The sequence below is a fragment of the Aquarana catesbeiana genome, linkage group LG06, assembly GCF_042186555.1.
Source record: "Aquarana catesbeiana isolate 2022-GZ linkage group LG06, ASM4218655v1, whole genome shotgun sequence".
In the NCBI taxonomy this organism is placed as follows: Eukaryota; Metazoa; Chordata; class Amphibia; order Anura; family Ranidae; genus Aquarana; species Aquarana catesbeiana.
The window spans coordinates 46,351,243-46,474,598 of NC_133329.1; the positions used below are offsets into that span (position 1 = coordinate 46,351,243).

A 123,356-nucleotide genomic window follows, 5' to 3' on the forward strand; every position below is an offset into this window, starting at 1 on the left:
ACATCGGCGTGCGTCAGTCAGGAACCGGTTAAGCCATGTCAGGTGTTTTTAAGCTGTATTAATTGGATTTGGGAGAGGAAAATAGAAGGGGCCAGAGAGAGGCTGTTTAACGTGAACACTGCTATGTATTAACGCCAATGCAAAAATGCTTCTAAAAGCGCATTTTTACAGCTGATTTTTTCTGGCGTCCGGTACTGGCTTTGCAACTCATTTTTTTTTAACGCCCTGTGTGCATTAGGCCTAAATATTTTATCCCCATTTCCTGCTATGCACAGAATTGCGCTGCCTTTTAGCAGGTGCATGTGGTGCCACGGCCCCATTCCCACGTGGGTGCTTTGTGAACGTTAGATGGCGAGTGTTGCAAAATTAGGGCATGTTTTCACACTACGTACATAAGGCTGAGCAATTGTTTCAAAAGAAAGCCCTGTGCATGACAAAAGCATCAAAGTAGCTCATGTAGCCCTTTTTTTTTAACCAAGTGTTTTTAAGCTTCTTTTTTTTTAGAGGCACATGCGTTTGCCACATTTTGGGTTTTATTAACCACTTGCCGATTGGGCCATAGCCGAAAGATGGCTACAGCGTGGCCAACTTATTCCTCCCAGAATGTTGCTCTTGCGCCCCCCCATGGGGTGTGCTCTCACAAACATCCGTGACCGCCGGGTCCGGAAGACCCGGCGCATCACAGATCGCGGTAAATGGCCGCTTGTTGCTCCGTTCCTCCCTCCCCTCTCTGTACCGATCTGTACAGTGAGGGGGGAGAGGGGGAGAGATTGTGTTTAGCAGTGCTGTGGGCTGGATCTGTAGTGCCCACAGCGCTGCTCTGTGCCCATACCCTGCAATACCCTGCAATACCCTGCAATAAATTTGAAAAAAAGGACAAAAATTTCATATAGATACAGTGTTGCATGACTGAGTAATTGTCATTCAAAATGTGAGAGCACCGAAAGCTGAAAATTGGTCTGGTTAGGAAGGGGGTTTAAGTGCCCAGTGGTCAAGTGGTTAATAATGAACCTCACTGTGTTGTGGAAATTTTTATGAAGATGTATATTAATGTATTGTCATAGCGTCTCCCAGGGTTAGTTCTCCCGCAGCCCGCTCTAAGGAGCTGACTGGGGCAGACTGACGCTGGTTGAGATCCGTCTGGTAGTGAAAAGCTTCTTGAGGATGTAGAGAAGTGTTTGCAGAGTTGGGGATATGTCCGCCAGAGAAGGGCCCCTGTGCAATGCACAGAACGATCGTCTGGGGGGGGGGGGGTTGTGTTCACTCTGCAAAGACATTATCGGTTATGAGATGTACGCTCTTGTTGCCCGTGTGCCTGATCAACACATGGGGGGGAGGGGGGCATGGCGTTTTATTTGGGGAAATGTTGAAGACAGGGGTTTACTGAGATGCGTTATACCAGAAGGTGGAAAGGACGCTTATCAGCGCAGGTGAAATAGATTACGCGTAGCATATAATGGAATTCCCACGACAACTGCAAGCTTGAAACTATTTTGCGCTTTTTGTCAAATACATGCAAAAATGCACAATTTTGTGCACTTCTAGAACAATGTCCAGGTCTGAATGGGACCTTTTTGTTAATCCCCCCCCCCTACATCTCTGAATGCATATACGTTTGAATGCAGCAAAGCGCATGGTGACACAATTCCCAGGGTCAGGAAATTCATCTGGCATTTAGGGAATCCTATTGAAATGAATGGTTTGCCCTACATCTGATGCCCACAAACGCACAGAATCACACGTATACTCCAGTGTTGTGAACAGAACCTTTAGCTAGCTATATATATTATACAATCTTCTTGTACAATCTCTAGATTTACATACATTTGTGTACTGCAAGGGTCTGCCTGATTGGATACAAATTGAAAGTGCTGTTTAGATTTGACCACATATTATATGACTTTTCATATTTATAAATGAAAAATTGTACAATAGGATTGTATGATGCGTGATCAGCTTAAGTTTAGACAGTGCACAGTTAGATCAAGGTTCTTTGATGGCGCCCTGTGGGAGGGTGAAATGCATTGATGCGACGCAACTTCCAGGCACGACTGACGTCACTTCCGGTCTCGTGGAAAGAACGCCATTAATGGCGTTTGCTGTATTCTTCTCAATTTCATGCCTGTTTTTAACTTAGGTTTGTAAGTAAGCACTTTTTATGTGCAATAAATACCTGTTCTTAGCATACTTCTCTATTAGTCCCTTCTCTTCCTTTTGGGTACCTGGTGTTATGGCTGAGAAATCATTTTGAAGGATTATCATCAAGTCACATCATTGAATCTGCCATCCTGTGGACATCCTTTTGGATATCGTTATAAGTCTGTATTGACCCCCTGACTGAAAAGCTGGGTGTCGTTGTGATCTGGTGAGTGAGGACACATGTGGGGGGTGTTTCGGAACACCTGAAAATTTTTCTGCAACATTTTTTTCTGCACTTTTTGCACACTAGATGTGAAGCATTTTCCCAGTTTTTTATGGACTTCATGTTTTTGTTGTTTTCACTTATGATGGGTCTGTATTTGTGAGCGCTGTATTTATGTATTTTTATTGTGTCCAAGTGTTTAGCACTTTGTGTATAGCAGCTTCATTCACTTTATATTACCTATAATTTTTTTTCACCATCAGCGTGACTTTATATACTGTATTTATTGGCGTATAACACACACCGGCGTATAACACGCACCCCAAGTTTAGGAGGGCATTTTAAGGAAAAAAAACTTTTAGGAGGGAAGTTTAAGAAAAAAAACTTACATTTAAATGTCCATCAATGCAGCCTTATCAGTAACCATCTGCACCCTTCCCAGTGTCATTTGCAGCCTTGCCCAGTGCCGTTTGCAGCCTTGCCCAGTGCCGTTTGCAGCCTTGCCCAGTGTCGTTTGCAGCATTGGCCAGTGCCATTTGCAGCCTTGCCCAGTGCCGTTTGCAGCCTTGCCCAGTGCCATTTGCAGCCTTGCCCAGTGCCGTTTGCAGCCTTGCCCAGTGCCGTTTGCAGCCTTGCCCAGTGCCGTTTGCAGCCTTGCCCTGTGCCGTTTGCAGCCTTGCCCAGTGTCGTTTTCAGCCTTATCAGTGTCCATCTGCAGCCTTGCCCATTGTCATTTGCAGCCTTGCCCATTGTCATTTGCAGCCTTGCCCAGTGTCATTTGCAGCCTTGCCCAGTGCCGTTTGCAGCATGTAAATGTTTAAATTTGCCGCTGCCGAGATAGACAGAGCCTGTGTACTCGGTTCGTTTCGCAGTCCCGCCCAGCTCCTATGATGGACATAACACAGGTCCAATGAAGGGACTGCGAGCAGAGCCGAGCTGAGTACACAGCACACTTGGCTCGGTCTTTTTTGGCAACGCTCGCTCCTCATCCTCTGAGACACCAGGGAGACGGGATGGCATGACTGTGAGCGGAGCTGAGCACTCGGCTCGGTCTTTTTCGGCGGCGCTCGTTTTTTTCTGTGGCACTCGGTCTTTTTCAGCTCACAGACCGTGGGGATCGGCATATAACATGCACCCATGATTTTCCCCTGATTTTAAGGGAAAAAAAAGTGCGTGTTATACGCCAATAAATACAGTATTTAGATCATATATTTTTTCACATATATTACGGCTTACCAACCATTAGATATAGTGACTGCATTATTTTTTCTTTCTTTTAGGATTTTTTTTCCTCTGTTTTCATTTTGAGATTTGGCCAGTAACACCTCCTGTATTAGAGCGCCCCCACTCTGGATGAAGGAGCACAGGGGCACATTTGGACAGCATCATTGTCATTCTGGGGGGCGCGGAATGTTAGATGTACTAGCAGAATTGGATACACTAACCAATTGAAGCCAAACACAATATCCCTAACTACTAAATTGAGGACTTTAACCGTACTACTGAATCAAATGTTTATTTGAAAAGGTTAAAATTAATATACACAGTAAAAAACTAATAGAAACATGCTAGATAAAAATATGATACTCTTAAGTAATTCACTCATCATCCCTGCTGTGAATGGGTGACGAGTTGCTTGCTGTGACTTTGGCGCATTTCACGGGTTGCAGCCCGCTTCATCAGGAAGAAAAGTACAGCCAAGCTCTATAACAATAAAAGATACATCTTTATCAATTTACATACAATATGGTTATTTGATGGAACTATTTCCACCTAACTACAGGTAGGTGCAAAACATACCTGTCATATACTGTATGTAGAGAACAACATACACAAGCAAGTACACCACTTTTATGACCGGTTGTTGGTAGTTTCCACAGCAGATAGGTCAGTTCATTCGGCATATAGATAAAACTCGATATCGCCACAAGTCAACAAATTAAGCCTCTTGTTGATAATAAAAAATGTCTATAACAATAAAGGAAAAATATAATGATAAGGAATAAGAGAACTGCTTAATAGGGACAGAAAGGAGAGAGGAGGGGTTCCTATGGTGGAAGGGGGCCCTTTAACCACTTCAGCCCCGGAAGATTTTACCCCTTTCCTGACCAGAGCACTTTTTGCGATTCGGCACTGCGTCCCTTTAACTGACAATTGCGCGGTCGTGCGATACTGTACCCAAACAAAATTGACGTCCTTTTTTCCCCACAAATAGAGCTTTCTTTTGGTGGTATTTGATCACCTCTGCGGTTTTTATTTTTTGCGCTATAAACAAAAAAATAGCGACAATTTTGAAAAATAAAAAGCAATATTTTTTACTTTTTGCTATAATAAATATCCCCAAAAAATATATAAATTTTTTTTTTCCCCTCAGTTTAGGCCGATATGAAATCTTCTACATATTTTTGGTAAAAAATCGCAATAAGCGTTTATTGATTGGTTTGCGCAAAAGTTATAGCGTCTACAAAATAGGGGATAGTTTTATGGTATTTTTATTGGTAATTTTTTTTTTTTTACTAGTAATGGCGGCGATCTGCGATTTTGATCGTGACTGCGACATTATGGCGGACACATCGGACCCTTTTGCACGATTTTGTTGATTTATACAGCGATCGGTGCAATTAAAAATGCATTGATTACTGTGTAAATGTGACCGGCAGTGAAGGGGTTAACAACTAGGTGGCGCTGTAGGGGTTAAGTGTGTCCTAGGGAGTGATTCTAACTGTGGGGGGAGGGGCTGTGTATGACACGTCAGTGATCACCGCTCCCGACTACAGGGAGCGGTGATCAGTGACAGTAGACAGAACGGGGAGATGCTTGTTTACATTAGCATCTCCCCGTTCTTCCTCACCGTGAGACGATCGCGGGTATACCCGCGGACATCGAGTCTGCGGGACCCGCAATCACGGTCACGGAGCTCCCAGTGGCGCGTGTGCGCCTGCAAGCCGCCTCCTAAAGGGCAACGTACAGGTACATTAATCTGCCTGTACATGCCCTTCTGCCACAGTATATCTGCGTGAGGCGGTCAGGAAACGGTTAAGTTCCCAACTACACCCCTACTCCTCATAATGAGACAATGGGGTTGATTTACTAAAGGTAACTCCACTTTGCACTACAAGTGCACTTGGAAGTGCAGTCGCTGTAGATCTGAGGGGAAGATCTGAAGTGAGATGAAGCTCTGCTGATTTTATCATCCAATCATGTGCAAGCTAAAATGTTGTTTTTTTTTATTCTCCTTGCATGTCCCCCTCGTATCTACAGCGACTGCACTTCCAAGTGCACTTGTAGTGCAAAGTGGATTTACTCTTAGAAAATAACCCCCATTGCTATACTGGGCGCCCCCTTTTCCTTTATTATGTTATAGACATTTTGTATTATCAACAAGAGGCTTGATTTGTTGACTTGCTGGCGATATCAACTTTACTGGCTGGATCACCAAAATAAAGGAAAGAAAGACAAAAAAAATACAACTAATGCAGCCATCGTGTCCAAGAATTGGTAAGCTCCAACATAATAAAAGTTTGCTTTTGGCTTTACTACTTCTTTGACATTTATAGGTAATAACACCAGGGGTAGTAGATCAAGGGGATCTCCGATTGCCTCCTGGTGGATTGAGAGGGATTTTTTTTCCAAACTGGAGAGAATTGGATCATGCTTTTTTACCATCCTCTGGATCCACTGTGGGCATAGGATTGCGTATATATATGTAACTAAATAAATGACATAGTAGCATTTCCTCCCACTAACACCGATACAGCAGCATTTTCTTCTCCCACAGACACTGACCCAGCAGCATTTTTTCCTTCCAGTGACACCGCTGATGTGGGAACATATTTTCCTCACACCGATGCGGGAACATATTTTCCTCACACCGATGCGGGAACATATTTTCCTCACACGGATGCGGGAACATATTTTCCTCACACCGGTGCAGCCCCCTTCATAAAACATTCCAGGCCACATGCCCTCAAATTTTCCTTCCAGTGACACCGCCGATGCAGGAACATATTTTCCTCACACCAATGCAGGAACATATTTTCCTCACACCGGTGCGGGAACATATTTTCCTCACACCAATGCAGGAACATATTTTCCTCACACCGATGCGGGAACATATTTTCCTCACACCGATGCGGGAACATATTTTCCTCACACCGATGCGGGAACATATTTTCCTCACACCGATGCGGGAACATATTTTCCTCACACCGATGCGGGAACATATTTTCCTCACACCGATGCGGGAACATATTTTCTTCACACCGATGCGGGAACATATTTTCCTCACACCGATGCGGGAACATATTTTCCTCACACCGGTGCAGCCCCCTTCATAAAACATTCCAGGCCACATGCCCTCAAATTTTCCTTCCAGTGACACCGCCGATTCAGGAACATATTTTCCTCACACCGATGCGGGAACATATTTTCCTCACACCGGTGCAGCCCTCTTCATAAAACATTCCAGGCCACATGCCCTCAAATTTTCCTTCCAGTGACACCGCCGATGCAGGAACATATTTTCCTCACACCGGTGCGGGAACATATTTTCCTCACACCAATGCAGGAACATATTTTCCTCAGACTGATGCAGGAACATATTTTCCTCACACCGATGCAGGAACATATTTTCCTCACACCGATGCAGGAACATATTTTCCTCACACCGATGCAGGAACATATTTTCCTCACACCGATGCAGGAACATATTTTCCTCACACCGATGCAGGAACATATTTTCCTCACACTGAAGTGGGAACATATTTTCCTCACACCGATGCAGGAACATATTTTCCTCACACCGATGCAGGAACATATTTTCCTCACACCGATGCAGGAACATATTTTCCTCACACCGATGTTGGAACATATTTTCCTCACACCGATGTGGGAACATATTTTCCTCACACCGGTGAAAGCCGCCTTGATAAAACATTCCAGGCCACATGCCCTCAATATGGGGGGACACCTTGGCTAAGGACAAGGGCCCCTTCCCCACAACCCTGGTTTGGTGGTTTGGAGGCCTATAGGTGGGGAGGGGGGGAGGGGTTATCGAAATCTGAATGCCATTGTGTTAATGATTAAGGGGTACATAGTATTCCTACTCATTCACAAAAAATGTAAATAGTAAATATAGACATACACTTTTTGCCAAGTTATTTATTGAAGAACGAAAAAACCCAGTATGTATATCCATTAGTAAATGTTATATAAACAGTTTTTAAATCAATTTTAAATCAATAACAAGATATGCATTACAATTATCTTATATTTCATTAAAATCATCTTATATTTCCATTAAAATCATCTTCTGTTGTTTCAGGTTACAATTCAAAATGTTTCAGAGACTGCGACACCGGGAGTGCTTTTATCCATAGAGGTTAAAGAGGTTGTGTCCTAAAATTAAAAAGTATTTAAAGGCTGAGTACAAAGAACATTTTACAAACATGAAAGTACCAAAAAAATGTAAAAGTTTTCTTAGGAACAGTGCTCCAAAAACTGCTATATATGTTTTCTTATATTCTAATTGCTCTCAAACTTGGTTTAGAATGAGACTGTGATATACAGTATTTTGCACTTTACAAACATAAAGAATTTTGAGTTAAATTATATGTAAACTGAATCACTAAAATCTCACAGAAGACCATTGTGGTACATATCACAAAGATCACCACGCACACCAAACAAATGTGAATAAAAATGAAAAAATATAAAAAAAATAATTATATATCTATATATATCCAGGGCTTTTTTTCAGCAGGAACGCGGGGGGAACGCAGTTCCGGCACCTCCTGGACTGACTGTATGTAATGGAAAGAGATGCTGGGGTGTGCTGCAGGGTATTGATGCTCACTGTTGGGGGATCTATTCTAGCTGGAGGGGATCTATTTTTGCAGGGGGGTCTATTGTTGTTGAGGAGGTCTATTGTTGCTGGTGGGGGACCTATTGTTGCTAGGGGTGGGTCTTATGTCGCTGGGGGGTCAGTTTTTGCTGAAGGAGATCTACTGCTGGAGGAGGGGTCTATTGTTGATGGCTGCCAGAGAGTCTATTAATGCTGGCTGTGTGGAGATCTGTTGATGCTGCCAGGAATCTATTGTTGCTGGGGGGGGGGGGGGGGGATTTTGTTGAGGGTGGTACATTGCTGTTAGGGAGATCTATTGTTGCTGGCTGAAGGGGATTTATTTTACTGCTTTTCTTGATACCATTACAAAATTCCATACAAATTACTTAGCACCACAAAATGATACTTGGTTCTGTATTGTCTAAAAGGGGCGGTACTGGGAGGTGGGTAGGGGATGGAATCAAGGGATGGTGCTCGGATGTGGGTAGGGGGCGGGGAAAAGGGGTGCCTCGGATAAGGGGAGTTCCTGCACCTATTGTCTGAGAAAAAAGCCATCTATCTATCTATCTATCTATCTATCTATCTATCTATCTATCTATCTATCTATCTATCTATCTATCGTACAGTGCTGTAAAAAAGTATTTGCCCCCTTCCTGGTTTTTTTTTGCATATTTGTCACGCTTAAATGAATCAGATCATTAAACAAATTTTAATGATTTAGCAACGGCAGGGGGCAATTACGTATTTAAAAAGGGCCAGGCAAGCTTGTTTTAATCACTCCTGGGTTTTTTATTTTTTCCTATAAAAAAAATAGTTCCTGTCAGTAAATTTTGTAAATAAGTAATTTTTCTCCTTCATTGATGGGCGCTGATGAGGCAGAACTGATGGGCACTGATAGGCTGCACTGATGAAGTGCCACTTATGGGCACTGATGAGGAGGCACGAACATGCCACATTTATGGGCACTGATAGGTGGCACTGATAGGCGGCACTGATGGGTGGCACTGAGCAAAGATAGGTGGCACTGGTGGGCAAAGATAGGTGGCACTGGTGGGCAAAGATAGGTGGCACTGGAGGGCACGGATAGGCGATACTGATGGGCATTGATGGGTAGCATTGATGGGCAGCACTGATAGCCAGCACAAACTGGCATCACTAATGGCCACTGATTGCTGGCACTTGTAGGCAATGATTGCTGGCACTGGTGGGCACTTAATTGTAATCAGGGAACTGATGATCAGTGCCCTTATCACATATCTAGCTGTTCCCTGTGAGGAGATGCCGCTGATCGGCTCTCCTCTCCTCACACTCTGTCAGTGTGAGGTGCGCCGATTACCGGCATCTCCGTGTTTACACGTGACCGGTTGTGATTGGACACAGCCGATCACATGGTTAAAGAGCCTCTTAAAGCATGATTAAAGAGGCTCTTTACACAGATCGGGGTCCTAGCAACACAGCGTGGCCACGATTGCCACGCTGCGCCCCCCCTGGGGGCACGCGAGATTGGTTGTTCTGGGAGGCCGTCATAGGACGGTGGGCAGGCGCCAAGTGGTTAAAGTGATTATAAAGTCTAATTTTTTTCCTATAACAATAACAAACATGTTATACTTACCTCTTCTGTGAAGTTGGTTTTGCACAGAGCAGCCCGGATCCTCCTCTTCTCAGGTCCCTCTTTGCTGCTCCTGGCCCCTCCCTCCTGTTGAGTGCCCCCACAGCAAGCAGCTTGTTATGGGGGCACCAAAACCGAGTCACAGCTCCCTGTGTCCATTCAGAAACGGAGCCCCGCCCCACCCCCCCTCTCCCCTGATTGGCTAGCTGACTGATTGACAGTAGTGGCAGCCAATGGCTGTGTCTCAACCAATCAGGAACGAGAATCTTGTGACGTGTGAGACACTAGAGGACATCGCTGGACAGAGGGACCTCAGGTAAGTATTAGGGGGGCTGATGCACACATAAGGGTTTTTCTCCCCTAATGCATAGAATGAAAAACCTCCTGACTTTAAAACCCCTTTCATAAATGAAAACATCATTTAAAAATTGCATTTTGTATTTACTTTGGTTATCTTTCTGTAATATACTGTATATAATAAATATTGCTATGTTGCAGCTTGTTACTGTCATGCTTTCCCACACTTCATAAAATATAAAAACCTCCAAAGTACAGCGCAACAAGTAAATACTAATATTTTGATCCTACTATGCCAAATCATCAAAATACAATATTCCTCAAAATCTCCTGTGTGTGCAACAAACAACATTAACAATAAATAAAATGTAAACAATCACTAGATTTATTATATACTGTATAAATAATCAATATGAAACTCAATCCTCGAAAACACAGTCCACAATCTTCTTTATAAATGACTTGTTCTTATTGTGATATCACATGCATCCATTTACATGTGTGCTTGAAGGGCAAATCCCAAAAAACACACTTTTATCAGAATATGCACGGCAAGCACACATATAAAAGTAGCACGTCATTTAAAAGAAGATTGCGGACTGTGTTGTTTGAGGATTTGAGTATCATATCGATTATTTATACTGTATATAATGAATCTAGTGGTTGGACCCCCACACTCACACCACCCCCTCCTTACAGAATAACAAGGTTCTGCCCCCTGCTGACACCTGTGTTATTTGAATTTGACGCAGCTGTGCATGGTTCCATCTGCCATCCATGTCATTCATTCACAGAGACGAATGAAAAATAAACTACCACCGCAGAGGGACTTGCAGTTTTCAATGAAGAACAAGGGCAGTGACATCACCACACTTGTAGTCCATTGATGCTTTCTCCAGCGCCATAACCAAAGGTCCATAACTGGGTCCAGACCTGAGCTAGAAGAGGAGTCTGCAGGAGCCAAAGTATTGCACCCTCAATCCACTGATTTCTTTTCCAATGCCTTGCAGCCTCCAGTGCCAATGCAAAAAAATAAAATAAAAAAAAATAATGCATGAATGTTTATGCTTTTTGCAATGTGGGTGTATATATAATTATTATTATTTTTTTTTTTTTGCAAAAGGCAACCCCCAGCACTGATGCTGCTAACGGCACACAAAGCCTCTTTTGCCGACACTCCACTCCCTCTCCATCAGCAGAGCAGTGCAGGGAAGTGTCAGGGCGACACAAATGCATTCCAAATTCAGAATTCCCCACACCGCACCTGCACTGAGGGGGAGGCACTGCGCCCACACGCGTTGTAAAAGATGGGAAGCATTGTTTGGTTCTCTAACTTTGCTGTAGCTGCGATCGTCAGCTCTTGTGATGGGGAAGAGATTGGGTACAGTTCTGCTAGGGGCGGGGGGGGGCGGTCCCTGTTTCCAGGAGGCGGACGACTGTCATTGGCCACTGCTAAAGCCAATCACAGTCCTGCTAGACCTGTCCACCATCTGGAGGAAGATGACTGGCTTGGTTGCCACTACCAATCTAAGAAAGAAGGGATTTCAATGTGATGGAGAAAACCCCAATCAGGTGACAGTTTGTGGAATTACTGTTGAGCTTCTGGGAACTTTGTTGAAATTATTCCTGAACCTTTGTGTCACTTACTACTGAACCCCGGCAGTCTGTGTCCCTTTAAGCCACAGCCAGTATTCATGGCAATGAAAATTACACTCAACTTTTCCTGCGGCGTCACACTTTTCCTCAGCTGTGGGGGCCCAACTTATGATCCTGCACACAGACCCACTGCTTTCAGAAAATGCCCCTGACCTGAGCTCATCATTGTGCATCCATTCCAGATGCTTGTATGTGACACAACATACATCCCATACATCTCATACATCTCATACACCCCATACATCTCATACACCCCATACATCACATACATCCCATACATCACATACATCCCATACATCCCATACATCCCATACATCCCATACATCTCATACATCACATACATCCCATACATCACATACATGCCATACATCACATACATCCCATACATCTCATACAACTCATACAACTCATACACCCCATACATCACATACATCCCATACATCACATACAAGCACATGGGCTGAATGCGAGAGGTGGATCAGCAGGATGACTGTGCCAGGACAGGTAGATGTGTCTCATCTCTGCTTCCTTTCACCACTCTGCGTATCACGCATATCATAGGTGAGAAGAGGGTACAGCGGTGGAGCAAATGAGCAGGAGGGTACAGTGGTGGGGAAAATGAGCAGGAAGGGTTCAGAGGTGGGACAGAAGAGCAGGAGGGTACAGCGGTGGGGCAGGTGTGCAGGGGGTTCAGTGTTGGGCCAGACAAGAAGGGGGTTACAATGGTGGGACAGAAAAGCAGGGGGTTAGAGCAGTGGGGCAGATGTGAAAGGATGTGTATTGGTGGGACAGGAGAGCAGGGGGAACAGAGGTGAGACAGATGTGCAGGAGGTGCATTGGTGGGGCAGATGAGAAAGCGGGTTACAGTGGTGGGGCAGGTGAGAAAGAGGGTTACAGTGGTGGGGCAGGTGAGAAAGCGGGTTACAGTGGTGGGGCAGGTGAGAAAGCGGGTTACAGTGGTGGGGCAGGTGAGAAAGCGGGTTACAGTGGTGCGGCAGATGAGTAGATGGGTTCAGTGTTAGGACAGATGAGAAGGGAATTCAGTAGTGAGACAGAAGAGCATGGGGATACATCGGTGGAGCAGATGTCCAGGGAGGTACATTGATGGGGCAGATGAGCAGGAAGGTTACAGTTGTGGGGCAGATGTGCAGGAGGTACAGTGGTGGGAGGGATGAGAAGGGGGTTCAGCAGCGGGACAGAAAAGCAGGGGGGTACAGTGACGGGGCAGATGAGCAGAGGGTTACAGTGGTGGGAAAGATGAGCAGGGTGGGTTCACTGTTGGGGAAGATGAGAAGGGGGTTCAGCAGTGGGACAGAAGAGCAAGGGAGTACAGCAGTGGGGCAGATGTGAAAGGAAGTGCATTGGTGGGACAGATGAGCAGGGGGTTACAATGGTTGGGCAGAAGAGCAGGGGGTACAGAGGTAGGGCAGATGTACAGGGGGAGTACAGTGGTGGGGAGAGGAGAAAGGAGGTACATTGGTGGGACAGATGAGTAGGGGGATACAGAAGTGGGGCAGGTGTGCAGAAGGGTGCAGAGGAGAAAGGAGGTACATCGGTGGAACACATGAGCAGGGGGTTACAGTGGTGGGGCAGAAGAGCAGGGGGAACAAAGGTGGGACAGATGTGTAGGAGGTAAAGTGGTGGGGCAAATGAGAAAGGGGGTTACAGTGGTTGAGCATATAAGTTCAGTGTTGGGACAGATGAGAAGGTGGTTCAGCGAGAGAGAAGAGCATGGGGATATGGCGGTGGAGCAGATGTGCAGGGAGATACAGTGGTGGGGCAGATGAGAAACAGGGAACATTGGTGGGGCAGATGAGCAGGGGGGTACAGTGGTGGGGCAGGTGAGTACGGGGTTACAGTGGTGGGGCAGATGAGTACGGGGTTACAGTGGTGGGGCAGATGTGCAGGAGGTACAGTGGTGGGACAGATGAGCAGGTGAATTGAGGCTGATCTGAGGTGTGAGAAATTATTTCACATCCCTTTTGTCCCCAGTGCTTTGGCCCATGCCCTGCATGCAGTTTTATATGATATATACTGTTCTTTCTGCCTGGAAACTGGAGATTGTCCATAGCAACCAAAAAGTGTCCCTTTACGTCAAAAGTGGCTTGAGACCAGCTAGAAAACAGCGATAGTAAATTAGAACATTTGCAGAATTGAGCGATAGTGAATCGTGGGGAAATTTATTTTATTATTATTATTTTTTTTTTTATTATTATTTATTTTTATTTATTATATTATAATTTATGTTTTTGTGTTTCAAACTTTATAATACCCGGGATATCTACTAGACTCTTGTTTGGACAGATTTAAGTGTGTTATTGTTAAGAATTACAGGCCTACAATATAAAACGCCAAATTTACATGCAAAATAATTGTACCGCTTTCAGCACCTAAAATCAGAAAGAATCATACCGCCAGGGAGGTTAAAGTGCCCATATTAAAGACTCACCTTTATAAAGTAACTTCACTCATTTCTGATTTCTCTTACTGATCACAGACTTTCTTTTTCTCTTTTTGTTGTTGGATTAGCATGTAAGACAAAATCAGGAGACAACATTTTTTTTAAAAGTAACATGAAACATTCTAGACAGATGGAAGGGTAACCCACATAATTGAAGTCTATAAAAGAACACAAAATAGCAGGTCTATCGATAATTTTACCTAAGATTTGTGCATTTTCCAAATTGAATCCAATGTAAAATTCGGAGCAACCACCTTCTACTGGGGCATGATGCCCCAGTAGAAGGAGGTTGCTCCGAAACATGTCGGGTTGCTCACGCCATTAAATGACCTGTTACCACGCGATTTTATTTTACCTTTTGTGATCACATTTTATCCAATGAAGTGCACTGTCTAGCACATTTTTTCCAGCTTTTAAATAAAGCTTCTCTTTTTAACTGATTCATGCCCTATGTGGAGATTTTTTTCTTATCTCCCCTTATGAATGGGACCTTGTTGAGCCCCAACCATTTCTATCTCCAAGCCGCTTCCATCTGAAAGAGAGACCCTGAGAGACCGGGAACCCCCATACCACCGTCCGGCGACTTGGATCCTGGGTGCGACTCCCCGTCAGGACTCCTCCTCCAGCTGGATACCTTTGGGATCGGTGTATCCCTCAAGCCTGTATGACACTCCACTATACGGTGACTGTGTCCACCTTTTCCGGTAAGGATATCCATTTCTACCGATTACAGTGTCCATTGTGTAATTAGAAGACCCACGTGCAGAGTGTCTCCACACACAGAGTCCTCCTCAGTTCCCACTTTACGTGGACGCACGACACCACTTACGCCCATGAACCCTCATGTGTGTTTGGGACTAACAGATGATTCACTATACACCTATGGACTTTTTTTATGATATGGTTACACATTTGATTTTTACTTCATGGGTGTAGTTTCTCTCTTTAACACTCCCCCATAGATATAAATCATTAATTTATACGCACCTTTTGGGCGCTGCATGTTTTTTATCTCATGTTCTTGTACATTGTTCACCACTGTGTTACATGCCAGCAGCTACTTTTTTCATTATTTCTTTTGTAATAGCGCAATTATTGTTTGGTTTTATTATATTTCAACAATTTTAATATTCCATCAAAAAGTAAAAAATTCACCATTTTTTTTTTAAAGTTTAAATTCTTTATTGTTTTGCGTAAAGAAAATAGCAAGAGCAATGCGTGTAAATGTACAGTAAAGCACAACAGTAAAATGCATACCAGTCGAAAGTGGACACATATATAGCATGTAAGAGACCGTTTAACAAGTTTTCATTGATACAAACCATGGTAGTGATATCTTCTATGAAAGGAAGATATCTGACAATCCAAGAAAAAAAAAAAAAGGAAATAAAAAAAAATAAATAAAACAGTACATCATGAGGGATGGTTTTAGAAATTGGAGCCAAAGCTCCCAGATATGTTTAAACTTTACACACGAGTTATGCCGCGTACACACGAGCGGACTTTTCGACCGGACTGGTCCGACGGACTATCCGACAGACTTTCGGTGGACTTCCAATGGACTTTCCCAATGAACGGACTTGCCTACACACGATCACACCAAAGTCTGATGGATTCGTACGTGATGACGTACGACCGGACTAAAATAAGGAAGTTGACAGCCAGTAGCCAATAGCTGCCCTAGCGTCGGTTTTCATCCGTTGGACTAGCATACAGACAAGCGGACTTTTCGATAGGAACTGGGTCCGGCGGAGTTCCGATGTAAAGATTTGAAACATGTTCCAAATATAAAGTCCGTCAGATTTTCAACCGAAAAAGTCCACTGCAGGTCCGATGAAGCCCACACATGGTCGAATTGTCCGCCGGACTCGGTCCGTCCGACCAGTCCGGTCGAAAAGTTCGCTTGTGTGTATGTGGCATTAGACTGTAAGGCAGAAGAGAGCTCAAGATCTTTAACCAGGTTGAGTTGAATTTTGACATCAGAGATATTTGGAACCATAGAACTTCTCCATTTACGCATACAAAATTCACAATTTAGCAAAATGCATTGGAGTCAAAAGGGGTAACAAGGAAGAAAAATGTAAAAAAAAAGTTTAGTTTTTTTTAGGCACTGGAAAAAAAGGTGCAAACTGGAAACTTAAAAAATATTAATAAGATAGTATGGAACAGTACAGAAGAATTTCTTTTCTTGTTCTTATTTGGTGTATTTATTGCTATTTGATGATTTTAAACATTTAACCTTAACATACGTAACATACATAAGTTGCTATTTTCACCCTTTTTTTCCCATTGTCCTAAAAACACCAAAAGAACGAAAACAAATAACAAAATAAACCAAAAAAGTACTAAAAATAACATAACAATAACAATCCTTTTTTCTTATGTATTTTTGTAATTTTACAATCGCATTCTGCATGATCACGGAACATGACTACACAATGTGATAAATGCAAACATATTTCTTGTAAATAAAGGATGATGATAAATAATTATTATTGTAATTATTAATACTGTTGTTGAAGCAAGAGCACGCTGACAGGTATGGAACACAAACTCCTCCAATCCAAATTAATTTCCTGAAGCCATAAGGTTCTATACCAGAGCTTAGTATTTATTGAATCCCAGAACAGATGGCAAAGTTCACAGTTCTTGTAAACAACAATATTACATATGGACATTCCACCTATCCGGGATATACCTGTATGTCCAATCTATATTATGCACCTATGTGGCTTCCATGCATGCAGTAATATGTACTATCTTCCAGCCACTTGCCTACTGGGCACTTTTACCCACTTCCTGCCCAGGCTAATTTTCAGCTGAAAATTTTATCTTTGTTTTCCCCACACAAATCAAGTTTTCTTTTGGTGGTATTTAATCACCACTGGGTTTTTTTTTAAATTTTTGCTAACATTTTGAAAAAAAACCAAACATTTTTCAAAGTTTGTTATAAAATGTTGCAAACTGGTAATTTTTCTCCTTCACTAATGGGCATTGATGAGGCTGCACTGATAGGTGGCACTGACGAGCACTGATATTTAGCACTGATAGTGCCACCTATCAGTGCCCATCCGTGCCCATCAGTGCTACCTATCAGTGCAGCCTCATCAGTGCCCATCAGTGCCCATCCGTGCCCGATAGGTGACACTGATGGGCAATAATAGGCAGCACTGATGAGAAGGAGGCACTAATAGGCACTGATTGGCAGCACTGGATGGCACTGATTGGTAGCAATGGTGGGCACTGTTGGGACTGCACTGATAATCAGGACACTGATAATCAGCGCCCTGATTATCAGTGCGGATATCCCTCTAACACAAGCCGGGTATCGGCTTTTCTCCCCTCCTCATGCTATCAGATGGGGAAAGAAAAGATGATAACCGGCTAGTGTTTACATCTGTGATCAGCTGTCATTGGACACAGCTTATCATGTGGTAAAGGGCCAATGTGATTGGCCCTTTGCCCCATTCTGTCTCCATTCGAGGAGGCCACAAGGATGGTGAGCCGTTACAATGCATGCATCAGTGACACAATAACTGTTGTGCTCCTGCTGGAGCAGATTCTGCATGGCATTATGGACAGGGCACTCAAGGCAGAGAAGCGGGAGGAAGAGGAGGACTTCCTTTCCTCTCAAGGCCCGCTTTATTCAGACACCATTCTTTCTACATCACAGAACACACAAGAGGAGAGAGAGGAGGAGGATTCTGGCAGTTTTGGAGGCATTGAAGCAGAGAAAGACATACTTCAAACCTTAAGAGATGGTTTTCCTCCCCAGAACCCTTGGGAGTAGTATGTGGCTGGGAGGAGGCAGTTCCAAATACTGTAATCCTCACCATCCTTGTGGCCACCTCGAATGGTGACAGTACAGTGCATACATCCTTTATCAGCAGCCATTGGCGTGGGGGGGAAAAAAGCAGAGCCGGCCTAAACCTGTCGTCGTGCCATGCTCACACAGGTACTCGTTGACAGCCCTCTGCTGCATGTGCAGCCACTGCAGCATTGTCAAAGTCGAGTTTCACCTGGTGAGCACTGAAATATACAGCTTTAAACGTGCAGTAATGCACAGAAATGTACTGCGTTAAACGTGCACTAGCGCACAGAAATATACTGCGTTAAATGGCACATAATGCACTGAAATATACTGCGCTAAACGTGCAGTAATGCACAGAAATATACTGATTTAAACATGCAGTAATGCACAAATATATACTGCGTTAACCGTGCAGTAACACACTGATATATACGGTGTTAAACAATAATTCTAGCACTGGACCTCCTCTGTAACTCTAAACTGGTAACCTCTAGAAATTTTTTAAGCACCACCAATGGAGAGTTTTAAGTACCGTAGTTTTGGTGCCATTCCACAAGCGCGTGCAATTTTAAAGCATCACATGTTAAGTATCTATTTACTTGGTGTAACATCATCTTTCATATTATACACAAAAATTGGGGTATATATTATGTTTTTTTTTTATTATTAAAGTGTATTTTCTCCCAAAAAATTGGGTTTGAAAAACAGCTGCGCAAAAACTACGAGACATAAAAAATTGCAACAACTGCCATTTAATTCTCTATGGTCTTTGCTAAAAAAAATATATATATAATGTGTTGGGGTTCTAAGTAATTTTTATAGCAAACAATAATGATTTTTACTTGTAAACAAGTGTCAGAAAAGGGTCTTGTACATGGTGCTCAAGTATAGGATTTTGGTGAAAGCCATACTATTACTAAAAGATAAACACCTGGGTTACCTGGGCTTAGTCAGCCAGGGTGTGTAGGGGTGGGCAGGCAAACTGGACAATCAGCTGGGCCTCCAAGTACCTACGTGTACCCACACCATGCAGAAAAAAATGCGGTTTTGTGGCTACTTCAGTGTGTTCCACATAACCCTAACAGAGAATTCTTATATACTACATACACTATATTATCAAAAGTATTGGGACACCTGCCTTTACACATGTGAATTTTAATGGCATCCCAGTCTTAGTCCGTAGGGTTCAATATTGAGTTGGCCCACCCTTTGCAGCTATAACAGCTTCAACTCTTCTGGGGAGGCTGTCCACAAGGTTTAGGAGTGTGTCTATGGGAATGTTTGACCATTCTTCCAGAAGCCCATTTGTGAGGTCAGGCACTGCTGTTGGATGGGAAGCCCTGGCTCGCAGTCTCCGCTCTAATTCATCCCATCATTCTATCAGGTTGAGGTCAGGACATTGTGCAGGCCAATCAAGTTCCTCCACCCCAAACTTGCTCATCCATGTCTTTATGGACCTTGCTAAGGGCCTTTAGTTCCAGTGAAGGGAACTCTTAAGGCATCAGCATACCAAGACATTTTGGACAATTTCATCCTCCCAACTTTGTGGGACCAGTTTGGGGAAAGCCCCTTCCTGTTGCAACATGCTTGCACACCAGTACACAAAGCAAGGTCCATAAAGACATGGATGAGCAAGTTTGGGGTGGGAGAACTTTACTGGCCTGAGGTTCTGACCTCAACCCGATAGAACACCTTTGGGATGAATTAGAGCGGAGACTGCGTGCCAGGACTTTTCATCCAACATCAGTGCCTGACCTCACAAATGCGCTTCTGGAAGAATGGAAGAATGGTCAAACATTCCCATAGACACACTCCTAAACCTTGTGGACAGCCTTCCCATAAGAGTTGAAGCTGTTCTAGCTGCAAATGGTGGGCCAACTCAATATTGACAATATAGTATATGTTATTATAGGTATGCCCCGTGTGTTTAATGAGCAATGTGAAAGACTGTGTTTTATCATTTCCATGGTAAATGGCATTCTGATGTGTGCATTATATCCTTGCTAGAGTTCTCATTGTGGTCATCACATCCCTCGCACAGCGTGTCTTGTGACCAGCATATGTTTGGCAGAATTTACACATTTGTAATAGAGTGGTTAGCTTTGTTCCAGATGTCTCTGGCAGCAAATGCCCAGTGACCATCATGTCCATGCCAAGGTCTTTCATATGTTAGGAATGTCTCTGGCCTGTGTCTATTATATCCCTCATAGAGTGTTTTGTAGGGTTATTGTGTGTCAGGTAGAGGGCTATTTGATCCCAGGATGTCCTATCAGTAGATCCCATGTACTCAGCAGAGTGTGATATTTGTGTTCAACATGTCCCTAGCAGGCCGCTCATTTCTCTTAGTGTGTACCTAGAAGAGTACTTAGTTTCAGGAGCGGCTGGTGCTCAATATTTTGGGGGGGGGGGGGGTCGGCAAACAAATCTGCCACCCTTCACTCACCACCACAACCCCCCCTGCGGGAGACGGAGGGGAAGGCAGTGGTTTAGAGGCATTACCATGAGGAGGAAGATGACACGGATCCGGGGCTGCTGCTCTTCGCTCCAGGAGGATCCGGGAAGAGCCGGGGCTTCTCCTCCCTTGCCGAACAGAAAGCAGGTCCTGAAAGGAGGGGAAGGCGGGTCCTGAAAGGTCCTGATAGGACCCGCTTCCTGATTGGTCGGAGGGGAATCAGGCAGACAATAGCGAATATTAATTCTCTATTGTCACACAGCTGGGTGTGCTCAGGGTGCAGTGCCTTTTTTGAAGCCAATTAGAGCCTACATTTTCCCAACCTCACCCAGAATGTCATGTACTTTCACCTTAACAGGAAGGACTTTTTCCTGAATGGATACCTGAAACCATGCATTCCACATGAATTAACAGACTACTAAGCTAACTAGGACAACAAGTCTCGAAATCAAAATTCCGGTGAGTCTGAAAGGCACCATACAACCACTTCTTAACAAAGGAAAGGGATACCCAGAGCCACCCACCAGCTTATAGACTTCTACGTTGAAGGGACACTGGAGTAAGAAGTGCCTCACTTCACAATCGGACAGCCAGGATCATTCAGAGAGTGATGCTTCAGGTTACCCTTCACATAGAGCCTACCATGAGACAAAAGCCGGGCCAGATCGCAAAACTTTAAGTGGATTCTTTGAAGATTAATCAAATGCAGGCTATATCTTATAATAGGGCCCAGGCAATCCTTCATGGCCAGTGGCTCACTAAAGATAGATTGAACGATCCTCCTCCCAGGGGCATTTCTAGTAAAAGACATTAGGATTTTTTTAACAAAATGCAAATAGACTGTGAACATTGTAAGTGCAGTTGCACTTTTCAAGAGAATGAGCTCCAGAGCTTAGTAAATGAGCTTTCACTTTTACAAAGAGTACCCAATAACATGCATGAAAAAAAAAAAAAGAGCATTTTTGCTTGCACATGATTGGATGATGGAAGTCAGCAGAGCTTCCCCTCATTTACTAGCCTCTGAAGCAAATTTCCTTGCATTTGCAAAGTGCACAGCCTATTCGCCTTTGGCAAATCAGCTCATTAATTGTCATTCACCACTGCCAAAGCATTTGTAGGCATATAGAAGAAACATAAATCAGGTTTGAAGCATGTCAGCACTTGATAGTATGCCAGCATGTTATCAAAATTATGTTTCAAGAACAACAAAGAATGCTGCGGGGCTGACAATACCTAGGCTCTCATCTGCCTGGGAAGACAGGTAAAATATCTCTTACTATGTTCAGTCTGTTACGCCATAAGTTGAAAGAAACAGCTGTAGATTCTAGCATAGAGAGACATTTGCAAAACACAATCAAAACTAAGTTTTATTCAGCTCAACCCTTTCCTTGTTAGAGAGCTTCCAGTCTTTCCAGCTGGCAACCTTTGCATCTGCATCTTGAAAAACCACATTTGATGCCTAAAACCTTAATATTCTGTTGGGGCTCAAGTTAGGAATCCGGAAACTTAAAGTCTTCCCCCTCCGCTCTAAACGCACTCTTATCCTAAGGGACCTTTGAGCCAGATGCCTCAGCTCAACATATTGCTTCATTACTGAGAATATCTCCTCTGCCTTCTCCATCCTGGAGATGAAAAAGACACATCATCATCATCATCTTCAGAGAAGGTTTATCAGGAATGGCGAAAGGCATGCCACACAATGGCCATCTCTTCAACCTCCTGACTAAGGGATTGATTGCGAACGCGTATAGTATAGGTCTCAAAGTACACCCCTGAGGCACACCTGAGCGAACCTCAAATTCTTATCTGCTCCAACTATTCGCAAGAATGAAGTTTTCTGCCCCTCTATACAAGGTCTTAAGACAATTATTAAAGCCCTCCCTTCCCCCAGGTCATACTTGCCAAGGAGCAGCCACAAGTATTTATGGATTGACCTGATCAAAAGCCTTAGCCTGATCCAATGCCAGCAGAAACGTTCTCCAGCCCGCAGCCCTGCACTGCTCCAGGGCCTCCCAGATAGTTAAAACTGCTGAAAGAGTGCTTCTACCATGAACAATGATGGTGGCAAGAAAGTAATTTGCCCACTGGAGATGATATACACCAGAGATTAAAGCTAATGAGCCACCAATTCTCAATTCTCACTGGATCTTTACCCTTTGACAGAAGAATCATTGCAGATTGTTGTATGAAGGGAGAGAAGCAAACCCTTTCTCAGACAGACATTAAAAACATCCACCGAGTATAGGGTCAGAGTAACCTTAAATTGCTTATAATATTCAGCTGTAAGTCCATCTGGTCCAGGTGACTTCTTAATGGCAAACTTATCACTAGCCTTAATCACCTCATCTGCAATAATATCCTCCATCAAATTCATCAGGGGACTGCCATATCCCAATCTCAGAATAGAGTGCAGAAAGCTTGACGTGCTTGGCATATTGACTGTTCCTGAGCAAGGGTTTAACCTCAGAGATCACTCCTGGAACTCCATTGTTAGAGACGAGCCTGGAAGCTTCTTCTCAAATGTCGGTAGGTGATACTGAGTTTGCTGAGTCTGCTATTAATATTTTTGGTAATTGTCTCCTATCTCCTATCCAACTGTACATCCCTACTGAACTGACTTTGCTGAGTCTGCTGTTAATATTTTTGGTAAATGTCTTCTGCTGCCATCTCTTTAAACTTCCATATTTACTGCTAGCTCTATAACAAACACACTGCAATAGCAATATTACTGGTGATTGATTCTCAACTCCATGTGGCTTGAGTGATCAAGAGAGGTAATTAGCTTTACGACCCTAGCCTGTGTCTGTAGCTGGCCTGGCCCTGGCCATCTCCTCCCCATATTCAGGTGTCTCACATCAGACCCAATAATGACCAACTGAGAAATGCATCCCAGCTTAGTCTCTCTATAAATTTATGGCAGCTTATGGGGTGGCGCAGACAGGGGCAAGGCGCAGACATCATGGCTCTTTCCTGAGTGGCTCTGTCACGAGTGATGCGCAGTTTCACCGACGCAGTTTAACGAAAGCAGGATAACTAAAGCTGCATGAACAACAGGAACTCTGCTCCACTCTGCAAGACGACAAGCAAACCACCTTTGAAATGTATTTTATATTAGGTTAGTTTCCCACTCTCTATCCACTAACATGCTCCTTATTCTCTTCCTTCTCACATTGGTGTCTTCTATCCTCAAATTATCTTTACTCTACCCCTCATCTCTTCCCTGCAGCATGCACATATCACCCTCACTTCTACCCTCTCCCTACTATGGCACCCATCATCTCCTGCAGTTGCTGCACCCACATGCTGACATAAACACCAGGGCCACTCATGCGCTCATGCACATCCCACTCCCACCTTGCTTTCCTCACCCTCCTCCTTCTCCTAGTCTCAGGTGACATTTCTCCTAATCCTAGTCTGCCATTTTCCAAATGCAAGCCTCATATCCAATACCCCTCCCCCTCTGGCAACCACCGCAATCCACTCAGTTTAATTTCTATCCCCCTGCTTCCTCAAAGCAGCCCACCAATCTCATGTGCCCTTCGGAAGGCCCGCTCCATCTGTAACAAGCTAACATCTGTACATGACCTCTTCATCTCTCATGGCTTGAACATACTCGCCATAACAGAAACCTGGCTTCAAAATTTTGACTCAGCTTCTCCTGCTGCCCTCTCCCATGGTGGTCTCCATTGGACTCACTCCTCCAGACCCAACAGATAGGAAAGGAGGTGGAGTTGGCTTCCTTCTGTCCCCACAAAGCACCTTCCAAGTCCTTCCTGTCCCTCCCTCTCTATCCCTCTCTTCTTTCGAGATGCACTGTATTCGTCTGTTTTCTCCCATTTCTCTGAGGATTGCAGCAATTTATAGGCCTCCAGGACCGGTATCGCGCTTTCTTGATGACTTTGCTGCCTGGCTACCCTTCTTTCTCTCCTCTGAAATACCCACCATTATTCTTGGTGACTTTAACATTCCTGTCAATCTTAACAGCCCAACTACAGCTAAACTTCTCAACTTAACCTCATCTTTTGACCTAACCCAATGGACACATACTTCCACTCACTCCAATGGTAATACCCTTGACCTTGTATTCTCCCATCTCTGCAACCCTGGCAACCTCACCAACACCCCCTTTCCTCTATCTGATCACAACCTCATTACTTTCACTGTATCCTTGCCTCCAACCACCCATCCCTCCAAGCAGCAAACGATTACTTGTAGAAACCTTCGCCACTTTAACCCTTCTCTTCTCTATTCCGCTACTGACCACCTATATGACATAATCTCTCCCCTGTGCTGTCCTGACCTGGCCACTTCTGTCTACAACAGTTCACTCTCATCATCACTAGATGCACTTGCTCCTCTAACCACACGCAGAATTAGGCCCCGACCGTTATAACCCTGGCAAACTGACAACACTAGAAATCTCAAGAGACATTGCCGTGCTCTTGAACGACTGTGGCGTAAAACCAAATGCCTGCAAGACTTCACCCTTTATAAATCTGCCCTTCTAAAATACAATTCATGCCTCCATGCTGCCAAACAAGCCTGCTTTGTCTCTCTTATTAATTCCTTGTCATCCAGTCCCCGTCGGCTCTTCTCAACCTTTAACTCTCTGCTTCGTCCACCACCCCCTCTACCCACTAACTCACTCACTGCCCAAGAGATTGCCAATCACTTCAAAGACAAGATCGATGCAATTCGTGAGGACATCTCCACTGTGCGTACGTGTTCCCCACCCATCATACCTTGCCCAGCAGCACATTCAACACTCTCCTCTTTTGAATTGGCTACTACGGAAGAGGTTACAAAAATTTTATCGGATGCCCACCTAACCAATTGTCCCTTGGATCCTGTTCCCTCACAACTACTAAGGTCACCCTCTTCTTCTATCCTATGCTCCCTCACCCACATCTTCAATCTCTCCCTTTCTAGTGGCATTTTCCCCTCCCCTCTAAAACATGCACAGATCACTCCCATTCTTAAAAAGCCCTCACTGGACCCTACCGACCTGAACAACTTAAGACCCATCTCATTACTCCCATTCACCTCTAAACTTCTTGAACGCTTAGTCTACAACCGTCTTAGCTCCTACCTCAATGAAAATAACCTTCTTGACCCCTTACAGTCTGGCTTTCGCTCGCAGCACTCCACGGAAACTACCTTACTAAAACTCACTAACGATTTACTAACTGCTAAAACCAACAGCCAGTACTCCATACTCCTACTACTTGACCTCTCTGCGGCCTTTGATACTGTTGACCACCCGCTCCTTCTCAATAAACTACATTCCCTTGGCCTCCGAGATTCTGCTCTATCCTGGTTCTCTGGCTATTTATCACAGCGCTCCTTCAGTGTCACCTACAACTCTGTCTCCTCCTCTCCATTGCCCCTTTCTGTGGGGGTCCCCCAAGGCTCGGTTCTTGGACCCCTTCTCTTCTCTATTTACACCTCCTCCCTTGGTCACTTAATAACTGCCCACGGCTTCCAATACCACTTATACGCTGATGACACCCAAATCTATCTGTCTACTCCTCACCTCACTCTTTCAGTCTCCTCTCGCATTACTAACTTACTAACTGACATATCAGCATGGATGTCACACCACTTCCTTAAACTAAATCTCTCTAAAACTGAGCTATTAATATTCCCCCCCGCCCGCGCCCCCCTCCATGACTTTTCCATCAAAATCAACAATGCAACCATCAGTTCCTCCCCTCACGCCAGGGTACTAGGTGTAATCCCAGACTCTGACTTGTCATTTCAGCCTCAAATCCAATCGCTGTCAAAAGTTTGTAGAATTCACCTCCGTAACATCTCTAAAATTCGCCCTTTTTTAACAAATGAAACCACCAAGCTCCTCATTCACTCCCTAGTTATCTCTTGCCTTGACTATTGCAACTCCCTTCTCATTGGCCTACCTCTCCATAGGCTATCCCCTCTTCAGTCTATCATGAATGCTGCTGCCAGACTTATCCACCTTACCAACCGCTCAGTGTCTGCCAACCCTCTACTTCAATCCCTACACTGGCTCCCAATCACCCAGCGAATTAAATTCAAAATTCTAACCACAACATACAAAGCCATTCACAACTCTGCCCCAAGCTACATCGCTAATCTTGTCTCCAAATATACCCAAATCGACCTCTCCGCTCTTCTCAAGACCTCCTCCTGCTTTCAAGCTCTCTCATCTCCTCCTCCCATGCTCGTCTCCAGGATTTCTCCAGAGCCTCTCCCATCCTCTGGAACTTGCTACCTCTATCTATCCGGCTATCCCCTACTCTTGCTACCTTCAGGCAATCCCTGAAAACTCATCTCTTCAGGAAAGCCTATCACGTCTCCAACTAATCTCCTACCACTTCCACCAGCTCATTCCCCACAGTTACAACCTTTTGTACCACCTGCCCCACCCTATTAGATTGTAAGCTCTTCTGAGCAGGGCCCTCTTAAAGCTATTGTATTGTATTGTATTACAACTGTATTGTCTCCCTTTTTATATTGTAAAGCGCTGCGTAAACTGTTGGCGCTATATAAATTCTGAATAATAATAATAATAATAATAATATACTTGTCAAGCTACTTATTTTTCCCCATAGTCACGAAAACCCAAAAATTATTTGCTTTGTAAGTTCCCAACACTCTGACTTACTGCTTCAAAAGTCCATGATTGATACCTGGAAAAAAATCCTCAAAGCATTTTCTAGCTAGGAGCACCAAATTGAGCTTCTATGTACCTGTTCCCTTAGGTCAGGGGTCTTACACTTGTGGGCCTCCAGCTGTTGTGAAACTACAAGTACCATGAGGCATTGCAAGGTTGACAGTTACAAGCATGACTCCCACAGGCAGAGGCATGATGGGACTTGTAGTTTTGCAACAGCTTGAGGGCCGCCTGTTTGAGACCCCTGCCTTAGGTGGTGTATTGGGGCTATTCAGAGTCACAGGCAGAATACAGTGGTCTAAAAACTCCATTGCCTAATACTGTGGTGACAAAAAAAACAAACAAAAAAAAAACCCTGACTGAGGCTCATCTTCACTCAAAATAATAATTGTCCATAAAAGATCCATAGGTGGATGGACTTGAAGGAAAACTAGGCACAATTTCTATATTTATGTAATTTTATTATATCAAAAAACACAAACAATAGCAAAAAAACACAGAGATAAAATAATAACAATAACAATTATAAACTAAACCCCCTTCTCCCGCAGCTGCACAAGAAAGCACCCCAAAAAAACAGGGTATATCCTCAGTCGTAAACTATATTATATATGTACAAGATCCAGATTGGAGTATCCAATATTGAGGTAATGTGGAAAGTCTGCATAAAGAAAGAACAGTAGGAGTAGTTCCTGGGGGATTAGTAGCCCCTAACTCCCAAATCCATTTAGTTTCTCTTTGAAGTATGATTTGATCAAAGTTGCCCCCACTGGAGCTTGGATTCACCGCTTCCAATACCCAACATTTCAAAGACCTACTGTCAATCAAAAGCGTTGTTTTGATTGACCTGGGCTTAATCTACTTAATGGGACTTTGGTAAAAGTGCTGACTTTGCTTTGGATATACAGGATCAGTATGCACTACATAATCCTAAGAGAGAAACCCATGTGCTACATATATGTCCTGTAGAGGGCTATTTGATCTCAGGATGTCCTGTCAGCAGATCCCATATACTCAGCAGAGTGTGATACTTGTGCTCAACATGTCCCTGGCAGGCTGCTCATTTCTCTTATAGGGCGTTCACACGGTCGGACTTTGTTCGGACATTCCGACAACAAAATCCTAGGATGTTGGCTCAAACTTGTTTTGTCTACACACGGTCGCACAAAGTTGTCGGAATTTCCGATCGCCAACCACGCGGTCACGTACACCACGTACGACGAGACTAGAAAAGGCCGGTTCAGAACCAAGCGCGGCACCCTTTGGGCTCCTTTTGCTAATCTCGTGTTAGTAAAAGTTTGGTGAGAGACGATTGGCGCTTTTTCAGACTCGTGGCTTTCAGATCGTTTTCTGCCGTTCAGTTTGTGCTTGTGGGTTTGTATCTGCTCTTCAGTGCGCGCAGCAAGTTCCGCGTGACTTTAGTCATTGTATTCTTGTTCGTTCGTTACTGTTTTTCAGGTCGCTCTTCACAGGCCTTGCTGTTCTTCAGTGCGTTCTGTTACTTCGTTCTGAGCAGCCGACCGTTTTCTAGCTATATTGCGTATACGTACTCCTCGTAGAGTTCGTGCTGTGCGGGGGCTTGGTGTTGGGGTCCTGACCTTGACACAAGTCCAGTCCATGAACAGGGTGGGGAGGAGTTCATGGACCAAGAATTGGTTGCTCCAGCATGACCAGTTCTGTCATATGCCTTTGCTCCGTGAGAATAATCCTGATGATTTCAGGAACTTTCTCAGGATGACGGACCCCGTGTTTCACCGTTTGTTGGCTTCGCTGACCCCTTATATTCGCAGGCAGGATACCTGCATGAGGCAAGCCATCACTCCGGAGCAGAGGTTAGTCGCTACCCTGCGGTATTTGGCAACAGGGAGAAGTCTGCAGGACTTGAAGTTCTCGACAGACATCTCCCCCCAGGCTCTGGGGATCATTATCCCAGAGACCTGTTCTGCCATCATCCAGGTCCTGCAGAAGGAGTATATGAAGGTAAGATTTTTATCCTTTAATATCACATTTTATTGTATTGAATGTTTGATAATATATTGTATTTCTCTCCTCATTCCCTAATTACCATGATTGTAATATGCTGTGAATGTCCCCTTTGTCCTCATGCATGCTGGATTTTTATGTAATTATTATTTTAGGTCCTTCATACAGATTGCCCTTCAATAACCTCAGGGCCGATCCTAGGGTCACCGGCGCCTGGGTGCAGAAATATTTCTGGCGCCCCCACATGGGCGTGGTCATCTTACGAACTCCTCCCCTTTATAAATGTTTCTATGGCAACGACTCAAACACAGAGATGCTCCCCTAAGAAGTCTTTGTTACCCTAGGAATAGATCCTCCCATGATCTTTTAACAATAAAAAAAAATACAGGAAGAGTGTACACTAATGAGACCTGGAGGGGAGTCTCTCTGATGCACACAAAGAGGGCTTCTGTTAGAGAGTCTGTTAGAAAAAGCCCCCAGACATGATACAGGAGATGATCAGAGACTGTAGACATGATACAGGAGATGATCAGAGACTGCAGACATGATACAGGAGATGATCAGAGACTGCAGACATGATACAGGAGATGGTCAGAGACTGCAGACATGATACAGGAGATGGTCAGAGACTGCAGACATGATACAGGAGATGGTCAGAGACTGCAGACATGATACAGGAGATGGTCAGAGACTGCAGACATGGTACAGGAGATGGTCAGAGACTGCAGACATGATACAGGAGATGGTCAGAGACTGCAGACATGATACAGGAGATGGTCAGAGACTGCAGACATGATACAGGAGATGGTCAGAGACTGCAGACATGATACAGGACATGGTCAGAGACTGCAGACATGATACAGGACATGGTCAGAGACTGCAGACATGATACAGGACATGGTCAGAGACTGCAGACATAGTACAGGAGATGGTCAGAGACTGCAGACATGATACAGGAGATGGTCAGAGACTGCAGACATGATACAGGAGATGGTCAGAGACTGCAGACATGATACAGGAGATGGTCAGAGACTGCAGACATGATACAGGAGATGGTCAGAGACTGCAGACATGATACAGGAGATGGTCAGAGACTGCAGACATGGTACAGGAGATGGTCAGAGACTGCAGACATGATACAGGAGATGGTCAGAGACTGCAGACATGATACAGGAGATGGTCAGAGACTGCAGACATGATACAGGAGATGGTCAGAGACTGCAGACATGATACAGGACATGGTCAGAGACTGCAGACATGATACAGGACATGGTCAGAGACTGCAGACATGATACAGGACATGGTCAGAGACTGCAGACATAGTACAGGAGATGGTCAGAGACTGCAGACATAGTACAGGAGATGGTCAGAGACTGCAGACATAGTACAGGAGATGATCAGAGACTGCAGACATAGTACAGGAGATGGTCAGAGACTGCAGACATAATACAGGAGATGATCAGAGACTGCAGACATAGTACAGGAGATGGTCAGAGACTGCAGACATAGTACAGGAGATGATCAGAGACTGCAGACATAGTACAGGAGATGATCAGAGACTGCAGACATAGTACAGGAGATGATCAGAGACTGCAGACATAGTACAGGAGATGATCGGAGACTGCAGACATAGTATAGGAGATGCCCAGAGACTGCAGACATAGTACAGGAGATGGTCAGAGACTGCAGACATAGTACAGGAGATGATCAGAGACTGCAGACATAGTACAGGAGATGATCAGAGACTGCAGACATAGTACAGGAGATGATCAGAGACTGCAGACATAGTACAGGAGATGATCAGAGACTGCAGACATAGTACAGGAGATGATCAGAGACTGCAGACATAGTACAGGAGATGGTCAGAGACTGCAGACATAGTACAGGAGATGGTCAGAGACTGCAGACATAGTACAGGAGATAGCCAGAGACTGCAGACATAGTACAGGAGATGGTCAGAGACTGTAGTTATGATACAGGAGACGATCAGAGACTGCAATCATAGTACAGGTGATGGTCAGAGAAAGCAATCATAGAACAGGAGATGGTCAGAGACTGCAGACTTAGTACAGAAGATGGTCAGAGACTGTAGTTATGATACAAGAGACGGTCAGAGACTGCAATCATAGAACAGGAGATGGTCAGAGACTGCAGACATAGTACAGGAGATGGTCAGAGACTGCAGACATACTACAGGAGATGGTCAGAGACTGCAGTTCCTATGGACACTAGTACATAATGGCCGATGGGCCCTCTCACCTGACCCAGCGATACAGCAACGGTTCCTCTGATCAGGAGTCAGCTCACTCTGAATTGCCCATGGTGACTCCGCTGAGTAGCACCCAGATCTGTATTCTGACAATGACTCCATTCCTTTCTCTGCCAGGGATGGTGCTAGGCTGTGTGGCTTTCCCTCTGGCGGCGCAGGGCAGCAGGGTTCTCTCTCTGATGGTGTTCTCTCAGCACTGTCTTCTCCCTCTGGAGTCCTGGGTGTACTTCCCTGAAAGCTTTCCCAGGCTCCTGTCTCTCTCTCTCTCCCATTCAGCTGAGCATGCTGTGTGGGCTGCAATTTCTGTGTTATAGTGGGGCTGCCAGTCCTTGGGACTATATGTCCCACAATCCTCTTCTCTGCTCCATTTTCTATACTGTTTCCTCCCTGGTTGATATGAAGGCGGGGGAAGAAACATTGTGGGCAGCTGTGCTGGCAAGCCCCGCTCACTAGTACAGCAGCACGCAGGAGGAGAGGGAGGGGGGAAAAGAGAGGGAGGGGGGAAAGGAGAGCCCGCAGCTGCATTGGCTTCACTAGGGTTAGGGTCACCCCCCTTCCACCAACTATAGTCGTCCCTCAGTACAGACCCCCCTCCACTACATATAGACCCCCCTCCGTCAGTGCAGAACCCACACTAAGTATAAATTACCCAGTGATCCCCCCCCAGGTAACCCCCCTCTATTAGTACAGACCCCCCCAGGACAGATCTCCCTCTCCATTAGTACAGACCCCACAGGACAAACCACCCCTCCATTAGTACAGACCTCCCAGGACAGACCCCCCCATTAGTACAGCCCCCCCTCCATTAATACAGACCCCCCCTCCATTAGTACAGCCCCCCCTCCATTAGTAAAGACCCCCCCTCCATTAGTACAGACCCCCCAGGACAGACCCCCTCTCCATTAGTACAGACCCCCAGTAGTACAGACCCCCCTCCATTAGTACAGATCCCATTAGTACAGACCCCCCCATTAGTACAGACCCCCTCTCCATTAGTACAGACCCCCAGGACAGACCCCCCACCATTAGTACAGACTCCCCAGGACAGACCCCCTCTCCATTAGTACAGACCCCCCCTCCATTAGTACAGACCCCCCTCCATTAGTACAGACCCCCCTCCATTAGTACAGACCCCCCAGTACAAACCCCCCATTAGTACAGACCCCCCCTCCATTAGTACAGACCCCATTAGTCCAGACCCCCTCTCTATTAGTACAGACCCCCCAGGACAGACCCCCTCTGGATTAGTACAGACCCCCCCATTAGTACAATCCCCCCATTATTAGTACAGCCCCCCATTATTAGTACAGACCCCCCCATTTTTAGTACAGCCCCCCCATTATTAGTACAGACCCCCCATTAGTACAGCCCCCCCCCATTAGTACAGCCCCCCCTCCATTAGTACAGCCCCCCCTCCATTAGTACATTACAGCCCCCCTCCATTAGTACAGCCCCCCCTCCATTAGTACAGTACAGCCCCCCCCTCCATTAGGGTACATAAATACACCCGGGCGGCAGCTGGAGAGGAGAGGACAGTGTGCAGCCAGCCGCGCCGCCCAGGTGGAGAGCAGTGCAGATCAAAGCAGGCAGGAGCGGGAGACACAGAGAGGAGAATGTGTCAGGCACGGACCGCTCCTCCGCTCCCCCCCCCGTGCACCCTGTTTGGCTGGTCTCTCTCCACGCAGAGACCAGCCGCTCTGCCTCCGATGTCATCTCCGGCTGGCAGCTGCTCTCTTTCTCTGAGGAGGGGCTTGAGCAGCAAACAGCGGTGCCTTTCTTCTTCTTCCGCCGCCGGACACAATCAAGGGGAGGAGGAGGAGGGAAGGGAGCAGTGGAGCACTTTGGCGCTTCAGCGCCCCCACCTCTCTGGCGCCTGGGTGCACTGCACCCCGTGCACCCCGTCTAGGACCGGCCCTGGCCTCCGATGTCATCTCCGGCTGGCAGCTGCTCTCTTTCTCTGAGGAGGGGCTTGAGCAGCAAACAGCGGTGCCTTTCTTCTTCTTCCGCCGCCGGACACAATCAAGGGGAGGAGGAGGAGGGAAGGGAGCAGTGGAGCACTTTGGCGCTTCAGCGCCCCCACCTCTCTGGCGCCTGGGTGCACTGCACCCCGTGCACCCCGTCTAGGACCGGCCCTGAATAACCTCCCCAGCATGGTGTCTCCTGGCCCTATATTCACCTCATGTAGTCACTTAACAATGCTCCATAGTAGTGCTTTACCCCAAACACCAGAGGCTTTTTTTTGGTGGTGTCCCCAAATAATTTTTAGTAACTCTCCCTCCCCCAACTGCTAAGTCAGTTGATCCCAATTCATTATCCTCAATTATCTATCTGCTGACTTTGCCAAACCCATACACACTATACCCATCTCTTTTGTGCTCAGATTTATGGATGAATTCCCCAAAGCATGTAGTGCAAGGGCCTGCCTGTATACTTTCAAATGGTACTGTTTAAAGTTTTTTTATTCTATTATTATCTTGATAGGTAATAGCAGAATGTCCAAATGTCCTCAAATGTGTACAGTGTGTATTTATATCTTTGTATTATGACACTTCTTACCTGTCCAGTGGGCTGACAATAGTGTAACTAAGGAGGGGCTGTTCCAAGTAATACCCTGTAATTAGGCATTCATCTCTCAATGAAGTGAAGAGGGTTACCTGTCCAAGATTTCCACACACCCCTATAATGTTAGAAATGGCCCATGAGAGGGGGGGGGGGAATATGATAGGTGTACCTTATACTTTGGCGTTGTTAAATTCCCCTTAATAAATACTATCTGGAGGTTGCCCAATAATGTTTGTGTCTAATCTGCTTGCCATGTTTCTGATCAAAAATAGTAATGTTTATTGTTTTTTCCTCAACAGTTTCCTTCCACGCCACAGGAATGGCAGACTGTGGCCTCCCACTTTGCCCAGCGGTGGGACTTTCCTAACTGCGGAGGCGCAATTGATGGGAAACACGTCCACATCATCCCACCACCCAACTCGGGGTCGTACTATTTCAACTATAAGGGGTTCAATAGTATAGTGATGTGGGCGGTGGTGTCGGCTAATTACGACTTCCTGTATGTGGACGTGGGAAAGAATGGCCGGATGTCCGATGGTGGAGTCATCGCCCAGACGGAGTTTTACAGAATGGCAGCTTGGACTTGCCAGCTCCAGAGGACAATGTTGAAGGACTCCCATTTGTGTTCGTTGCTGATGAAGCGTTTGCGCTGGGGGACCACCTGATGCGGCCATTCCCAATGAGGACCCTCACCCCAGGACAGAGGGTTTTTAATCACCGGCTGGCCAGAGCCCGAAGAGTGGTAGAGAACACATTTGGAATCCTGGCCAGCCGGTTCCACCTATTTCTGACACCCATCCATATGGCGGAGTATAAACTGAACCATATTATACTGGCGTGCTGTGTTCTCCATAACTTTTTAAGGAAACATTTGGCCAACTATGCTGGCTCAGTTGGGCCTGAGGCCGGAATGATACATCAAACCACACTGACGGCGCTTGAAAGTGGCCATCCTGGCTTGCCCTCCCTGAGTGCCCGTGAGGTCCGGTTACGCTACCTGGAGTTCTTTGCGGGTAGGGGGGCTATCAATATGCCAGCAAATCTGTGAAGCCTTTTTATAATAAAACAAAAAAAGAAATTCTTTGTGGACATTTACTGCTTGTGTTTGTTTTAGCTGACCCTGACAGAAATGTTTTGAGTCCAGAAAATGGCGTGATTGTGTAACCTTATACAAAGCACTGTTGGCTGTTATTTACTAAATGCAAAAACACATTTCACTACAAGTGCACCTTGCAACTGCACTGAACCTGCACTTGTAGTGCAAAGAGGATTTGCCCTTAGGAAATAACCCCATTTTTGCTGAAAACAGCAATTACATCACCCCAAAAGTGTTGTAGTGTTGAGACAATAATCCACACATTCTTGATTAACCAACATTTTTATACCTGCACAATCACATGTGCATTTACCAAAGGTTTTTAAAACAAACCAACATGTTTGTTGTATAACAATTTTTGGGGTGGCATTATCAAAAATAGAAATGTCCATTTACGATAAAACAGGCCTGTATAAAACCAACAAGAAAGACAAAAAACTTACAAAGTTCACATTTGGTAAAACCTGAAGGCAATATCAGACATCAGTATTTAGGAACTGTGTTTGATATTGCGTTCAGATGGAGGGAAATCACCCCTGCAAAAGCCAAATTTGGAAGATGCACAACAATTTACGAATGGCAACATGTGCTATCTGCCATCACGGGGGATCAAGGGACGTGTTTTGGGGGAGAAAGCCCTTCCTCACCACTACTTTATAATTGAGGAAGGGGTTGCACCCCCAAAACGCGTCCATTGATCTCCCGTGATGGCAGATAGCACATGTTGGCACACTGTGTGCATCCTCCAAATTTGGCTTTTCAAAACATTCCAAAAATATTTAAAAGATTGGACCACAATAAAAAAAGTGATTTTGTGGGGTTTTAAATTCGCCCCAAAACATCAATGATGTTATTATTTTTTTGAATCACATCATTTATTTTTTTCTGGATGTTTTGCAATTCGACATTACACCCCATGATCTCCCCGATCAGGATCTGGGCACTTTCAGATGTGAAAGGATCTGGATCACGATCACCTAAAAAGAGAGAAACCAAACAAAAACAGGTATCAAAAATCTGCCACCATCCATCTCTTTTACCTGAGTCTGTGGTCGCAGACACTCACCTGTTGTGGTGCCAATTTCCACCACATCTTCTTCTTCCTCCTGCTCAGCTTGTGTTGGTGGTATTTCACCTTCTTCCATAGGTGGGGGGTCTGTGGTCTCCTCGGATGAGGGGTGTCCTCTGAATCTTTTCTCCCCTATGTAAAACAAAAATGGTATAATTAGCACACAGATATTTGATGGCAGAACTATAAATAGGAAACATTGCTTGGAAGTGGGGTACAATTGTCTATTTTAGCCGAGTTCCAAGATGTAGTTTTTTTATTGGCCTTTGTCAAGCTGCAATACTTTACCTGTTTAGTACAAGCTTCACAGATGGAGACCCCCCTATAGTATACACTGGAGCACCTGTGTGCCCCCCCTAATAAAAATGGTGTTCTTGTGTCCCACACTAGTGCTCCAGTGTCCAGATGTGAAAACAGCTGCTCAGTGTCCTACACAAACAAATATTTGGCATCCAAGTAGGCCCTTAAAATTGTGGGAAAATGCATATGGCCTAAGCAATGTTGTTTTAGAGGCCGAAAGAAAAATGTTTGATACGAACGAATAATGGGCCCATGAACATTAAAGTTGCCCTTTTAAACTGTACAATTAAGAAAAGCACATGGAGCAGCACGAACGTAATAAAGGCAAAAAGAATAGGAACACAGGACAACTACTTACTTTTTTGCAGCACTCTCCGGATCTTTCGGTACTGCTCTGGCTCTCTCAATTTCAGGTCCGACCACCGCTTCCTGAGCTGATCTTTCGATCTTCGTACCCCGAAATTCTTGTGAAGACTTTTGACCACTTTCGCCATGATCTTTGCCTTTCTGCTATTGGGGTTGGGGTAAGGCCCATACTTTCCGTCATAGTCGGCCTTCTTCATGATGTCGACCATCTCCAACATCTCCCCAAAGGACATATTTGTGGCCTTAAAACGTCTCCTTCTGGATCGGGACGTGTCCGGATCCGGGCTTTCCTCCTCCTCGTTCCTGTAATTAGCATGCACCTGCTGTGACTCCGCCATGTGCTCTTCCCCCACTGCGCCGAACGAAAAGGGGCGGGGAATAGATTAGAAAGAACGTCAGGGGCAGGCGGAGTTACACGCATGTGCAGTGTATATAAAGCATAAAACACGTGCGTATTACGTACGATCTGTGAGCGGAGGAAGGAGCCGATCGTAACAACGAAGGTAAGAGACAAACTTGTGCCTATACTGCTTCTAGATTGAGGCCTATATTGTAACAAGATTAGGAGAGTTTTGTCTGACATTAGGCTTTGTCTTCTGTTGTGCCTTGCAGTGAACATGGATATGCTAATGAAAGATAATGACTTCATGTCAGCATTCCTAGATATGGGAGCTGCCATGTCTGTGGGAGATTAAACACCCCCATTACAAGAACCAAGCAAAGAGAAAGGCAGCACTGGAGCAATTGTGTGAAATTGTGAAGCAGGTGATCCCCACGGCAGACATCATCTATTTAAAGATATTAATTGGTGGCCTGAGGAACACATATCTAAGGGAGCGCAAGAAAGTCCTGGATTCACAGAGATCCGGAGCAGCAGATGACATCTATGTCCCCAGGATGTTGTACTACGACAGGCTGCATTTTCTGGCAGGCCAGACTGAACCCAGGCGAGCACTCTCCAGTCTTCCTTCCACGCTTCCTTCCCCCCCCGGCTGAGGCTTCTGACGCCCAACCTGGGTCTTCCAGGCAACATGTGGAGGAGCCCAGATTGAGCCAGGTACAGCATTCCTCTAAATATTTCTGCTTGTCCAATCAATGATGTTAACTAGATGTTAGTTGGGAGTACTAATTTATGATTGGGATTGATGATGCAACAACTAAAACCATGTCCCTTTTCCATACACAGGGAAGTCTCAGCCAGGAGGTGGCTGGGCCGAGCCGGCTGGCTGATCTGCAGGTCCCTCCACCCCCACTGAAAAGAGAAAGTGGCAGTAGGAGGAGTGCCCTAGAGGAGGCTGCCAGAGGACTCTTTTGGAGGGCTACATAGGTCCTGGGAGCACGACAGACCGTGGAGGAGGACATTGCTGCCGTCATTGCATATAAAATGCAGAGGATGGAGGAGGGCCAACAAGTCATGTGTGAGGCGCTCATATTGGAGGCTCTTAACAAAGGTATGAGGGGCCAAATTACAGCTCAGACACACCTTTGCGATGGTCCTCCTCCTCCTCCTGCAGGTCCTCCTCATCCTCCCTCTCCTCCAGGTCCTCCCAGTCCTCCTTCAGGTCCTACTCCTCCTCCTGCCACATCTCCAACAGCACAGCCACAGCCGGGAAGGAAGCGTGGAAGGAAGACCAGAAAGTGAGGACCCTGGATCCAGTCTGGTCGGCCAAAAAATGCAGCCACTTGTGGTACCACAGCCTGGGGACACACATGTCATCTGCTGCTATCCGGATCTCTGCGAATTCTGGACCAGACTGCCCTCCCTTACATATGGACTCCTCAGGCCACCAATTTTGATGTTCAAGAATTGATGTCTGCCGTGGGGGTCCCAGGCTTCGCTAATTTCTCCTGTTAAACCAGTGTTGCCTTCCTCTTTGTTTGGTTCTGATCCCTTAACCACTTGAGCCCCGGACCATTATGCTGCCTAAGGACCAGAGGTCTTTTTCCAATTTGGCACTGCGTCGCTTTAACTGCTAATTGCGCGGTTATGCAATGCTGTACCCAAACGAAATTTGCGTCCTTTTCTTCCCACAAATAGAGCTTTCTTTTGATGGTATTTGATCACTTCTGCAGTTTTTATTTTTTGCGCTATAAACGGAAAAAGACCGAAAATTTTGAAAAAAAATGATATTTTCTACTTTTTGTTATAAAAAAAATCCAATAAACTCAATTTTAGTCATACATTTAGGCCAAAATGTATTCGGCCACATGTCTTTGGTAAAAAAAATGTCAATAAGCGTATATTTATTGGTTTGCGCAAAAGTTATAGCGTCTACAAACTAGGGTACATTTTCTGGAATTTACACAGCTTTTAGTTTATGACTGCCTATGTCATTTCTTGAGGTGCTAAAATGGCAGGGCAGTACAAACCCCCCCCAAATGACCCCATTTTGGAAAGTAGACACCCCAAGGAAATTGCTGATAGGCATGTTGAACCCATTGAATATTTATTTTTTTTGTCCCAAGTGATTGAATAATGACAAAAAAAAAAAAAAAAAAAAATATTTACAAAAAGTTGTCACTAAATGATATATTGCTCACACAGGCCATGGGCCTATGTGGAATTGCACCCCAAAATATATTCAGCTACTTCTCCTGAGTACGGGGATACCACATGTGTGGGACTTTTTGGGAGCCTAGCCGCGTATGGGACCCCGAAAACCAATCACCGCCTTCAGGATTTCTAAGGGTGTAACTTTTTGATTTCACTCTTCACTGCCTATCACAGTTTCGGAGGCCATGGAATGCCCAGGTGGCACAAACCCCCCCCAAATGACCCCATTTTGGAAAGTAGACACCCCAAGCTATTTGCTGAGAGGCATATTGAGTCCATGGAATATTTTATATTTTGACACAAGTTGCGGGAAAGTGACACTTTTTTTTTTTTTTTTTTTTTTTTTGCACAAAGTTGTCACTAAATGATATATTGCTCACACAGGCCATGGGCCTATGTGGAATTGCACCCCAAAATACATTTAGCTGCTTCTCCTGAGTATGGGGATACCACATGTGTGGGACTTTTTGGGAGCCTAGCCGCGTACGGGGCCCCGAAAACCAATCACCGCCTTCAGCGTTTTTAAGGGCGTGAATTTTTGATTTTACTCTTCACTGCCTAACACCGTTTCGGAGGCCATGGAATGCCCAGGTGGCACAAAACCCCCCCAAATGACCCCATTTTGGAAAGTAGACACCCCAAGCTATTTGCTGAGAGGCATGGTGAGTATTTTGCAGCTCTCATTTGTTTTTGAAAATGAAGAAAGACAAGAAAAAACTTTTTTTTTTTTTCTTTTTTCAAATTTCAAAACTTTGTGACAAAAAGTGAGGTCTGCAAAATACTCACTATACCTCTCAGCAAATAGCTTGGGGTGTCTACTTTCCAAAATGGGGTCATTTGGGGGGGTTTTGTGCCACCTGGGCATTCCATGGCCTCCGAAACTGTGATAGGCAGTGAAGAGTGAAATCAAAAATTCACGCCCCTTAGAAAGCCTGAAGGCGGTGCTTGGTTTTCGGGGTCCCGTACACGGCTAGGCTCCCAAAAAGTCTCACACATATGGTATCCCCGTACTCAGGAGAAGCAGCAGAATGTATTTTGGGGTGTAATTTCACATATTCCCATGGCATGTTTGAGCAATATATCATTTAGTGACAACTTTGTGCAAAAAAAAAAAAAAAAAAAAAAAAATTTGTCTCTTTCCCGCAACTTGTGTCGCAATATAAAATATTCCATGGACTCGACATGCCTCTCAGCAAATAGCTTGGGGTGTCTACTTTCCAAAATGGGGTCATTTGGGGGGGTTTTGAACTGTCCTGGCATTTTATGCACAACATTTAGAAGCTTATGTCACACATCACCCACTCTTCTAACCACTTGAAGACAAAGCCCTTTCTGACACTTATTTTTTACATGAAAAAGTTTTTTTTTTTTTGCAAGAAAATTACTTTGAACCCCCAAACATTATATATTTTTTTAAAGCAAATGCCCTACAGATTAAAATGGTGGGTGTTTCATTTTTTTTTTTCACACAGTATTTGCGCAGCGATTTTTCAAACGCATTTTTTGGGGAAAAAACACACTTTTTTAAATTTTAATGCACTAAAACACACTATATTGCCCAAATGTTTGATGAAATAAAAAAGATGATCTTAGACCGAGTACATGGATACCAAACATGACATGCTTTACAATTGCGCACAAACGTGCAGTGGCAACAAAATAAATACATTTTTAAAAGCCTTTAAAAGCCTTTACAGGTTACCACTTTAGATCTACAGAGGAGGTCTACTGCAAAAATTACTGCCCTCGATCTGACCTTCGCGGCGATACCTCACATGCATGGTGCAATTGCTGTTTACGTTTGACGACAGACCGCCGCTTGCGTTCGCCTTAGCGCAAGAGCAGGGGGCGACAGGGGTGCTTTTTTTTTTTTTTTTTTTTTTCTTTATTATTTTTTTGCTTTTTTATCTTATTTTTAAACTGTTCCTTTCATTTTTTTTTTTTTTAAATCATTTTTATTGTTATCTCGGGGAATGTAAATATCCCCTATGATAGCAATAGGTAGTGACAGGTACTCTTTTTTGAAAAAATTGGGGTCTATTAGACCCTAGATCTCTCCTCTGCCCTCAAAGCATCTGACCACACCAAGATCGGTGTGATAAAATGCTTCCCCAATTTCCCAATGGCGCTATTTACATCCGGCGAAATCTAAGTCATAAAATGCTCGTAGCTTCCGGTTTCTTAGGCCATAGAGATGTTTGGAGCCACTCTTGTCTCTGATCAGCTCTATGGTCAGCTGGCTGAATCACCGGCTGCATTCTCAGGTTCCCTGTTGAGACAGGAGAGCCAGAGAAAAACACGGAAGATGGTGGGGGGGGGGGGGCATTCCCTCCCACGGCTTGTAAAGGCAGTCTAGAGGCTAATTAGCCGCTAGGATTGCTTTTACATGAAAGCCGACCGCTGGCTGAAAAGAATGATACCAAGATGATACCTAAACCTGCAGGCATCATTCTGGTATAACCACTCAAAGTTGTGAATGGCGTACCTGAAGACAAAAAAATGGTTAACAATAAAGCACAGTAAACAATAAAGTATAAATAATTACATACCTGAAAAACAAACATGATAAAACATAATAACAATAACAATAACAATAACAATAACAATAAAACACTGCAGAATAGAATACAGTAAAAAAAGAGCAGAACAATAGAGAGAGAGAATAGAGAGAGAGAACAATAAAACGACAACTATTTTTTTTTATTTTATATATATTTTTTTTTTTTTTTACACTTTTTTTGTAACTAACTTTTATAACTGTAACCGGTTCCAGGTTCGTGTCTCTCAAAATGCGATGGCATCTTGGGAGACCCTGTGAAAGTGTGCCTAGTCTGTGCAATGCTGTACCCTACGCTAATACTCAACTAGTGTATGGTAGCGTTCAAAACATTCACCAATGCAAAGACCAGGATTGTCAGGACAGGAGGGACAATAATAGCGGGTGTCACGCCTATATCCGCGTTTGCTGCAGACACAACATCTTTTTGGGGGGGGTTCGTTGGGTAGGGGTACTCGGGAGCACATAAAAATGCCTCTCATGCAGCCGACTGCATTTCGTTGGGGGATGTGAATGGGGGAAGTACGGGCGCTGCAGAAGTGGTGGGTTCCCAATTAGGATTGGCGAATGCAGCAGGAAGGGCACTATGGGCACGACGGGCCTGTGTTTGTCTTTTTGGTGGCAGCGGGACACTACTTGTGCTTGCCACCTCACCAGCTTGAACTGCACTTATGGGACTCGCCACGTCACCAAGTGTTACTGCAGTGCTGGTTTGACTACGACCGGGGTGTACTAGGCCGCTGGTGCTTGCCAGTTCAATAAAAAGCTTCCAAAAAAACTGTTAGCGATCGCAGGGATCAGGCCTGACTCTGCGAACGCTGCAGTTATGCGTTTAGTGTTTTGTAAGTGACAGTGATCGATCGATACTGCACTTGGGTGGGCTGGACTGGGCCGGGCGGAGGGGCAAAACGCAGGTGCTAGCAGGTATCTGGGTTGATCCCGCTAACACTGCGTTTTTGGGAACCCTAAACTGCTGGGGACGCTAGTATAGATCTGATCTGATCGGATCAGATATTGATCCGTTCAGATACTATACCACTAAAGGAGGCGTATGCTGCGTGCGTGGGTGTTAGTGGTACTGGCGCTAACCTGACGCTGCCTGGGGCCGGTGCTTGCTAGTTCACCAAAATGCTACCAAAAAAACTGTTAGCGATCGCAGGGATCAGGCCTGACTCTGCGAACGCTGCAGTTATGCATTTAGTGCCTTGTAAGTGTCAGTGATCGATCGATACTGCACTTGGGTGGGCTGGGCTGGGCCGGGCGGAGGGGCACAACGCAGGTGCTAGCAGGTATCTGGGCTGATCCCGCTAACACTGCGTTTTTGGGAACCCTAAACTGCTGGGGACGCTAGTATAGATCTGATCGGATCAGATATTGATCCGATCAGATACTATACCACTAAGGGAGGTGTACGGTGCGTGCGTGGGTGTTAGCGGTACTGGCGCTAACCTGACGCTGCCTGGTGCTTGCTTGCCAGTTCACCAAAATGCTACCAAAAAAACTGTTAGCGATCGCAGGGATCAGGCCTGACTCTGTGAACGCTGCAGTTATGCGTTTAGTGTTTTGTAAGTGACAGTGATCGATCGATACTGCACTTGGGTGGGCTGGGCGGAGGGGCAAAACGCAGGTGCTAGCGGGTATCTGGGCTGATCCCGCTAACACTGTGTTTTTGGGAACCCTAAACTGCTGGGGACGCTAGTATAGATCTGATCAGATCAGATATTGATCCGATCAGATACTATACCACTAAGGGAGGCGCATGCTGCGTGCGTGGGTGTTAGCGGTACTGGCGCTAATCTGACGCTGCCTGGGGCGACGCATATCACTGCCGGGCGATCAGGGGGCTAAACCTTTATTAGGTAATAAACGGCGGGTGCCCTGACACTATAAAAAATAAACGAACTAACCTGCGTCACCCGTAACGGTTATACGGTGATCAGTGGTGAAAGGGTTAACTAGGGGGCAATCAAGGGGTTAAAACATTTATTAGGTAGTATATGGGGGTCCCTGTCACTATAAAACGCTGACGGCGAACCTAAATATTTACCTCACTAACTAGCGTCACCAGCGACACTAATACAGCGATCAGAAAAATGATCGCTTAGCAACACTGGTGACGGGGGGTGATCAAGGGGTTAAAACTTTGTTAGGGGGGTACCCTAGACCTAAAGGGGGGTAATACTCACTGTCCCAACACTGTAACTGTCACAAACTGACACTATGCAGTAATCAGAAAAAAAAAAAAAAAAAAAAAAAAAAACCTGCTGGTGTCAGTTTGTGACAGGGGGGGGGGTGATTGGGGGGGGATCGGGGGGCGATCGGGGGGGGGATCGGGGTGTTTTGTATGCCTGGCATGTTCTACTGTGTGTGTGTGTGTTGTGCACTCACATTGATGTCTTCTCCCCTTGGCGCTGGAACGGAAACTACCGAGCCGAGGGGAGATGACATCATTTCCTTTGCTGCTGTTTAGCATACAGCAGCAAAGGAGTGTTCCCATTGGCCGGCGGCGATCGCGAGGGGGGGGCCACGAACGGATGGCCTCCCCCTCATCTCGGATCGCCGGGGAACAGAACGGGACCGCTTCGGGCACCGGGGGGGGTCCGATCGGACCCCCCACCCGCGAGAGGCAAATCACGTACATGTACGTGATTTTGCCTGCCCGTGCCGCCTTGCCGACGTAAATCGGCGTTAGGCGGTCCTTAAGTGGTTAATAAAGGATTTTTGTTTTGAATTATACTCTCCTATGTGTTTTACTTCAAAAATGACAGTTTTTTTGTGAGGATTCAGGTACATTGCAAATATACAATGTGAAATGAACAAGGGACACCAACAACAAACAATCTCCTGGAGATTAAATAATAAAAGATATCAATGGTGTTGGGGTAACTTGACACACAAAACACACACAAAAAATATTCTGGAGTAAAAATAAAAATAACATTGAACAAAGATCAGCCTTGTAAAAAATACAAATATTAAATAAAAAAAAAAAAAAAAGGCGTAAAATCCCCAAAAAAATTAAATTAAAAAAAAAATTATGTCATATGTGACAACTAATAACAATATATTGAGGGAATCCCAATAAAAAAACAAAAATAAAACTTTGTGAGACGTGTGTGTGAATATGAGCAGCAAAACTACTTAATTCTTCTCACATTATAAAGAAGAAGAGAGTGCGCTGTATTAAACCATTTTTTACATTGCAGCGTGACGAAAGTGCAGTATCCATTGTGAACGCTAAGTTTACCAGAATGAGCTGTTCCGTGCCGGAATTTCTTCTGAGCATGCGTGGCACTTTGTGCGTCGGAACAGGCCACACACGGTCGGAATTGACGCAATCGGATTTTGTTGTCGGAAAATTTTATCTCCTGCTCTCCAACTTTGTGTGTCGGAAAATCCGAGGGAAAATGTCCAATGGAGCCCACACATGGTCGGAATTTCCGACAACACGCTCCGATCGGACATTTTCCAACGGAAAATCCGACTGTATGTACGGGGCATTAGTGTGTACCTAGAAGAGCGCTTAGTTGTGATGAGTAAACAGATTTGAAAGTTTAAAAGTTACAATTGTTTCCTTTACTGGAATGTGCATAGGCCCCTGGACGACGTCAACCTATGACGAAACGCGTATGGTGGAGCGACGTGCTGACGTAACCAATCCCGCACGTATCCTATAAGGACGGGTTATGTTTGTTTGTGTGCCAGCCGACACACTAAACCAAAGGCGCATGATTTCAGCGGATGCTAATACGGTGCCAAGGGGTGAACCTGTGTAGGAGAACAATCGGATCTGGGGAAAGGCCTTGGCTGGGCTAAAGACACAAGTTTAACCGATCTCTTGTAAAGAGGGGTCCACAGGAGCTGGTAAGTGTGTTTTTTCAGCTGTTGATGGAGGCATTGATGTTCAAGGTCAATATAAGGTGGTGGTTGGTGAAGACTAACACCAGGAGTCAACATAATCTATTATCACATCACTTGTGGACTGTTTATATACAATTTTACCATTATTTTTGACTAGCGCGATCCTATATATTTTTATGTTTGTGTACTGTGTATATGTCTCACAGGAGGTTTTGCTGCTTACACTTTGTAGTTAAGATGATATTTATTAGCGCGTTTTTTTCTCACTTTTTAATTGGAATGTATATTGCCCTGAGCACTATAGAAAGTAAAGAATAATGTGTGCAAAGCCCCTGGATGTGATGTAAAGTTGTGGAGTGTAGAACAGGTCTTACCATTGGAAGATGTATGGGAAGGAGATACTCCGACTTGCTTGTTGGGAGTCATATTCTTTGTATTGTTGCCTTCTTTCGGACTGGCTGGTGGTTGTGGCACTGCAGGGCACAGAAAAGAGATGTGTAACGATTATAATGTATATTTTTTGTTTATTAAAAATCCTATGAACCCGCAAGTTAATACAAACATATTTAGATATATACAAAATAAATAAAATAAATATATATACATAAATAAAAATTAGGTTACAGCAGCCTAGGATATCGTAAACAGGAAATTACTTTTTTAGACAAAAAAACAAATAGAACTATAAACAAAACATATTTTTATTGAATACTACTTTCTTTCTTTTTATTAAGCAGCACAACATAGCCCTACCTCAACCTAAACACAAACCCAGACTAAGAAAATTGTAATATTTAACCCATTCATGCAGCCTTTTTCCAAAAATCGGATCCCATCAACATTTAGATTATATGAAAGGACAGAAAGAAAAGCCACACACCTATATTCTCTGTTTGAGAATGTTTGTGCTCATCATAGCTCTGGCAAACTGTTCAGTGTTTGCAGAATATCCCTTACAAAGGGCTCAGTGCCTTCAACATTTCCCTAGTACAATGTTCCTAGTGCTCAGCATGTCCCTGACAGGGTGCTCAATGTGCTCAGCATGTCCCTGATAGGATGCTCAACTTGTTCAGCATGTCCCTGATAGGGTGCTCAGTGTGTTCAGCATGTCCCTGACAGGGTGCTCAATGTGCTCAGCATGTCCCTGACAGGATGCTCAATGTGCTCAGCATGTCTCTGATAGGGTGCTCAATGTGCTCAGCAGGTCCCTGACAGGGTGCTCAATGTGCTCAGCATGTCTCTGATAGGATTCTTAATGTGCTTAGTATGCCCCTGATAGGATGCTCAATGTGTTCAGCATGTCCCTGATAGGATGCTCAATGTGCTTCGCATGTCCCTGATAGGATGCTCAATGTGCTCAGCATGTCCCTGATAGGATGCTCAATGTGCTCAGCATGTCCCTGATAGGATGCTTAATGTGTTCAGCATGTCCCTGACAGGGTGCTCAATGTGCTCAGCATGTCCCTGATAGGATGCTCAATGTGCTTCGCATGTCCCTGATAGGATGCTCAATGTGCTTCGCATGTCCCTGATAGGATGCTCAATGTGCTCAGCATGTCCCTGATAGGATGCTCAATGTGTTCAGCATGTCCCTGAAAAAGTGCTTTGCATTCAGCATGTCCCTGGAAGAGAAATCATTGTTCTTAACATGTTCTTTTCAGTCTTTTAGGTGTGTCCAGTATTCCCTAGCAGAGAATTCATTGTGCTCATCTTGTTTCTGGTAAAGTGTTGTTGTGATCAACTTGAGCTCAATGTACTTAATAGGATTTTAGGGCCCTTTCACACTGGGGCGGTTTGCAGGCTCTATTGCGCTAATAATAGCGCCTGCAAACCGACCCGAAACAGCCGCTGCTGTCTCTCCAGTGTGAAAGCCCCGAGGGCTTTCACACTGGAGCGGTGCGCTAGCAGGACGAGAAAAAAAGTCCTGCCAGCAGCATCTTCGGAGCGGTGAAGGAGCGGAGTGTATACCGCTCCTTCACCGCTCCTGCCCATTGAAATCAATGGGATGGCGCGGCTATACCACCGGCAAAGCGCCTCTGCAGAGGCGCTTTCCGGCGGTTTTTAACCCTTTCTCAGCCGCTAGCGGAGGGTAAAACCGCCCCGCTAGCGACCGAATACCGACGGTAAAGCGCCGCTTACAATAGCGGCCCTTTACTGCCAACGCCGCACCCGCCCCAGTGTGAAAGGGGCCTTAATAAAGTGCTGATTTTGCATTGGATATTCAGGCTCAGTATGCACCTCATAACCCTAACAGAGAAACTCATGTTATACATATATGTCAGGTAGAGGACTATCTGATCCCAGAATATCCTATTAGTAGATCCTATGCACTCAGCAGAGTGTGATACTTGTGCTCAACATGTCCCTGGCAGGCCGCTCATTTCTCTTAGTGTGTACCTACAAGAATGCTTAGTTGCAGGGGCGGCTAGTGCTCAATATTTTGTGGGGGGGGGGTCGGCAAACAAATCTGCCCCCCCTCACTCGCCACAACCCCCCCCCCCGCCGTAGACTGGAGGGAAAGGCAGTGGTTTAAAGGCCTTACCATGAGGAGGAAGATGACACGGATCCAGGGCTGCTGCTCTTCGCTCCAGGAGGATCCGGGAGGAGCCGGGGCTTCTCCTCCCTTGCCGAACAGAAAGCAGGTCCTGAAAGGAGGTGAAGGCGGGTCCTGAAAGGTCCTAAAAGGACCCGCTTCCTGATTGGTCAGAGGGGAATCAGGCAGACAATAGCGAATATTAATTCGCTATTGTCACACAACTGGGTGGTGCAGTGCCTTTTTTTGAAGTCAATTAGAGCCTTGGGCTTAAAAAAAACAAAAAAACTATTGGAATCCATACGTCCTGTGCCCTGCATGTAGATTAGGGGCTGTGCTCATGGATTTGGGGGGAGTGCCCCTGCACCCCTTATGGACGGGCTGCTTAGTTGTGATGAGAGAACAGATTCAGGAGTTTAAAAGTTACAATTGTTTCCTTTACTGGAATATATTATGCCCCGACCACTATAGAAAGAGAAGAATAATGTGGGCAAAGCCCCTAATTGTGAGCTGTGGTGGAGTGTAGAACAGGTCTTACCATTAGACGATGTATGGGAAGGAACTACTGCGGATTGCTTGTTGGGAGTCATATATAATTTATTTGTAATGTTGCCATGTTTTGGACTGACTGGTGATTGTGGTACTGTAGTACAGAAAAGAGACATGTAGTGATTAAAATATATATTTGTGTGTATTAAAAAATCTTATGAACTTGGAGTTTAATAAAAATATATTTAGATACATACAAAAGAAATATATATACATAAACAAACAAAAATAGGCTTACATCAGCCTAGGATATCATAGACAGGAAATAACTATAACTTTTTTGCCAAAAAACCTAAATAGAACTACAGTATATACAAAATCAACATGTTTTTATGTAATATTACTACTATTATAATACTGCACAACATAACTCTACATCAACTTAAACACAACCCAGATTAAAAAAAAAAATGTTTAAACTATTTATGCAGCCTTTCTCCAAAAATCTCATCCTATCAACATCTAAGGGGTGTGAAAGGATAAAAAGAAAAGCCACACACCTATAGACCGACAGCATCTAAAAAGACCTGACATTCCTCCCTACATTTTTCCAGGCCTCCCACCTCCATGTTTCCTTTTCAAGACCCTACATTTTCCCTACCTCACCCAGAATGTCATGTACTTTCACCTCAACAGGAAGGACTTTTTCCTGAATGGATACCTGAAACCATGCATTCCACGTGAATTAACAGACTACTAAGCTAACTAGGACAATGAGGATCGAAATCAAAATTCCGGTGAGTCTGAAAGGCCCCATACAACCACTTCTTAACCAAGGAAAGGGATACCCAGAGCCACCCACCAGCTTATAAACTTCTGTGTTGAAGGGGCACTGGAGTAAGAAGTGCCTCACTTCACAATTGGACAGCCAGGATCATTCAGAGAGTGATGCTTCAAGTTGCTCTTCACATAGAGTCTACCATGAGACAAAAGCCGGGCCAGATTGCAAAACTTTAAAGGGATTCTTTGAAGATTAATCAAATGCAGGCTATATCTTATAATAGGGCCCAGGCAATCCTTCAAGGCCAGTGGCTCACTAAAGATAGATTGAACAATCCTCCTCTCCAGGGCCTTCCTAGTAAGAGACATTAGGATTTATTAACTAAATGCAAATAGACTGTGAACTTTGTAAGTGCAGTTGCACTTTTCAAGGGAGTGAGCTCCAGAGCTTAGTAAATGAGCTTTCACTTTTACAAAGAGTACCCAATAACATGCAAGGAAAAAAAAAGAGAATTTTTGCTTGCACATGATTGGATGATGGAAGTCAGCAGAGCTTCTCCTCATTTACTAGCCTCTGAAGCAAATGTCCTTGCATTTGCAAAGTGCACAGCCGATTCACCTTTGGCAAATCAGCTCATTCATTGTCATTCACCACTGCCGAAGCATTTGTAGGCATATAGAAGAAACATAAATCAGGTTTGTAGCATGTCAGCACTTGATAATATGCCAGCATGTTATCAAAATTATGTTTCAAGAACATCAAAGAATGCTGCGGGGCTGACAATACCTAGGCTCTCATCTGCCTGGGAAGACAGGTAAAATATCTCTTACTAAGGTTCAGTCTGTTCCCCCATAAGTTGAAAGAAACAGCTGTAGATTCTAGCATAGAGAGACATTTGCAAAACACAATCAAAGCTAACGTACAGAAATACCAGGATCAGGTAAGTTTTATTCAGCTCAGCCCTTTCCTTGTTAGAGAGCTTCCAGTCTTTCCAGCTGGCAACCTTTGCATCTGCATCTCGTAAGACCACATTTGATGCCCAAATCCCCCCCCCCCCCCCCAGGTCATACTTGCCAAGGAGCAGCCACAAGTATTTATGATTGACCTGATCAAAAGCCTTAGCCTCATCCAATGCCAGCAGAAACTTTCTCAAGCTCGCAGCCCTGCACTACTCCAGGGTAGTTAAAACTGCTCCCAGATAGTTAAAACTGCTGAAAGAGTGCTTCTACCATGAACAATGATGGTGGCAAGAAAGTAATATGCCCACTGGAGATGATATACACCAGAAATGCTGACCATAGTTCAAAGCCATGCAGTGCAATATGGGTTTAAAAAATTCTCCCCAGCGAATATGCAAATTAATACACCAGGACCATGAATCTCAAACCCGCAGGATTCACCTCAAACCTATGGTAGTGGTGAACCCGAACTTCATCCCTACAGAAGAAGGCATAGGAGGCTGTTTTGGCTCAGATGGTGCAAAAACAAATGAAACTCCAGCAATGTCTATCTCACAATGATAGATAATAAATGGATATCTGGTGTGTAAATGAAGTACATAAATTAATAGGAATCTAGGATGGAAAAGGACCTGGGGGTCCTAGTAGATGATAGGCTCAGCAATGGCATGCAATGCCAAGCTGCTGCTAACAAAGCAAACAGAATATTGGCATGCATTAAAAAGGGGATCAACTCCAGAGATAAAAACGATAATTCTCCCACTCTACAAGACTCTGGTCCGGCCGCACCTGGAGTATGCTGTCCAGTTCTGGGCACCGGTCCTCAGGAAGGATGTACTGGAAATGGAGCGAGTACAAAGAAGGGCAACAAAACTAATAAAGGGTCTGGAGGATATTAGTTATGAGGAAAGATTGCGAGCACTGAACTTATTCTCTCTGGAGAAGAGACGCTTGAGAGGGGATCTGATTTCAATATACAAATACCGTACTGGTGACCCCACAATAGGGAGAAAACTTTTTCGCAGAAGAGAGTTTAACAAGACACGTGGCCACTCATTAAAATTAGAAGAAAAGAGGTTTAACCTTAAACTACGTAGAGGGTTCTTTACTGTAAGAGCGGCAAGGATGTGGAATTCCCTTCAGGTAATATAATGTCATTATACAATATCAACATTTATCTATTTCTTTTTTTTTTTTTTTTTTCTTTTTTTGCCACTTCAGTTACCTTAATCAGAGACATCTTTCAGATTGATAGTCATGGTTGTCTCTTGCCGAGTCACATCATTGTGGCCGTTAAAGCTTTTCTCTTGGTTTAATTTGTGCGTTCAATATATAAGGTTACAGTTATACAAAAGTGTAACATAGAAAAGAAAAAGAAAAAAAAAAGAAAAAACACCCACTCTATACGTCTCGGCCACACAAACTCTTACTGTTTACATGCATGGCTATATTTATTGCTTTTAGAACTAGTGATCCCCCCCCCCTCCCCCCAGTGACCCACCCCAATTGTTCCAGTGCACACCTTATTTTAAGCTAATATCTATGTTTTCCCTCCTTTCCTCTCTCTTCCTCCTCTCACATTCTCTCTTGACTTCGGGTCTCTAGGCTATGGAACAGCATCTCTGCCCTGGTAAAGAGGCTATTGCGCTCGGCGCTGAGGTAGTGTTAGTAGAGAGTGTGGCAATGCTTGGACCCATGGGTTCCATAGTTTCATGAACAAGTTGTAATTGCCTAACCTGGTGTAGAAATTCTTTTCGCTCCATATTGTGGAGTTGACCGTTCCAGCCCAGGCTTCCGGGGTTGGAGGTGTGCTTGATTGCCATGCTTGAGCAATTAATTTTCTGGCTTGAAACAGGCATCTTACTATCGCTATGGCTGTGCTCCTATCCCTCAGTTCACTACTGACATAACCCAACACACAGATTTTGGGATCAGGTTGTAAATCCACTCTGAACGTAGCATTTATTTTCTTTATAATCTCGGTCCAATACCTAACTAATTTTGGGCACCTCCAAACCATGTGAATTAGGTCACCTGTTCCTCTACATCTAGGGCGTTCGTCGTTGGTTCTACGGCCAAACATAAACAGCTTTTTTGGTGTGTAGTAGGATCTGTGTAACAACATCAAGTGGGAGGCTTTTTGTGAAGGAGAAACTGACACCTCTGATCCAAGCTCAAGAATCCTCTCCCATTGCTCGTCTGTTATCACCCCCACATCTACCGCCCATCTGCCCCTTCCCCCTGATAGACCTGCCGACGTATTCCCTCTCTTTGTTAGTTGGGTGTATGCTTCTGTTATTAAGCCCTTGGTGGTCTCTGATTTGATTATTGTCTGTAGTAGTGGAATCCCAAGATTGCAAAAGAGTGTATTCACAGGCCCAAAAATACACCACTCAGCGCCGAAGGATCCAGTGACAGTCTACAGGAATTTTTAAAGGAACTCAATTCTAATGTTAACAACATTAAATTGACTAGCGAATTTAGCCAGAATGAGATACATTTTCTGGATGTAAGTATTTTTAGACAAGGTGACAAGTTGGGCACCAGGGTCTATTTCAAACCTACAGACTCAAATAGTTATTTGCCCATTGACAGCGGCCATCACCCGATGTGGCTTAAAAATATTCCGAAGGGACAGCTTACTAGGGTGAAAAGGAATTGTTCAGAAGATGTAGATTTCTTGGCACAGGCGCAGATTATAAAGAAAAAATTTATAGAAAAGGGTTATCGTGAGGAAGCGCTAGATTCTATTATTTATGACTTAGCGGTACAACCCAGAGGAAATTTTTTGGGAAACAGTCCTCGGGTCCCTAATAGGGACAGTCATGAATGGAGTTTTATTTCAAGTTTCCATTCTCAGTACAAAGAAGTGGAAGGCATTTTTGCCGCCCATTGGCATGTGCTGAGTATGGACAAGGTGCTACAATCAGTCTTACCCCCTAGGCCTAAGTTTATATATAGAAAGGCCCAGAGCTTTTCAGATAAAATAGTACGAAAGGTGCTGGACCCTCCGGCTAGGCTCCCGACCTTTTGGAATAAGAGTGGCTTTTACAGTTGTAGAAGGTGCCGGGCTTGTAAGGATGTTGAAAGACCGCTAAGAGCAGTGGAAAGTTTTACGTCCACTTCTAACAATAGGGAGTTTGCTATTAAAGAGCTCATTACGTGCAACACCTCCCATGTTGTCTATGCTCTCCAATGTCCGTGCGGTCTTATGTATATAGGCCGCACTAAGAGACTTTTAAGAATTAGGGTCGCAGAACACATAACCAACATTAAAATTGGTTTTAAAGACCATAGTGTCTCGCTCCACTTTAAACTGAAGCACAACCAAGACCCGTCTGGCCTTAAATTCTGGGGCATCGACCATTTAAAACCAAACTGGAGGGGTTCAAATTTGGTCCGCGATCTGTCTAAGAGAGAGACCCAGTGGATCTTTTTGGCGGACACATTATCGCCAAGAGGGTTGAACGTGGAGCTGGACATTAATTGCTTTATAAGCGATTTGTAAATGTTCACTATGGGGTAGAAATGGTTTCGTTAAACTTGATCGGCCTTAGGCCGCATATAGTTTTGGCTTATGCCATACAGATGCGGCTGGTGCGCAGTTTTTTTGTTAAATTATGTGCTATATCCTTTGTACATATAGGTGATGATAGCGCATGGTTTATGCTGGCAGCCGTAATCTCTATCATAGATGCCTCTCTTCTCTCCATTATTATTTCTACGTGTATTGATGTATGTCGTTTATTTGTTTATGGGTCTCATTGTATTCGAACGGTCCCTGTTTTTTAGTAATTAATACCCGCATTGCTCTTTCTAACCTACTGCATAGAAGATTTTAATACGAATGGCTCTATTTAATTTTTGTATCTATGATGGCGTATTTACCATTTATACTTAATGTTTCTGATGAATTGCATTTAATTTATGTTCTATGGTTTTATTTATTTATGTTTTTATTATGTGTGTTTACATGCAGTGAGCGCGTCATGTTGATTGCCTGTGATGTTGCAGTGTCATGCAGCGTTCTGGGGATTGTCTGCTGCTGCACGTATACACATGCTGAAGGGCTAATGATGATGGATTCAATGTGTGCGCTGACTGCATGGGGTTTTTTATAGTGTTTTATACTATATCCCCCTATTTTTAAATCCCAATGTGCAATGTCATTCTTCATTGTTTATACATTTACCGGCTGGTGCTATCTGGCCTGTGAGTGGGCTTACTCGCTGATGTGAACTAATGTGCAGAGCGGCTATTAGTCTTCCCCCTCTCCTGTGGAGAAGCCGTCAGTGTGTCTTTCGGCGGATGTCTTGCACCTGACGTCACGCCGAACACTTGCTCTGATTGGTTAGGGTTGATGGGGCATGACATTATAGCCTGTCCGTCAGTCGTGTAGGCACGCCCTCTGTTGAAGTCAGGATATGACGAAACGCGTCAGGGCGTGGCCTACACGACGCCGGAAGTGACGATTGCGCTCCACCACAGCCTTGACTGTAACCAGGAAGTCAGAGATTGGTGCCTGGAAAGCGGAACCGGCTGGAGTTTAATACGGTGAAGTGCTGTGTCTTATGCTTCCTTGTGATATGCTCATCTGATTGCTTTATAATGTACGTATAATGTTTGAAGGGGGGATCTTTGTGTGATGTGAAGGACTTTATATTTAATAAACAGGATTACGCTATGTGCGCTTTATCTTTTGTTGTTTGGTGATTTATGAGCCCTGACCATCTTGGATTCCTCTGGAGGGTAGCTGACAGTGGCTGGTGGCTTGGATTTCTCCTTACTTGGATGCTTGATATTACTAAGCTCTGGTGAGTTTAACCCCTTGAGGGGAGTGTGTTCTCACGGGGTGGAGGTGGATGGATCGGTGGAAGGTGCACGCTGAACTGTTTCTACTTTGATCGCCTATGAACACTATCTGAACCATCACTCTCACTGCTCTTCTCTCTTGAAGGACTTTTTTTGCATGTGTTGTTGGCCACATTATCCGTTTAGCTCAACACTAGCGCTGTTTTCAGTGTGTTACTATGATCACTTTGTTGATTTTGGTATGCCATGATTAGTAGTGGAATCCCGCACCATGTTGGGGGTTGTCTACTAAACTGCTTGCTCAAAGCATGCCTGATCTGCAGGTAGCTGTAGAATGCCTGGCTTGACATCCCGTACTCACGTCTTAGGTCCTCAAAGGATTTCAGAGTGTCCCCTTCATATAGTTGTATCAGCCGGCTTACCCCACAGTTTTCCCACAGTCTGTTCCTTTCTACTGTTGATAGTTCATGCAGTCGCTTATTGTTCCATAATGGCGCGTATTCTCCTTTATATATTCCTTTGTACCCCATTATTTTTTTAGCTGCCTGCCAGACCTTGGTGATCATTTTAAATGTTGGGATTTCTCCTTGTAGCGAGTCTGCCTCCAGTGCTCCCACTAATGAGGTGTGTGGATTCCCCTGCAGAATGATTTTAATATTGCTGTTTCCCCCACTCTCGGTAGCACAACCGCCCAATTGTTGTAGCTGGGCTGCCAGGAAGTAGATAAATGGTTGAGGGACCCCCAGTCCCCCCTCCGTATCGGGGCGTTGCAGTTTTTGTAGGCCAATCCTAGCCTGCCCTTTTTTCCATATTAATTCCCTAAAAAGGATTGGATTTTTTGAAACCACTTCTCTCCAATCCAAGTTGGGGAGTTGTGAAGTAAGTATAACAGCTGGGGCATCCAAACCATTTTTATCAAATTGGCTCGGCCTGCCACCGACAAAGGGAGTCTACTCCAAATATCGCATTTCCTCTTGAATTTTGATAAGAGGGGGATCAAATTGTCCTTAATAAACATACCGGGGTCCTTGGACAGCACAACACCCAGGTATTTCATTTTCTCTGTGATCTTCAAGTGGGGCAAACACATCGGGATAGAGTTGGCCAGTGGGTCTACCGGTAGAAGCGATGACTTCTCCCAGTTAATAACTAGTCCTGAAAACTTTCCAAAGTCTTCTACTAAGTGCATCACTTTCTCCAACGAAGAGGTCGTGTCCCCCAGGAAAAATATGACATCGTCTGCAAAAAGCGCTATTCTCTCTTCTCTCCCTTTTCTTTGAAATCCCTGTATTTCCGTGGATGTTCTCACTGCTCCCGCCAATGGCTCCATGGCCAGAACAAACAGCAAAGGAGACAGGGGGCATCCCTGCCTTGTCCCTCTTTCGAGGGAAAAGCATTCCGAATATTCGCCGTTTATCTTGAGCCTTGCCCTTGGATGGTTATATAAAGTTTTTAGCCAGCTGATAAATACGGGGCCGAATCCAAACTTCTCTAGCACCCTCCAAAGGTATTCCCACTCCAGGCTGTCAAAGGCCTTGGCAGCGTCCAAAGACAGTATGGCTCTGGATTCCGCGTTCTCTGTTGGTACCTGTAGATTCAGGTAAGCTCTTCTAATGTTTATACTAGTGGACCGACCGGGGATAAACCCCGATTGGTCCGGATGCACCAGTTTGTCGATACATTTATTTAGCCTAGATGCGAGCACCCTTGCAATAATCTTGGCATCTGTGCACAGCAGTGATATCGGTCTGTATGAGGCAACTTCCGATTGATCTTTCCCCTCCTTTGGGATTACTACTATATCGGCCTCTGACATTGATAGGGGCAGCCTACCATCCTTGGTCGCCTGCTCTAGCACTTTTAGAAGTTCCGGGAGCAGAGTCTCCCCATATTAACTATAGATCTCCAATGGTAGCCCATCCGGGCCCGGAGATTTCTGCCCTGACATCTCTGCGACTGCCTTTTGTAGCTCCTCCAGGGTCAAAGGGGAATCTACCTCGCTTCTATCAATCTCCGAGAGTGTGGGCAGGTCTACTCCCTCCAAGAACCTGTCCATCTCACGCTGGTTCAAGCCCTGGCGGGACCTGTACAGGTCTCTATAGAATGTGGAGAAGGTTTCTAAGACCTCGGCCGGATCAGATGTAATATTTCCAGCTGACGTTTTAATTGAAGAGATGGCCGGTGAGAATAAATTAGACCTGGTTAGGAGGGCTAGCATCCGGCCTACTATCTCTCCCTCCCCAAAGTAATTTTGTTTCTGGAAAAGTCTCTTATTCTCTACTCTTCTATTAATTACCTCTTTATACACTTGTTGTTTATTGAGCCAAATCTCCTGTTTTTCTCGGGTTGGGTCTGCCACATATTGTGCTTCTGCTTCCTTGACTTCCCTGCTAGCCCTTACCTCACGGTCCCTTGATGTTTTTTTTACCATGGCGACCTGCTGGTGTAGCAGTCCCCTAAGATATGCTTTTAGGGTATCCCACACCACCCCTACTGATGCTGTACCTGAATTGAATGTTATAAACTCTTTTAACTTAGAAGAGATTTCTGTTGGACTACTAATCAGGTCCAGCCATAGTGGGTTTATTATCCACCTCTTCTGACTAGTTCTAGTGCTTAAATTTAGAGTCAAAGTCAGGGGAGAGTGGTCCGATATTCCCCTCGGTCTATACTCTATGTTTCCTATTATTCGCATAGCTTCACTGTTACCCACTGCCATGTCTATACGCGAGAGAGTGGAATGTGACCCTGAGTGGCAGGAGTACTGCCGAGTATTTGGATTATGAGATCTCCAGAAATCGCACCATCCGATCTCTGCGAGCAGTTGGGCCAATCGCCCCTCTGGTACTCTTTCCACGCGGGTCACGGGCGGGAATCGGTCCATGCTACTATCTAAAACTGCATTAAAATCACCCACCGCTATTATAGGAATGTCCACCATGCCATCCACAAACTCCAACAATTCCAGCATGCTCTCTGTTTTAAACGGAGGAGGGATATAAATATTTGCTATCACCAAAGGTTTATTTTCTACCACACAGCTCAGAAAAACATACCTTCCCAACGGGTCTATCCTAGCTTTCCTGCAGGAAAATGAGATACCTCTCCTCACCAAAATGCTCACCCCTCTTGAGTAGGAGGTATGGACCGAGTGATACTGTTCTTGGAATTTCTTACTCCGAACATGTACTTTAGTCTCATTAGTGAGGTGAGTTTCCTGCAGGCAAGCCAGTCCAACACCATAGTTTTCCATCATCGAAAAGACAGCTGCTCTCTTAGCAGGATCGCTTATACCCCTAATGTTCCATGAGCCTATTTTTAAAGTTTTAAAGGGCATCTGCGAAAAAAGAAACAAATAAATAAGAAGAAAAAAAAAGAAAAAAGGGGGAGTGGCTGACCCCCCAGAGAATAAAAACAATTCATTTGTGCGTTTGTGTCTACAAGACTTGCCATGATATCTGTGGTTGTGTTAAAAATAAGAAAGAAATATAGGGTGAGGGGGTAAGGGCCCCCGCGTCCAGGGACCGCTCCATCCCCTCCTCCCATGTTATTTAATTGCAAGCGTGGCCAACCTGTGCAAATGTGCTTAATTTTTGCAGACTCTCTCCTCTTAAGTGCGTGTGCCTTTCGTTCACCACAATATCTGACCCCATTATTTATTGTGAGCCCCCCTCCCCTCCCTCTATTTAACCTGCCCCCCTCCCCCCCCCAACTTTTGCCTGGCCCAACCCCCATTCCCCCACCCCCCTTCGTGTTCCCCCCTCCTGCCTAACTAGGCTAGTCCTAGGGGCTATACGTGTGACCTTTTTACTCCCTTCCAACCATTCAAAAAAAAAAACCTCTTCACTCACGTACTGACCAAGTGCTTCGTAACACGCTTCCAAACTCCTCCCCCCCTTTCCCCCTCCCCCCACCCAATTCCAAAACACCAGAACACTACTCAAAAAATATAAACCTAGTGAGATCACATCCTTCATCCGTGCTTCCATCCAACACGCCCCCCTCTTGCCCTCCCCCCCCGTGCCATCCGCTATATGATGCAAACAAAGCCCAAAAAAACGAAAAAAGAAAAAGAAAAAAAAAAAAAAAAAGGAAAAAAAGTAAATAAAATAAAACATAATAATTCAGCCAGTCCTATGTGACCCCTAGCTCTGCAGGGTCATTTTGTTATCTTCAAGCCATTTTGTTGCCCCTGTTGTTGTGTCAAAGAAATGAGTAGCCCCTAGGGCAGTGATGCGCAGGCGTGCCGGATATAGCAGGGCATATTCAATTTTATAGTCCCGTAATTTGTGCTTAATGTCCCTAAATTCGGCCCTACGTTTCTGCAGGTCTGGGGAGTAATCGGGGAAGAATAGGATTTTCGCCCCGTTGTATAGAATATCCCCTTTCTCTCTAGCCCTGCGCATCAATGTAACCTTGTCTCTGTAGTTCAGAAATTTCATGATTATTGGTCTGGGATATCCTCCTGATGGCGGGGGCCTAGTTGGCACTCTGTGGGCTCTTTCGATAGAGAAAAGGTGAGAAAAGGTTTCGGTACCAAAAATTCCCCTGAGCCACTTCTCTATAAACTCTTCGGGGTGGGGACCCTCGCACCTCTCCGGCAGGCCCACCACCCGCACATTGCCCCTGCGAGACCTATTTTCCATTTCCTCCATCTTAGCTTTATGCAGGTCGATCTGCGTTTTCATTGCCTTAAGCTCTTGCTTCAATGGGAACAGATCGTCCTCAGCCTGGCTCATCCTCTCCTCTAGTGTGGTTGTTCTAGCAGCAGTCCTTTGTAATTCTTGGCTTACTGTACTTAACTCTTCCTTTAACCCCTTCAACTGATCACATAATTCACTTAGGGAGGCTTTACAGGAATTAACAGCACATAAAACATCTTTCAATGCCGGCTCCGCTGTTAAGGGTATATTTAGCTCGGCGGCATTGCTAGTAGCCATTCCTGAGGGTTCACCCGCTAAGCCTTTACTACTCGCAGATTTTATCGTGTGTGATACCGACGACCCTTTTCCTAAACTCTTCCTGTCCCCAGGGCCCCCCGCGTAGGATTTCTCCTGCTGTTGGAGGGTGCTTTTGGATGGTGATGAGGCAGAGGGGTGCGCAAATTTTTCCAGCTTGGCCGCTGCTGCTGCTGCTGCCTGATTTCCCTTTTCTTTTGATGCACGGGTAATTTGAGAGCTATTGTTCTCCTGTTGCTGCAGCTCCTCTCCCTTTTTACTAGTCATGGCTTAATGTATAATCCAAAGGGGGATGATTGTGGGGTTTTAGCGGCTTATCAGATTAACCTTCCCCTTCCCTTTCCCAGGTCAAAGATATTAATACAGTCCCAGTTGTATCTTTCAAGTACTCGGTTGCAAGCAGGGCTAGCACCTAGCCTAGCACAACGCCTAGTACAGCGGTTGACGGGTGATTCAGTATTATCGGACCTTTATTTTCTCTGTCATAGATAGACGTTTGCTATATTTATACTTCCCAACTCCAGCCAGCACCCCCCTCCCCCACAGGGACAAGCCGCTTTTTCATCACCAGATAGAACCCCTCTGCTTCAAGCGGCTATTCAAGAAAAGGGAGAGAAAAAGACCAAAAAAAAAAAGAAACAGTCTGTCTCCTTTATAATCAAAGCACTCGGTACCTTAATACTGCCAGGCTGTCTGGGCAGTGCAGGGACGTTCCCCACTGATTACTCCCGCCGCTGTTTAGCAAGCGCCGTCAGAGCCACTAGCGTCGGATCCGTCGCCTCGGCAACCCTCTGATCACGGCCGGCGTTACACACTCTCCTCGCCGCTCCAGGGAGGGGGGTCACTGGGGGATCGCTGGCGGCACTTATCTTATGGGCTCCGGTGGCATATACAGCCTGAGCTGGGATGAGGGGAGCCAGGCAGCTAAACAATCTTTGCAGCCGGCGAGAGAGCTTCTGGCTGAGCTTGAGCCATAGGGCTGGTGCGGATAGTCACGGAGGCTTCAGGCCAGAGGGAGGCCGCTAACACCGCCTCTCACTCCGGCATCCGGTCACGCCCCCAATCTCCGTACTCTACCTTTCTTGATTGATCTAAGTTACCTGGTTTGAGTGGTGATTGTACTGGCCTATATCCTTCATTTTTACGTGCAGTTGTTTCTATGTGTTTTGAGGCTCCTGATACAGCATCCATGTCTTGTTCTATCATTATTTCATCGTTTAAGGGTACATAGTATAGTACAGTATCACTCTTAATAAGTCCTTGATAAAAAAAAAAAAGAGTATAAAGTCACGCAATGTAAATTCATATCATGGCCAGGTAATGCTTGGTGACATCATTGGCCACATATGGTCATGACCTTCTATGGTCAATGATGTCAACTGTGATACCCTTCTTCCAGAAGCTGTCATCTTTAATGGGAATATTGGTGGGAGAGGATCATCATCTTGGTGGGCCATTGGGCACTGTTAATGGTGATTGACTATAAATCTAAATCACTGAATGACGTGATTGACATTGGACGTGCTTTAGGAGAAAAAGGTTTTATTTATTTTATAAGGGCCTTTTTTTCTAAGGTAAGTGTGCTTTTTTATTGTTGAATTTTTCACCTATGTACCACTTACCCATTAATGCAGAGTTGAGGGCCATATGTGCGGGGTTAAATTTGTTCCCTTGGAGTGCTTGCTAACTGTCACTCTCACGGAACAGCGATCTGTCTTGTTTACATAGGCAGACCACCATTCTGCCTCTCTCGGCTACAATCGCCGAGTGCCAATCACAGTGTGGGGGGGGAATTGAGTGGGTTGCCGGTGGCGCGCATGTGCGCCCCAGACCAGGAAGACGAAAAGATGTACAGGTACGTGATTTCATGCTAACGGGCCGCCCTGCCACAGTGAATGTATGTGGGACAGTCCGGAAGCAGTTAAAGGGCCTTCCAGATTCCAATAAGCCCACCCCCCAGCAGACCCCTGTATTCACCAGGCTAGGGATAGTGGAATGAAGCCCCTGTCCCAATCAATGTGGGACAAGGTACCTTGTGGAGGGAGGCTCTGTGTCCCCCTGAAAAGCACTGCTTCCAATGTTGAGGGCATGTGGCCTGATCAGGAGGGGGTGCACATGCACCATTCCCCGGCTAAGGGTCTGGAAGGGAGTTTCTGGGTGACCCCGTGTACTTTTCTTTATTTCTTTCTCAAATTTTTGCATGGGGTCCCCCTCCAAATCTATACCAGACCCTCATCAAGTGTTAGGCTATGATATGGGTTGTTTTTACTTTGCAATCAGTCCCTCTCAAAAATCAATAACATACCTTTATCCTGGATAAGGATCTTGTATGGATGTTGAGGGAGATCCTCAGCCACTTAGTTTGCAAACAAAATGAAGCCATCATTGAAATGTCACCTTTTTTTTAAATGTCACTTTTGGAGGAGTAAACCCTACACGCATGTAACTTCAGGAGCAGGTTAAAGACATCCCCCAAGCATGCTATTTAAAATAAATGTGTATGTTTAATGGTGTCCTTTAAGCCTTATAAAAAAAAAAAATGCTAAAAGGTGTTAAAAAAGATTGAATCAGTACACATCCCCATGGCAGTGCCCAACCCATTCCATGTGATGAGCTGAAATTCCCTGGGTTGGGTTCAAGCAGAGTTTGGCAAACTTCAAAGAAGTTCAGATGTGGAACCCAAACCCCATATAAACCAATAGGAGCCAAATCTGTCAAATCAAAACATTTTTTTTTTTGCTAATATGCAAGCATGAGTGTAGGTGGATGCCTATTTCTGAACTGACTGACTTCAAATTTTTGATTCCTCATCACTGTCTATCTTACTGGCAATGGTTGCCAGGACAAATAAACAAGGTGAATCACCTCAGCAGCACACAGTCACAAAGGGTGCAGACTGGCTAACCAGGAATTTGTTATGGCAGCTAGGGCTAGGCAGTGGTGATGGCCACAGATGTACACTAGGGAACTGCATTGAGTCTTGGAGAAACCAGGAAACTAGTAGGCACTGGTGGGCAAGGCCAACATGGCCACATGTACAGCAAAGGTGAGAGCCCATAGAAGGGCTAGAGCACAGAAACTAAGGTTTCACATTGTCTTCTCCAGAGCTCTAGAAGGTGGGCAGCTACTGAGAACTGAAAGCAGGCATATAGGTAAGAGTTCCTTTACAGCCCTGAGACACTGGACTCACAGGTCAGTAGGTAATACAGTCCAAGCTGGTAGGAATGCACAGAACAGAAAGAATTACTGGGAGCAAGTGGAAGAACACAGAAACAAAGTGGGTCACTGGAAGCTGGCTACTGACTGGACTACATGGGGTCACTGGTGCTGGATACAAGCATCAGTGCAAGGGGTCACACTGGAGCAGTTTGCAGCCTGAAGATCACAGAGTCACTGGTGCTGGCTACAAGTGAGAGAGCATGTGAGCATGCTGAATAAGGTTGCAGACCAGAGGGCACTGGAACACACAGGAAATTAACACAGGCTACAGAGAAAACTGGGGAGGATCACAGGAGGTACACAGTAGCTGGGAACTGTCAGAGTGACACACGGATCACTTGAGTTATGAAGATCACACTGGAAGCACTGGGAGGTACTGGACAAGTCACTGAGAACATGGGGGGGGGGGGGGTATGACCGCTAGTTGCTTGAATGCTAAGCAACCCACATACTTCTGTGATTGACTGCAGCACCAGCAGAATCCAGTGGCCAAACACAAAAGGAAAGACCCAGAGCTGAAGCATGGAACAGGTGAGTGTGAAAATCTTGTTTGGCTTCTAACCCTTCCCAATTCTTTTAAAACTAAAGAAAAAACTATTTGGGTTTTACATACACCTTATGTGCATGGCAGATCACTACAATTAGGCTTGGTGTGCTCTACACGATCCTTGCCGAGAAACCTATGTATTCAGGGCAGGGACAAGGGGTGGGCAAGAGGGACACAGGCGCCCAGGGCGCACCGTTAGGGGAGGGCGCCCCCTCACGACTGGCATGCTCCAAATTAGTGACTAGCAACCATGGGCTGCAATTTCATGTCTGCTCTGACAGCTACGGCTGTCATGCCATGCTCCAACATACCTGCTTTCCACCCCATCCACCCAGAGCTGGCACAAAAGACATCCTACATGTGCAACTACTTTCTAGAGACAAGAAAGAAAGCTATTGGCCATGCAGGGGCAATGCGCACTCCATGCCAATCATGGGCAGTTGGAACAAGGGGAAAGAATAGGCACAAGGTCGTATACCAATTCTATGGCATGCATTGGAAGGGGAGCACAGATCTGCATCCTTGGCCTGGGCAATGGATGAACCTGTACCGGTACAGTATATATTGAATATAATCCTATATAACATATCTGTCAACCTTTGAACTTGAGAAAGAGGGACACTTTAGGGAGAGAGAGACCTGTGGCGCATGTAGCAAAAAGTCGGTGTGGTCAACCATGATATTGGGAGGGGCTTGAGGGCAATGGTTAAACAAAACCTGGGCTTCCTTGTACCTATAAAAATTTGCTTTGGTTGTGTGCCACAAACAGGAGTCTCAGGGATACATATAAACCTCAACAAAATCATTTAGAAAACTACTTCCAATACATGGGACATAGAAAGCAGGAACGCTATGGGACATGGAAGGAACGCTATGGTACATGGAAGAAAGGAGCACTATGGTACATGGACGAAAAAAACACTATGGGACATGGAAGGAAGAAACGATTTGGGACGTGGAAGGAAGGAAGGCTATGGGACATGGCAGACAGGAATGCTTTGGGGCATGGAAGGAAGGAATGCTATGGGACATAGAGGGCAGGAACCATATGGGACATAGAAGGATCGCTATGGGACATGGAAGGAAAGAATGCTATGGGACATGGAAGGCAGGAACCCTATGGGACATGGAAGGAACGCTATGGGACACGGAAGGAAGGAACGCTATTGGACATGTAAGGAAAGAACGCTATGGGACATGTAAGGCAGAAATGCTATGGGACATGGAAGGCTATGGGACTTGGAAGGAACGCTATGGTACATGGAAGAAAGGAACACTATGGTACATGGAAGAAAAAAACACTATGGGACATGGAAGGAAGGAATGCTATGGGACAAGGAAGGCAGGAATGCTATGGGACATGGAAGGAACGCTATGGGACATGGAAGGAAGGAACGCTATTGGACATGGGAGGAGGAACACTATGGGACATGGAAGGAAAGAACGCTATGGGACATGTAAGGCAGAAACGCTATGGGACATGGAAGGTAGGAACGCAATGGTAAATGGAAGGAAGGCTCGCTGGCTGCTTTAGAATCTCCCACCCACACAACTCCTTCCCAGCACAGATTGGCTGCATGCTGGGGCTTGTTGGTGGGCACAGGGGGACATGGGGAGGAAGGGAAGCTGATCTAACCCACCTCCTCCTCCCTCCTTGTACATCCTGTACAGCAGGTGGGGGAGGGACTGTACTTCTGGGCACAGAGAGATTGTGACTGCAGCAGCACGGAGCGGAGTGCACTGGACAGGGGAAATAGTGGAGTCCAGTACGGGACACCCGGATTTGCGTGAAATTCAGTGACAGTCTCGGCGAATCCGTGACAGTTGGGAGGTATGTACCTTATATACTCGAGTATAAGTCGAATTTTTCAGCACATTTTTTTGTGCTGAAAGTGCCCCCCTCGACTTATACTGGAGTCAAGCACTTTTCTGCAGCAAAAAATTTCATTTTCTGAACCGATTTTGGGGCCCCGTATCTCAGGGCCACTTAGAGCTAGGAACCCCAAATTTGGTGTGCAAACCCAGTGGAACTGGTACCACAACATATCCAAATCTGTAGTTCCTAGCACTAAGTGGACCCGAGATACGGGGCCCCAAAATCAGTTCGGAAAATGAGATTCTCTGCGGCAGAAAAGTGCTTGACATTTTCTGAACCGATTTTGGGGCCCCATATCTCAGGGCCACTTGGTGCTAGGAACCCCAAATTTGGTGTGCAAACCTAGTGGAACTGGTTCCATAACTTATCCAAAGCTGGGGTTCCTAGCACCAAGTGGCCCTGAGATACAGGGCCCAAAAACTGATTCGGAAAATGTCATTCTCTGCTGCAAAAAAGTGCTTGACATTTTCTGAACTGAATTTTGGGGCCCTGTATCTCGAGGCCACTTGGTGCTAGAAACCCCGGCTTTGGAAATTTTATGGTGATAGTTCCACTGGGTTTGCACACCAAATTTGGGATTCTTAGCACTAAGTGGCCCCGAGATACGGGGCCCCAAATTTGGTCAACTGTGTCCATCTGCAGCAATGTCATTTCGGGACCCTTTGGGTTCAGAAACCCCAAATTTTGGCTGCAGCTAGGGGGCATCCAGGAACCCTTAACTACCGAGTTTGAAGTTCAGGGGACCTATGGCTGCAAATGGGCACAGTGAGGCTGCAAATGGGAACAGTGAGGCTGCAAATCGGCATTGTTGACCCTCTTTTCCACTTACAGTAGCTGTGCATTTCTCACCCTCGTCTTATACTCGGGTCAGTAAGTTTTTCCCATTTTTTTGTGGTAAATTAGGGCCTCGACTTATACTCAGAGCGACTTATACTCGAGTATATACGGTATATAATCCTAAATATCCAGCATGTCCCTAACAGAGTGCTTTGTGTGCTTATTCTGTCCCTGATAGAGTTCTCTATGCCAGAATGGAAGTAAAGTTTCCTAACTGACCCTAATTATCCCCTATTCATTATGTCAACTTTCCCTGCAACAGCTTGAGGACTGGTCATGATACTTTTTTTATTTTCACTGACATTTAGATTGTCATTCAACTGTGTTGTTGAAAGCACATTATTACAGCTACTATCACTTTAAGCCTGCATCAGCTTCCTATTCATTGACACTATGGCTGCTCTGTGTTCCCCCCTTTTATAGTGAGGGGGGTTGGGTTAACCAAAATCCCCCTTATTGGCTCTTCTGAGCCCACTGACCATAGTTCAAAGACATGGAGCGCAATATGGGTGAAAAAACAATTCTCCGCTGGAAAATATGCACATAAATACACCAGGACCACGAATCTCAAACCCGCAGGATTCGTCTCGAACCTATGGTAGTCTTGAACCTGAACTTCATCCCTGCAGAAGAAGCCACAGGAGGCTGTTTTGGTACAAAACAAATGAGACTCCAGCAAGGCCCATCTCACAGCTATAGATAACAATAATAAATGGTATCTGGTGTGTAAATGAAGTACTCAAATCAATATAATATCATTATACAGTATCAACATTTATCTAAGTTACCTGGTTTGAGTGGTTTGAAAGGTGAATGTACTTGTCCTTCATTTTTACTTGCAGCTGTTTCTTTGAGTTTTGAGGGTCCTGGTACAGCATCCATGTCTTTTTCTATCCTTATTTTTTTGTTTGGAGGTTCAAAGTATTGTACAGCACTGGTTGTTACCTCATTTTCGGAAGACATGTTTAATAGCTGTGCCCCACCTTGTTGTTCTTCTTCCATGCCATCTGATTCAAAAGCTTTATAGAAGAAAATCACAAACACAATTGGTTTAATGACATCAACTGGGATACTCATTCAGCTGCCGGCAGAGGAGCCATCATTTGTGATTGGAGTTTGGTGGGAGAGGATTGTCGTGGCGCGGATCATCCTGTCGTTGTGTCATCAGGCCTTCGTTCATGTGTCAAGTGGTGTAAATGTCATATGATTAACATTGAATCTACATCAATGGATGGTGTGCTTCACATTGGATTTAGCTAGGGGACAATTTTTATTTATTTACATTTTTAGGTAATGTGCCAGATTATGGGGCAGAACACTAAGGAGTAGCACCACTACTAATGTAATGCAGAACTGCGAGGAGAAATTATGCGAGAGATTGTATTAAGGTAACAGATATAAAGAAGAATTTCTTAAGTAAGCTTCCATGTGTTGAAGAAGTATTGTCTGGTCTGAAGTGACCCAAGGAAAATCGAAAAGGGGTGCATGCATGTGTATCACTCAGGGTGTCCAAAAACTCGGGGAGAGACATTTTACAGTACAAGTGTCTATTTACATAATGAGAAAACAGGGCACCAGGTCAGTGTGAGTAAAAACAGACTAATAAGAAGCTTCTTACCTATTTATGGACTACATAGACTTGAATCACTATAATATATTTTTTTTATTATTATTTTCTGTTCTTATCAGTCTGCATATTTTTATTTTATTACATATAGATTTCATCTTCTGTCAGTGAGCGCTGACTCACTTACTTTTAGTTGGTGAATTGTCTGCATAGAGTCCGGCCAGGTAGCAGGGTGACTTGGCAGAGGTGACTGGGGTCCCTGGTAGAAAATCCAGCGGCTCCTTGTTGAGGTATGGGATTCCTTCGAGAACAGAAATACAATGAGAAAACAGGTCGCCAGATCAGTGTGAGTAAAAACAACGAGACTTTATTCCAATATCCATTTACATCAGAGAAACTTTCAGACTGCATGTAGAGGTGCTGTGGTATCGCGTGTGTGGTTATCCAGGATGGTAGACAGGGTAGACTGGAGGGCTACTGAGAATGCCTGGACCCGCTGGAGATGGCAACTGGGGCTGAGGGCATAAGCAACCACCAAGACTCCCACCAAATGACCGAAGGTAAACGGCCCAATGGAGAGGTAGCCGCTCACACAAGCCGCCCCATAAGAGAGCAAATCCCCCCTGTTATCCTGTGGTTCTTACCTATTTATGGACTACATAGACTTAAAGCACTATAATATAATTTTTTTATTATTATTTTCTGTTCTTATCAGTCTGCATATTTTTATTTTATTACATATAGATTTCATCTTCTGTCAGTGAGCGCTGATTCACTTACTTTTAGTTGGTGAATTGTCTGCATAGTGTCCGGCCAGGTAGCAGGGTGACTTGGCAGAGGTCACTGGGGTCCCTAGTAGAAAAGGGATCTGTGTGCTCTATTCCTTTCCTAGCGGTCGGTAACCCCAACAATGGGTCTGACTGCGGTACAGGGCGTGCCAGGGACCTAGCCTGAGACTCATGGAAAAGTGAGTGAGGCTTTGTAAAATACACTACAGTGTTGAGCTTCATGGAGAATAACTAACTCACCCTCCCTTTATTAAGTACACCTTGCTAGTATGGGGTTAGACCCCCTTTTCCCTTCAGAACTTCCTTCATTCTTCATGGCATAGATTGAGCAAGGTGTTGGAAACATTCCGCAGAGATTTTGGTCCATATTGACATAATAGGATTACGCAATTGCTGCAGATTTGTCGGCTGCACATCCATGATTCAAATTTCCTGTTCCACCACATCCCAAAGGTGTTCTATTGGATTGGGATCTGGTGAGTGTGGAGGCCATTGGAGTACAGTGACCTCATTGTCCAGTGGTGAGATGATTGGAGTACAGGGTCCTCATTGTCCAGTGGTGAGATGATTGGAGGACAGGGACCTCATTGTCCAGTGGTGAGATGATTGGAGCTTTGTGACATGGTGCATTATCCTGCTGGAAGGAGCCATCAGAAGATGGGACACTGTAGTCATAAAGGGATGGACATGGTCAGCAACAATACTCAGGTAGGTCGTGGTGTTTAAATGATGCTCAATTGGCACTAAGGGGCCCAAAGTGTGCCAAGAAAATATCCCCCCCACCATTACACACCCACCACCAGCCTGAACCGGTGATATAAGGCAGGATGGATCCATGCTTTCATGTTGTTTGCGCCAAATTCTGACCCCACCATCTGCATATGGCAGCTGAAATCGAGACTCATCAGCCCAGGCGATATTTTTCCAATCTTCTATTGTCCAGTTTTGGTGAGCCTGTGCCAATTGTAGCCTCTGTTTCCTGTTCTTAGCTGACAGGAGTGGCACCCCGTGTGGTTTTTGCTTCTGTAGCCCATCTGCTTCAAGGTTCGATGTGTTGTTCGTTCAGAGATGTTATTCTCCATACCTTGTGTAACGAGTGGTTATCTGGAGTTACTGTTGCCTTTCTTTCATCTCAAACCAATCTACCCATTCTCACTGAATATTTTCTCTTTTTCAGACCATTCTCTGTAAATCCGATAGATGGTTGTGTGTGAAAATCCCAGTAGGTCAGCAGTTTCTAAAATACTCAGACCAGCCCATTTGGCACCAACAACCATGCCACATTCAAAGTCACCTAAATCCCTTTTCTTCTCCATTCTGATGCTCAGTTTGAACTTCAGCAAGTCGTCTTCACCACATCTAGATGCTTAAATGCATTGAGTTTCTGCCATGTGATTGGCTGATTAGCAATTTGTGTTACCAAGCAATTGAACAGGTGTACCTAATAAAGTGGCCAGTGAGTGTAGTTGTGTCATGTAATGCCCTGTACACACGATCGGACATTCCGACAACAAAATCCATGTTTTTTTCCGATGGATGTTGGCTCAAACTTGTCTTGCATACACACGGTCACACAAAGTTGGTCAGAAATTCCGAACGTCAAGAACGCGGTGACATACAAGACGTACGACGAGCCGAGAAAAATGAAGCCAGTGTGGCTCTTCTGCTTGATTCCGCGTGGCACTTTGTGCGTCGGAATTGTCTACACACGATCGGAATTTCCGACAACGGATTTTGTTGTCGGAGAATTTGAGAACCAGATCTCAAATTTTGTGTGACGGAAATTCCTATGGAAAATGTGTGATGGAGCCTACACACGGTCGGAATTTCCGACAACAAGGTCCTATCACACATTTTCCATTGGAAAATCCGACCGTGTGTACGGGGCATAAGAGTGAGCAGATGATGCAGAGTGCCAAAGTGGAGAAGAAGCAATTGTATAACTATCGGGTCACCGGAAGAGGTGAGGAGTAATGGCCGGTGGAGCCTGAAGGAAGTTATCTCAGAAATGCTGCGGAGTAAGGATGGGGGCAAACACAAGTTAACAATAAGAAACAAATAAATCAGATGTCCTTACAGCAAGAAGTTTTGTCGCTTAGCTGAGAGTGCTGCCTTAACACTAGGAGCAGTCATTTTTTAAATGCTTAAAGTGGCAGTTAAAATGCCCAATTCCTTTAAGCTTTTGACTGCCACTGCTCTAATGCCCCGTACACACGGTCGGACATTGATCGGACATTCCGACAACAAAATCTTCGGATTTTTTCCTACGGATGTTGGCTCAAACTTGTTTTGCCTACACACGGTCGCACAAAGTAGTCGGAATTTCCGATCGCCAAGAACGCGGTGACGTCAAGCACGTACGACGAGACTAGAAAAGGCCGGTTCAGAACCAAGCGCGGCACCCTTTGGGCTCCTTTTGCTAATCTCGTGTTAGTAAAAGTTTGGTGAGAGACGATTCGCGCTTTTTCAGACTCGTGGCTTTCAGATCGTTTTCTGCCGTTCAGTTTGTGCTTGTGGGTTTGTATCTGCTCTTCAGTGCGTGCAGCAAGTTCCGCGTGACTTTAGTCACTGTATTCTTGTTTATTCGTTACTGGTTTTCAGGTCGCTCTTCACAGGCCTTCCTGTTCTTCAGTGCGTTCTGTTACTTCGTTCTGAGCAGCCGACCGTTTTCTAGCCATGTTGCGTATGCGTACTCCTCGTAGAGTTCGTGCTGTGCGGGGGCTTGGTGTTGGGGTCCTGACCTTGACACAAGTCCAGTCCATGAACAGGGTGGGGAGGAGTTCATGAACCAAGAATTGGTTGCTCCAGCGTGACCAGTTCTGTCATATGCCTTTGCTCCGTGAGATCCGTGAGAATAATCCTGATGATTTCAGGAACTTTCTCAGGATGACGGACCCCGTATTTCACCGTTTGTTGGCTTCGCTGACCCCCTATATCAGCAGGCAGGATACCTGCATGAGGCAAGCCATCACTCCGGAGCAGAGGTTGGTCGCTACCTTGCGGTATTTGGCCACAGGGAGAAGCCTGCAGGACCTCAAGTTCACGACAGGCATCTCCCCCCAGGCTCTGGGGATCATTATCCCAGAGACCTGTTCTGCCATCATCCAGGTCCTGCAGAAGGAGTATATGAAGGTAAGATTTTTATCCTTTTATATCACATTTTATTGTATTGAATGTTTGCTAATATATTGTATTTCTTTCCTCATTCCCTAATTACCATGATTGTATTATGCTGTGAATGTCCCCTTTGTTCTCATGCATTCTGGATTTTTATGTAATTATTATTTGATGTCCTTCATACATATTTGCCCTTCAATAACCTCCCCAGCATGGTGTCCCCTGCCCTATATTCACCTCATGTAGTCACTTAACAATGTATTTTATCAGCTCCATAGTAGTGCTTTACCCCAAACACCCCCTAAAATGTTTGGAAATGTTATTTTGGATTTAAATTCAGGCAGAGGGCCAGAGGCTTTTTTTTGTGGTGTCCCCAAATTTTTGGTAACCCTCCCTCCCCCCAACTGCTAAGTCAGCTGATCCCAATTCTCTATCCTCAATCATCTATCTGCTGACTTTGCCAAACCCATACACACTATACCCACCTCTTTACTGGTCAGATTTATGGATGAATTCCCCAAAGCATGTAGTGCAAGGGCCTGCCTGTATACTTTCCAATGGTACTGTTTAAAGTTTTTGTATCCTATTATTATCTTGATAGGTAATAGCAGAATATCCAAATGTGCTCAAATGTGTACAGTGTGTATTTATATCTTTGTATTATGACACTTCTTACCTGTCCAGTGGGCTGCCAATAGTGTAACAAAGGAGGGGCTGTTCCAAGTAATACCCTGTATTTAGGCATTCATCTCTCAATGAAGTGAAGAGGGTTACCTGTCCAAGAGTCCCCCCCCCCTATAATGTTAGAAATGGCCCATGAGAGGGGGGGAGGGGGAATATGATAGGTGTACCTTATACTTTGTTGTTGTTAAATTCCCCTTAATAAATGCTATCTGGAGGTTGACCCATAATGTTTGTGTCTAATCTGCTTGCCAGGTTTCTGTGAAAAAATAGTAATGTTTTTTTTTTTTTTCCTCAACAGTTTCCTTCCACGCCACAGGAATGGCAGACTGTGGCCTCCCACTTTGCCCAGCGGTGGGACTTTCCTAACTGCGGAGGGGCAATTGATGGGAAACACGTCCACATCGTCCCACCACCCAACTCGGGGTCGTACTATTATAACTACAAGGGGTTTAATAGTATAGTGATGTTGGCGGTGGTGTCGGCTAATTACGAGTTCTTGTATGTGGACGTGGGGAAGAATGGCCGGATGTCCGATGGTGGAGTCATCGCCCAGACAGAGTTCTACAGGCGTCTCCAGAATGGCAGTTTGGACTTGCCACCTCCAGAGGACAATGTTGAAGGTCTCCCATTTGTGTTCGTTGCTGATGAAGCATTTGCGCTGGGGGACCACCTGATGCGGCCATTCCCGATGAGGACCCTCACCCCGGAACAGAGGGTTTTTAATTACCGGCTGGCCAGAGCCCGAAGAGTGGTGGAGAACACATTTGGAATCCTGGCCAGCCGGTTCCGACTATTTCTGACTATTTCTGACACCCATCCATATGGCGGAGTATAAACTAAACCATATTATACTGGCGTGCTGTGTTCTCCATAATTTTTTAAGAAAACATTCAGCCAACTATGCTGGCTCAGTTGGGCCTGAGGCCGGAATCCCAAATACTTCCACAATGACGGCACTTGAAAGCGGCCGTCCTGGCTTGCCCTCCCTGAATGCCCGTGATGTCCGGTTACGATACCTGGAGTTCTTTGCCGGTAGGGGGGCTATCAATATGCCAGACAATATGTGACACCTTTTTCAAATAAAAAACAACCAAAAGCAATTCTTGGTGGACATTTACTGCTTGTGTTTGTTTTAGCTGACCCTGACAGAAATGTGTTGAGTGCAGAAAATGTCGTGATTGGGTAACCTTATAAAGAATAGTGTTGGCTGGTACTTCCTAAATGCAAAAACACATTTCACTTCAAGTGCACTTGCAACTGCACTGAACCTGCACTTGTAGTGCAAAGTGTATTTGCCCTTAGGAAATAACCCCCATTTGTGCATAAAACAACAATTACATCACCCCAAAAGTGTTGTTGTAGTGTTGAGACAATAATCCACACATTCTTGAGTAAGGCACTTTTTTATACCTGCACAATCACATGTGCATTTACCAAAGGTTTTTAAAACAAACCAACATGTTTGTAGTATAAAATGTTTGCAGTAGCATTATGAATAATCAAAATATCCATTTCAGATAAAACAGGCCTGTGTAAAACCAACAAGAAAGCCAAAAAACTAGAACTTACAAAGTTCACATATGGTAAAACCTGAAGGCTATATCAGACATCAGTATTTAGGAACTGGGTTTGATATATCGTTCAGATGGGGGGAACTCACCCCTGGAAAAGCCAAATTTGGAAGATGCACACCAATTTACGAATGTCAACATGTGCTATCTGCCATCAGGGGGGATCAAGGGATGTGTTTTGGGGGAGCAAGCCCTTCCTCAACGCTACTTTATAATTGAGGAAGGGGTTGCCCCCCCCAAAACGCGTCCATTGATCTCCCGTGATGGCAGATAGCACATGTTGGCACACTGTGTGCATCCTCCAAATTTGGCTTTTCAAAACATTGTAAAAATTGAAATTACTGAAAACCGGTCATTTTGTGGGGTTTAAATTCGCCCCAAAACATCAATTATGTTATTATTTTTTGTAATAACATCACGTATTTGTTGCTGGATGTTTTGCAATTGGAGATTACACCCCATGATCTCCCCTATCAGTATCTGGGCACTTTCAGAAGTAAAGCATTCTGGATCCACAACATCACGATCACCTAAAAAGAGATAAAGAACAAAAAAAAAGGTCTCAAAAATCTGCCACCAGCCATCTCTTTTACCTGAGTCTGTGGTCGCAGACACTCACCTGTTGTGGTGCCAATCTCCACTACATCTTCTTCTTCCTCCTGCTCAGCATCTTGGGTTTGGGGTAGTTCCCCTTCTTCCAGAGGGGGGGGGGGGGTCTGTGTTCTCCTGGGATGAGGAGTGTCCGAGTCTTTTCTCCCCTATGTAAAACAAAAATGGTATACTTAGCACACAGATATTTGATGGCAGAACTATAGAAATAGGAAATATTGCTTGGAAGTGGGGTACAATTGTCTATTTTAGCCGAGTTCAAAGATGTCTTTTTTTTATTGCCCTTTGTCAAGCTGCAATACTTTACCTGTTTGGTACAAGCTTCACACATGTAACCCCCCCTATAGTATACACTGGAGCACCTGTGTGCCCCCCCTAATAAAAATGGTGTTCTTGTGTCCCACACTAGTGCTCCAGTGTCCAGATGTGAAAACAGCTGCTCAGTGTCCTCTCCTTACACACAATCTAGTTTGCATTTCATTCTAGTAACAAACCCATCTACCTAAACAAATATTTGGCATCCAAGTAGGCCCCAAAAAAATGTGGGAAAATGCATATGGCCTAGACAATGGTGTTCTAGAGGCCGAACGAAAAATGTTTGATACGAACGAATAATGGGCCCATGAACATTAAAGTTGACCTTTTTAAACGTTACAATTAATAAAAGCATATGGAGCAGAACGAACGGAATAAAGCCAGAAAGAATAGAAACACAGCACAACTACTTACTTTTTTGCAGCACTCTCCGGATCTTTCGGTACTGCTCCGGCTCTCTCAACTTCAGGTCCGACCACCGCTTCCTGAGCTGATCTTTTGATCTTCGGACCCCGAAATTCCGCTCGAGACTCCTGACCACTTTCGCCATGATCTTGGCCTTTCGGATGTTCGGGTTGGGGTAAGGCCCATATTTGCCATCATAGTCGGACTTCTTCATGATGTCGACCATCTCCAACATCTCCCCAAACGACATATTTGTGGCCTTAAAACGTCTCCTTCTGGATCGGGACGTGCCTGGATCCGGGCTTTCCTCCTCCTCCTCGTTGCTACAATTAGCACGCACCTGGTGTGACTCCGCCATCATGCTCTTCCCCCACTGCGCCGAACGAAAAGGGGCGGGGAATAGAATAGAAAGAACGTCAGGGGCGGGCGGAGTTACACACATGCGCAGTGTCTATAAAGCGTAACACGCGTGCGTATTACGTACGATCTGTGAGCGGAGGAAGGAGCATTGGACGCGCCGATCGTAAGAACGAAGGTAAGAGACAAACTTGGGCCTATACTGCTTCTAGATTGAGGACTATATTGTAACAAGATTAAGAGAGTTTGGTGTGACATTAGGCTTTGTCTTGTGTTGTGTCTTGCAGTAAACATGGATATCTTAATGAGAGATACTGACTTCATGTCACTATTCATTGATATGCTAAGTGAGCTGCCCTGTCTGTGGGAGCTTACCCACCCCCATTTCAAAAACCAAGCAAAGAGGAAGGCAGCACTGGAGCAATTGTGTGAAATTGTGAAGCAGGTGATCCCCACGGCAGACATCACTTATTTAAAGATCTTAATTGGTTGCCTGAGGAGCACATATCTGAGGGAGCGCAAGAAAGTCCTGGATTCACAGAGATCCGAAGCAGCAGATGACATCTATGTCCCCAGGATGTTGTACTATGACAGGCTGCATTTTCTGGCAGGCCAGACTGAACCCAGGCCATCCCTCTCAAGTCTTCCTTCCACGCTTCCTTCCCCCCCGGCTGAGGCTTCTGATGCCCAACCTGGGCCTTCCAGGCCATATGTGGAGGAGCCCAGATTGAGCCAGGTATAGCATTCCTCTAAATATTTCTGCTTGTACTATCAATGATGTTACCTAGATGTTAGTTGGGAGTACTAATTTATGATTGTGATTGATGATGCAAAAACTAAAACCATGTCCCTTTTTCATACACAGGGAAGTCTCAGCCAGGAGGTGGCTGATCTGCAGGTCCTTCCACCCACCCTGAAAACAGAAAGTGGCAGCAGGAGGAGTAGCCCAGAGGAGGCGGCTATCAGATTTTTTTGGAGGGCTACAGAGGTCCTGGGAGCACCCCACACCATGCAGGAGAACCTTGCGGCATTCATTGCCTATAAGATGCAGAGGATGGAGGAGGGCCAACAAGCCATGTGTCAGGCCCTCATATCAGAGGCTCTGGAGAAAGGTGTGAGGGGACAACTTACACCTCACACACAGCTTTGGGATGGTCCTCCTCCTCCTCCTCCCTCTCCTCCAGGTCCTCCCAGTCCTCCTCCAGGTCCTCCCAGTCCTCCTCCAGGTCCTCCCAGTCCTCCTCCTCCTCCAGGTCCTCCCAGTCCTCCTCCTCCTCCAGGTCCTACTCCTCCTCCTGCCACATCTCCTACAGCACAGCCACAGCCCGGAAGGAAGTGTGAAAGGAAGACCAGAGAGTGATTGCCCTGGATCCAGTCTGGTCGGCCAAAAGATGCAGCCTCTTGTGGTACCACAGCCTGGGGACACAGATGTCATCTGCTGCTATCCGAGTCTCTGTGAATCCTGGACCAGACTGCCCTCCCTTAGATATGGACTCCTCAGGCCACCAATTTTGAGGTTTAAGAATTGATGTCTGCCGTGGGGGTCCCAGGCTTCACTAATTTCTCCTGTTGATCCAGTGTTGCCTTCCTCTTTATTTGGTTCTGAGCCCTTAATAAAGGATTTTTGTTTTGAATTATACTCTCCTATGTGTTTTACTTCCAAAATGATGGTTTGTTTGTGAGGATTCAGGGACATTTCAAATATACAATGTGAAATGAACAAGGGACACCAACAACAAAAAATCTCATGGAGATTAAATAATACAAGATATCAATGGTGTTGGGGTAACTTGACATACAAAACACACACAAAAATATTCTGGAGTAAAAATAAAAATAACATTAAACAAAGATCAGCCTTGGAAAAAATCCAAACATTAAAGAAAAAAAAAGGCTTAAAAACCAAAAAAAAATATAAAAAAAATATAAAACTGTCAGATGTGACAACTAATAACAATATATTGAGGGAATCCCACTAAAAAAACACAAATCAAACTTTGTGAGAAGTGTGTGTGAATATGAGCAGCAAAACGACTTAATTCTTGTCACATTATAAAGAAGAAGAGAGTGCGCTGTATTAAACCATTTTTTACATTGCAGCGTGATGAAAGTGCTTTATCCATTGCGAACGCTAAGTTTACCAGAACGAGCTGTCCCGTGTCGGAATTTCTTCAGAGCATGCGTGGCACTTTGTGCGTCGGAACAGGCCACACACGGTCGGAATTGACGCGATCGGATTTTGTTGTCGGAAAATTTTATCTCCTGCTGTCCAACTTTGTGTGTCGGAAAATCCGATGGAAAATGTCCGATGGCGCCCACACACGGTCGGAATTTCCGACAACACGCTCCGATCGGACATTGTCCATCGGAAAATCCGACCGTGTGTACGGGGCATAAGTCTTGCAGTGGAAGTGGAGGGTTTAACACAAACTCCACAAGCTGACTGTAGGCTTTCTAATAACATAATCTGGAAGCTATACAACACCTCGATCACTTTCTGTGACCCCTGAGTGTGCCCCCCCCCCACCCACAGTGTTTCCTGAGCTCTGCTGTCCCACTTGCAGGCCCGGGACCCACATGGTGGGTGTCGCTGGGTCAGGGTGGAAGGGAGGGAGACCAGTGAACATCCATTTCCAAGCTAAAATGAACCCGGAAGCAACATGCAAGACATCACTTCTGGTTTCTGGTGTTAGGGAAGAGGCTAATAGGGCGTGATCTGCACTCCTATAGCTTCAATGGAAGGAAGGTGGGACATTAGGGATCTAATATAATGATTTACTATTATTATGACCACTATGACTACTACTACTGAATACTACTGCATTTCTACATTACAGCTCAAGTCATCATTAGTTACCAATTCTCTCTTACCTCTTTGTTCAGTTTCCATGCTCTTCCTGCTTTTGTTAACTAAAGATATAAATTAAATATGTAAGTTTCTACAACATAGAAGACAATTACCGTATTTATCGGGCGTATAACACACACATTCATTTTACGAGGGAAGTTTCAGGCAAAAAAAACGTACATTTTAAATAAGGAACTTTGAAGCAAAATAAGGGTCAGTGCCCATCTGCAGCCTCACCATTGCCATCAATGCAGCAACCTCAACATTGCCATCAGTGCAGCCTGATCGATGCCCATCTGCAGCCTAAAAGGGACAGGGAAGGGGGCGGGACGAACGCCAACAGATTACATACAATGAGAATCTCCTATGATAGACAGAACAGTCGTCCAATGGCGGCCCAGGAGATGGGACTTCCTATTAAAGAGGCCGCCAAGTAAACAGGAGATTCTCACTGTGTGTAATCTAACGGCGCTCATCCTGACCCCCTCCCTGTCCCCTCCGAGGCAGCTAAAATTGAAGTATCGGCGTATAACATGCACATGCTGTTTGCACCCGATTTTTAGGGTAAAAAAGTGCGTGTTTTACGCCAATAAATACAGTGTGTATATTATATATATATATGTAGCACTAACTCTCGGTGGAGCTGCTTCACCGGCACCGGGTTTAGGGTTCCGTTGAGTTTACCTCTGAACGATATAAGCACCAAACACTTGAGTATGTTTTCCAATGCTTTAATGAACAAATAAAGGAAGTAGCAGGAAAGAGGCAGAAGGAAAGCTGCAAGGAAGCTCAAATACCTTTCCTTAGTATTCTTTAGAACATTCTTTGGAATTGAACACTTGTAGTTGAATGCGCTCCCCTTGTGGGATTCAATCTTTGCCCGCCTGGATAGACCTCTCTCACTTGTCTAGCAGCCAGTACGCAGCACGAACAAAAGTCTCTGCCACAGACTTGTTTGGAATAAAACCTGTACGATCCTCTGCCACAGGATGTATTGGTTTGCGATGAATGTCAGACACAGTACTTGAACCTTTAAGCCAACCCGGCAGTACTATGCAGTAAGACTACTTCAGGATACGTCCTCCAACCGAGTCACCAGGCCCCTCTCCAGACCAGCACTCTGCATGATCCTTCCATGACGGGTTCTCCCCTGGGATCTTCTCGGTTGTCCAGCTTCTTCAGTCAGGATAGACAGCTCAGGACCATTCCTCTGCTGCTGTGGTAGGCCCCAGACAGGGTTCTGGGCCCACCCACACGCTGCTGCGACGTGGGTCTCCGGAACAAAGGACCACGAGGTGGTACTCATACCTGTCGGCCAGGAGGGCCAGCAGGTGGCTGAAAACGAACCCCTAAACATGGCGTCTCTCCCATAAATACCCTCTCCCAATGCAACTCGGAGGACCACCTCCACCTAGTTATCTCTGGGACAGAGGAGCACTCATACGCTTCAACACGTTGCTTTTCCAACACCAGCCCATGGTGACAACGACACCCACCGGCACAGTGTGAAACTACACGCAACTCAGCCAAACTGGAACAGAGGCAAATCTAACTTCCTCTAATAAGTGACCCACTAGATTTACCTATCAGCGGTAGATTAAAAATCTACCAGCGCTACATATATATGTAGCGCCCACCTACTTAGGTGTGTGCTAAATAGTTAGTGAGGGTCAGTTTTAGGTGAAAATTCCAGGCATTACCCTGTTTGGTTTAAGCCTGGTTGGGCTTAATTTGGTGGGGAGAAATTACAGAGTAGAATTGGGGGTGTGACCACCTGCATTCTGTCGAGAGTGATGCCTTGTTTGTCCAGTGAGAGGTGCTGGAGGGCAGGTAATTTGGAAACAGGATACAGTTAGTTGTATGGGTCAACCTGAGCCAATCATTTATTTGAATGGGCAGGGACTTTCAGGCCTATATAAACTGTGGGTCACATGCTCAAGGGTGGCTGGTTGATAGGAAAGGAATAGCAGAGGAAGACAGTATGTAGAAGCTGGTGCAGCTTAAGAGCTCTCCCCTCTGGGGAGGGGAACGTGCCTTGTCAGGAGGAGAAATAGAGGAGATAACAGAAGGAATCTGCAATATGTAACAGGAGGAGACTGCTACTACCAACAGAAGAAGGACTGGGAGAGGACCCTCTATGGCAAGCATGGACGGTTGCTGAGAAGTACACGTGAGTATAAACCCAGGGGAACAGTAATTCCAAAGACTGAGGGTGTTAAGGAGGTGCCCGTGGAGTCCTAAATAGTTATCACCTGGGAGAAATCCTAACGGTCTGTCTAAGAACTCTATTCAGAGTATTGTTCTTTGGACTTAAATTTGGAAATGCTGTGCGGTTGGGAAGTAGTAGTAAACAGGAGGGAGAAAATATGCAGACCATTACAGGAACCAAGTTATGAAGGCAGCTCATTATTCTGGAGGATCTACTCACGTTCTTTCTGTTATGCATCAATGGAGAGAATAAAGTTAATGTTTTATTGTTTTGGAGTGTTTGCTGTATGATTTATGCAGAGAAGGGGGTAACGGGATCATACTATCAGAATGAACTACCCAGCAGCTCCTACGGGGGTAGTGCGCTTCATATATATAAAATAGAGAGAGTAGAATTAAATCTCTGAGGCTCGGTTCACAGTAGGTGACTCCAATGTTGCACAATTTTCAGTGCAACTTTTTAGTGCAACTTTTTTTTTTTAAAGGTTTATAACAGTTCCAGTGGTAAGTCCTTCCACAACTAATGATCAAAATATCAGTTCTGGTTGGCATGAATATATTGATAAATCACTTATAATAAATCCTGCAGATTCCATCTAATACAGTCAATATGAAAAATTCTTCCTGCCAGATTTTCCAATTTATTTACATTATAGATACTATAGCAAAATTAATGCGACTGTTAAACTTGGTTTTAGTAATCACTTTAGAAAAGAAAAGTGCAGAAGACACCCCTCATATTGGTGTTCTTTGGAAGAAAGTCCCCTATACAGTGCTGTGAAGTAGTATTTGCGGCCTTCCTGATTTGTTTTTATTTTTTGCACATTCGTCACACTTAAAAGATTCAGATCATCAAACTAATTTTAATATTACACAAAGATAACCCGAGTAAATCCAAAATGCAGTTTTTAAATGATGATTTAATTTATTAAGGGTAAAAATATGTCCAAACCTTCCTGGCCCTATGTGAAAAAGTAATTTCCCCCCCTTGCTAAATCACAACTGAACTGTGATTAACCACATTTTTTGGAAAGTTAAGCTCAATATCACTTACCAAGCTCAGGCCTGATTACTGCCAGACCTGTTGAATCAAGAAATCACTTAAATAGAAGCTGTTGGACAAAGTGAAGCACGCTGAAAGATCTCAAAAAGCAATGCATCATGCTGCAATCTAAGGTAATTGAAGAACAGATGAGAAACAAAGTAACTGACATCTATCATTCTGGAAAGGTTTACAAAGCCATCTCTAAAGTCTCGTACACACGCTTAGATTTTCGGACGACCGAACCTCTGTTTTTTGTGGCATGCTAGTCTCAGCTCGAAAGTGAAGAGGTTATTCATAATACGAACATTTTTGATACGACAGAATAAAACGTCAGAAGTGACGTAATGTGTTGAATAGTTTTGTATGTATTCTTTTGTTTCTGAGCATGCCTAGTCTTGTTCTTACGATTTTTTTCAGACGAAAACTGTACTAATGAAACGAAAATTGGACGAAGAGTTCACATCTGACAAAAATTGCATAGTCTGCACATCCAGCTTTTGTCTGACGAAAAAGCAAAATTGGCTGTTGAAAGCACCGTACTAACGATCCAAAAATTTTCAGACTGCTCGTATTGTCGTATTGTGTGTATGGGCCACAAGGCTTTGGGACTTCAGTGAACCATGGTGAGAGGCATTATCCACAAATGGAGAAAATTTGAAATTTGAGTGTTGAACCTTCTCAGGAGTGGCTGGCCGACCAAAATTACTCCAAGAGCACAACCATGACTCATCCAGGAGGTCATAAAAGAACCCAGAACAACATCTAAAGAACTGCAGGCCTCACTTACCTTAGGTAAGATCAGTGTTGATGATTCAACAATAAGAAAGAGACTGGGCAAAAATGGCCTCTATGGGAGAGTTCCAAGGCCACAGCCACTGCTGACCAAAAAGAACACAAAGGCTCTCACATTTGCCAAAAAACATCTGGATTATCCCCAAGACTTATTCTGTGGACTGATGAGACAAAAGTGGAACTTTTTGGAAGGTGTGCGTCCTGTTACATCTGACATAAAACGAACACAGCATTTCATAAAAAGATCATACCAACAGTCAGACATGGTGATGGTAGTGTGATGGTCTGGGGCTGCTTTGCAGCTTCAGGACCTAGACAACTTGCCATTGTTAATGGAGCCATAAATTCTGCACTCTACCAGAAAATTCTGAAGGAGAATGTCTGGCCAGCAGTTCCTGACCACAAGCGCACTTGGGTTGGGCAGCAGGACAATGATCCAAAACACACCAGCAAGCCCACCTCTGAATGGCTAAAAAAAATAAATAAAGAAGAAAGGTTTTGCAGTGGCCTAGTCAAAGTCCGGGCTTAAATCCAATTAAGATGCTGTGGCATGACCTTTTACAGGCCGTTCATGCTGGAAAACCCTTCAATGTGGCTGAATTAAAACAATTCTGCAAAGAAGAGTGCGCCAAAATTCCTCCACAGCAATGTGAAAGACTTCTTGCCAGTCATCCCAAACGCTTGATTGCAGTTGTTGCCGCCAAGGGTGGCACAACCAGTTATTAGGTTTAGGGGGCAATTACTATTTCACATAGAGCCAGTTAGGTTTGGAAAGCTTTTTTCCCTTAATAAATTAAACCATCATTTAAAAACTGCATTTTGTATTTACTCGGGTTATCTTGTGTCATATTAACATTTGTTTGATGATCGGAATCATTTAAGTGTGACAAATATGCAAAGAAATAAAAAATCAGGAAGGGGCAAATACTTTTTCATAGCATTGTTTATTGGTGGTCAGTAGAAGAAGGGCCTCCTTATGTAGCACCCTGATGTTTAGGCAGGGTTGGTAACAAATTTAGTTTGCCAGGTAGTAAGCATCCTGGCTAATTGCTAGAAGATCCACTGACTTCTCTCTAAATCTAGGTTTGCTGCACTTCTCTCTTCTGTCACTGGGTGGCATTATAGACAGTGACATTGGATTGACAAGGGCATAGCAAGGTCAGACTATGAGTGGATGGGTTGTCTCAGACAATCAGCAGGGTTTCTTTAGCCTCTTGGCCTGCTGGGAGAGCCTATTTGGGTGGAGTCAGGTTATCGCCATTCTGTGCCACCTGGACGGCTGTCTGGGTGGACGTACATTGAGATACCCGGGCTGCTAGGCCAGAAGCCTGAGGCCTATCCCAGGAATACCTGGCTGCTAGGTTGCCTGAGGCCTATCCAGGAGCAGGAAGAGTAGCGAAGGGTTGGGACTTCAGGTTTGGAGTCCAACCGAGTTGCAGAGGTTCCGTCGGATAGGGGAACCAGTCATTATCCAAGGTTAAGGGAAGTAGTTGCCACTAAGGGACCATCCCTCCTATAACCAGAGGATAGATTGAGAAAACTTGAAGAAGTACCAGAGCAGTCTTCTCATCAGCCGGAGACCGCGAAAAAGTGGGAAAGCTTGAGCGAGTTCCAAGCCAGGGACCCATCGGGTTAGTGGGGAGGGGGGTGATGCCTGAAAAGTACACAGCGGGCAAGCTGTAGAAGAGCTCGGGGATCCAGAAACGACTGGGATCTGAAAATCTAGTGAGAGACTAGGAGCTCGGTGAGAGAAGACCTACAGTGGGATACTGTGAGATGTAAGAGAAGATCCCTTCTGGGTTACCAAGAGTTATGTGTGAGGAGCATTATTGACTGTTACAAGTTCAGTTGCCATAGGAGAAAGCAATTACACTAGTACAGTGCTTGCATCCAGTTGGAGGCCTACAGTCTGTATAGTTGTCTGCCTATCTTTTTCTCTGAGTCTAATTAACATCGCATCTGTCTAAGGGTGTCCTTAACACCCTCTCCCCCAGTTCTTGTTATGAGACAAAAAGTGACTGGCGCCTAATTATTCCATATTGCATTACACCCACTATGCCTAGTAACCCACTCTACAAGGAAGGATGTCAGCTCTCCCTGACTCTGGAGGTCACCATTAGGCCTCTAGGGGTCGGGGCCATTGCTACACAATTTGTGATCAGTAAAAAATTGTCTTATATATTGGTGGTTAGTGTAGACAGCCAACCCCTTGCATTGTTGATCAGGCAAAGAAGGCTCCCCTTAGAATTCTGGTCATTAGAAATACAGTATGTCCCCTATATTGGTGGTCAGTGGAGAAGGCCCCTATATTGGTTGTCAGTTGAGAAGGGCCCCTTATATTGGTGATAAATGAAGAAGCCACCTTACATTTGTGGTCAGTTGAAAAGTATCCCTTACAATGGTAATTGGTAGAAAATAACTCCCTATTTTGATGGTCTGTGGAGAAGTCCCCGCTCACAGTGGTGGTCACTGGAAAAGGAGCCCTTATATTGGTGATCTGTGAAGCCACCCCCACTTCCATTTGTGGTTAATAGAAAAGTCTCCCTTTCATTGGTGATGCCTTTATTAATGGTTTATGGAGAAGTCCCCATCCAAATTGATGGTCAGTGGAAGAAGGGCTCCCTTATATTGGTCATCAGTGGTAGAAGGATGGTCAGTGAGAAAGCTCCCCCTTACATTGGTGGTCAGTAGAAAAAAGCTCCCTTACTTTGGTGGTCAGTGAAAAGGTGCCCCATATATTAGTGGTCAGTAGAAAAGTGATCCTTATATTGATGGTCTGTGGAGAAGCCCCCCACCCTTAAATTGGTGGTCAGGGAAGAAGGTCCACCCATACATTGGTGGTCTGTAAATGAAAGACCCCCTTTGTGGTTAGTGGAAAAAGGATCCCCTTACAGTTGTGATCACTGGAAGAAGGATCCCCTACAGTGGTGGTAAGTGGAGAAAAGCCTTCTCACACAGGTGGTCAGTGGAAGGAGGACTAATTTACATTGGTGATCAGTGGAGAAGTCCCACCTTACATTGGTGGTCAGTAGAAAAGTGTCCCTTTCAGTAATGGTTATTGGACACCTCCCTACCCCTTACATGGTGGTCAGTGAAAGAAGAGACCCTTTATATTGGTGATCTGTGACGAAGACCGACCTTACAATGGGGGGTCAGTAGAAAAGTGCCCCATTATACCAATGGTCAGCGGGGCTAGGTCCACTTACATTGGCAGACAGTTGGAAAAGATTGTTCTTTACAGTAGAAGTTACATTTGTGGTAAGTCAAGGATGCTTTTGTGAAAGGCTGCTGTATATGCTTAAGCTGGCTGCAGGCAGACAAAAGCCTTTCCAACAGTAATAAGCAGGAAGACCATTATCCATCCCTAAATACTTGAATTTCCCCCACTGTGTATTTTACAAGAGGAGGTGTCTCATGAAGGGTTCTATACTTTATTCCTTATCATTAATAAGAGGAAGGAAGCAATAGATTCACCACAGAATAGGTTTCAAGCTGGAAGAATGAGATGAAGAAAAATTCCAACTCTCCTTGTGCCTATACCAGCCCAAACTTCTCCTTTGTTGACAAAGAGTTTCACCTGGCTGTAAAATTAGGGATGGGATGGAGACATTTATGGCCACCCTTATAAAGAATATTTTGTCTGACATTACAATGTACGCACCATTCCTGAGTTCTTTATCAATCAACATCCTTATCTGATTCTCACTGATTAAATTAAGAGCAGTTTTGATGGTTGTTACTGCATGCTTCTCAGTGTGACATCTGAAGATATAGTCAACCATTTCCTCTAAGGATGTATTTTGAATATCTTTCTTTTTTATGGGTCCAGTTCCTTTAGGAGGCGGTATCTGGCCAAGAGCCTTCTTAAAACTTGCCATCCTCTTCTCATCCAGACCGCAGAGATGGTTTGCGATTATTAGTTTCTTTGTCATATTTAGGAAGACATCTTCTGAGCTCTGCCAATTACAAAACAATGAGAAAGAAATACAACTGTATGTCACTTTTCTCCTGCTGAGACATAAATGATAGAATCTGTTCTTATTCTGTATGTATGAGCCCTACACAGTACCACTTCTCTTGCCCTGTATGTTGTGTGTAATTATCAGAATCTGTTCTTAAAGTGGTTGTAAACCCTCCCTAGTGACTTTTAACTATAGCCTAGAATAAGGCTTTACCTATAGGTAGTGGAAATATCTTCTAAACGTGCGCCATTTAGGAGATATTTCACTTGTAGTGCCCCGATGATGTAATTGGTGCATGCGCTGTGAAAAAGGGGGTGAAGATGCATGCAGCCTGCACAGGGGACAGCAATGTATTGGTTTGCAGGTAAGTTTTACATAAATGCATACTAGCCCATTATGCTTTTAATTTGCAGGCTTTGCAGGGAGCAAAAGAGGAAGTAAAACCCATCAGGGTTTACTTCCTCTTTAAGCTTTCCTCCATAACAGCTGTAGTGCAGTCTCTGAGTACAAGTGGAGAACAGAAAAAGGTCCTACAGATCCTCTGGTATAACAATTTCGTTGAGCTATTTTCAAAGTAGGATTTCTCAATCCCCCACCTCCTCAGATACTTCAGAGCTGAGTCCAGATATGGTGAGAGATAACCCTGAGTACATCTCTTCCTCTTGAGAGAACCGCCCCGCATCCAGGACTCTGCACAAGGCAATATCCAGGCCCTAACACTGTTTACCCACGGAGGGCCAACACAGGAGTCCAAGCACCCAAAATTAACTTTTAGGCCTCATGCACACTGGACGTTAAAATAACGTTATAAAAACATCAGTAGCTTTGCAGTGTGTTTTTCAACTTTTTTCAATGTTTTTGCAATAGCGTTTTTTGCATTTATTAGCGTTTTTTTTTTTTTTTTTAAGAAAAAAAAATTTCAAATTTATGTTATCCTATGTGTCCATGCACACATAGGCTGTTGGATTAAAAACATTAAAAAACGCTGGTGAGCGTAGTTTTTGAGCGTCTATCAACATTTAGCAGCGTTAGAGCGTTTTTACAGATGAAAAACGTCTCTCAGAACCCACTAGTTTTGTTTTTTTTTACTGCTCAAAAATGCCACTGCCCAAAACTGCTGATAACAGCCTATGTGTGCATGGACACATAGGATAACATGATGGAAAGTTTAATGACTGTAGAAAAAAACATCTACAACCAAAAACAGCTGCTGTCAAAAAGTAAAAAAATGTCCAGTGTTCATGAGGCCTAGGAAAAAGAGAATCAAAAAACACCTTAGGGTTTATCATATTCAACCCACCCACTTTTTTCGGCAGGTAAGTAACCCCTTTTTATTGGATTCAATCTATTACCCCAGAAAAGCTGAAAAAACAGACTGAAGAGCCTTGCAGAGAAAGATTGTGGCAACAGAAAAACCATAGAGACATATTGAAGGATAGGAATTAAGTATGTTTTCAACATTGTGACCCTTTCTCTGTAGGTCAGCTTGCAACTCTTCCATTACTGAACCCCTGCATTTCCAGCATCCAATTTCTCCTCCCAATTTAGCCTGGCATTATCTTCCCTTCCAAACTTAACCCCTAAGATCTTAAGACAACTTGAAGCTATTGCAAACTGGGGCAAATCAAAATCTGGATCACTCTGCAGTGTCCATAGAGCTTCACTCTTCTCAAAGTTGACAAGAGACCCGGAGGCCTCAGAGTAAGTTCCAAAGGAAGCTGCTACCAACTGGGAGGCAGACACCACTACAGTGACATCATCCGCATAAGCGAATACAGTAAGGGCCGAGGCATGGGGCACAGGTACCCCCTGAAATCTATACTCCGGCAGTGATCTCAAAAAAGGATTGATGGCAAAAAAATATAAGAGGGGACTCAAAGGGGCAACCCTGCCTCACCCCAGCCTCAACCCTAAAGGTACCGCCTTGCCACCCACTGATAAGTGGAAAGCTCCCAGCCTTCCAGTATAAAGTTCTCAGCCAATCAAACAATAACCTTGGGATACCATACTTTAACAAAGTCGCCCACAGATACCCATGGTCAACCCTGTCAAAAGCTTTAGCTTGGTCTAAACTCACCATATACTTCCCATGCAGGGCCGATCCTAGGTTCACAGACGCCTTGGTGCAGAAACATTTCTGGCACCCCCACGTGGGCGTGGTCATCTTACCAACTCCTCCCCTTTACAAATGTTTCTTTGGCAGTGACTCAAACACAGAGATTCTCCCCTAAGAAGTCTTCGTTACCCTAGGATCCTCCTGTGATCTCTTAACAATAAAGCAAATACAGGAAGAGTGTACACTAATGAGACCTGGAGGGGAGTTTCTCCGATGCACACAGAGAGGGCTTCTGTTATAGAGTCTGTTAGGCCCCTTTCACACTTATACGACTTGTCCCACGATTTTGTACTGCAAAATCGTATGACAAGTCATTCTCCATGATTTTCAATGACTACCATTCATATTGGCACGACTTTAAGTCGTGCCGACTTGAAAGTAGTCCCTGCACTACTTTGGTCCAACTTCTATGCGAGTTGTACTCCATAGACCTCAAGTCTGTAGCATGCAAGTCGTGCCTGAATAATATAGACACGACTTCAGCACGACTTTGTAAGCACAAGCCCGGCCTCGCTATTCGGGAAAGGAAAACTTTTCTTTCCTTTCCCGATGAGCGACAGGCAGTGCTGACAGCTGTCTGGTATGAATCCAGAGGGGGAACTCCGTGCCAAGTTTTAAATAAAAAAACCGGCGTGGGTCCCCCCCCCAGAGACCTAAGGGCCTGGTATGGATCCAAGGGGAACCCCCTACGCCGAAAAATCGGCGTGGGGTCCCCCCCAAAATCCATACCAGACCCTTATTCGAGCACGCAGCCCGGCCGGTCAGGAATGGGGGTGGGGACGAGCGAGCGCCCCCCCCCCTCCTGGACCGTACCAGGCCGCATGCCCTCAACATGGGGGGGTGGGTGCTTTGGGGCATGGGGGGCGCAGTGCGGCCCCCCCACCCCAAAGCACCTTGTCCCCATGTTGATGAGGACAAGGGCCTCTTCCCGACAACCCTGGCCGTTGGTTGTCGGGGTCTGCGGGCGGGGGGCTTATCGGAATCTGGGAGCCCCCTTTAATAAGGGGGCCCCCAGATCCCGGCCCCCCACCCTATGTGAATAAGTATGGGGTACATGGTACCCCTACCCATTCACCTAGGGAAAAAAGCGTCAATAAAAAACACAGTACACAGGTTTTTAAAATAATTTATTAGGCAGCTCCGGGGTCTTCTTCCGACTTCGGGGGTCCTCTTCCGACTTCGGGGGTCTCTCCGCCGTCTCCTCCCGGTGTCCGCATCTTCTGCCGGCTCCTCCGCTATCTTCTGCAGCTCAATTGCTAGCGGTGGCCTGGACTTCTGCCTTTTTCTTTTCTTCCAGAGATGTTGACACGACGCTCTCTCCAGCCAGAATGGTCTCTGTGCGCTTCGCAAGGGACTTATATAGGCGGTGGCCCCGCCCCCTTATGAGATCACTGTCCCGGGGCATGCTGGGACTGTGCCGTCATAAGGGGGCGTGGTCATCACCCGGTGACCACGCCTCCTAAAACGTCACAGACCCAGCATGCCCAGGGACTGTGACGGCATAAGGGGGCGGGGCCACCGCCTATATAAGTCCCTTGCGAAGCGCACAGAGACCATTCTGGCTGGAGAGAGCGTCGTGTCAACATCTCTGGAAGAAAAAGAAGAAGGCAGAAGTCCGGACCACCGCTAGCAATTGAGCTGCAGAAGATAGCGGAGGAGCCGGCAGAAGATGCGGACACCGGGAGGAGACGGCGGAGAGACCCCCGAAGTCGGAAGAGGACCCCCGAAGTCGGAAGAAGACCCCGGAGCTGCCTAATAAATTATTTTAAAAACCTGTGTACTGTGTTTTTTATTGACGCTTTTTTCCCTAGGTGAATGGGTAGGGGTACCATGTACCCCATACTTATTCACATAGGGTGGGGGGCCGGGATCTGGGGGCCCCCTTATTAAAGGGGGCTCCCAGATTCCGATAAGCCCCCCGCCCGCAGACCCCGACAACCAACGGCCAGGGTTGTCGGGAAGAGGCCCTTGTCCTCATCAACATGGGGACAAGGTGCTTTGGGGTGGGGGGGGCCGCACTGCGCCCCCCATGCCCCAAAGCACCCACCCCCCCATGTTGAGGACATGCGGCCTGGTACGGTCCAGGAGGGGGGGGGCGCTCGCTCGTCCCCACCCCCATTCCTGACCGGCCGGGCTGCGTGCTCGGATAAGGGTCTGGTATGGATTTTGGGGGGGACCCCACGCCGATTTTTCGGCGTAGGGGGTTCCCCTTGGATCCATACCAGACCTAAGGGCCTGGTATGCCCCTGGGGGGGGGACCCACGCCGTTTTTTTTATTTAAAACTTGGCACGGAGTTCCCCCTCTGGATTCATACCAACTACTGTATGTTTTCATTTGTTAATGCCAAAAACGTGGCAAAGTAGTACTGCTCCCAAATCGCGGTAAAATCGCGGCAAATCGCGGTAAAATCGCGGCAAAATCGCGGCCGCGAAATCGCGGTAAAATCGTGCGACTTTGAAGAAGTATAAGTGTGAAAGGGGCCTTAGAAAGAGCCCCGAGACATGGTACAGGAGATGTCAGACTGTAGACATGATACAAGAGATGGTCAGAGACTGCAGACATGTTACAAGAGATGGTCAGAGACTGCAATCATGTTACAAGAGATGGTCAGAGACTGCAGACATAGTACAGGAGATGATCAGAGACTGCAGACATAGTACAGGAGATGATCAGAGACTGCAGACATAATACAAGAGATGGTCAGAGACTGCAGACATGTTACAAGAGATGGTCAGAGACTGCAGACATGTTACAAGAGATGGTCAGAGACTGCAGACATGTTACAAGAGATGGTCAGAGACTGCAGACATGTTACAAGAGATGGTCAGAGACTGCAGACATGTTACAAGAGATGGTCAGAGACTGCAGACATATTACAAGAGATGGTCAGAGACTGCAGACATGTTACAAGAGATGGTCAGAGACTGCAGACATGTTACAAGAGATGGTCAGAGACTGCAGACATGTTACAAGAGATGGTCAGAGACTGCAGACATAGTACAAGAGATGGTCAGAGACTGCAGACATACTACAGGAGACGGTCAGAGACTGGAGATATAATAGAGGAGATGGTCAGAGACTGCAGACATATTACAGGAGATGGTCAGAGAATGCAGACATACTACTGGAGACGGTCAGAGACTGGAGATATAATAGAGGAGATGGTCAGAGACTGCAGACATGTTACAAGAGATGGTCAGAGACTGCAGACATACTACAGGAGAGGGTCAAAGACTGGAGATATAATAGAGGAGATGGTCAGAGACTGCAGACATATTACAGGAGATGGTCAGAGACTGCAGACATGTTACAAGAGACGGTCAGAGACTGCAGACATACTACAGGAGACAGTCAGAGACTGGAGATATAATAGAGGAGATGGTCAGAGACTGCAGACATATTACAGGAGATGGTCAGAGACTGCAGACATACTACTGGAGATGGTCAGAGACTGGAGATATAATAGAGGAGATGGTCAGAGACTGCAGACATGTTACAAGAGATGGTCAGAGACTGCAGACATACTACAGGAGAGGGTCAGAGACTGGAGATATAATAGAGGAGATGGTCAGAGACTGCAGACATATTACAGGAGATGGTCAGAGACTGCAGACATACTACTGGAAACGGTCAGAGACTGGAGATATAATAGAGGAGATGGTCAGAGACTGCAGACATATTACAGGAGATGGTCAGACTGCAGACATACTACAGGAGACGGTCAGAGACTGGAGATATAATAGAGGAAATGGTCAGAGACTGCAGTTCTTATGAACGTTAGCAGATAATGGCCGATCTCGCCCTCTCACCTGACCCAGTGATACAGCAACAATGGTTCCCCTGATCAGGAGTCTGCTCACTCAGAATTGCCCATGGCGACTCCGTTGGGTAGAGCCCTGATCTGTATTCTGGCAATGACTCCATTCCTTTCTCCACCAGGGAAGGCGCCAGGGTGTGTGGCTTTTCTTCTGGTGGCGCAGGGCAGCGGGGTTCTCTCTCTGATGGTGTTCTCTCAGCACTGTCCTCTTCCTCTGGAGTCCTGGGTGCACTTCCCTGAAAGTTTTCTCTGACTCCTGGCTCTCTCTCTCCCATTCAGCTGAGCATGCTGTGTGGGCTGCAGTTTCCATGTTACAGTGGGGCTGCCAGTCCTCGGGACTACATGTCCCACAATCCTCTTCTTTGCTCGTTCTATTGTCTTCCCTGGCCGATATGAAGGCAGGGGAAGAAACATAGTGCGCCGCTCATTAGTACAGCAGTGCGTGCAAGGAGGAGAGGGAGAGGGGAAATAAGCCTGCGGCTGCAGTGGCGTCACTAGGCTTGGTGTCACCCAGTGCGGTAAAACATGGTGTCACCCCCCTCCACCAACTATAGTCGCCCCTCAGTACAGACCCCCCTCCACTAAGTATAGACCCCCCTTCGTCAGTGCAGACCCCCCCATTAAGTATAAACTCCTCTCTCAGTACAGACTCCCCCATCAGTATAGACCCCCCTCAGGACAAACCACCCCCTCCATTAGTACAGAACCACCCCTCCTCCATTAGTACAGAACCACCCCTCCTCCATTAGTACAGACCCCCAGAACAAACCACCCCCCTCCATTAGTACAGAACCCCCTCCTCCATTAGTACAGACCCCACAGAACAAACCACCCTCCCTCCATTAGTACAGACCCCCCAGAACAAACCACCTCTCCTCCATTAGTACAGACCCCCCCAGACCAAACCACCCCCTTCTATTAGTAAAGACCCCCCCAGAACAAACCACCCCCTCCATTAATACAGACCCCCCAGAACAAACCACCCCCTCCATTAGTAAAGACTCCCCTACATTAGTACAGACCCCCCAGGACAAACCACCCCCCCTCCATTAGTACAGACCCCCCCCAGGACAATCCACCCCCCTACATTAGTACAGACCCCCCCAGGACAAACCACCCCCCTACATTAGTATAGACCCCCCCCAAGGACAAACCACCCCCCTACATTAGTATAGACCCCCCAGAACAAACCACCTCCCTACATTAGTATAGACCCACAGGACAAACCACCCCCCTACATTAGTATCAACCCCCCAGGACAAACCACCCCCCCACAGTAGTATAGACCCCCAGGACAAACCACCCCCCCTACATTACTATAGACCCCCCAGGACAAACCACCCCCTACATTAGTATCGACCACCCCAGGACAAACCACCCCCCTACATTACTATAGACCCCCCCAGGACAAACCACCCCCCCTACATTACTATAAACCCCCCCAGGACAAACCACCCCCTACATTAGTATCGACCCCCCAGGACAAACCACCCCCCCTACATTAGTATCGACCCCCCAGGACAAACCACCCCCCCTACATTAGTATGGACCCCCCAGGACAAACCACCCCCCTACATTAGTATAGACCCCCCAGGACAAACCACCCCCCCTACATTACTATAGACCCCCCAGGACAAACCACCCCCCTACATTAGTATAGACCCCCCAGGACAAACCACCCCCCTACATTAGTATAGACCCCCCAGGACAAACCACCCCCCCTACATTACTATAGACCCCCAGGACAAACCACCCCCCTACATTAGTATTGACCCCCCAGGACAAACCACCCCCCTACATTAGTATGGACCCCCCCAGGACAAACAACCCCCCTACATTAGTATAGACCCACCCAGGACAAACCACCCCCCTACATTACTATAGACCCCCCCAGGACAAACCACCCCCCTACATTAGTATAGACCCCCCAGGACGAAACCACCCCCCACATTAGTATAGACCCCCAGGACAAACCACCCCCCCTACATTACTATAGACCCCCAGGACAAACCACCCCCTACGTTAGTATCGACCCCCCAGGACAAACCACCCCCCTACATTAGTATGGACCCCCCAGGACAAACCACCCCCCTACATTAGTATAGACCCCCAGGACAAACCACCCCCCTACATTAGTATTGACGCCCCAGGACAAACCACCCCCCCTACATTAGTATGGACCCCCCCAGGACAAACCACCCCCCTACATTAGTATAGACTCCCCCAGGACAAACCACCCCCCTACATTAGTATAGACCCCCCAGGACAAACCACCCCCCTACACTACTATAGATTCCCCAGGACAAACCATCCCCCCCTACATTACTATAGACCCCCCAGGACAAACCACCCCCCTACATTAGTATAGACCCCCCCAGGACAAACCACCCCCCTACATTAGTATAGACCCCCCAGGACAAACCACCCCCCTACATTAGTATAGGCCCCCCAGGACGAAACCACCCCCCCTACATTAGTATAGACCCCCCAGGACAAACCCCTCCCGCTACATTAGTATAGACCCCCCCAGGACAGACCACTCCCCCTACATTAGGCTAATTTAAAACACCCGAGCGGCAGCTAGAGAGGAGAGGACAGTGTGCAGCAGCGCCGCTCAGGTGGAGCGTGTCAGGCTTGGGCTGCAGGCAGGAGTGAGACACAGGAGGAGGAGAACTGGAACACGTTGGGCATGGGCACGGGCCCCAACCCCAGTGACGTCACTGCGCGGCTGGTCTCTCACACAGAGACAGCCGCTCCAATCTCATTTTGCTCTCCTCCTCTGACAGGAAGAGGGAGGGGGGATGGGCTTCGGCACTCGGCAGGAAACACAGCGGCGGCAGTGGCGACCAGCAGAGAGAGCCGCCTACGGACAAGGAAGAGGAGGAGGGAGGGATGCACTCTGGCACTTCAGCGCCCCCACCTCTGTGGCGCCCGGGTGCACTGCACCCCATGCACCCCGTCCAGGATCGGCCCTGTTCCCCTGCCGAGGAACCTTACACCTCTCAAAAGCTTTGCTTAAGGAAATGACAGCACCATAAATATTCTGCCCTTTTACCATGCCATACTGACAGTCTGTCAATAGTGCTGGAGAAAAACAATTCAACCTAGAAAATAATATTTTTGCCAGAATCTTCTGGTCTACATTCAAAAGGGCTATAGGCCTCCAGTTCTTGATGTCATTAGGTTCTTTACCCTTGAACAGCAGAACTAAGGATGATGCTCTCATGGATGGAGGCATCAGGTGTTTCTCCAAACAACTTTTAAACACATCCACCAGAATTGGAGCTAGGAGCTCTTTACATTTCTTATAAAATTCGGCTGTAATGCCATTGGGTCCTGGTGCCTTCTTTTGACGTAATTTATCAATAGCCTCCCTAACTTCCTCCACCGTTATGTCTGCTGTCAAAGGAGAAAAGTCCACATTAACAACAGGACCTAGAAACGCCTCTAAGAACTGTGCCAGCTTCTTCTTTTTCAAACCCTTTTTCCGAAACAATTCAGCATAGTATGATCTTACCACCCCCAGAATACCCTCCTGAGACTCCTGCAAAATCCCCTGGGAATCCTTCAGGCCCGTTATTAACTTTCTAGTCACCTTGTCCCTACAATTTTCAAAGGGATCAGGTGTCCCTGGGGATCCATAATCCCGTGCCAATAGTAGGGAGTTCTATCTGCTATATTGCTATTGACTTAGCTCAGATTTAATTGATCAAAGCAGCTGCCAACGCGGCCTCTTCCCTCGGCTCAATGGCATCAGTCACTCCTTCCATAGCCCCACCATGTCCTCCTGAGGAGTCCCCCGAACTGTTTGACAGTGTTGGGTACATGCTCCAGGATGTGCAAGGCGCTGCTGTCTCTGCACGTTATTCCAAAAGTTCTTTGATGTGGGCCTTTTTTGAGACGAGTGCATCAGATCCCACCGCTGCTATTTGCAGCATATGTCTCGAACGTATCTCGCGTGGCCAAAACATCACCCGCTTGGGCACCACATGCTTGACCAGACATATGTCGACCTGCCATGCAGTTCGTTGGTAAGCGTACCTAAAAGAACAACACCAAAGAACAAAGAGGACCTCTCCTTGCTCCTCATCAGCTGGGATCTCCAACCCCACTATACCTTCAGTCCTCTCTGAAACCTGCACTGAGAGGAATGAAGGTGTAGAATTAGGTGTGTCACAGCCAAGTACTTGCGGGAAATCTGCTATCAGTACACCAACGTCAGATTGTACCAGGCAAATTTCCCTGCCCCAGCTGCTGCACCGCCGAAAGAAGTTTGCTCCCAGCCATCCACATGCCTAGTGGTTGAATGCTAGCTTGGCTAAATTGCTAGCACTTCAACTGCTGCCTTTTCAGTTGGTAGACTCTGCCCCCTTCCATGAGTTTGTGGAATGTGTGGTTCCTCAGAGGCAGGTTCCCAAATGCCACTTTTGCTCATGGAATGCGATTCCGGCTCTCTACCGGCATGTGGAAGGCAATGTCTTGGCCTCGCTGGACAGGGCGGTCAGCGGTAAGGTGCATATTACCACTGACTCATGGTCCAGCAGGCATGGACAGGGACGTTACCTATCTTTCACGGTGCATTGGGTGACTCTGCTGGCAGCTGGGAAGGATGCAGGACAAGGTGCAGTAGTGTTGGAAGTTGTTCTGCCACCACGCCTCCAAAATGCTACTACTGGCGATTCTGACACACCTCTCTCCTTCTGTGCTTTGTCCTCGGAACCAGCGGTGCTCTGTAGGCGTTTAAGGGGCTACGCAAGTACGCAGGCAAAAAGATGCCATGCGGTGCTTGAGCTGGTGTGCTTGGGGGACAGGAGCCACACTGGGGCAGAGATTCTGTCAGCTCTGCAGGGGCAGGCTCAGAGGTGGTTGACGCCACACCAGCTTAAGGCAGGAATGGTGGTTTGCGACAATGGCACCAACCTCCTCTCCGCCCTCCGACAGGGACAACTGACACATGTGCCCAGTTTGGCTCACATCCTTAACTTGGTGGTGCAGAGGTTCTTGGGCAGGTACCGGGGCTTACAGGATGTCCTGAGGCAGGCCAGGAAAGTCTGTGTCATATAATGCCAGTGCTCAGCTGGATGACCTCCAAAAGGAATTTAACCTAACCAAGAACCGCCTAATCTGTGACATGCCCACGAGGTGGAACTCAACGTTGGCCATGCTGCAGCGGCTGCACATGCAGCAGAGGGCCATCAATGAGTACCTGTGCGACTATGGCACCAAGACAGGGTCAGGGGAGCTTGTTTTTTTTCCCCATGCTAGTGGGCCATGATCAGGGGTGCATGCACTGTCCTGTCACCATTTGAGGAGGCCACGAGGATAGTGAGCAGTGACAGTGCATGCATCAGTGACACTGTCCCTCTTGTCCACCTGTTGGAGCACACGCTGCATGGAATAATGGGCAGGGCATGGCACTTGAGGCAGAAAAGAGACAGGAAGAGGAGGACTTCCTTACCTCTCAAGGCCCCCTTTATCCAGACAGTGTTCCTGCGTGCCCGCCAATCACACAGGAAGAGGAGGAGGAGGATTGTGTCAGCATTGAGGTGGAGCCTGGCACTCAGCATCAGCAGCAGTCTTCAAGGCATCATTTACAGTCCCAAGAAATCCATGGACTTGTACGTGGCTGGGAGGAGGTGGCTGTGGATCATGTCGTCCTTAGTGACCCAGAGGACTTCGGACCGAATGCCTCAGCAAACCTACGCTGCATGGCCTCCCTGATCCTGCAAAGCCTGCAGAAGGATCCTCGTATTCGTGGTGTCAAGGAGAGGGATCATTACTGGCTGGCAACCCTCCTTGATCCATGTTATAAGTAGGGATGAGCCGAACACCCCCCTGTTCGGTTCGCACCAGAACATGCAAACAGGAAAAAAGTTAGTTCGAACACGCGAACACCGTTAAAGTCTATGGGACACGAACATGAATAATCAAAAGTGCTCATTTTAAATGCTTATATGCAAGTTATTGTCATAAAAACTGTTTGGGGACCTGGGTCCTGCCCCAGGGGACATGGATCAATGCAAAAAAAAGTTTTAAAAAGAGCCGTTTTTTTCAGGAGCAGTGATTTTAATAATGCTTAAAGTCAAACAATAAAAGTGTAATATCCCTTTTAAATTTTGTAGCTGGGGGGTGTCTATAGTATGCCTGTAAAGGGGCGCATGTTTCCCGTGTTTAGAACAGTCTGACAGCAAAATGACATTTCAAAGGAAAAAAAGTCATATGAAACTACTCACGGCTATTGAATTGCCGGTCCGACAATACACATAAAAGTTCATTGATAAAAACGGCATGGGAATTCCCCACAAGGGAAACCCGAACCAAAATTGAAAAAAAAAATGACATGGGGTCCCCCTAAATTCCATACCAGGCCCTTCAGGTCTGGTATGGATATTAAAGGGAACCCCGGCCAAAATAAAAAAAAAACGGCGTGGGGTCCCCCCTAATAGTCCATACCAGACCCTTATCCAAGCACGCAACCTGGCAGGCCGCAGGAAAAGAGGGGGGACGAGAGAGCACCCCCCTACCATTTCACTAAAAAACTGTCAAAAATGTTAGAAATGACAAGAGACAGTTTTTGACAATTCCTTTATTTAAATGCTTCTTCTTTCTTCTTTCGTCTTTCTTCTATGTTCCTTCATCTTCTTCTTCTTCTGGTTCTTCTGGTTCTTCCACCGGTGTTCTCGTCCAGCATCTCTTCTCCTCGGGCCGCTCTGCATCCATGATGGCATGGAGGGAGGCTCACGCTCTTCTCTTCATCTTCTTCTCTTCTTCATCTTCTTCTCCAGGCCGCTGCGCATCCATGCTTGCATGGTGGGAGGCTCCCGCTGTGTGACGCGTCTCCTCTTCTGACGGTTCTTAAATAACGGGGGGGCCACCCGGTGACCCCGCCCCCCTCTGACGCACGGGACATGACGGGACTTCCCTGTGGCATTCCCCGTGACGTCACAGGGAAGTCCCGTCAAGTCACTGTGCGTCAGAGGGGGGCGGGGTCACCGGGTGGCCCCGCCGTTATTTAAGAACCGTCAGAAGAGGAGACGCATCACACAGCGGGAGCCTCCCACAATGCCAGCATGGATGAGGAGCGGCCCGGAGAAGAAGATGAAGAAGAGAAGAAGATGAAGAGAAGAAGATGAAGAAGAGAAGAAGATGAAGAGAAGAGCGGGAGCCTCCCTCCATGCCATCATGGATGCGGAGCGGCCCGAGGAGAAGGGATGCTGGACGAGAACACCAGTGGAAGAACCAGAAGAAGAAGAAGATGAAGGAAGATAGAAGAAAGAAGAAGAAGATGAAGGAGGATAGAAGAAAGAAGAAGCATTTAAATAAAGGAATTGTCAAAAGCTGTCTCTTGTCAATTTTAACATTTTTGACAGTTTTTTAGTGAAATGGTAGGGGGCCGGGATCTGGGGGTCCCTTTGTTAAAGGGGGCTTCCAGATTCCGATAAGCCCCCCGCCCGCAGACCCCCACAACCACCGGCCAGGGTTGTGGGGATGAGGCCCTTGTCCTCATCAACATGGGGACAAGGTGTTTTGGGGGGCTACCCCAAAGCACCCTCCCAATGTTGAGGGCATGTGGCCTGGTATGGTTCAGGAGGGGGGGCGCTCTCTCGTCCCCCCCTCTTTTCCTGCGGCCTGCCAGGTTGCGTGCTCGGATAAGGGTCTGGTATAGATTTTTGGGGGGACCCCACGCCGTTTTTTTTTTTTTAAATTTTGGCGCAGGGTTCCCCTTAAAATCCATACCAGACCTGAAGGGCCTGGTGTGGAATTTAGGGGGACCCCCACGTCATTTTTTTTTTTATTTTGGTTCGGGGTTCCCCTGTGGGGAATTCCCATGCCGTTTTTATCAATGAACTTTTATGTGTATTGTTGGACCGGCAATGCAATAGCCGCGAGTAGTTTTAAATGACTTTTTTTCCTTTGAAATGTCATTTTGCTGTCAGACTGTTCTAAACATGGGAAACATGCGCCCCTTTACAAGCATACTATAGACACTCCCCAGCTACGAAATTTAAAGGCATATTACACTTTTATTGTTTGACTTTAAGCATTATTAAAATCACTGCTCCTGAAAAAACGGCCGTTTTTAAAACTTTTTTTGCATTGATCCATGTCCCCTGGGGCAGGACCCAGGTCCCCAAACACTTTTTATGACAATAACTTGCATATAAGCCTTTAAAATTAGCACTTTTGATTTCTCCCATAGACTTTTAAAGGGTGTTTCGCGGCATTCGAATTTGCCACGAACACCCCAAATTGTTCGCTGTTCGGCGAACTTGCGAACAGCCGATGTTCGAGTCGAACATGAGTTTGACTCGAACTCGAAGCTCATCCCTAGTTACAAGGGTAAGGTTGCGGACCTTATCTTACCGTTGCAGAGGGAGCAGAGGATGAAACATCTTCGGGAGGCTTTGCAGAAAGGTGGATGGATCACTGGTCAAAAGCTTGCACAGTATGCAATTGAGCTACTGGCCTGTCCTGCATCCAGAGTTCTTTCGGAACGCACATTCAGTGCTGCTGGAGGCTTTGTAACCAATCATAGGGTGCACCTGTCCACCGACTCGGTCGATTGACTAACCTTCATAAAAATGAATCAGTCTTGGATCACCACCAGCTACCAAGCACCTGATGCTGATGTAACCGAATAATTTTTTTTGAAATTTCAGATCCCTTCAAGACTGCCTGTGCTGATGCTGAGTGACTATCCTGTTATGCTGAGTGACTATCCTCTTCCTCCTCAATTTTCATGCTGATATCTTGTAAGAACATTTTTGGTTCTGGGCACCGCCACCAGTGGCTAGGGCCCTGTTTAAGAGGGGCATATAATTACAATTTTTGATGCAATACTTTGCAGCAGGGCTCATTCCTGCACTCCAACTAGAGTATCTGTGAGGGGTTGCAGTGTTGTGGCACCAGTGCCTAAGGCCCAATTTTTCTGCCCCTGTTCAACAGGGACATGTAATTAAAATTCTTGATCTAATATTTCACAGCAGGGCCCATTCCTGCGCCCACCAAGATTAACTGTGAGGGCTTACAGTGTTGTGGCAACACCACCACCAAAGGCCCAATTTTTCTGCCCCTGTTCGACAGTGACATGTAATTACAATTCTTGATATAATATTTCACAGCAGGGCCCGTTCCAGCGTAACCCGTAAGCCCGTAAGAGTGACTGTAAAGACTTACAGTGTTGTGGCACCAGCACCAGCACCACCACCACCACCACCACCACCACCAAAGGCCCAATTTTTCTACCACTATCATCTGTGAGGGGATGCAGTGTTGTGGCACCAGTGCCTAAGGCCCAATTTTTCTGCCCCTGTTCAACAATGGCATGTAATTACAATTCTTGATCTAATATTTCACAGAAGGACCCGTTCCTGCGCCCACCAAGAGTAACTGTGAGGGCTTACAGTGTTGTGGCAACACCAACACCTAAGGCCCCAATTTCTGCAGAGTATATAGGGCAGGCCCCTACTTTCAGACATCCAACTTATAAACGACTCCTACTTCCAAACGGAAGGAGACAACAGGAAGTGAGATGAAATCTACCCCTAGGAAGGGAAATACTCTCCTGTAAGAGTTAATATGGGAAAAACGTGTCTCCTCTACAGTGATGCTTTATCACCAATCCTTGTTTCACTAAAAATCCCAAATTTTCAAAAAACATTTGTCATTGGGACAGAAAGTGAGGTGAAATCTTCTGAAGAGGTGCACATACAGCAAAACAAATGTCACAGGGGTGATAACCCTTCCCTATGTTTTCCAAAAAGCTTAGAAATAGATTTTTTTGGCTGGAGCTACAATTTAAAAATGTACCAGTTCAAAATTACAAACAGATTCTACTTAACAACAAACCTACAGTCCCTGTCTTATTTGCACCGCCTGTATACTGCTGTTCAGAGTATATAGGGCCTGTGGGCCCCACGCCTTTCCTTTTTTTAATATGGGTGTGGGGTTCCCCTTAATATCCATACAAGACCCAAAGGGCCTGGTAATGGACTGGGGGGGGTACCCATGCCGTTTGTCTCACTGATTTTCATCCATATTGCTGGGACCCGACATTACATTAAAGCCACAAGCAGTTTTAAATGTTTAAAAATTTCATTTTGTGCAGGAACTGTTCTAAGCACGGGAAACACGCGCCACTTTACAGGCATACTATAGACACCCCCCAGGTACGATATTTAAAGAAATATTTCACTTTTTTTTCACTTTAAGCATCATTAAAATTACTGCTCCCGAAAAAACGGTAATTTTCAAACCTTGTTTTTCGCATTGATACATGTCCCCTGGGGCAGGACCCGGGTCCCCAAACCCTTTTTAGGACAATAACTTGCATTTTAGTCTTTAAAATTAGCTCTTTTGATTTTGAACGTTCAAGTCCCATAGACTTTAACGGGGTTCTAAAGTTTGCGCGAGCTTTCAGTCCGTTCTGGTGCAAACCTAACCGGGGGGTGTTCAGCTCATCCCTAATGATTAAATCTGACCACATTTCTCCTCTTAACCACTTCAGCCCCAGAACATTTTACCCCCTTCCTGACCAGAGCACTTTTTGCGATTCAGCACTGCATTGCTTTAACTGACAATTGCGCGGTCATGTGATGTTGCTCCCAAAAAATTGACGTCCTTTTTTCCCCAAAAATAGACCTTTCTTTTGGTGGTATTTGATCACCTCTGCGGTTTTTATTTTTGCGCTATAAACAAAAAAAGAGCAACCATTTTGAAAAAAACACAATATATTTTACTCTTTGCTATAATAAATATTCTACAAAAATATATAAAAAAAATATTTTTTTCCTCAGTTTAGGCCGATATGTATTCTTCTATATATTTTTGGTAAAAAAATCGCAATAAGCGTATACTGATTGGTTTGCGCAAAAGTTATAGTGTCTAAAAAATAAGGGATAGTTTTATGGCATTTTTATTATTCTTTTTTTTTTTTTTTACTAGTAATGGAGGCGATTTGTGATTTTTATTGGGTTTGCGACATTATGGCAAGCACATGGGACAATTTTGACACATTTTTGGGACCATTGTCATTAATACAGCGATCAGTGCTGTAAAAATGCATGTAAAAATGTCACATGTAAAAAAGGGGTTAACAATAGGGGGTGATCAAGGGGTTAATTGTGTTCCCTGTTTGTGTTTCTAACTGAAGAGGGGAGGGGACTGTGTAGGGAAAGAGCTAGATCGCTGTTCATACTCTGTATGAACAGACGATCTGTCACTTCTCCCCTCAGAGAACCGGAAACTGTGTGTTTACACACGCAGATCCCGGTTCTCTGTGTCTCAGCGGCGATCGTGGGAGCCTGGCGACTCGCAACGGCTCGGGGGGCATGCAGCGGGCACGCGCCCCTAGTGGCCGCAGGAAGCGACGTAACATAGCGACTTCACCCAGCCGTGCCATTCTGCCTCAGTAAAATTGCGGCGGCTGTTTGGCAAGTGGTTAAAGGCCTGACCAGTATAACTATTACTGGTGGAAAAAGAAGGGGCCCCACGGCTCCAGGCATTCCGAAGAGGGACATGACCAGATGGACCAGATTCCCTTGTGGAGCAGGTAGCGGATCCACCAAAGGGGGAAAGTCCTGAGGGTTATTCTGAACTGACTCCTCCATCGCTACATTCTCAGAGCTCTCAGACTGCTGATGACCCCATTCAGATATACCAGCATTAGTGTTAATAACATCAGAATTATTCACCACATCAATATTAGTGACATCATCACTGCACATCATATCATTGCTAGCAGCATTATTACCAGTTACCCCAGTGTTATTCCCACCATGAACACCAGTCCCCCCAGCATGGCTCCCACCAGGAGTACTAGTGTAAGCAGCACTGTTCTCACAATCCATGTGCTGGGAGTCCACCATGTCACTCCTCTGAGTCTCCTGTACTGTGAATGTCTGCTGGGTTAAACTGATGTTCCCACAGTCTCCCGAAGCTGGAAGCTCTGTCTGTGGGTGTGGGCTCAAATGCACGTCCTGGTCACGAATACTGGAAATGGGTAACCTGCTTACAAGCTTCCAGCAAGAAGGTCCAGAACCACCAGTCCAGGGTTGTGGAAGAGAGGCCCTTGTCCTCACCAACATGGGGCCAAGGTGCTTTGTCAGGCTTTGTGCATGATTGTCTCCTCTAAAGAACAGTCTACTGCTTGCACCACAGACATGGATTCTTAACCTCCTTAGCGGTATTCCAGAGTGTGGTTTGGGGTGTATTTTCAGTACCAAAAGCGGTAACCCCGAGCCACACTCGGGATCGCATCACAGGGTCCAGGCAAAGTTACTTACCTTGTCCCCAGGATTCTGCGATGTCTTCCCGCTGTGTGTGCGAGCCGTGTCCTCCGCCGGATCTATCACAGAGTCGAGCTCCATTCCCTGCGAGCATTGCGACGCACGGGGGAGGAGCACGGCGCCAAATTCAAAAAGTAAAAAAACACATTACACATATAGTACACTGTAATCTTACAGATTACATTACTGTATCAAATTATTTCACATCCCTTTTGTCCCTAATGCTTTGTCCAGTGCCCTGCATGCAGTTTTATGTTATATATACTGTTCTTTCTGCCTGGAAACTGGAGATTGTCCATAGCAACCAAAAAGTGTCCCTTTACGTCAAAAGTGGTTTTAGACCAGCTATAAAACAGTGATAATAAATTAGAATCACTTGCAGAATTGAGCGATAGTGATTTGTAGGAGATCCGTCATCAAACACTGAAAGTAATGACAGCGACAATTCTGCAGCTGAGCAAATTTCAGTGTTTTTGATTTGATTACATTATTGAATAATTTATTTATTATTATATTATTATATGTTATAATTATTTATAGTTTATTTATTATATTATAATTTATGATTTCGTGCTTCAAACTTTATCATACCCGGGATGTCTACTAGACTCTTGTTTGGACAGATTTAAGTGAGTTATTACTAATGCCGCGTACACACGAGCGGACTTTTCGACCGGACTAGCCTGACGTACTTTCCGAATGAACGGACTTGCCTACCCACGATCACAATAAAGTCCGACGGATTCGACCGTGGTGACGTACGATCGGACTAAAACAAGGAAATTCATAGCCAGTAGCCAATAGCTGCCCTAGCGTCGTTTTTTTTTCCGTCGGACTAGCATACAGACGAGCGGACTTTTCGACTAGACTCGAGTCCATCGGAAAGATTTGAAACATGTTCCAAATCTAAAGTCCGTCTGATTTTCAACCAAAAAAGTCTGCTGCAGGTCCGATGAAGCCCACACATGGTCGAATTGTCCGTCGGACCAGTCCGGTCGAAAAGTCCGCTTGTGTGTACGCGGCATTAGAATTACAGGCCTACAATATAAAACGTCAATTTTCCATGCAAAACAATTGTACCGCTTTGAGCATCAAAAATCTGAAATAATCATACCGCCAGGGAGGTTAAGAGGAGTACTGAGGTTGGGCGCTGGGATATTTTCAGGAAGCTATGTAGAGCACCCTGCCGGCCTCTCCCACCAGCCATTGTCTGCCTGCATTGCATAGAGAAGCAGAGAGACCTAGAGTCTAAAATAAGGTATGTAACAGTGGCGGCTGGTGCTCAAAATTTTTGGGGGGGCACAAACAAACTGAAAAATTCTGAAAAAAAACCCCATCAATTGCAGCCTCGCTTTGCCCATCAAACGCAGCCACTGTACCCAACGCAGCCACTGTGCCCATCTAACGATGCCACTGTACCAAACGCAGCCACTGTTCCATCAAACGCTGCCACTGTGCCCATCAAACGCTGCCACTGTGCCCATCAAACGCTACCACTGAGCCCATCAAACGCTGCCACTGTGCCCATCAAAAGCTGCCACTGTGCTCATCAAATGCAGCCACGGTGCCCATCAAACGCTGCCACTGTGCCCATCAAACGCTACCACTGTACCATCAAACGCTGCCACTGAGCCCATCAAAAGCTGCCACTGTGCCCATCAAAAGCTGCCACTGTGCTCATCAAATGCAGCCACTGTGCCCATCAAACGCAGCCACTGTGCCCATCAAATGCTGCCACTTTGCCCATCAAATGCTGCCACTTTGCCCATCAAATGCTGCCACTGTGCCCATCAAATGCTACCACTGTGCCCCAAATGTTGCAACTGTACTCATCAAATGCTACCACTGTGCCACAAAAGTTGCCACTGTGCCCCAAGTGTTGCCACTGTGCCCATTAAATGCTGCCACTGTGCCCCAAATGCTGCCACTGTGCCCCAAGTGCTGCCACTGTGCCCCCCGCCATCTGCTCGGCACTTACCTTTTCCGGGTGGGCAGCGGGTGACGGCGGCAGGCGACGAGCGGTGTCCTCCATTTCTTCCCCGACCCGATGTCCTCTCCCACCCTCTCCTCCTCTGCTATGATTGGACGCCTGATAGGCGTCCAATCACAGCGCCTGTCATTTCAGCCAAACAGGTAACAGGTAACACAGACCCGGCAACCTGATTGGCTGAGAGGTGGTTCAATGTTAGCAAAGCGAATTCCTTCGCTTTGCTAACATACAGCTGAGTGAGAAGCGAACGCACAGCGTTGCGCCCGCTTCTCACATTTTTTCTTCTATAGTACTTTATTTTCTCCCCCTGAATACAGCTCATGCTGATCAGAAGGAAAGTAAGCCTTGGTGCGGAGTCATGTTCCTGAGGTAGTTTGGGGATAAATGCCTCTTATAGGTAAGTAAATGTGTCATAAGTTTACATACCCCTGTATTATGTTATTCTGGCTGTCTTCAGTTTATTTTCACCTGGTGATCCCGCCAGTAACACACTTCCTATCCCAGAGTGACAACACGTCCTCACTGTACTGTATGCATGGAGGAGCAGTGTTGTCACCCTAGGCTGCTCCCCTAATGGACTACAAACATGTCCTCCTCTCCTTATCTCTGTTATATGGGGGGGGGGAGGGATTTGTAATTACAACAGATAGCTGGTAAAGAAGAGAATGTTGCTTTATATATCAGCATGCAGAAGGTGTCAAGGACACTGCATTTCTGGCAGGATCAGCTGATATTTTTTGTATTTGCTGAAAATGAATTTAGCCTAAAAAAAGGAAAACTAATGCAGCCACCATATTTAAGGATTGGTAAGATGCAATATACGACATTTCTGTTCTTGGCGTTAGACACACTTTAACTACTTGCCAACCGTGCTATAGCTGAATGATGGCTAGTTCTGGGACATTGCGGGGCGCGGGCTCTGTGCTCCGGATACTGCTGATCACCTATTGAGGTAAATAGTCAATCAGTGGCTCTTTACCACATGATCAGCTGTGTCCAATCACAGCTAATCACAGATGTAAACAGGAGCTGGTTATCGGAACTCCTTTCCTGAGCTAACAGCCTGAGGAGGGAAGAGAGCCCATAAGCGGCTTGTGTTAAAGGGACACGTACACTGATTATCAGTGCAGTCCCAACAGTGCCCACCAGTGCTGCCAATCAGTGCCCATCAGTGCTGCCTACCACTGTCCACCATTGCTGCCTACCATTGCCCATCAGTGCCACCTACCAGTGCCCCCTATAAGTGCCACCTATCAGTGGAGCCTCATCAGTGCCCACAAGTACCGCCCATCAGTGCCACCTACCAGTGCCCCCTATAAGTGCCACCTATCAGTGGAGCCTCATTAGTGCTCACAAGTACCGCCCATCAGTGCCACCTACCAGTGGAGCCTCATCAGTGCCCACAAGTGCCGCCCATCAGTGCCACCTACCAGTGCCCCCTATAAGTGCCCATAAGTGCCACCTATCAGTGCAGCATATCAGTGCCCATCAATGCCCATCAGTGCTTTCTCATCAGCAGTGTCAATTTTGGTGGCAAATTTCGATTTAGTTTTAGTCTTAGGACTAAAATGGCATTTTAGTTTTAGTCCCATTTTAGTCTTCTGCAATTGTTTTAGTTTTAGTCGTCTAAATCGCCAGTACATTTTCGTCGACTAAAACTAATTTTAGTCATCTAAAAACTAATGGGTATAATTAAATTGTAATGCATTAGTTACCATTTCTCTCCAATTTCCAAACTCATTATATACTGCTGGAGTGAAAAATCTCATATATTATTTATTATGGTATTGAGGTATGAACATGCACTACAGACCAGTGTTCATTTTGAAGTCAAATTTCAAATTAGTTTTAGTCATATGCCGCGTACACACAACCGGTTTTGCCGTCGAAATAAACTCCGAAGGTTTCTCCAACGGATCTCTGACGGAATTCCATTCAAGCGGTCTTGCCTACACACGGTCAACCCAAAGCCCGACCATCTAGAACGCGGTGACGTACAACACGTACTACGGGACTAGAAAAAGGAAGTTCAATAGCCAGTAGCCAATAGCTTCCGTCTCGTACTTGCTTCAGAGCATGCGTTGTTTTTGGTCCGTCGGAACAGCATACAGACGAGCGGTTTTCCCGATAGGAGTTGGTTCCCTCGGAATTCTATTTAGAACATGTTCCATTTCTAGGTCCGTCAGAATTTTCGAAAAAAAGTCCGATGAGGCCCACACACGATCGGAATAGACGATGAAAAGCTTCCGTCTGACTTTTTCTGTCAGACATTCCTCTTGTGTGTACAGGGCATTAGTCTTTTGACTAAAATGCCATTTTAGTTTTAGGGCTCTTTCACAGGGACGTGTCCATGTACGGAGCCCGCTCTGCTCAGCGGGGGGTGGCACCGTGGACCCCCGCTGGGCAGGCAGATGACAGGTCTGTCTCTGCACACTGTGCAGAGACAGACCTGTCAGAGCGCCACTCTCCTCTATGGGGGACCGTAGAGTCCGTCGTCACCCGATCCGATCCGCAGATGGATGGAAAAGTAGGGTTTTCCTCCGTCGCACTTTTTTGGATCGGAGCGGGTCGGATGTCAGCGGACATGTCACCACTGACATCTGTCCCTCCATAGACCTCTACCTGCCTAAAAAACTGACAGGCGGACCTGAACGGATCGTTCGTGTGAAAGAGGTCTTAGTCGTATTTTAGTCATCTCAATTGTTTTACTTTTTAGTCGTATTTTAGTCGACTAAAATAGTATTCATTTAGTCGACTAAAATGTTTTAGTCGTTTTAGCCGACAAAATGAATACTGCTCATCAGTGCCCATCAGTGCAGCTTATCAGTGCTGCCTCATCAGGGCACATCAGTGAAGGAGAATAATTACCTGTTTGCAAACTTTAATAACAAACTATGAAAAAAGTTTTTTTTTTTTTTTTTCAAATGTTTCGGTCTATGTTCAATTGTTTAGCAAAACATAGAAAAAACCCAGCAATGATTAAATACCACCAAAAGGAATCTCTATTTGTGTGAAAACATGATAAAAATGTCATATGTGTACAGTGTAGCATGACCGCGCAATTGTCATTCAAAGTGCGACAGCGCTGAAAGCTGAAAATTGGCCTGGGCAGGAAGGGGGTGAGTGGTTAGTAGTGGTGAGTAGGCAAGTGGTTAAATTGTGGTTATGGAGAGCATATTGAACACTTACCTCCATTGTGATGAGGGAAATCACTCGTCTGCTGTACAGATGGTATCACTTGTCTAATCTGGTAATTCAGAGATTTTGTTTGCTGTTCCGTTGAAGGTTCAAATTTCCCGCTTCCCCAGCAGTGTCACAGGATTCTCACTGTCATGCAACCAATAGGAACAAGAGAAAATAGACATGAAGATCAGTCACCTGTAGCATGCACCCCCCTGTCCTTGTCATTGTGTAATAATATGATTATAGCAGAACCTAAAGCTGAGAACCCGACTCCATCCTTTCCAGGCAGATATATAGAAGACCCATTAACCACTTCACCTCCCTGAACATACAATGTACACCCAGAGAGTGAAGGGTGATAAACAAGCCCATGACTGCAGCCACTGATAGTGATGGACAGATCTTGTTTAGGATTAGGGGCTCTTTCACACTGTTGGGGGAGAGGGAGAGGCAGTAAAAGTGGGCAGTTGAGCTGAGGTTTTATCACCCACCTGACCTCCCATCTAAATACACGTAGGGCTAGTTTACACTTTGCTTCAAAACAAGGCTTCGGACACACATTGTTAATGCTCTCATAGTTGCCAACAGTCCCGATTTTCCCGGGACAATCCCGATTTTGGGACCCTCGTCCCGATTTGAGGCTGTGCCGAATTGGGATTTTCCATAGGGAAAATCGGGAATGTTGTTTTTTTTATTTTTGGAGCAGCTGGCTCCAGCAAAATGGCGGCCGGCGCCGCCGCTCGATCTAGTGTTGAGTAAGTGGAGAGGAAGGGGGCTCGATCCGTGCAGCCAATGAATCAGCTTTTTTAGCTGCACGGCCCCTCCCCTCTCCACTGAAGCAGAAGACACGGTGCCGCCGTCACCGTGTCTTGCTGAAATGTTCCCCAGCCCCGTACTGAGCAAGCGCTACGTCTGCGCAGGACAGGGGGTCCTTACTTGCCGAGGGGAACTTTCTCAGCAGAACACCGGCCGCTCCTGCACTGAGCGGGGGGGTGGCTGCATTGAGGGGGGGTCTGCACTAATAGAGGGGGGGTCTGCACTAATAGAGGGGGGTCTGCACTGAGAGGGGTCTGCACTAATTGAGGGGGGTCTGCACTAATAGAGGGGGGGCTGCACTGAGGGGGCTGCACTAATAGAGGGGGGTCTGCACTGAGGGGGGCTGCACTAATAGAGGGGGGGCTGCACTGAGGGGGGTCTGCACTAATAGAGGGGGGCTGCACTGAGGGGAGAGCTGCACTAATAGAGGGGGGTCTGCACTAATAGAGGGGGGTCTGCACTGAGGGGGGCTGCACTAATTGAGGGGGGGCTGCACTGAGGGGGGTCTGTACTAATAGAGGGGGGCTGCACTAATAGAGGGGGGGCTGCACTGAGGGGGGCTGCACTAATAGAGGGGGGCTGCACTGAAGGGGGTCTGCACTAATAGAGGGGGGGTCTGCACTGATGTAGGGGGTCTGCACTGATGGAGGGGGTCTGTACTGAGGGGGTCTGCACTGATGAAGGGGATCTGCACTGATGAAGGGGGTCTGCACTGATGAAGGGGATCTGCACTGATGGAGGGGGTCTGCACTGAGGGGGTCTGCACTGAGGGGGTCTGCACTGATGGAGGGGGTCTGCACTGAGGGGGTCTATACAGACTCTGCCGGGGGCACCTGATACAAGGACAGACTCTGCCGGGGGCACCTGATGCAAGGACAGACTCTGCCGGGGGCACCTGATGCAAGGACAGACTCTGCCGGTGGCACCTGACGCAAGGACAGACTCTGCCGGTGGCACCTGAGACTGAGTGACTGCTGCAGACACACACGGCTGCAGCATTCTCTCGTGAGACCTTCACCCTCCTCCATTTTTTGGACAGCACCCCACCAGGAGTTTACAAGTCAAAAGATCTCCCCTCCACCCAGCCAGTGACAGGTTCACGCCACCCCATAACCATTTATCTACTAACTTAAAGGAGAACCTACACACCATCTACTATCACATAGAACGCTTGAACGTGGACTGGTATGGAACACAGAAAATCGCATCTTCCATTTCAGGCCGCTTTTTCCAACTAGCCATCAAGATGATGTACATACTTTGGCCTACTGGCATATAGAGACTGCACCCTGGTTCTCAAATAGGCTCTGATGAAGAGGTCATCCTCGAAACGCGTTAGCCAACTCTAAGTACCTGCCTCAACATGGGCTCATGATATTCCTAACCCATTTTTAATTTTTCATGTCTTTTATATTTTGTCACCTGTTTGCATGATACGTAGTATTGGTATTATTCAACTGCTTTTATTTGCTCTTTATTTCCTCCGAAATAAATTTTATATGTTTTGATGTAAGCTTGATCACGCGCCCTTCATCCACCACTCTCCACTTAACCTGATGCAAGGACAGACTCTGCCGGGGGCACCTGATGCAAGGACAGACTCTGCCGGGCGCACCTGATGCAAGGACAGACTCTGCCGGGGGCACCTGATGCAAGGACAGACTCTGTGGGGGCACCTGATGCAAGGACAGACTCTGCCGGAGGCACCTGATGCAAGGACAGACTCTGCTGGTGGCACCTGATGCAAGGACAGACTCTGCTGGTGGCAGGCGACGTGGCTAGTGACACGCTCAGGGATCCCACTGATTCAGCATTATGTTGAGTTGAATGATTTCATTTTATATTACAATGTAATAATAGAAATAATGTGCTTCAATCAACCTGACACCATAACAACCATGGTGCCGGGATGATTGAAGCGTTAACACCAGGTGTTTGGAGTATCTTTATCTGCTGATTGTTAAACTTTCTAGAATACACATATTTCTATTGTGTAGGATCTGGGGCTGCTGTCCCGTCATTTCCCTCTCCCCCTTTCCCTCTCCATCCCTCATTCATCTCAGACTCTAACCACATCCTCTTGAGCCACGTCCATTTAAGCCACTTCCACCTTTCACGCAAGCCACACCCATTTTTCGATGCGGTGCGCTTTGGTAAGCCACGCCTACAAACGAATGCCCAGCCCCCTAATTATTGTACGGCTCCGCCTACAGCCATAAAAGTGTCCCACATATTTTTTTTGCAATGTTGCCAACTATGTGCTCTCCGGACGCCAGTCAAAGCTCCTGTCATTAAATACAATGGCTAGCTTACAGTCCTGTTTACACCTTGCTTTTGCTTCGCTTTAATGGTGCTTCAAAGTGTCTTCAAAGCCTCCATAGAAGTCTATGACAAAGCTCGCTTGAAGCCCCACCAAAGCCTCATCGAAGCCCCACCGAACCCTCATTAAAGCCCCATTGAAGCCTCAATGAAGCCTCATCAAAGCCCCACAAAGCCTAACCAAAGCCTCATGGAAACCTCATGGAAGCACCAAGCAAAAGCAAGGTGTAAACAGGACTATAAGCTAACCATTTTATTTAGTGATAGGGAGCTTTGACTGGCATTCAGAGAGCTTTAACAAAGTGTGTCCGAGGTTTTGTTTTGAGACAAGTGTAAACTAGCCCTTAAAGCTCTCTAAAGGTCAGTCAAAGCTCCTGTCAATAAATAAAATGGTTAGCTTACAGTCCTGTTCACACCTTGCTTTTGCTTTGCTTCAGCTTTACTTCAAAAATTATACCCCATGTCGCTTTAGTGGTGCTTCAAAGCCTCCATAGAACTCTATGATAAAGCACGCTTGAAGCACCTGTGGATTTTAAGAGGCTTTAATTCAGCTTTAACTTCACCTTGTTTTGGAGAAATTTCAAGTATGAGATATCCACACACACACAGGACAACTGCCAAGCTTCAACAAAGCTTCAGGCCGGGTTCACACCTATGCGAATTAGATGAGGGTTTCTCCGCATCCAATTCGCATAGCAGGAGAATGTGACTGGCTCCCTATGGAGCCGGTTCACATATCTCCGTTGCGGCTGCGGAGCGCACTGCACAGAAACGCTGTGCGTCTTTGGCTCCGTTTCAGGGCCGAATTCAGGCATAGAATCGCTCCTGTGTGATCCGCAGCGAGTTACAGTGTGAACCCGGCCTCAAAAGAGCATTACGAAAGTATCACCGACTCTTCATCGAAGCACTGTCGAAGCTTCACCGAATCTTCATTGAAGCACCACTAAAGCTTCATCAAAGCAACACCGAAGCTTCATCGAGCCAGCATGGTTCGATGGTTCGAACCGGCCGAGATTCAAACCGTGTATGGCCGGCCTAAGGCAAGCCATACAGTGCATCCAGAAAGTAATCACAGCGCTTTACTTTTTACACATTTTGTTATGTAGCAGCCTTATTCCAAAAATGGATTAAATTCATTATTTTCCTCAAAATTCTACAAACAATAACCCATAATGACAACGTGAAAGCAGTTTAGTTTGAAATATTTGCAAATTTATTAAAAATAAAAAACAGGGAAAAAAAATCCCATGTATATAAGTATCACAGTCTTTGCCATGACACTAACAATTGAGCTCAGGTCCTTCATGTTTCCACTGATCATCCTTGAGATGTTTCTGCAACTTGATTGGAGTCCACCTGTGGTAAATTCAGTGGATTGGACATGATTTGGAAAGGCTCACACCTGTCTATATAAGGTCCCACAATTACCAGTGCATGTCAGAGCACAAACCAAGCCATGAAGTCCATGGAATTGTCTGTAGACCTCCGAGACAAGATTGTATGGAAGCACAGATTGGGGGAGGGTACTGAATTTTATTTGCAGCATTGAAGGTCTCAATGAGCACAGTGGTCTCCATCATCCGTAAATGGAAGAAGTTTGGAACCACCTGGACTCTTCCTAGAGCGAGCTGCCTGGCCAAACTGAGTGATCGGGGGAGAAGGGCCTTAGTCAGGGAGGTGACCAAGAACCCGATGGTCACTCTGACAGATGTCCAGTGTTTCTCTGTGGAGAGAGGAAAACCTTCCAGAAGAATAACCATCTCTGCAGCACTCCACCAATCAGGCCTGTATGGTAGAGTGGCCAGACGGAACTAACTCCTCAGTAAAAGGCACATGACAGCCCATCTGGAGTTTGCCGAAAGGCACCTGAAGAACTCTGAGAAACAAAATTCTCTGGTCTGATGAAACAAATATTGAACTCTTTGGTCTAAATGGCAAGCGTCATGTCTGGAGGAAAACAGGCACCTCTCATCACCTGGCCAATACCATCCTTACAGTGAAGCATGGTGGTGGCAGCATCATGCTGTGGGGACGTTTTTCAGCAGCAGGACCTCCAGATCCTGGCCCCCTTAAAAAAATAAGTGTCCCGCAATGTCCATTCATCTTCTATTACGCCGCCCGAAAATCGAAAAAGCTGTTGCGTTTTTTTTGTGTTTTTTTTTACAGTCCGTCGGGCGGCGTGATAGAAGATGAATGGATATTGCGGGACATTTCTATTTTTTTAAGGGGGCCGGGATCTGGGGGTCCCCTTGTTAAAGGGGGCCTCCAGATTCCGATAAGCCCCCCGCCTGCAGACCCCCACAACCACCAGGCAAGGGTTTTGGGGATGAGGCCTTGTCCCCATCAACACGGGGACAAGGTGCTTTGGGGGGCTACCCCAAAACACCATCCCCATGTTGAGGGCATGTGGCCTGGTACGATTCAAGGGGGGGGGCTCTCTTGTCCCCCCCTCTTTTCCTGCGGCCTGCCAGGTTGCGTGCTCGGATAAGGGTCTGCTATGGATTTTGGGGAGACCCCTACACCATTTTTTAAAAAGAGTTGGTGCAGAGTTTTCCTTAATATCCATACCAGACCTGAAGGGCCTGGTATGGATTTTGGGGGGCCCCCACGCAATTTTTTTTTTAAATTTTGATTTGGGGTTCCCCTTAATATTCATTGCAGACCCAAAGGGCCTGGTAATGGACTGGGGGGAACCCATGCCGTTTTTTCAATGATTTTTCATCTATATTGCCGAGACCCGACAATTCATTACAACTGCGATCAGTTTTAAAATACTTTCTTTCCTTTAGAAATGTCATTTTGCTGTCAGACTGTTCTAAACACGGGAAACGTGCTACTTTACAGGCATACTATAGACACCCCCCAGGTACGAAATTTAAAGGAATATTTCATCTTTATTGTTTCACTTTAAGCATTATTAAAATCACTGCTCCCAAAAAAACGGCTGTTTTTAAAACTTCTTTTTGCATTGATCCATGTCCCCTGGGGCAGGACCCGGGTCCCCAAACACTTTTTATGACAATAACTTGCATATAAGCCTTTAAAATTTATGTTTTATAGCAGAAAGTAAAAAATATTGTTTTTTTTTTTTTTTTCAAAATTGTCGCTCTTTTTTTGTTTCTAGAACGACAATAAAAACCACAGAGGTGATCAAATACCACCAAAAGAAAGCTCTATTTGTGGGGAAAAGAAGACATCAATATTATTATTATTATTTATCTGGGTACAGCATGGCAGGACTGCGCAATTGTCAGTTAAAGTAACGCAGTGCCGTATCGCAAAAAATGGTCTGGTCACTAAGGGGGTAAATCTTCCAGGGCTGAAGTGCTTAAAGAGGAGCTCCAGGCTCCTTAGGAAAAAAAATTGAAGTCAACAGCTACAAATACTGTAGCTGCTGACTTAATATTAGGACACTTACCGGTCCAGGAATCCAGCATTGTCCACACCCCAGCCGATTTTTCAATCAGCTATCGGGTGCTGCCACCGCCATCTCTACAAAGGGAAACTGGCAGCGCAGCCTTGCGGCTTCACAGCCAGTTCCCTACTGCGAATGCGCGAAGTGCGCTGTGTTCTGTAAATAGGGGTGGCTGCGGGGGAAGGAGGGGGGGCGGAACTTCTGTCTGAGTTCACCGCGGCAAATTTAGCTGGAAGTGGGAGGGGGTACCTGTCAAAACCAGGTCCCCCCCCCAAAAAGGTGTCAAATGTGGCAGCGGATGGGGGAGGGGAGGCAGACAAGCGGAGTTTCCCCTTTTGGGTTGAGCTCCACTTTAAAAACAGACCAAGTTTGAGGGTCTCCCCCTTAGACTGGGGCTACCAGAACATGGTAACCTATTGAAGATTTCCCCTCTATTCTTGTTCTGGTGACACATTTTATATTCCCATCACTTTCTGTCTCAGAGATATCAGTGACCACAACAACTAAAGTAGATGAATCTCCCCAGTGGGGACACAAACATCAGTAAAAACCTGACACGGGTTTCAGCCCTCCTATACTCCAAAACAACAACAAAAGTTTTGGCTTACACTTTAACCGCTTGCCGACCAGTGCACGATGATATACGTCGGCACAATGGCACGGCTGCGCAAATTGGCGTACAGGTACGTCCCCTTTAAGAAGCGGCATTGTGGGCGCGCGCCCACCACGTGCTCCGTTACCGTGCCCGCAGGACCCGCGGAATCGATGTCCGCCGGGGTCCCGCGATTGTGTCACGGAGCCGCAGAACAGCCGCAGAAATGCCTTGTTTACATAGGAGATGCCTATGTAAACAAGGCATTTCTCTGTTCTAGCAACATGACAGAGATCTACTGCTCCCTGTCATCCAGTGATCTCTGTCATGTTCTAGTGAGCCCATCCCCCTTACACTTAGAACACACTGAGGGAACACAGTTAACCCCTTGATCGCCCCCTAGTGGTTAACCCCTTCCCTGCCAGTGTCATTTATACAGTAATCAGTGCATTTTTATAGCACTGATCGCTGTATAAATGACAATGGTCCCTAAATAGTGTCAAAAGTGTCCGTTGTGTCCGCCATAATGTCACAGTCATGCTAAAAATCGCAGATCACCTCCACTACTAATAAAAAAAAAATCATAATAAAAATGCCATAAATCTATCCCCTATTTTGTAGTCGCTATAACTTTTGTGCAAACCAATCAATATACGCTTATTGCGATTGATAATTTTTTACCAAAAGTATGTAGAAGAATACATATCGGCCTAAACTGAGGAAAGACATTTTTTTAAATATATTTTTTGGGGGATATTTATCATAGCAAAAAGTAAAAAATATTGTTTTTTTTTTTAAATTGTCGCTCTTTTTTTGTTTATAGCGAAAAAAATAAAAACCGCAGAGGTGATCAAATACCACCAAAAGAAAGCTCTATATGTAGGGAAAAAAAGACATCAATTTTGTTTGGGTGCCATGTCGCACGACTGCGCAATTGTCAGTTAAAGCGACGCAGTGCCGAATCGCAAAAAGTACTCTGGTCAGGAAGGGGGTAAATTCTTCCGGGGCTGAAGTGGTTAAATATACTTTACATTGTAGATATGAAAGCACATTGTGTACTCACCTTCCTCTGAGAGTGGACACGGCTTCTGTACTGTCACTTTCATTTCTCCTGATTTATAATCACGGAGCTCTTACCTGTTCTGCTGGTAGTTTGAATTTCCCGCTCACCCAGCAATGTCAGGGAAATTCCCCGCGTATTGCAGCCAATAAGAGTACAGAAGGAAACGATGAGACATAAAGAAGTTACATCTGCAGGCGGTTTATTCAGCAACACAATGTAAGGAATGAAGGTCTAAGGTTTAACAAGGGGACCTCCAGATCCCGGCCCCCTTAAAAAAATAAAAATGTCCTGTGATGTCCATTCATCTTCTATTACGCCGCCCGACAAATCGAAAAAGCTGTTGCGTTTTTTTTTTACGGTCCGTCGGGCGGCGTGATAGAAGATGAATGGACATTGCGGGACATTTTTATTTTTTTAAGGGGGCCGGGATCTGGGGGTCCCCTTGTTAAAGGGGGCCTCCAGATTCCGATAAGCCCCCGCCCACAGACCCCCACAACCACCAGGCAAGGGTTGTGGGGATGAGGCCTTGTCCCCATCAACACGGGGACAAGGTACTTTGGGGGGCTACGCCAAAGCACCATCCTCATGTTGAGGGCATGTGGCCTGGTACGGTTCAAGAGGGGGGGGCTCTCTTGTCCCCCCCTCTTTTCCTGCGGCCTGCCAGGTTGCGTGCTCGGATAAGGGTCTGCTATGTATTTTGGGGGGACCCCTACAACGTTTTTTAAAAAAGAGTTGGTGCAGAGTTTTCCTTAATATCCATACCAGACCTGAAGGGCCTGGTATGGATTTTGAGGGGCCCCCCACGCATTTTTTTTAAAATTTTGATTCGGGGTTCCCCTTAATATTCATTGCAGACCCATAGGGCCTGGTAATGGACTGGGGGGGAACCCATGCCGTTTTTTTCAATGATTTTTTATGTATATTGCCGAGACCCGACAATTCATTACAGCTGCGATCAGTTTTAAAATACTTTTTTCCTTTAGAAATGTCATTTTGCTGTCAGACTGTTCTAAACACGGGAAACATGTGCTACTTTACAGGCATACTATAGACACCCCCCAGGTACATTATTTAAAGGAATATTTCATTTTTATTGTTTCACTTTAAGCATCATTAAAATCACTGTTCCCGAAAAAACGTCTATTTTTAAAACCTTCTTTTTGCATTGATCCATGTCCCCTGGGTCAGGACTCAGGTCCCCAAACACTTTTTATGTCAATAACTTGCATATAAGCCTTTAAAATTAACACTTTTGATTTTTTTATGTTAGTGTCCCGACTCGAACACCGGGCTCATCCCTATTAGTGTCACTGGTCCCCAAAAAAGTGTCAAAAATGTCAGTTAGGTGTCCGATTCGTCCGCAACTGCAATGTCGCAGTCCCGCTAAAAATCGCCGATTGCCGCCATTGCGAGTAAAAAAAATTTAAAAATCCATAAAAATATCCTATCATTTGTAGACACTATAACTGTAAATTGATGAACAAATTTGATATATTTTTTTTAATATTATTATTGGATATGTTTTATAGCAGAAAGTAAAAAACATAAGTTTTTTTTTTTTTCTCAAAATTGTCGCTCTTTTTTTGTTTATAGAACGACAATAAAAACTGCAGAGGTGATCAAATACCACCAAAAGAAAGCTCTATATGTGGGGAAAAAAAGACATCAATTTTATCTGGGTGCAGCATGGCAGGACTGCGCAATTGTCACTTAAAGTAACGCAGTGCCGTATCGCAAAAAATGGCCTGGTCACTAAGGGGGTAAATCTTCCAGGGCTGAAGTGCTTAAAGAGGAGCTCCAGGCTCCTTAGGAAAAAAAAATTGAAGTCAACAGCTACAAATACTGTAGCTGCTGACTCTTAATATTAGGACACTTACCTGTCCAGGAATCCAGCATTGTCCACACCCCAGCCGATTTTTCAATCAGCTATCGGGTGCTATCACCGCCATCTCTACAAAGGGAAACTGGCAGCGCAGCCTTGCGGCTTCACAGCCGGTTCCCTACTGCGAATGCGCAAAGTGCGCTGTGTTCTGTGAATGGGGGTGGCTGTGAGGGAAGGAGGGGGGGGGGAACTTCTGTTTGAGTTCACCGCGGCAAATTTAGCTGGAAGTGGGAGGGGGTACCTGTCAAAACCAGGTCCCCCCCCCCTGAAAAGGTGCCAAATGTGGCAGCGGATGGGGGAGGGGAGGCAGACAAGCGGAGTTTCCCCTTTTGGATGGAGCTCCGCTTTAAAAACAGACCAAGTTTGAGGGTCTCCCCCTTAGACTGGGGCTACCAGAACATGGTAACCTATTGAAGATTTCCCCTCTATTCTTGTTCTGGTGACACATTTTATATTCCCATCACTTTCTGTCTCAGAGATATCAGTGACCACAACAACTAAAGAAGATGAATCTCCCCAGTGGGGACACAAACATCAGTAAAAACCTGACAGGGGTTTCAGCCCTCCTATACTCCAAAACAACAACAAAAGTTTTGGCTTACACTTTAACCGCTTGCTGACCAGTGCACGATGATATACGTCAGCACAATGGCACGGCTGTGCAAATGGGCGTACAGGTACATCCCCTTTAGGAAGTGGCATTGTTGGCGCGCGCCCACCATGTGCTCCGTGAGGACTCGCGGACTTAGGGTCCCACGATCGTGTCACGGAGCCGCAGAACAGCCGCAGAAATGCCTTGTTTACATAGGAGATGCATATGTAAACAAGGCATTTCTCTGTTCTAGCAACATGACAGAGATCTACTGCTCCCTGTCATCCAGTGATCTCTGTCATGTTCTAGTGAGCCCATCCCCCTTACACAATGAGGGAACACAGTTAACCCCTTGATCGCCCCCTAGTGGTTAACCCCTTCCCTGCCAGTGTCATTTATACAGTAATCAATGCATTTTTATAGCACTGATCGCTGTATAAATAGTGTCAAAAGTGTCCGCCATAATGTCGCAGTCATGCTAAAAATCGCAGATCGTCGCCATTACTAATAAAAAAAATCATAATAAAAATGCCATAAATCTATCCCGTTTTGTAGGCGCTATAACTTTTGTGCAAACCAATCAATATGCGTTTATTGCAATTGATAATTTTTTACCAAAAGTATGTAGAAGAATACATATCGGCCTAAACTGAGGAAAGACATTTTTTTTAATATATTTTTGGGGGATATTTATTATAGCAAAAAGTAAAAAATATTGTTTTTTTTTCAAAATTGTCGCTCTTTTTTTGTTTATAGCGCAAAAAATAAAAACCGCAGAGATGATCAAATACCACCAAAAGAAAGCACTATTTGTGGGAAAAAAAGGATGTAAATTTTGTTTGGGAGCCACATTGCATGACCACGCAATTGTCAGTTAAAGCGACGCAGTGCCAAATCGTAAAAAGTGCTCTGGTCAGGAAGGGGGTAAATTCTTCCGGGGCTGAAGTGGTTAAATATACTTTACATTGTAGATATGAAAGCAGATTGTGTACTCACCTTCCTCTGAGAGTGGACACGGCTTCTGTACTGTCACTTTCATTTCTCCTGATTTATAATCACGGAGCTCTTACCTGTTCTGCTGGTAGTTTGAATTTCCCGCTCACCCAGCAGTGTCAGGGAAATTCCCCGCGTATTGCAGCCAATAGGAGTACAGAAGGAAACGATGAGACATAAAGAAGTTACATCTGCAGGCGGTTTATTCAGCAACACAATGTAAGGAATGAAGGTCTAAGGTTTAACAAGGGGACCTCCAGATCCCGGCCCCCTTAAAAAAATAAAAATGTCCCGCGATGTCCATTCATCTTCGACAAATCGAAAAAGCTGTTGCATTTTTTTTTTTACGGTCCGTCGGGCGGCGTGATAGAAGATAAATGGACATTGCGGGACATTTTTATTTTTTTTAAGGGGGCCGGGATCTGGGGGTTCCCTTGTTAAAGGGGGCCTCCAGATTCCGATAAGCCCCCCGCCCGCAGACCCCCACAACCACCAGGCAAGGGTTGTGGGGATGAGGCCTTGTCCCCATCAACACGGGGACAAGGTGCTTTGGGGGGCTACACCAAAGCACCATCCCCATGTTGAGGGCATGTGGCCTGGTACGGTTCAAGAGGGGGGCTCTCTCTTGTCCCCCCTCTTTTCCTGCAGCCTGCCAGGTTGTGTGCTCGGATAAGGGTCTGCTATGGATTTTGGGGGGACCCCTACACCATTTAAAAAAAAAGAGTTGGTGCAGAGTTTTCCTTAATATCCATACCAGACCTGAGGGGCCTGGTATGGATTTTGGGGGGCCCCCACGCAATTTTTTTAAAAAATTTGATTCGGGGTTCTACTTAATATTCATTGCAGACCCAAGGGGCCTGGTAATGGACTGGGGGGGGAACCCATGCCGTTTTTTTCAATGATTTTTTATCTATATTGCCGAGACCCGACAATTCATTACAGCTGCGATCAGTTTTAAAATACTTTTCCTGTCGCATCATGGCAGCATACACGTTGGGTTGTGACTCCGCCTCCACAACCTGATAGGACCACATAGCTATAAATTAGAGAGTAGACACCTGCCCCAGTATTCTCTTATTTTTCCTCACCTGTCAGGACGCACGGATCAGCACCCCCTTACCGCTTCGCCCCAGCCAGGTTCTAGCCTCTCCTGGGTGGAAGTCCTTCTTGTACAGCCTCTAAACGAGCTAAATGGAAGGAGCCCCACTCTGGTGGTCTCAGGGGCACTCATCTCAACTCAAACTGTTTGCCA

General features: G+C 45.7%; 1 protein-coding gene across 2 annotated transcripts; it reads right to left on the reverse strand.

Moving 5' to 3' along the window:
* Positions 1 to 7,506: 7,506 nt before the first annotated feature.
* LOC141148369 (uncharacterized) lies at positions 7,507 to 118,729 on the reverse strand. Of its 2 annotated transcripts, XM_073635784.1 has the most exons (10): positions 118,638 to 118,729; positions 110,439 to 110,576; positions 86,738 to 87,032; positions 79,055 to 79,093; positions 68,525 to 68,638; positions 67,559 to 67,789; positions 48,831 to 48,935; positions 46,134 to 46,232; positions 14,216 to 14,276; positions 7,507 to 7,759 (listed from the first exon to the last, which is right to left on the reverse strand). In XM_073635784.1, exons 2-9 carry the CDS (start codon positions 110,442 to 110,444, stop codon positions 14,251 to 14,253), a joined length of 915 nt encoding a protein of 304 aa, XP_073491885.1. In that variant the 5' UTR covers positions 110,445 to 110,576; positions 118,638 to 118,729; the 3' UTR covers positions 7,507 to 7,759; positions 14,216 to 14,250. The 2 variants fall into 2 exon arrangements, with proteins under 2 accessions (XP_073491885.1, XP_073491886.1); XM_073635785.1 differs by lacking the exon at positions 48,831 to 48,935.
* Between the last annotated feature and the right edge of the window lie 4,627 nt (positions 118,730 to 123,356).

Coding starts and splice junctions, on each gene's coding strand:
- LOC141148369 (XM_073635784.1), bottom strand. Junction 68,639..79,054: donor CATGGAAACTGAACAAAGAG/GTAAGAGAGAAT, acceptor CTGTTCTCGAAG/GAATCCCATACCTCAACAAG. Junction 67,790..68,524: donor AGACAATTCACCAACTAAAA/GTAAGTGAGTCA, acceptor TCTTCTATAAAG/CTTTTGAATCAGATGGCATG.